This window comes from Urtica dioica, chromosome 8 (assembly GCF_054948205.1).
Source record: "Urtica dioica subsp. dioica isolate 48M chromosome 8, U.dioica_male_clone48M_v1_H2, whole genome shotgun sequence".
Taxonomy (NCBI): Eukaryota; Viridiplantae; Streptophyta; class Magnoliopsida; order Rosales; family Urticaceae; genus Urtica; species Urtica dioica.
This window is the reverse complement of record NC_142763.1, coordinates 12,461,064-12,568,439: the sequence shown is the minus strand read 5'-3', so window position 1 is coordinate 12,568,439 and position 107,376 is coordinate 12,461,064. Positions and strand designations below refer to the sequence as shown.

Genomic DNA, 107,376 nt, shown 5'->3' with positions numbered 1-107,376 from the left:
CGTTGACTATTTACCTTCTCTCTCTCAACACACAACATCTGCTAAAAAAATTTCACAACAATGATGAATTGTTTTCTCCCCATCGACAAAACTTGTATATACAAGGTTATTTTTCTTTATAAATATTATTTTTATTAATCTATATATATTAAACAATCTAATGTTGTGTAATATTCTTGTTACACTCTTTTTCAAAGCAAGTTTTAAAATTTCTCCAAGACTCTTCTTAATACATTGCTTCACAGATATGTAATTTTTTTAAACCTCATACGTATGTGCAATATTATAGTCTCTGTTATTTACAATGTTCATATTTTATATTATTATTGTTGTGTACATTTGTTTCTAATTTCAGGCAATTACTTTGCTTTTATTCACATATGGATATCAATTTTAGCAACGTTTTAGTCAAACTCTAATGTTCATATTTGCTTGGTGGAACTATATATATGTTTTTTTTTATTATATATGTTGAAGTTTAGAGAGAGAAGATAAAGAAAGAGAGAATCGGAGAAGAGAGAGAGTGTTCCGAGACTTTGAATATTTCTTGTATTTAATATTAATTTGTATCACCTATTTATACATAAGGTGGGTACAAGAGAGAGTGTAATAAATACATGTGTAAAAACTACTTCTAGGAAAGAGAGAATAATAAATATACACAGAGAGCAAGACATCGGAAATAGCATGAGAAATAACTGCGACGATTTCCCATGAGGAATGAGTTCCAAGGAGAGGACTTCCGAGGCAAGCTCGACGCGGAAGGGTGAGCTGACAAGCTCGACGCGGAAGGGCGAGCTGATGAGTTCGACGCGGAAGGGCGAGCTGACGAGCTCGATTTCAACACTCCCCATCAAGCTTGACTGTATATGTTGAGGAGGTCAAGCTTGCTACATAGCTCGAAAAAGGTTGCTCGCGGAAGGGCTTTGGTGAGAATGCCGGCGAGCTGATGACCTGACGGAATGTATTCCATATCGATTATTTTTCTTCAATCTTTTCATTGATGAAGTATCGGTCGATCTCGATATGTTTTGTCCTGTCATGATGGACTGGATTTTTGGCTATGCTGAGAACAGCTTGATTATCGCAAAAGAGCTTGATTGGACCTTCGGTGATGATCTTGAGATCGTCGAGAACTCTCTTCAGCCAGATGTCTTCACATACTCCACTTGCTAAGGACCTGAGCTCGGCTTCAGCACTACTTCTTGAGACAACAGACTGCTTCTTGCTTCGCCATGTAACAAGATTTCCCCACACGTATGTGCACATGCCTGAAGTTGATCGTCTGTCTGGAACATGTCCGGCCCAGTCTGCATCTGTGAACACTTCGACACCTCAACTTCGTCTTTTCTTGAAGGAGAGACCAGTACCTGGGGCAGATTTGAGGTATCGGAGAATCCTCATGACTGCGTCCATGTGAGTTTCTGAGGGATTATTCATGAATCGACTTACCATACTCACTGCGAATCCAATATCTGGTCTCGTGTGACTTAGGTAGATGAGTTTTCCTACAAGCTGCTGAAATCTTTCTTTGTCGGTGGCGGCCTCGTTGGTGCGAGCTAGAAGTTTCACATTGGCATCCATCAGAGTGTCAACTGGTTTGCAGCCAAGCATGCCAGTTTCTTTGAGGAGATCCAACGTGTACTTGCCCTGGGAAACAGAGATGCCCTTTTCTGATCGAGCTACCTCCATGCCGAGGAAGTATCGTAGGCTGCCGAGGTCCTTGACTTCGAACTCAGATGACAAAGTTTGCTTCAGCCTCCTGATCTCTTCCAGGTCGTCTCCGGTAATGACTATATCGTCCACATACACACTAAGAATGGTGTGCTTGCCTTGTGTGGAGATTTTTGAGAAGAGTGTTGGATCGGCTTGACTCTGCTCGTAGTCACAACGTTTGAGCACGTTGGTGAATTTTCCGAACCATGCTCGAGGGGACTGTTTTAGTCCATATAGTGACTTCTTGAGTTTGCAGACTTTGTTGGCTCCTTGATCTTTGTTAAATCCTGGTGGGAGTTGCATGTAGACTTCATCTTCCAGTTCGCCGTTTAGAAAAGCATTCTTCACATCGAGCTGGATGAGAGGCCAATCTAAGTTGGCTGCTAGTGAAAGGAGGATTCTGATGATATTGAACTTTGCAACTGGAGCGAATGTTTCTTGATAGTCAATGCCATACGCCTGTGTGTACCCTTTTGCGACAAGTCGGGCTTTGTATCTCTCCACTGTCCCATCTGGATTGTGTTTGATGGTGAAGAGCCATCTACATCCAACAGTTCGCTTGCCTGGTGGTAGCTCGACGATATCCCACGTATCATTCATTTCGAGGGCTTGGATCTCAGCATGACTTGCGTCTCGCCACTCGGAACTTTGAAGGGCTTCCTCGATGGAGTTCGGCACTTTTCCTTCATCTAACTTCGCCACATAGGCTTGGTAGCTCGTAGATAAATTCCCATAGTACACGTAATCTGCCATCCTGTATTGAGCACACGACCGAGGAGGTTTTCTCAATGCAATGGGTAAGTCTGGAGATTCGATGTTACCTTGTTCAATAGTGTCGTGGTTCACGTTCGGAGAGACATCTTGGTCGCGAGCTTGTACCGGACTCTGGGTGATGTTCAGTTCGCATGGAGAGGGTTCAGAGGCTTGCGAGCTGGGAATTTCTTGAACAGGTGAGCTAGGACTTTCTGGAATATGTGAGGTCGGATTTTGAGGCGAGCTGGGAATTTCTGAGACAGGTGAGGTCGGATTTTGAGAGGTCGGATTTTGAGGCGAGCTGAATTCTGGGTTTATGATGAGCCAATTTGGGAAGTCATTTTCGTCATTCTCCCCCTGACGAGCTGAATTGGCGAAGTAAGGACTGAACTCATGAAAAGATACATCCATTGAGACTATGAATTTTTGTGATCGGGGTTCATAGCATTTGTAGCCTTTCTAAGTTGCTGAATAGCCAAGGAAGATGCATTTGAGCGATTTTGGTTCAAGTTTACCTTGGCCATAAGAATGGGTGAAGACTGAACAGCCGAACACTTTTGCAGGTAGGGTTGAGATGAGTCAACAGTGAGGGTATGTCTCTAGAAGGACTTGAGATGAGATTTTATAGCCAAGGACACGAGATGGCATTCTGTTTATGAGGTAGGTGGCTGTGAGGACAGCTTCTCCCCAAAAATGAGATGAGACGTTTGAGGAGAACATGATGGCTCGGGCAACCTCGAGAATGTGTCAATTTTTCCGCTCGGCTACCCCATTTTGTTGCGGGGTATGAACGCACGAGCTGGAGTGAATTATGCCATGTGCTTTGAAGAAATCGCCGAGCTCAGAATTAGAGTAATCTCGAGCGTTGTCAGTGTGGATAATTTGAATGGATGTGTCGAACTGTGTTTGGATCATTTTGTGAAAGGTTTTGAATAGATTGGATGTTTCAGATTTTTATTTCATCATGTATATCCAACTGAGTCTAGTGTGGTCGTCAACAAAGAGAAGGAACCATCGAACTCCAGTGATATTGGGAACTTTTGAGGGCCCCCATATATCACTGTGAATTGTGGCAAAAGGGCGAGATGGTTTGTACGAGGTGGGGTGATACGAGCTTCGAGAATGTTTGGCGAACTCACACATGTCACACTGAATGGAATTGATATTTTTATTGATAAACAAAGAAGGAAACATTCGTTTGAGATACATGAAATTTGGATGCCCTAGTCTAAGGTGATTGAGCATGATCTCTTTGTACTGGGGTGAATGTTGGGCGAGCTGACACATGGCGGGCTGATCTGGCTTGATGACATAGAGTCCGGTGCTTAGCTCGGCATTACCAATCTGTCTCCCCGTGACCTGTTCCTGAAACACACATGAACTTCCATAAAAAAATAGTTCGGCACTTGGAGTCTTGGTTGATCTTATGCACAGATAAGAGATTGCATTGTAGTTGAGGCACAAAGAACACCGAGTCTAGCCTCATGGACTTCGTCGAGACAACGGTACCAATACCAGTGACTTGAGTTTTGGCTCCGTTGGCGATGGTGACTGATATGCTTTTATTGCAAGCGGAGTAAGTTGTGAACAGATTTCTATTACCAGTCATGTGATCAGTAGCACCGGAGTCGACAATCCATGCTGTGGGATTCTCTGAGCTTACATTGAGGGCTCTAGGAGAGTTACCTAGAGGGCCAATGCCCGAGTGTTCTCCACTGAGTTGGACTTGTTGAAGAAGCTTCTGGAGAATAGCGAGCTGGTCGTTGCTGAAGGGAGAGGTCGAGGCAGCGGACGAGGTGGATACTAAGTTTCTGGATGAGTTAGGATCCTTAGTATCTTGGGTAGACTTCGAGCTCGGTGGTTTCCCATGCAGTTTCCAGCAGGTTTCTCGGAGGTGTCCAGGTTGTCTGCAATGATCGCAGTAGGGGCGAGGTTTGCGAGGTTTCTCTGTTGAGACGCGGGCTGCAAGAACTTCGTCTCCATGTGTGGTGAGGGCGGACGAGTCTGAGGATGAGCCCGGAAGTGAGCTCGATTTGATAACTCCCAGCATGAGTTTCCTTCTGCTTTCCTCGTGTCTGACCGCGGAGAAGGCTTCACGGAGAGATGGTAGTGGTTTTGTACTAAGTATCCAACCTCTGACCTCATCAAGGTCTTGGTTGAGGCCGGATAGTAGTTTAAACACACGTTTGGTCTCTACTATCTTGCGGTAGATTTTTGAGTCTTCGGAGCTGGTCCACTGGTGCTTTTCGTAGAGGTCGATCTTCTGCCACAGATGTGTGAGCGAGCTGAAGAACTGAGTAACAGACATCTCTCCTTGACGTAGGTCGTGAAGAGTGTTCTCAGTTTCAAACAGCTCAGACATATCTTCTGAGTTGTAGAAGATTTCTCTAGCTGCTTGCCAGATTTCTGCTGCCGTTCGGTAAAGGAGGAAGGTTTCTCCGATTTCGGGGAGCATAGAGTTTATGAGCCAGGACATCACCATGCTGTTTTTGGCCTTCCAACTCTTGAACGTCGGATCTTCGATCACAAGATGTGGCCACGCCTGTGAGGTAGTCATCTTTACCTTGTCCCGATATGAACAGGAGCACAGATTGGGACCACTGTAGGAAGTTGTGGCCATTGAGTTTGTGGCTCGTGATATGTTGGGAGAAGGATTCAGATTGCGACTGAGTGGGCGTGGTCTGAGTGGTGTTCATGATGGTTGATTTTCCCTGCTCTGATACCATGTTGAAGTTTAGAGAGAGAGAAGATAAAGAAAAAGAGAATCGGAGAAGAGAGAGAGAGTGTTCCGAGACTTTGAATATTTCTTGTATTTAATATTAATTTGTATCACCTATTTATACATAAGGTGGGTACAAGAGAGAGTGTAATAAATACATGTGTAAAAACTACTTCTAGGAAAGAGAGAATAATAAATATACACAGAGAGCAAGACATCGGAAATAGCATGAGAAATAACTGCGACGATTTCCCATGAGGAATGAGTTCCAAGGAGAGGACTTCCGAGGCAAGCTCGACGCGGAAGGGCGAGCTGACGAGCTCGACGCGGAAGGGCGAGCTGATGAGTTCGACGCGGAAGGGCGAGCTGACGAGCTCGATTTCAACAATATATGTATATATATGTATATGTTTTTGTCTAGATATAGGTTCATATAAATTAAGCTTTAATAATATAAAGGTGTAAAACTAATTTTAACATATAAATTTAATCATTCTCTTCCTTTATATTTATACCCCTACAAACAAACGGATAGATAATAATCTTTCCTCTTATTATGCCCATCAACATTTGACAAAATTACAATCTACCAATTTTTTTTCATCTTATTTAATCAATCCATCCATATTTATTTATTTCCTACAAAATAAAGCCTTAATGACATCTGAGAAGCGCGATAAAAAAGTAATTAACAATGTTTTTAAGCACCATTGCATTGGATGACGTTAAAGACTTTTTTACAGTTTATTTTCAAAAGTAGTGCCATTATTTAATTGCAATATATTTGACTATTTTATTTCTTTTAATCGATCGAAGTTTATGCCGTAAAACTCTTCGAAAATAACTACTATTTTGAAAATGTTACAACCATTCGAAAACACCATTCTTTTATACCTAATATATCAAATTTAAAATATTGTTGTAGTTCGTCGCCTAAAATAAAGGCTAAAAATTATCAATTATGAGTATAATTGGTAACTAAATGTATAAATTTAGCAAATATTTATATTCTCCGTATTTATGTAAGGGATTATTCATAAATTATTATATTCTCAATATTTTTGGATCAAAATCCAAAATTAATCAAAAAGCATGACTTCATATTTTGCACAATTACCATTGTAAGCTTGATATTTTATTTCACTTTTTCTCTCCATATCCTCTTTTTCTCTTCTTCTCCCCGCGTCCAGGCGAAGTACTCGCGTTTCCAAATCAATTGCTGAGCTTTTACCCCAAGACCTCGTTTCGATTTCGTGCTCTTGTCTTGACTGAGAAGATCGAGCTTTGAGCCACAATCACGAGGAAGGCTTGACGGCGACATAACCCTTGAGCATAAAATATTTGGAGGCGAGAGCAACATCGAGATTGGAAAGGCCTTCCGATTCAGTTTTTTCAGCGTTGGTGAGGAGAACTATGGGATTTATAGTCGATTCTCAAAGACGGCGACATTTTGCTTGTTATGGCAGCGGGAACTTGCTTGACATTGGAGATCAGGTCAGTCCAGTAGTAATTTATAAAAAGATCTTAGATAATAAGTACATATCAGAATTGTGTTTGTTTGTACTTCACCACAACCAAGATGAAGATCGGGTTCGCCAGCCCTCACGAGTCCTAGATTCTCTGAAGATTTGTTGATATTAATGCCAATAAAGTGCTGAAGTTATTGACATCAATATTAATAAATTTGGAAACGCAAGTTCTTGAAAAATTCATATTCTAAAAATTATTTTGAAGATCTCGAGAATTTCTTTGAAGATTCATTGATATTAATGTCAATAAAGTGCTAAATTATTGACATAAATATCAATAAAGTTGAAAACGTGAGTCTTTGAAAAATTCAGATTCAAAGAATTTTTTTTGAAGATTCCTAGAATTTTTTTTGAAGATTTAAGATTTATTGAAATTGAAAATTTTTATCGACAAACATGTCAATAAAATCTTAAAACGAATTCCCAAATTTTATAACGACAAAAAATTCTCAAATGGCATAAAAACTTAGGAAAACATCTCGAATGTATTTCTTTAAAATGAAAAAACAACTATTAAAGAAAGAATGGAAGAACGAAAATGAATGAAAGGAAAGCAAATTGCGATCAAACCTCGAATTTGAACGCAGTAATTAATATTTATCCACACAGACAATAAAGATTTTTTTTCTTTACAATAATATGATTACAATGGTAATTATTTACAAAGTATAATCATATTTTTAGATTAAATTGGTCCAAAAATATTGATGAAGTCCATTTAGGAATAATTCTTTATATAATTTTCGTTCAAAAAGAAAAGACAAATCCAATACGGGAATGGCTGAACCTGGCTTAATGGCTTAATCGGTCTTCCAATAAGCCGTTATGGACGGCTTAATGGCTTAACGGAAATTTTCCTTCCGTTAAGCCATTAAGCCGTTTCCGTTTCTTATTGGAAGGCATTATTCCGTTAAGCCAATAAGCCATTTTGATTTCAATTAATATGTAAAATCAAGAGGACTAAAATGTTACGTTTTTTTTTATAAAAAGGGTTAAAATGTAAATCGAGACGTTTTTGTTTTAAGTAAGAAACGTGGACGGAACCACGAAAATTTTATTAATGAACCCTCACTTGTGGCGGAGGAAAACCGTGGTTACAATAAATATCATAAAAAGAAAAATAAAACAAAAGGATTACAAATATTCAAGAAACGGGATTATATCCTCATGTTTTCTAAGTTGACACCAAAATTATCAAATTCATCAACGGAAATAAACGTTTCTTGAGAACGATGTTCGTGTTGACACCAATCTTTGTAAATGGTTAGCGCCTCGACCATTTCGGGTTTCAAGCTATGTCTTCGGTCGTCAATAATGCGACCCGAGCTACTAAATGCCGATTCGGACGAAACCGTTGAAACCGGGATTGAATGTACATCTCGGGCCATCTTGGACAATATTGGAAACATGTTTTCGTGTTGCTTCCACCATGTCATCAAGTTCAGATCCTCTTGGCCCATAGATGCAAATTGTTGAGTGTTGTATAGCACGATCTCATCGTGCTGTGACGTCTCGGTAGCGGGTTCGGGATGTGGTGACGAACTTGGAGTTGAACTTCCTCCTCGAACAAAGCGAGCTAGATCTCGAAACACTCCTCTACTCGTTGATGGTACGTGTCTCGATGGACTCGGCTCGGGGGCAGTTGGGATTTGGCGTTGATAAGACCTGAAAAATGTGTAAAACTCTTCCACGACCCTAGTATGATCATGTTCTACGTAATCATTTCCAGTCATACGTTTCAAGTATTGCAAAAAAGTGAGATAACCTCCGAATTTCATTCGAGGGTCCAAAATGCATGCAAAACCATATAAGCAAGGAATTTTCTCGATTCCCCAATATTTTTCAAATTTCTCCTTCATGGAGTTGATACATGGTCGAAAAAATTCAAAATGGTTCGCTTCATAAAGATGTGCGGCAATTTTTGTAACCGTATGAAGCGCCAAATAAGACGTGGGAGTGTAAACCGCGGACAATGCACATGTTTCATCATAAAAAATGTGTAAAAACTCACAAAAACACTTAGCCACTGCAATGTCTTCGGCGGTAATGTCGTGACCCCCCTGACGTCTCACAAACTCGGTAGCAACATCTACGTATCCGGTGGCTAAGAACGTAGTCAACATTAGCCACGTTGAGTTCCACCTAGTGTTGTTATCTACGTGGAAGGTTCTCTCCTCAAGGCCGTTAAATAAAAAACGTCTCTTTAGGGAGTCTACTCTAGAGTTTGAGCTGTTTATCCAAGATATGGCTTCTCTTATTTTAGTAATAGCTACGTCGAAGTGTGTGAACGCGGCCTTCACTATAAGGTTGATTATATGCGTCGCACATCGTTGGTGTAAAATGGATGCTTGGTTCGGTATCCTAGTTCGTAAAGCTCTAACCATGCGGTTGTTGTTTGCGGCATTGTCTAGGGTGATGGATATGATTCTATCACGTAGGTTCCACTCATCTATAACACTTAAAAGGATATCTAAGATGTTATCTGCGGTGTGACTACCTTCTATTCTCTTAAAGGCTATAATACACTTATTAAGGTTCCACTCCTCATCTATGTTATGGGCTACAACACTCATGTAATCCATCTTAGCATTACCAGTCCAAATATCGGACGTGAGGGCAACATTAAACCGCCTAAGCATGAACAAGGCTTTCAGTTCTTCTTTGTCTTGTTCAAAAAATTTCATGATATCACTACGTAAAGCTTTTCTAGAAATCTCTATGATGTCAGGCGCCAAATAATGAACAAATCTACCAAATCCTTTACTTTCTACATGTGAAAATGCTTGATCGGTAGAAACTATGTACTTGACAAGTTCTTTCCTATATTATTGGGGATTGTGTCTACTTACCTGAGTGTGAGACGAGGAAGATCCGGGGAGGACGCACATCCTGTAGTGGTGGTGCAATGCGGACGTCCCTTGGTGCCTACTGTCGGCGTTGATGAGCTTCTCACATTTGTTGCATCGCCCCTTCTTTCCCTCGTCGTCGTTTATCTCGGTGAAATATTTCCACATTTCGGAACGAGGTTTTCTCCTCCTCCTTTGTTGTCTAGGTTGAGGAATTTCTTCGGGATGTTCTTCATGATCTTCTTCGGGATCTTCTTCGGGATCTTCTTCGGGATTTTGTTGTGGTTGTTGTTGAGGGGGTGATTGTGACTCTCGATGAAATCTACGAATTCCTTCTCGATATGCCTCGTAAGCGTCTTCGTAAACGGGAGATCGTGGTGGTTGTTGTGGTGATCGTGGTGGTTGTTGTGGTGATTGTGGTGGTTGGTGTGACATATGAGGATGTTGTTGTGGTGGTTGTTGTGACATATGAGGATGTTGTTGTGGTGGTTGTTGTGGGACAAAAGGAAATATCGGTGCAAATTGGTCTAATTGGGTCATCTCTTCTTGAGTGAAATTGTAGCTCGGGGGTTGATATGAAAATCTTGGATCGGGAACGGGGGCTTCGATTAAATCGGTGTCTTCGAAATTTGGAATTTGAGAAAGGGCTAACCAATTTTGCGGATAGTTTCGAGAGGGCGGGTTTGGTTGTTGAACTTCTTGATTTTGAGCCTCTTCTTCATGTGTAGATGGTGATGGTGTGAGCGTGCGACTTGAGCTTCGACGAGAACCTCGACGAGATCTTCGGTGAGATGATGACTCGCCAGACATTTTGGTACATAAATTATATTTTAGAAACTATAATATATTAAACTATATAGAAAATTTAATTTAGAAACTATATTATATAAATTATATAGAGCTTGATGAGATTGTAGAGAGAATTGTAGAGAGAATTTGTTGGATGATGTTGTGAGAAATTGGATTGAAATGAGCTATATTTATAGAGAAAATGATGAAAGTGTAAAAAAATTAAAAAATTCGTGTATAAGCAGTAAAATAACGGCCATTTTTTTGTGACCATTGATGAAAAAACGGTAAGAAAATCAACGGCCGAGATTCAACTTCGCTTCAACGTTCAAATCCACCTTAGCCTCGCACGGATTCCGCGGAAGCCGACTTTCCGCGTAAACGGCTCCGCGGAAGCCGCCATTCCGTCTGCGCGGAAGCCGATAAGCCGCATTCCGTCTGACGCGCGGAAGGACGGACGGTCGCCACGTAGCCGTTTCCAACAAGCCAGGTTGAGGAATGGCTTACCAGTCATCAGGTTTAGGGCAAAACTAATCGCGTAAGGTTTGCCGCAGAAAGCACACGGTATTTTAGTTTTACTTATATTTATTTATTTTTATTTTTATTTTCCTTATTTCTTTATTTATTTTTCTTTTTATAGTTTACTTTTTATTTTACTTATTTATTTTCTTTTATAGAATATTCTGTCAAATCTTTCTTCTTCGAAGGTTCTGACGCACCGTCTCAGACTCACTCCTTTCTCTCTCCTCGTCCAAGTTTCCCCTTTCAAGCTATACTTTTTCCCCAAAAAGTCCCGATCATAAAAACCCTAAATTTATTTCCTTCCAGTTTTGGGAATTTCTTTTCCTTTTTCTTTTTCGTTCTTTGGTTCCTAAATTATTTTCCAAAGTATTAATTTTTCTTCGCAATCAATTATTTTATTGTCGGTGACGTTACAACCGTTGAAAATGAGTTTAAATCCCAAGCAAACACTACGTAGCTTCTTCTCGGTTCTGATAATAAAAAGAGATTATGGGATTTTTGCGGAGAGTAAAAAGACCCCCCTTTTTTTTCCTCAATAATATTTTTTACAAATTGGGTATTTATATTGCTTCGAAAATAATTTCTTAGGGTATTTATTTTTTGGTTGAAACCCTAGGCTGTGATTTTATTTGTCTAGTTTTAGTTTTTATATGGAGTTATGGATCCAGAGCCTATAGTGTTCGATATAAGTTCCGATGAAGAACCGTCGTACGGCCGTATGGACGACCCGAAAGGCGACGGCTTAACTTGGCTCGCAGAGATTCTCGGAGTCGCCGGCGACAGGGAAAATCCCTCCGACGATGATTCCGATGACGTCGTCGTTTTGCGCGAGGTCAAAGCTTGGGAAAAGTCAAAGTCTTCGAAACCCGCGGTGACAGACGAAGAGGACGACGACGATTGCGTCATTTTGGATGGCGATCCTGATAATCCTGTCGTTGAGGAATCGAACTCGAGAAGTGACTCCGATGAATTGCTCATCGTATCGGAGAAAGGTCAGGTAAGAATCATCAACATTTTTTTTTCCTTTCTTGAGATTGCCTTTAGTTGAAATTTCAACGTTGAATGTGGTTTTTGTTGGACGATAAGGATTCTGCTAATGGGTATTTCAAGTGGATCGTTGGGACTTGAATATGAATGAAATTTATGAGACCCACCGAGCAGAAACTGAACAGTGAGGTCTCTGCCCTGTTATTCTTTGGAGTTTTCTTGGCTGTAATGGTGTTGATTTCCTCGTTTAGGGTTTCGCATAAGCGAAAGCTTATCTCACTGGATTCGATACGAAACAATATAATTACTTCTCTGTCTTTCTTGATGGAAATGAAGCGTGATAAAAGTACCAAATTTTATGTGGTTCTTGGTTTGGTTCTAGTGGTAATTCCACACTATCTCGATAGTGAAAAAAAAGTACTAATCTTTATTGAGATACGAGTTTCGGATTCTTTATACACTTGTTTACTGTGAATGGTGGACTTCAAAACTATCAAACTATGTCGACGAATATATTATGTTAGAAAAGGCGTGATTGACGATCACCATATGAACTAGAGTGTGAAATTTCTTTGGGCAATCTATTGTGTACATGATTTATTCAATTATTTATTTTTTCGTTTTTTGCAGGTGGCGTGCAGAGATTACCCTCATTCTCGGCATCTCTGCGTCACATTTCCTTTCAGTTCCACACCGCACGAGAAACACTGTAACCTGGTAAAGTTATTTTCCCTTTCGAGAAACACTCATATATTATCCCGATCATCGATTTTCAAACTTTTGCTCGGCTTTCATCGCAGTGTCACTGTTACGTCTGCGACAAGCCCTCTCCGTGCTCGCTCTGGGTGAGCACTTCCTCGGTGATCGACCACTGCCACGCCACCGACAAAGAACAGACGTGGAAAGTGATGAGGAGAAACTTGAAATCGGGAAAAACCGCTCCTCCTCCGGTCTTGCTCTCGAAGCCGCCGACAACGATACCCATGGCTCTTCCTCTTCCGATGCCTCGGTTCAACCCGGTTCAATCTCTCACCGTTGCTCGGCTTTGTCCTAGTACTACTACGACTACTACCCCAAGGCCTTCGTCGATCGTCCACGGGTGTTCCTCCGCCGTTTTATCCGCACCGCCTATTCCGAACCAAATTATGAGATCGCAATTCGGGCCCGCTTTGCCCAATAACAGATTCCAACCTTCCATGGTGCTCCCGGGACAGCAAATCCGTAATAGTCATATCAGTACAATACGGAGAGGAAAACCCGGTCAGCCTTTTGGAAATTCGAGCTCTCGCTACATCCCACCGAACCCCACGATTTTCAAAAGGCCGGCGATTATTAGGGTCCCTCGGCCGGGAAGCCTCGTGGGGGTTTCCTTGCCGATGAATCAACCGGCGTTTGGTGAGCCAAATTTCCCGAGATTGGACGCGCCAGCGCCGCCGCCGCCGCCGATGAATAGCTCGTTCAGGCCGGATCCGGTGTTTGCAGCCGTAAGAGCTCCACTTCCCGGACAACAATTCGTGAGTCAACCCATCCCTCCGTTTAGTCAACACGTCACTGTCGCTCCGGCTAGTCAGAGTTTCTATGTGCCCGAGATACTGTACCCACACGCTATGAGCGAGACTTCGAATTCCAGTCAGAACCCGAGCCTCGAGGAAGTTCAGAGTCCGGGCGTGAGTTCCGGGAGCTCCGGTGGTTACAATCCGATCTGGGTGAACAACGCGGTGAATAGTGATATTAATAATAACGCCGGTCAGAGCAATATTCCGCAGCAACTACCTTTGGCTGATAATTGTCAACCTCAAGTCGTAGTAGCGCTAGAGCCATCGAATCAGTCCTTGTTGCCCAAGGATTCGACTTCCCATCTTGGCACCGGGAACGCGAATACCAGCGCCCAGAGCGAGCTTGAGAACTGGCTCCTCGAAACCCCGTCGGTTCCGCTATCCGATCCATTGGTTCCGGACGATTCACCAATATTGCAGTCGAACAATTTACACTTCCCCGAGTCGGCGTTTTTCGACCTTGCAACCCCATGGAGCGACCTGACCCGTGCTTAGGTACTACAACCAACCTCTCTCATTGCTACAAATGCATTTTTGGCTCGTTCTGAGCTTCTCTTGTAAATAATTGGAGCCGGGTTCGTGTTCGTTGAGGCTCTGATGTAGCTTTGAGTTCTGTAAAGTAATTTAGGCAGTCTTGTGTAGTTGCATTACATACTGACTTGGTTTTTAGAGGGGACATTATTACACAGAGGGGTGAGATTGAGACCCTTCTTTCCTCTTCTGCTCAGTTGATTCAAACATGTATTATCGCCATTATTAATTACTGTTTTTGAGGTCATTCCTTTTATTTTTATTTTTTTTTTGGGTTAGTCAAAATATTTCAAATCGTTTTGACAGATAGTGGTGAAGACTTTTACGTTGTACTTTGACTTTTGTGGACACAGACAGGCCAAAGAAATATGGTGTGAGAAATCGACATAAAATAAAATATCTTGATAATGGTATTTGTATATGAGTTGGTAATTCGGATACGATATCTTCATTGCTATATTTATCACTGAGATTAGCAAGTTGGTTGAAAATCAATATGATGAATCACTAAGATTGATTTTTTATTTTTCTTCCAACGTCGTTGGAGAGAGACTAGTGAAATCTCAAAAATATTCTCTCCTTGATAGGCAGTATGGGGAATACTTGAGGTGGTTTCTTTCAATATTTATGTTTTAAAAAGAAAAATTCATCGTCATCTTAAATGAAATTTTAAACTAAGAAAAATTCAGTGAAACTGTAGTAAAAGAAAATCAAATAAACCTCTAAAACAAGAAAACAACACGTAGAAACTTTATTCTCGAAATAAGGACGAGGAATGAGATATTCTCGAGAAAAAGAAAATTAGAATAAAGTAATTTGAAAAAAATTTACTAATTAATAATAAGTTGTCGGCTAATTTTAGTAGTGCAAATTTTAGTAGGGAAAAAAAAAACACTCGTAACAAAAGTCTCAATCTACACTATACTTTTCTTGAAATTCAATTTGTTCCATTCAGACTTTTCGGATTTTGAGACCACCTCGAACAAAGTGTTCTATTTTATTTTGAATAGTATTAGAATTGTAATTTTTCCCCAAAAAATTGCTAATGTTAAAAGAATATTTTCGCCTAAAACTAAAAACACAAAAACAAATATTTTATTATAGGGTAGTTTGGTTAAATATCTAATTTAAATTAATAGATTTGAAAAATAGTCAAAATTTGTTTAAAATTAGTGAAATAAAAAACAAAAAATTAGAAAAATAGACAACTTAAACGTTGAGAATTGCTAAATAACCAAGGTTTGGTAAATATTAGGTAAATAGTCATAAATGATGACGTAACTTAATATGACAGTGGTTATTTACTTAATATTTACGTGTGTGAATATATAAAATTTGATATTTACCTAATATTTATCAAACCTTGGTTATTTAGCAATTCCCAACATTTAAGTTATCTATTTTGCTAAATTACCCAATAAAAAATGTACAATAATTAACTTTTTTTTATTTAGAATAATCTGTCTTTGAGATTAAATTTTTTTAAAGTAATAAATTATTTATAATAATGGTAAAAAAATTTATCTCGATTGTGAAAGAGAAAAAAGTTACCACATGAAATTGACTATTTTACTAATTAAATAGTTTACTATTTTAATTTTTCCTTAATTTTTTTAAGGCAAAAAAATGATAATTTTATAATCCTGTTTCTTTCGCGTATATTTTTACCGAATTTCTCAAAATATATTACCAAAAGCACTAACACGAGTATTGGGAAGAAAAAAAAAAAGTAAAAAGAGGAATTCAACTGGAGAAGAAACAAACTTGCAAATACAAAGGAAACCCATCAAAAAGAAAAATAAGCGGAAGAAAGAAGAAGTAAAAGCTATGGCGCTATGGATGGAAAACCCCTCCGAGCCTCTCACTGACTCCGAGAAAGCCGACCTCGACGCCATAGCCGCTCTCAAACAGTCCTCTGCGTTCGAGTTCAAGGTTTCTTTACTCATCCATTCTCTACGATGTGTGTCGTGCGCTTTCGCTTCCATTTCTTTTGGTCTTTTTAAGTCTCTTCTTTTCTTACTCGAAGGAAAACGGAAATAAGTTTGTGAAAATGGGAAAGAAACATTACTCGGACGCCATTGATTGCTATACTCGAGCTATTGCACAGAAATCTCTCTCTGATACTGAGACCTCTGTTCTCTACTCCAACAGAGCTCATGTCAATATTCTTCTCGGGAACTATCGACGCGCTCTCACGGATTGCGAAGAAGCGATCAAGCTTTGCCCTAGCAATGTCAAGGTTAAACTGAGTTCGCTTGTTTTTTTTTTTTTTAATTTTTATTGATTCTAAGAAGAAGCAAAATATGATGAAAGGACAATACTAGCCTAAGAGCACTAGACCAGTCTCAGTGAGATAAGCAAAAAAAAAAAAAAACATTGCATAGGAATATAGCCATAGGGCTGATACTATTGTTAATCTTTATTCTGTGAAGAGGTCTAAAATTTTGATTGTGCTTAGGCGTTTTATCGAGCTGTGAAAGCGTGTATGTCGTTGAACTTGTTGTCTGAGGCAAAATTGAACTGTGAGAATGGACTCAAGCAAGATTCAAGCAATGAAGATTTGAAGAAGCTTTTGAGGCAGATTGATTCGTTGAAATTAGAACGAGAGCAACGAGAGGCTCGAGTTTCCAGTGCCGTTGAAGAGGCTAAGGTATTATTTTTTCTTTTTTTTTTTTACTTTTAATTCTATTACTCAGTTTGTGTGTGAGACTCTTGTAATCACCTTATGCCTTATCCTTTCAAATTTTAGAGAATTTTAGCGGCGATGGATTCGAGAGGCTACAAGATTGGGAAAGCAACATATCGTGAACTTGTTGGGTTGAAAAAGCCTGTTTTGGATAAGGACAATGTTCTTCACTGGCCTGTCGCTCTTCTCTACGCCGAAGTTATGTCGAGTGACTTCATCGAGGATTTCTGTGAGACAGACATGTTCTCTATACACCTTGACATGATATCCTACCAAGTATTTACTTTTGGTCAAAGTTTTAAGTCGTCCGGGTTTAATTTTGGTGAAACATCGATTCTATTTGTGCTCAGTTTGTGGTTTCCTTAGCTTTCAAACATGTTTTCAGAAAGTTCCCCTCCTTTGCCATGGGACACAGAAAGCAATTATGTGCGGGATTCTATAGAATTATACTACGAGGTAAACAAATGCTATTAACTTTTCGTAATAGAATCTCAGTCGTTCTACTGGTCTTAAGCATGTAAACTGATATTGTTGAAGAATGTGTACTATTAATAATATCAATTATTGTTTCAACTTTTAACTTCGGGACATCTTACTTTGAGTTACATATATAAAATCGAGAAACGTTAGTTTCGATGCTTCTTTGCAAGATTTTCGCTGTGGATTAAGATTGTGGTTAAAGAAATTTTCTCATAAATTCCTTGTAGTTATTTTTGTAAAAATAATTTCATGGGAAGCCCTTTCTAAGTCCTAGTAATCTGTCTAAACACTCTGTACTTGTTCTGGTATAAACTTTACTATAAATATTTTATCATTCATTTTTGTACATTAGTTTAATGTTGTTGCTTCAATAGGCTTCTTCAGGAACATGTCTATCAAAGAAAAACGTTATTCGCTATCTCCTCGAAGGTACCGCTGCTGCTCACGTGGAAGACATTGGCGATGATGATAGCGATGCGGTTCAAGTCTCGAATCACACTGTCTTAACTGGTACGTCTTATTCTTATTTCTTCCATTCTTGATCTCATTGGTTCCATCGATGTTCTCTGTTTCCTCCAAAATATCACTGTATCTTATATAGATTTTCTTTTCTTTACTTGCCCAATAACGCTCAGGCACTTCGAAATGGGTCAAAGTAAATGAAAAAAAAACTCTTCACAGCGTACTGAATGAACGTAACTTCATTATCCATGGAATCCCAGGTGTGTCCTTGATTACTTCATTGATTTTTTGTGCTTGTATTATGTTTAACATCACTCGGTTAAAAGAGTCATTCTTGATCAAATGTTCCATGCCTTGTCATTTGTGCAGTCTTTTATGCTGTTTCTATAAAGTCCGACTTCTATAAGACGTTCAAAGCTGGTTTATGGGCTCCTCCTTCATGAATTGATGACGAATTTTTTTACCCACCTTGCATTATTTGGTTGGTGCTTGAAGATGAGAAATGATATGAGTTATTTAATCTGCCAACATAAGGTTCGCGGTGCTGATTTATGGTTTCTTCTTTCTTGTCACTAGTGGTGCCAAAAGCTTCTAAACCCCTTGATTTATCCTGGTGTTAGACTTGTAGTTTTATTAGAGCCACTATTTATTTCGCTTAAAAGGTCAATTTTTATAATAGTTATTTTAATTTTTATAATTCCTCTTCTTGTGTAGAAAAAATAGCAAGAAAATTGGTTAATCACTAAGTTCAAGAACTAATAAAAAGATCTAATGTAATCGAGCTGAGCCAAGGCCAAGCTTTTGCAATCTCAAATTTCGACAAAGAATTCTTGATTTCACGAAATATTGTGTTTTTTTTTTTTGTTTTTTAAGCTTGTTAAAGTCATGCTTGAGCTATTTTAAGCTTAAGCTCTCAGGAGAGGTTATGTGATGTATCAACAATGTCTCTTGAATTTTTTTTTGAAGAAGAGGATCAAGTAGTTACGCTACAACAAACATGACAGTGGAAGTTGATGAAATCAAACAATATCAAACATTTCGGGTGCTAGCCAGTAGCCATTAAAAAAAGAGAAATTGCTCAATTTGCCACTAATTTCATAACATTTTTCCACTTTCCACCAAAAGACTAATTTTTCCCAAAATACCACCATCTATGTCAACAATGTTGACATCTATTTTTGTCATTCACTATGAGATGTCAACATTGTTGACATAGATGTCAACATTGTTGACATAGATGTCAACAATGTTGACATCTCGGTGGCGTTTTGGGAAAAATTAGTCTTTTCGTGGAAAGTGGTAAAATATTATGAAATTGGTGGCAAATAGGGCAATTTTTCTTAAAAAAATGAATGATAGATTTGTTAAAATTTGTGCCTGAATTTGACCTAGTCATAATTCAAATCAAATAAGCGAAAAGAAGAGATGTAGAATACATAGATTTACAGTGATTCACTCCCGTATTTCGCATTCACTTCATATTAGTACCCATATTTACGTAGTTAACACATATACACCTAACCGATGTTAAACTGGTAGTCCAAGCTTCAAAGAAAATGAAACAAACTAGCAATAAAAAACAAATTCCAATCTCTAACCACGTTCAAGAAACGACCACAAGATGATACTAGAATGGTGTGCGAGATTTTCCTTGGATGAAAAATGTTTTGATAAAGCAGCCAAAAAAAATTAAAATTAAGGCTTATGACAAGTAGTAGTTATCCTTCCCCGGTAAATCTCTCTCTTCACTCCACTTCATTTTTTTTTTGTTATTTAGCTGGGTTGCCCAGTGACTCTGATCTAAGTTCCCCTTTTCTAAACTTCTCATACTTCTGCAAATATAACAACTTTAGAATCTCAATCAACTAAAGAAGCCATGGACCAAATCATGTTGCAGTTCTAATACTTACTTTGTCGCTTTCGTCGTAATCCCAGCTATCTACCATAGAATCTCAAATGACATATTTGAGTGTTTTGTGACCGAATGTTATCACAAAATATATGGTTTTGTGACAGCATTATCACAACGTAAACATAGATGTGTACTGTCATTTATATATGTTAGAGTAAACAACACGGAAAACCCTAAATCTACGCCAAAATAACATATCAAACACAACACATAAATAACTTCATGCGCAAGCAATCTAGAACGATTGAGCGTCAAGAACAGAAAAGGGTAAAGACTCACGAGAACCCTCTTGCGATCCACCATCTTCAATGTTCAATTACACGGGAGTACACAAAACCGAGATCAAAAAAATATTTCCCAAAGCTTGATCACAATCCGATCAATGTTTGCATACAAATCTCTCAAGTGTTTCCCTGATGAACAAGATCCCAATCTTGTTCTTCACTCTATAGAAACTCTCTCTAGAAACTCTTAATTCTTTTATCTGTTTACAACTCTCGAATGAACACAATGATCAATTGTACATGTGTAGTGGTTTCAATTGAGATATAAAGTGAGATTTTGCTTTGAAATTGTTCTTTTTTCATTTTGATATCTCGCCCAAAATACTCGTGAGTTGTGATATTTCAACAATTCAAAAAATACATTTCCTAGTGAAGTTTAATGGGTTCTGGGAAAGAAAGATTAGACTTCATTGTGTGGCTTTGAAACTATATATATATATATATAGTGACGGAGCCGGTATAGGCCCAGCAGGGGTTTAAGCCCTCCCTCAAATTTTTTTTTTTGCACTTTTTGCTCATTTTTAAAAAAAATTACATTTTTTTCCCTTGAAAATTTATACTTTTGGCCCAATTTTTATAAATTTTTTACAATCAAGCCCCGCCGAATTTTTTTTCTTCAAATTAGCCCCCCCTGATGGGATTTTCTGGCTCCGTCACTATATATATATATATATATATATATATATATATATGTCAATATTCACTATATTCAATAGTTTAATAAAAGATTCAATGTAAAAAAATAAGAAGTGCGCTTGATGATACAAATAACATAATCTAACTCCAAAAGCAAATCCGAAAAAAAAAAAAAAAAACTCCAAAAGCAACGAAATCAATTAACTTAAATAAAAAAATAATTATACACAAGAATCGTGTAAAAATATTATAAAAGAATACGTGTCAGCAGATGAAATTTAACACATTTAACCTCATAAAAGAACAATTAACAGAATAGATATACGCGCCATATACATGCATACCCTATTATATATATATACAAGCAAAATATCCCGCGCGTTGCCGCGGATTGCTTCATATATTTTTATATTAATAAGTTAAGAGATATTAAAAATATTATTATTGTTTGTGGGCTTTTTTTATATTATTATCGCTAAGAAAAGCTCTTAGAACCATTTTGTGGCATTATAACTATCAAATTGAAAGATAATTTTTTTTTATATAAGTCCCTTAATATCAAAATCTATTTACATTACAATTTTGAAAATTTGAAGTAATTAGGCAAAATTTGGACAAATATGAAATGCAATAAAATCCTTCACAATAATCTCAATTATAAAAATAATTTTAAAGCCCATTTAAAAAATCCCAGAAGCCCAGCCCAACAGTCTTTTCTCTAACTCAATTCTTGATGTTATATTTGTTTAACAATATGCTAATACTCTGATTCTTTTAATTTTTTTTTTTTTTTTTTTGCGTTTGTCAATCAAGAGTTTTGTAAAGGACCAAACACATAAATGTCGGATATTAGGGTTAAGAAAAAGAGTCTCTCTCAAGTTTCGAATTTGGGAAGAAGGGAATTCAAAGCAATTCCAACTTACCGGTTTGTCTTCGTAATACTCTCTCACTATATATCTAATTTACCTTATTTTGTTCTGAATTTGAAAATACAAATTCGAGCTAAATTGCTGCATTAGTAATTTGACATTTAGAGAGGTTGTTCTTCAATAGCTGGATTTATGGTCCCAAGTATTTTCACATATTTCTTTAATTACCAAGTCATTGTAGGGGTTGCTTCAATTGGAAGATTATATGAATTTTCAGGGTTCCTTATTTTTTTAGACGATTTTATTTTATTTTGTCTCTGAATTTTCTCAATTCGAGAGTTTGATTATATGGAAGCATATGGAAGTGTTATTCAAAAAGCTCAGAATTCTCGAGATCTCAATCAATTTGGAAGCTATGTTCCTGCTATGATTTCGTATTGATATGATTGATGTGTGGTAAAAGAAAAGGCATTCTTTGGCGAAATGGGTTAGTTGAACTGCAAGCGCTTTTCAGGTATTGGGATTTCTTAGTCATACATCCGCATTTATATTTTACGAATTCGGTATCATTAACAGATGCTTTATTTTTTGTATTTGCCTGGTGATAGAAATATGTTAAGCATTGCTCAATATATTGTAATTCATAGCTCTTTATTTTACGTGAAAGCTTGCTGAAAATATGACAGATATGTTGATTTGTTTTTTTAGCTATTGAATAATTGAGTATCATCTTATATGTTGAGCATTTGAGTTTTCTTCAAAGAGAAAATCAGGCTTGTACATGAAAGCTTGCTGAAAACATTATGTTGGCAGATATGTTGATTTGTTTTTTTAGCTATTGAATATTTGAGTATCATCTTATATGTTGAATATTTGAGTTTTCTTCAAAGAGAAAATCAGGCTTGTACATGAAAGCTTAAAGAGAAAATCTTTTGGCTATTGAATATTTGTTTTCTTCAAAGAGAATATCGGGCATGTACATGAAAACGTGCTGAAAACATTTATGTTGGCAGATATGTTGATTTGTTTTTTTAGCTATTGAATATTTGAGTATCAGGCAGAGAGAATCACACTTCAAAGAGAATCAGGCAAGATTTGTTATGGTTAATTTTGTAGGCAATGAACTGAGGTTTTTTTTTTTCTAAGGGTCTGATTTTTGCTTTGTTTTCTGTATAGATTTGAGCAAGGTTTGGTAGCTATATATATAGACTAAAATGACTGACGTCAAAATTCCAGAATTTTCAGGATAAGAAGTAGAGTCCAAAAATCCAGAAATTTCAGGATAAGAATCCAAGACATTCTGTCATCTGCGACATGTGCGACATTTATCTAGAAGTCTCCAGACAATTTTTTTTTATTTTTTATTTTTTTATCTAATAGCTTGAGTGGCAATTTTGTAATATCACTAATGGCAAGTTATGTAATTATAAGAATTTTAAGGGGCAAATTCGTCACTTCACTTTTAGGTGTAACAGTAAAATTAGTCTATATGAACAGTAAAAATGCGTTTCTCTTTATATATACATAATAATATATTGTAAAAGTCGACTCCAAGTGAAACAAGGAGAGATCATATCGACTAATATAAAAAGTTATATAGGTCATCATATCGCCTATAAAATACCATCTAATACTCCAGAATGTCAGCCTATATCATTTAATTTAATTTATCAACCTCACAACAGAAACAATCTGCCGAACAAAGAAAACAAGAAGTCGACTATGGCGTCTGCGAAGCTTCAACCGCAAAAGAAGGCCTCAGAATATTCTCGTGGCTTTGACTCAGCTATGCAACAACTTTCTGGTATGATTATTGATGATACGAACCACGACACCGAATTTCAGGACTCGGAACATTCCTGTGGACTTGACTCGGTTGTTGGAGGACTTTCTGGTTTGAGTATCGAGGATCGGAATAACGACACTCCTATGGCTGACCACCGCGTCGAGATAGCAGAGTTCCCGAAGGAGGACAGCGTGCGAGAAGAAGAGCCACGTCATCATCGCACGTGCGACAGGGGTAAAGAGTTTAAGCCTTTCACGGGAATGGGAAGAAGATTGGACGGACAAACGACGACGGCTAGTGTTGACGACGACGATGGAGACAGTGACATGGTTTGTCGTTCTGGGAAGCGAATGAGACGCGAGGAATATTCCTTCAAGCCCTTCACCGGGAAAAGCTACAGATTGGACCAACAGTGATTACTAAAGTGATGTGGCTTATCGTCGTGAGAAGCGAATGAAACGTGAGGATTCCTTCAAGCTCTTCACCGGGAAAAAAAAAAGCTACAAATTGGACCAATAGTGATTACCAATTCTTTCTTTCTTTACATACGAGTCCATAATTTTATCGTTGTTCTTTTGTACGTACGAGAATGTTGGCATATCAGGGTACATTATAAAAATAGTCAATTTAAACAGTTTTTGACATTGCTAAATAATCAACGTTTGTTAAATCTTAGATAAATAGTCATTTTCATGTATTTACAGACGTAAATCTTAGATAATTAGTCACCTCCATATATTAGTTAATGTCATTATTTACAGCTATTTAACAAAGATTTATCAAACGTTGATTATTTAGCAATGTCAAACGTTTAAATTGACTAATTTTCTAATTTTTTGTATTAGTATATGTGAATCACATTGCTTTTAGTAATAGAGCTTACATGTTTTTAATATTTTGTCTTGTAAAATTTCGCCCCAAGTATCTAATTTGGGTGATTTTAGTTGTTGCATGTGAGGTCTCCTTCTATGTGAAGATATGAATTCAATTTTTCGATACAGTGATTTGTCTCTATTGTTTGATCTTTACAAAAAAGAAAATTGTAATATGAAGTTAATTGTTTATGTAATTTAATATAGGACTATTTACAACGATTTTTCCTCAACTCGTACACTCTACTCCATGATGTTGAAAAATGTACAAAACTAAATAAACATACCCCTTCTGTTAAAATTTATTTGACAGCGTGAAATCATAAGGGTAAAAAAAGTATTTTTTTTTTTTTCATTCTTTTATTTTGATCAAAAAGTTAAATAAAATAAAAATCAAATATTCCGCAATCTTCGCCCACCTTCTCAACCTCACATCACTGCCCAAATCGGCGAGTTCTTCCGACGAAGATTGACGACGACGAAGTAGGCTGGTGTTGGAGAAGAGGTTGCTGATGGTTCGAGGATGGATGGCGTAGGAATATCGGCTGCTTCGACATGAAATTTGATTCTTTAAATCCGGTGATTCGGATTTTGGAAGTAAGAACCAGAGTAAAATCGAATCGAATCGATTATCGGAAGTTGTAATTAAAGACGAAAGGAAGCTGTGTTGTCGACGAATCGAACCTCGAATTAAGAACGATTCGGATCGTGAAAATGATGTTTTTCTCTCTAATTCTCAGCTTTGGGTTTCAAATCTAAAGAAACAAAGTGAATTTAAGTCTATTCTTCTGAGAACTTATACTAAGACGAAGAAAATCGCGTCGAGAGAACGATTGTTGAAGCTTGAGTGAGTTGCATTTTGTCGTTCTTCTTTTAGAGATAAATGACGATCAGAGATCGTCGAAGCTTGGTCTCCATTGAAGAAGAAGGTGGCGAGGATTGGGATTCGATGTGATCGTGCTCCTAGTAGAAGAAAAATTAGAGAGAGAGAGAGTAAAACAAATAAAAATATGATTTAAAATTAAGTTTACAATTTTATTCTTAAACATTACTTTCTATAAACATTAATTGTCTAAAGTCCGTTAAAAATTTAACAAAAATGGTATGTTTGTTACGATGCAGGCTCTCATGGTTGGTTTTGTATGTTTTTCAATATCGAGATAGAATGTTAATTGTGTATGAGTTGAGGGAGAATCGTTGAAACAAGTAATAGGCTCTGACGTTGTCCGGGGGTTTGACAAATTTTAATTTAGATAATAATGTGAACGGTTTGCAATTGTTGTTTATCATTTGTCATATGTTAAAGTTAGCATTTTTTTTATCACTTTTTAATATATATTTAAAACTATTTTAATTAAATAATAACTCATATATAAAAAAAAATAAAAATAGTAACTTGTAATTATGAACATAATTTTTTTTAGCAATACAAAAATTATGATTAACCAACATCATTACTTATATGTTCATTAGTTTTCAATAATTGTACTGATTATAAGTAATTTGAATTATAAAACTATTAATCGGCTAATAATTGTTGCCGTTTTATAGTTAGTTTAGAGAATTTTCATTTTTAGAGTCGTTTATGAAATTTTCGCTTTTTAGAGTTGTTTCTGGAATTTTTGTATTTTAAAGTCGTTTCTGAAATTTTGTAAGTTTATTTTTTAAAGTCGTTTCTGGAATTTTGCAAGTTTTAAAGGTTATTTATGTAATTTTCAAAAAAGTAAGCGATACTGTAGACATAACAGGAAAATATTCGAATGAAAAAAATATTTAAAAATGGGGTAATTGTGAAGTTTTTTAAGCAATTAGGATTGGAAAAAAAAAAAAAAAAATTGTCGACTATAAAACTTTTCTTCAAAGAATATTTAACCTGAAAAACCCAAAAAGAAAACATTCTTTGGGCACTTTCAAACCTCGTGCGTTTCTCGATCACCCATCTTCGCTAAATCGCTGACTACCCTTCTTCTTACTCTCTGAAATATCGTATATACGTCTATCTACGTATAAACAGTCACTGGTAATTGCTAAAATTTGATTCACATCTTGTCTTAGGGTTTCCATTCACGGCGTTTATAAAAGGAAAAATGGCATGAACTAGTCAATTCAAACTATGACTTTTGCAAAATAGCCATAGTTTCATTAGGTTAACCAAAATAGCCATCACTCTCATCCCTGGACTAAATTAATCCTGCCTGGATTAAATTTAATCCCGATATTTTGTGTGGATTAAATTTAATCCTGCCTGGATTAATAATCGCAGCTTGGCTATTTTGCTTATACTTGATAAACTTTGGCTATTTTGCAAATCCTTAAGTTCTATTTGGCCATTTAACCGCTTGACCCTTTATAAAATTGGGGTTTTTTTTATATATTTTATTTTAAAATATTCTGTTGCTTCAATTGCAGTTATGGAGAAAGATATGGACGAAGCCGAACTGGAGAGACCGTTGTTCAGGGATATAAGGAGGTATTACTGTGAGTTCTGCGGAATTTGCAGGTCAAAAAAGTCTTTGATTGCCTCTCACATTGTCGCTCATCACAAGGTCTGTTTATCATCTTTATGCTCCATATATTATGATCGTTTTAATTTTTGGGTTCTGCGATGTCATTGAGTGAAAGATTAGGTTTTGATGAAACAAACAGAAAGCATAACGTAATTGATGGATAGTTTACTATATTTTGTTTTCCCTCTATTTTTTGGTAATTTTTTTTTTCTCACTGTTTTAATTTTGCTATTGTGCAGGAAGAAATAGATATGGCAAGGGCTGAGAGTGACAAGGAACCAAATACTTGCAAACAATGCGGTGTCACTTTTAAGAAACCCGCGTACTTGAAGCAGCACATGCAAAGCCACTCTCTCGAGGTATCTATTAGTTTTGTTTGGAATGATGTTTGTATTCGGTTTCTAAACAAAATTGAATCAGATGGTTGTCTTTCGTTTTCAAGTTTGAGATTCTCGTTACGTAACATCAGTTACATTGTCGTCAAACAAATATGGATACACCGAACACATCTTATGCTTATTTTTTTGTACTATCAATATTTGTATATGCGAATTGTTTAAAGGGATGCGTTTTTTTCGGCCCTCGAATTTTTTTTTTTTTTATGTCAATTTAAGACTAATTTTTTTGCAGGGCCAAATATATTTGGGTATTAAAACCAAATAAAATTTCAGTGTGAAGCATTGGATCCAACTCCAAGGTTCCAAAATGCAGTGGTTACAACTTGATTTGGACCAGTATCAGGTTGGGGGACCTCCTGAGAAGCTCCGTCAAGTGGACTCGATCACGCTGTTTTAGGTTAAGGTTTGATGAGTTTTTTTTTTTTTTTTTTTTTTTATCTCTCTCTCTCTCTCATCTGTTTGTTATTTGTCAGCTTAATGGATGTGTGTGCTTAACTAGATCTATTGTTTGTGATGTCGCAGAGGCCGTATACTTGTTCGGTTGATGGTTGCCTGGCTAGTTACAGAAGGAAAGATCACTTGACCCGCCATCTCCTTAGTCATAAAGAAGAAAACCAATTCAAATGCTCGGTTGAGAATTGCAACCGCGAATTCGTGACCCGGAACGACATGAAGAGGCACATTGAAGAACAACACGATGAGAATCAAGCGTCTACTGCTGAATGTCAGCATCGATGCGTGTGCCAAGAAGCCGGGTGTGGAAAGGCTTTTAAATATCCGTCAAAGCTACAAAAGCACGAGGATTCCCATGGTCCGTTTATATACTGACCGAGCATGGTGCTCCAAAAAATATTCAAGTGGCTGATTAGTTTCTTTGCTATTGCAGTTAAGCTCGACTCCATCGAGGCACTATGTGCGGAACCAGGTTGCATGAAAATGTTCAGCAACTCTAAATGTCTCAAGGAACATGTTCAATCCTGTCATCAACATACCACTTGCAATGTATGTGGGACCAAGCACCTCAGGAAAAACATCAAAAGGCATATGGCGATGCACGAAGGAAGAGATCTTCCAAATGAGCGGATCAATTGCGATTTCAAGGATTGTGATTGCACATTTTCAACTGTAAGATTTGTTGCCTTTTCGCAATGTACGTGGGACCAACGAGGCATGAATTCGAATATGATTTTTTTGTTTGTTTGTTGCAGAAATCAAATTTAAACCAACATGTGAAAGCAGTGCATTTTGAAGACAAACCATTTGTCTGCGGAGTTTCTGGTTGTGGAATGAGATTCTCGTACAAGCACGTCAGAGACAATCACGAGAAGAGTGGATGTCATGTTTATGCTCATGTGAGTTCTGTTCCGGGATTAGTAAAGCAAACTTTTTGTTGATACACACGTCAATTCGCTGTTGGATTAATTATTTGTTTCTTTGCTTGCAGGGCGATTTTGTTGAGTCGGACGAGCAGTTCCGGTCAAGGCCGAGAGGTGGGCGTAAGAGGGCATATCCAAGTGTGGAAATGTTGATAAGGAAGAGGGTAACTCCACCGAATCTAATGGATGGGTTTCCATATTTGAACGAACACTATTAGTTTGTATAATGTTTATACGTATATAGTTAGATATCATCACTTGTAATATACCTAGTTTATCTTCCAAGGCTTTTGATCTACGCACTCGCTTTTTGTCTGATATGTAAGCTCACACTATTTAAACTTATCTTCCAAGAGTAATGTTAATCTATCAACATCTACACAATGAATGCTTAATCACAACCATTTTAAAGTTTGGTAACCATTATAGTCTTCCCATACAAATGTTAAATGGCGTGGAGGGTACACGGTCGTTCGTTAGGTATTACATAATTATAATAAAGGGGTAACGCAATTATAATAACAAGTAGATAGTTGGGGTTAAGCAAGTAGATAGATGCTACAAAGTTGTTTTAGTCATACACATTAGGACTATGAGTGAATATCGTATTAATGTAGTTAGGGAATAGCTTACTAATTCATAGTTAATACTTTGTATCTTCTTTATTATCAAATTGAAACATAAAAAATAAAAAAATAAAAAAAGTTGAAACACCCTCTATTTTGTAGAGGGGAATCCAATTTTGGTATAGTTTTAAAGTGGTTTAAATATTTTGATTTATATTACAAGAAATTAACTGATATAATTCTATCATATAAACTTTTTAATTGGCTAGCTTGTTAAGCGCAAAATAACTATGTTTGACCTTAAAATACGAAATTCTAAATGCCCTAAGATTAAAAAGAATAAATAAATATAAATTTTAGAGCTGCTTTAGTTTAGACTTGTTTTACATAATTGGACCATACTAGATTAGAAAATTTTGTTTAGATCAAACGGAAGATTAGTAAAATATTCCCCTATTTCTTTACCCCCGTAATTTTATTTAAATGAACTCACCAATCGGCTGTAGCCTAACCTCAAATTTGTCTACTAAATCAATGTATTGACACGCAAAGTATATCAAAATAATAAAAAAGCACATAAGCAATTAAGCCACATCAAACTTATTATTTTTTAAATAACCAACATTTTGTTAATTACAAATAGATACTTAGTCATTGATTCTATTAATTATAATTAAATAAAAAAAATTAAGAAAATAGTCAACTTAAACGTTTAACATTGCTAAATAGTCAACGTTTGATAAATTTTAGGTAAATAGCCACGTTCAGATGTAAATCTTATGTAAATGATCAACGATTAGTATATGAAAGTGGTTATTTACATAAGATTTACGTCTGAAAGTGACTATTTATCTAAAATTTATCAAATATTGGCTATTTAACAATGTCAAACGTTTAAGTTGACTACTTTCCTAATAGACCCTAATGAAATTGACAATTTTGTCCAAGTAACTCATTTTTTTTAATAAATAAATAACTCCATTAATAAGCATAAATTATTTGGATAATTTTTTAATTTAATTGTAGTTCATAGAATCAATAATTAAATTAGACGTTGACCTTTTATGCAAATTTAAAATTCGTAAATATAGAATCAAATAAGAATAATAACAACAACACAAGTCTACAAAGCAATATAGAAATTTCATTTTCTAGACCTAGTAGTTATGAAAATATCTCAATTAGACCCACTAGTTTAAAAATATAAAATAATTGGACTTTTGTATCAATTTTGGACGAAAATACCCTTGCAAGACCATATAACCCCTTTTGACAAAAGTTCATTCACTACTTATTTTCAAATCTCTCATTCTCTTTCATTTTCTCATCATTTCGAGTTCCAATTGGTTGAATTCCGTAAAAAAAAAAAAAAAAACTACTTGTTAGTTTATTTATCATAAACACACTCCTAATTATCTTAAATTAAAAAAAAAAATTATTCTACAAGAACAAGTCGGATTTGGTCGGATTTTATCAAGGAGGTCGGAAATTGTCAGATTCGGTCGGAGTGTCGGAGACCATCGGATTGGGTCGGATTCCATCGGAAATTTTTTATGAATATCATCGGATTCGGTCGAATCCGACATCCGATGAAATCCAATAATATTCATAAAAAAATTTCAAAATTTCTAAGAACCTTAAAAAAAAAAAAAATTCGTCCAAATCCCATACAAATCAACCTAAAATCTCATGTAGGTCGAATTTTGATGGAGAAGGTCGGATTTGGAGAGAGAAAGAGAGAGTGAAAGAGATGAAGTGTGAGAGAGAGGGTAGGTATATTTGAACTGTGAATATTTTTGTCCGAAATTGATACAAAAATTCAATTTTGAATATTTCTTAACTACTTAATCTAATCGAGATATTTCTGTTACTTTAAATCTATAAAATGAAATTTCTCAAGCAATAAGTATGGTTCATATTTACATTTGTATACAACCCATTTGAGCGGCCGACACACTAAAATAAAGCACAATAAACACAAGCTTAGAACCTAAGAAATTAAAAAAAAATGCAGTGCTCCGCTTCACTCGTACTCCGAGCTCCACCGCCGGGAAGAAGAAAACTTACCACCGCCTCAAACCCAAACCCAAACCCAAAACTCCGACGACGCTCAAGCTCAGCGACGACGACCATGAGCCTAAACCCAACCCCAAAACCCCCAGACCCAATCCTAACATCCATCGCCAACCTCCTGTGGGGCCAATCCCTCCCGCCGGGCCTCCTCATCTCCACCGTCCGCTCCGCGTGGCACTCCACGTGGCGCCTCATGATGTCCCGCCTCGCCCCCTCCGACCCCTCCGGCTCCTACGCCCGCCCCCAATCCCGCTTCCGCCGCCGCACCACCGCCGCCGCCACTTCCCTCCGCCTCTACGTGGGCCTTCCCTGCCCCTGGGCCCACCGAGCCCTCCTCGTCCGGGCCCTCAAGGGCCTCCAAGACTCCGTCCCCGTCAGCGTGGCCCGCCCCGCCCAGGACGGCTCCTGGAGCTTCGGGCCCCGCGGGGACGGGCCCACCGGCTGCGGGACCCTCAGGGAGGTCTACGCGCTGCGACGTGGCGGGTACGATGGCCGGGCCACGGTGCCGATGCTGTGGGACGTGGATGGGCAAGAGGTGGTTTGCAATGAGAGCTATGATATTGCCGAGATTCTCAATTCGGGTTTTGACTCCGTGGCCGGGAATCCGGGGCTGGACTTGTCGCCGCCGGAGCTCAAGGATCGGATTGAGGAGTGGAATCGGGTGATTTACCCGAATGTCAACAATGGGGTCTATAGGTAATAATACCACAGCTTCTCTCGTTCCTATTATGAGAATACTACGTTCCATGTGTGCATTTTTCATACTTGTTGATGACGATTGAGGGATGACTGTATTTGTGAAAATGAAAAACGAAGCGGGGTTTAGGCTTGTGTAATAGATATAATGATATTTTTGTCCGGATATTAAGCTCGCGAATGATCTTAAACGGGAGGTAGTGCATTTTCTTTTATGTTCTTACTTAAAGCCAACAAAAAAAAAAAGTTCCTTTTCACGCTCACACCGACGATGAAAGAGGGATTGATGGTAATATTCGCGATAACGAAAAAGAAGCAGGGTTTAGGTTTATGCAGTAAATATTACAAGTATAAACTCTTTTACTACAGGATATTAAGCTCCTGAAGCATTCAAAGAATTACATCAAACGCTAGATACAAGGGATTTCGGTGTCCATTTCGAGTTTGTGTTTGAAATGCTGTGTTTTTTTTTTTTTTTTTTTTTTTGTCGTCTCAGGTGCGGGTTTGCGCAGAGTCAAGAGGCGTACGACAGAGCGGTGAGCGAGCTCTTCGAGACGTTGGAGACGTTGGAGTCTCATCTGGGCGGGTCGAGGTACTTGTGCGGCGACAGGCTGACCTTGGCCGACATTTGCCTCTTCACCACGCTGATTCGGTTCGACCTCGTCTACCACGGCCTCTTCAAGTGCTCCAACAAGAAGCTCGTTGAGTACCCAAATCTCCACGCCTATCTGCGAGATATCTATCAGATTCCGGGCGTGGCCGAGACTTGCGATTTCTCCGCGATCATGGACGGTTACTACAAGATGTTGTTCCCGTTGAATCCGGGCAATATTTGCCCCGCTATCCCGGCCGGTTGCGACCACGAAGCTCTTTGCAGGCCTCACAATAGGGATTCGTTGTCCCTGGTTGCGACGTGATACAAATATCTCTCAACATCTGTATTAAATACAATACTTGTAATGATCTACATGTTTTTGTCCGTTTTCACCTTCAAGAGATGTCCTTGGAACCCAAGCAATGAACGTTGTAGATATATGTATATGTATTTAAGTAGCATGAGTTACAAGAGATCTGACTTCAGTCACCGAATTTGGTGTTTGGCGAGGTACTTTGTGGTATGTTAATTTATGTCTTAACAGAACATCAATTAGCCGATAAATAGAACCGTAGATTAAGCTTTAACATGTACTATGAACTTGTTATGTTATGTTATTTATTTATTTATCTTATGTCAGGTCAGTTAAGGGATATCAGAGTCCAAAGCCAACACCAGCCGAAAATCGTGTCCCCTGTGTTTTCGGACCAAGTTTATGAGGTTGGTAATTACTGTTTTACAATCTGGCTCAAGGGTGTAACTCTTGATCTCTAGGTTCAGTTCAACTTCGACAGGACCGGCGTGACAGCTCTTGTCAAAGAAACTTTGAAATCGGGCACTAGAGTCTAATCAAGTGGCAATGGTAATACACCATTGCATACAGGTAGGTGATTAATGATCATCTCTTTATGGCCAAGTAAATAGCTTAGTGACCAATTTTGACATTTTCCGTGCCCTCTCTTTTCTCTTCTTTTTTAAGGAGCCAAAGTGACAAGTGGGTCCATCCACATGTTGATTTTAAAGGAGAGATCCTTCCGATTTCAGGGCAACCACAACGGAGATTAGGAGCCCTCAATGATATGCTTCTGCGTTCAACGTCTTTTTAATATATATATATGATCCCTGTGAACAGGATTGAAATGTGTGCGAGACTGTTGCTGTTTGACTTGGTTTTTCGGCTGCTGTGGAAAATGGGATATTAGCTAAGTTTTGAGCTGTATCTGATATTTTGTTCAGAAGCTTTTGGGATGAAATCAATGACTGTTTTCAATAATTTTGAACAGAGACGGCCATCAGTTTTTTCCTCCGGAACGGACTATAAATGTGCATAGTTGGGACGTTAAACAGCATTTTTATGAAATGTTTTATCATGAATTTGGCTCGTCGATGTTTCTGACTCAACCATGTCAAAGAATATTCGAAGCACAGTAGTGTTTATTAAGACCAATATTCTAATATTTTGGCAGCTTATTCATAGTTTAAAGAATATTTCTTCCTCAAGTATCCCTGTGTTTTAACTAGTTTTTGCCTCTAGTTACGGTCTGTAGCCAAACTCATTGTTCTTGGCTCTTATGTAACGAAAGGTACACGGAAGATAATCTTCTTGTTGATGAATGGTTTTATTGAATAGCATTGTATGGGTCTTCAAAGATGAACCAGAGAGCTAGAAAAACACACCAAGATTTTAACCAAGTCAGTGAGACGTCTAGATCTCAAATAGAAGAAACGGACACTCGTGCAATCGGTGAAAGATGACACAGCAAATTCATTGTTCGGGAGAGCCTGACCAATATCACCACACTAAGCTAGCCCCTCTTGTCTTTACTTTATTTGCAAAGTAAAAGAAAGAAAGGGGATTCAGCAATATCAAATCTGCTAGAGTTTGACCCACCGAAGTACTCTAAGCTACTTAAACCCCTTTTCAGTATTTAGTTATCTAAAACAGAAGAGATTACTACCCGTTCTTGAACTTGAGAAAGCCTGAACAAATGTAAGCGAACCGTTGGCCTATTATGAATCAGTTTGTCGAGATTTTGCACCCAAAATGACACATAATAACAAAGTAGATATGGAAACAATCGAAAATAAAAGACCGAGTTCAATAAAACCAGCAGCCACTTTATTAGGCTATTGTTTTAGCTTCATTTAGAAAAACAAAGGCAAGTTTCATACATCAGGTAAAAAACATAGGCGTAGCGAAGACCTGGTCAGTTTCCAGAGAAACCTGGAAACAAAAGTGTTCAGAGGGACGAGTCGGGGACGTGCATCGAAAGCACACACCTGAGGCATCCTCCATCGTGCATCAGATGAAACGCCTCGTTGATGTCCCCGAGAGTCATGTTGTGAGTGATGTACTCGTCCACTTTGATTTCCTGAAATTCAGTCACAACATTTCATTGATTAAGACGATGGAAAATACAAGATAAACAGGTGTTCGTGAGTTCCGTAACTCCCCTGAAAAGCTAAGCCCCGCTCAAATTGATTCTCCCTCCTCCTAACTCCTAAGGCTAAGTTGGGAGCCCAGATTTTACGATGGAAAATGAAAATATAAAGGAAAATTAATATTCTCTATTGTAGTTGAAAGTTCAGGATTTCCGCTTCCACACATGTTTCCAAGGTAAATGAAATCTCAATTTTAGTTGTAATTTTTCGCGCAGATTTTCTTCAATGCAAAGAAAATATAATAAATTCTCATTTTTTCACCCAGGATTTCCTAGATTTAAATATACCCTAAACGATTGTGTGAGGGAATATTAAAAACCTCTACTGTGTTTGGAAGTCCAGGTTTTTTAATCCACACATTTTTTCCAAGGAAAACAAAACCTATAGCAATTAATTCGAACTTATATTTACTAATTATTCTAAACTCTCCCCTTGAATAACTACTAATTCAATACAACGAGTACTCCCCCGCCCCTAAGGTCACAAACGCAAATCTACCTTCTTCATGTACTTCTCGACGAGCCAAGGCACTTGTGAGCGACTCTTGAAGCCACCAAAGGCAGTTCCTTTCCAGACACGACCAGTCACGAGCTGAAAAGGCCGAGTCGATATCTCCTGTCCCGACGCGGCTACACCCACGATGACTGAGGTTCCCCAACCCTGAGAGTCACGGAGCAAATCGGTCAGAAATGTCTAAATCTTTCTCAACTCGAGCCCACTGATTTTTCGCTATTCACCTTGTGGCAGCATTCCAGGGCCGCTCGCATCACCGACACGTTTCCAATGCACTCGAAGCTGTAGTCAACACCACCGTCCGTGAGCTCAACAAGGACCTCTTGTATCGGTTTATCGTGGTCCTTCGGGTTCACGAATTCCGTGCAGCCGAAATTCTTCGCTGCAATTCACAATTTTCCGGACATCACTCGAAATTCAAAGTAAAGGTTTGTAGAACCAAGCACATGCCTCTAAGACACTACTCCCTATTTCAGCGGTGAATATGAGAAAGCTCGAGCTATTACCTACTTCAAATTTCTTGGTATCAATATCTATACCAATGATCCGTGAAGCACCAGCTGATTTTGCACCCTCTGCAACCTAACATGTCATGGAGAAATTGAATACGATAAACGTTGAGCATTCAGAAGAGATAAACATAACAAATAAGAAAAACTTACTGCAAGACCAACAGTCCCAAGGCCAAAAACAGCAACAATGGACCCCGCCTCTACCTTGGCCGTATTCCAAACAGCTCCAAGACCTAAAAATGTAAAAAGATTGAAAATAAACGATCGCCAACTCTAATAATTTTTTGGGAGAACGATCCGTACCAGTAGCGACACCACATCCGAGAAGGCAAACTTTGTCCAAAGGAGCTTGTGGGTCTATCTTTGCTACACTGACATCGTGAACAACCGTGTACTGAGTAAAGGTCGAGGTTCCCATGAAATGGTAGATGGGTTTTCCTTTGACGGAGAAGCGAGTCTTGCGATCGGTCATCATGACTCCGACTCCGGTCGCGGAGCGGACTTTGCCACAGAGATTTGTCTTCCCCGATTTGCAGAACTTGCACTCTCCACACTCTGCCTGGTAGCAAGGGATCACGTGGTCCCCCGCCTGAACGCTGGTCACACCTTCACCAACGCTCTCCACAATCCTGCATCAAAGTCCTCTGAACATCTCAAAAAAAAAAAAAAAAAAAAAAAATAACAAATAACGGGGAAAAAGAAGGGCATATACTATACTTACCCTGCGGCCTCGTGACCGAGAATACACGGAAAGAGACCTTCAGGATCCTGTCAGATTAATACAACAACATAATATGTACTGTCACATGTGAACTGTGAACGCAGCTAAATTGTTACCAGTCAATAAAAGGAGTAAAAGGATCGTAATAAAATTCCCGAAAATCAGCTAAGACAACAAAAGAAACCATATCTCAAGGAAAATTTAGAAATGAAACTCTAAACTTGATATCAATTATGTTGGACATTCAACATTCAAAGTCGAACAAAACTCATATGAAACCCATTGATCCTCATTATCGATACTGTCCATCGAAAACGTAGACTCGGTTCAATCGCATTATCTCAAAAACCAATAATTTTCTTCATAGGTCACACATATTAAGCACAAAGCACCAAAAACAGTATTAATATCTCTTCAATTACGTAATATTCAAATTAAAAAAATAAATGCAAAGACAGAACTACATTATATATTTCATCTCTGCGACTAGAGAAAGCAGAGAGACATAAACAAACAAAAATCATTTAGGATCCTCTTACATAACCAATAGACTCAATTCCATTTACTCGCAATAAACTAATCCCTTTCATCATCAACCTAATACAACCTCACCGGAGATCGTATCAGAAAAAGGCACTCAAAGAGTGAGTTTGAACTCATTAGAAAAGAACACAGAGGCCTTGAGAAAAATAGAGATAAAACAAGTAATTCATCTTTCACTGACTGGTTGGTTGGTTAATTGTCAACACAATTATAAGCACTACTATATATGCGCCACTTGAACTTAGAATTATAAACAATATTCTAGAATAAATTATGCTGAGTTGGCATCTAGAAATATTTTTTAGTGGTTGGTTAGTCCAAGTACCCATATACTGCTTAGTGAATATAAAAAAAATATAACCCCAAGGAGTTGGTCTAAGGTAAGGATAAATTGCTGAGATGTGTGGGAGATCTCCCGGTTGTACTGCCCGGGCCTCGTGGCTTAGCCGGGAAGAACCCCAATACCCATTACCCAGGATTTTAAAATGAAAAATGTAAAAGAATAAGCATCCTTTCTCTATCAACTCTAATCTTTCCCCACTAGTTCATTATATTAGTTTTGTATAAGCATAAACTACTATATTGAGCTTTCAATCGAATAGTTACACATGCCACACAACTAATATAAAAAATTATACAAATAAATACACATTCAAATGAAATGTTATGCAGGTAAGGACATGCAAACAATGAAACCCGCCTTTATTCTTTACAACAACAGAATATTACACCTAATCTTATATCTTGATCGTATTTTTTTCTAATAATTCTTTTTATGAATAATTGACACACCTTTCTAATCTAAAACATTTTAAATTTATATAATTAAAAAAATACCCTGAAAATAAATTCTAGCTTCATCCCTGACCAGAGTTGTTCATCACTATCTAAATACAGCAATACCAAACATCCATTCCTCGTCACCGAATTACAATACAACAACTTCATTTTGAATCGGAAATTACGCTATGAAAGAAACCTAGGAAACACAAATAAATTAACAAAATGTGGTAACACAAGACGACAAAAATAGTTACTACCTTGCCGCCCCAAGTATAGGCATCGGTGTGACAGAGAGCTGTGAAGAGGATCTTGATCCGAACCTCACCGGCTTGTGGCGGCGCGACTTCCACGTCCTCGATCGACAAAGGCTTGTTGGGTTCCCAGGCCACCGCAGCTTTATAATTTCACAGGCTATCAGATTTCTTTGCCTTTCTCTCTCACAGAATACGAAAACAATGAGACAGAGAGAGAGAGAGTAATAGCGTACCTTTGCAGGTGATAACTTGACCTTGAGTCGCCATGGATGACCAGCTTCGTTTCGCAGTTCGGGAAGTAGTGAGTTGAGAGAGAAACAAAGATCCGGAGAAGAGAGAGAGAGAACAGGACGGGTTGAGTTTGAGCGGGTGGGTTTAGTGATTATCTTGTGATGCTGAGGTGGCACAGATCTATACCGTCAATTCGGAGTTGACTCAGAAAGTAAGCAATATCAACGTGCTCAGATTTTACAGCAATTTAAAATACGAGGAAAGCACCCACGTGCAGCTTTTCAGTGATAGCTGGCCTTTATGTTATGTGGGGTGTGAGTGTGTGTATCAAAATTAATTTATGGGCTTATCTATTTTAAATTTGATTGATCGCACGTAAGTTGGTCGAATTTTCAAACTTGGCCATTTTCTTGTCGCCTTGAAAACGATAATTTGATGAATTAATGAACAATGAAATCATGTACAAGTTGTTGATTGCCTACTAACTGCTAATTAAAATTTGAGAGTACGTTCGAATGCTTTTGATCTCTAGATTGAAATAGTGAAGCCTGGACATCAGATTTGATCTTCATTTTGAGGAAGCGAAGGAGTGACAAACTTTTTCGTATTCTTTCTAACCACGATGTCACGTATAGAGTGCGAATTGTCTATCTTAATATGCACCGAACGCCAAATTGAAAACCCACCTTGCCACAACACCAAGGTTGTGACACTAGACAATTAGAGGATGTGATCGTTGTTGAAACATGAGTATTAAGGCTCGATACTCATGTTCATTACCTTATCGGTTTTGTAAGTTTAAAGTATTCTAGCAACTACCAATCTCCCATCATCAAGACTGCTTGTGCAATTAACTACTACAAATCTTGTTAGCAGTAACATCTTTTTTTTTCTACTTTAAACAAAATTCCATGAGAGATGGTGCATTTAAAATGATGAGTTGTCATTGTAGGAATTAGTTTAGCTTAATGTCGATATACGAGAGGTTTAGCATGGTGATTGTAACATATTGTGGGAAGCCTTATGTAAATTTAGGGGGTTTGCATATCCTTGTTTTGTACTTTGGAAAGTGTATGGTTTGGTGTTCATGATGAACTACGGAAGGGATCAACATAAGTATAGGCCAGTATTGTACATATATAAGCTTATAATTTTGGAATTAATGCAAGGATTTCAACTTTAAGACACAAACTAAGAATTTAGATCACGGATGATAAAAGCGATAACAAGATCAGGACTCCTTATTAATAATATATTGTACATATAGACAAGGAGTACATATACAGGAGACCATTCAAGTACATGAGTTCCCGTCCCTTGTGCGGAACACAATTTTAACGGAAGTAGAGTAATGAGATGCAAGAGATTAGCTTTCCTATACTGATCTTCCCAAAAAGGAACGATCGGATAGGTTTTGGAGCGGCCCATTTTAAAAAAAAATATATGAATAATGAGATATTTGTCCTTGTGTTGGTGAACCCTTATTATTGAAGAAGAAAGTCATAGTTTTTCAAAACAACATTTAGAAATGTGTTATTCGGGTCTAATTGTTTCACATCCATGCCTCAAAGAATATGAACGTGAGAGTAAGCAAAATTGCGCGCGGATTGATGATCGATTAAAACATTTCTTAGATATTGATGTGAGGTATATGAGAAATGTTATTTGCAACAAGAGTCACCTTGTCCCTTTTTATAAAACCATCAAGATGAAATGTTAACTCAAACACCTATTCTTTTTTAAGGTTTTTTGCCATGAAGGAACCATAGCCAAGTGTCATTTTGTAAGAGAGCATCAAACTTACTTCTTAAGATGGTTAAAGCGTGTACAACACAACCAGGATCAGATGAGCCATTAGATATAGACAATTGATGTTTTTTTTTTTCTCACATTATAAGCTTTCATTTTTTTGTATGCCACAAAATGACTTGGTGTATAGGGGTTGAGTTGAGATGGTAAATGGCTAAATGCTATGTCAATGGTTGTGGTTTAGGAGTTGAATTGATCTTCTTGGTATATATGGCTTTCATCTTTCTTTATCTTTGAATTAAATCAAGCAAATTTATCATGAAGTAACTAGGTCCTTTAATCTCATGCTAGTCTACCTTTGTAGCTAGCACCTCACCTTCGAAGGTAGTGTTAATCACGTTTTTGGATTAGCATTCAGAACCGTCCGTGGTTCGATCTATGGTCGGACCCTATGACCGCACGTAGGTTAGCTGTGGTGAAGTTCTTCTATTCTCGTCGTCTTTGTCTCACTGGAAAATGGTTTCCGACTCCTCGTCACTTCGCCAATAGTCGGCCTTCGTGTTCTTCACGCTGTTCGTGTTTTTCACGTTCTTTGCGTTCTTCGCGTTCTTCGTGTTCTTCGCATTCTTCGTGTTCTTCACGTTCTTCGTGTTCTTCGCGTTCTTGTTTAATTTTTCATATTCTTTGTTGTTCTTGATCTTTTCCGGTTTTTTTTTTTTTTTGGTGTTTTGAGAGCTTTTGGGAATTTTGGGAGATTTGAGAGTTTTGAGAGCTTCTGGAGGTTTGTGAGATTTGAGAGCTTTTTGTTCTCTTGGAATTTTTTGGATCCTCTTTTCTGAAAATATGAAGGGGTATTTTTAGGATTTTGAATGTGAAAAGTTATGGAAACTTGGTCGGAGGGATTCTCCGGTTTTGTGGATTTTACCAGAGGGATCCTCCGGTTTCGTAGGTTTTACCGGAGGGATCTTCCAGTTTTGTGGGTTCTACCGGAGGGATCCTCCGGTTTTGTGAGCTTTACCGGAGGGATCCTCTGGTTTTGTGAGTTTTACCGGAGGGATCCTCTGGTTTTGTGAGCTTTACCGGAGGGATCCTCCGGTTTTGTGAGTTTTACCAGAGGTGTCCTCCGGTTTTGTGGGTACTACCGGAGGGATCCTCCGGTTTTGTGAGTTTTACCGGAGGGATCCTCTGGTTTTGATAGTCCTGGCGGAGGGGTCCTCCGGTTTTGCGTCGTTTTTGCATTTGGATTGTCGTTTTCCCATACGAAAAATGATGCCATAACATTAACCCCCCAAGTGAGCCTGGCCTGGAGGGCGAGCCTGCCTGGAGGGCGAGCCTGGCTTGGAGATCGAGCCTGCCTGGAGGTCGAGCCTGGCTGGAGGTCGAGCCTGGCCTGGAGATCGAGCCTGCCTGGAGGTCGAGCTCGCCTGGAGGTCGAGCTCGCCTGGAGCGCCTGGGGGGTCCAGATCGCCTGGAGGTCGAGCTCGTCTGGAGGTCGAGCCTGGCTTGGAGATCGAGCCTGACTGGAGGTCGAGCTCGCCTGGAGGTCGAGCCTGGCTGGAGGTCGACCCTGCCTGGAGGTCGAGCTCACCTGGGGGTCGAGCTCGGGTCGAGCCTGGCCTGGAAGTCGAGCCTGGCTGGAGGTCGAGCCTGGCTGGAGATCGAGCCTGCCTGGAGGTCGAGCTCGCCTGGAGGTCGAGCCTGCCTGGAGGTCGAGCCTGGCCTGGAGGGCAAGCTTGGCTGGAGGTCGAGCCTGGCCTGGAGATCGAGCCTGCCTGGAGGTCGAGCTCGCCTGGAGCGCCTGGGGGGTAGAGATCGCCTGGAGGTCGAGCTCGCCTGGAGGTTGAGCCTGGCCTGGAGGTCGACCCTGACTGGAGGTCGACCCTGCCTGGAGGTCGAGCTCGCCTGGGGGTCGAGCTCGGGTCGAGCCTGGCCTGGAAGTCGAGCCTGGCTGGAGGTCGAGCCTGGCCTGGAGGGCGAGCCTGGCTGGAGGTCGAGCCTGGCTTGGAGATCGAGCCTGCCTGGAGGTCGAGCTCGCCTGGAGGTCGAGCCTGCCTGGAGGTCGAGCACGCCTGGAGGTCGACCCTGGCTGGAGGTCGACCCTTGCTGGAGGTCGAGCCTGGCCTGGAGGTCGAGCCTGCCTGGAGGTCGAGCCTGGCCTGGAGGTCGAGCCTGGACGCCAGGATGAGAGGTCCCCTCAGGGGTGAGCTCGACTTGTCTTAATCCCGGGTTCTACTCTTCGGGCCGGGGTTGCCATGCATCCTCGCTTGAGTTGGGCCTTGATGTTTTTTGGATGGGGAAAAATCACACACAACAGGTAGCATACTCTGGCTCGGATTCCTTGAGGCGCGCTCTTCGACCTTCTTGAGAGCTTGGTAGTTTGGTAATTTAATTTTGTTTCAAGAATTTATGTGTCCATAATATTTATTAAAACATCTTTAAGCTATTTACAACAAAAGAATAATTAAGTACATCGTGCAAAAATCTATTACATAGGCACTATGCGAGGCAACCATGTCATGAATGGAGGGTCTCTAGAAAACAACCTATATACCGGATACGATGAAATATCACATTAGCATGCTATATGAACGATGAAGACCCAATCTCATACAATATCATTTAAAAAAAATCATATGAACAATCAATCCGAGTCATCTCTCATAAGATAATTTCCATTAATGCATGCTTGTCGCTCTCTCCAAATGGTTTCCCCTTATTATTCAAAACCTAAATCAGCTTTTTAAAGAATTAAAAATAATTAAAGAATAAAAAAAGGGATACGTATTAACGAAAGAAATAATTAATAATTTGCATATGAAAAAATTTGACGATTCTCTTATGCAAAATTCAATGCTTGTTAATAAAATGTTTAGTGAAGCGCATGTATCGACGTTCAAAATAGACTTCCAAAGTGTCTGTGGTCAAGGAAATTGCATGCTTCTTTATACCCCGACCTAGCTTTTACGTCATCTCCATATATTGTTGATAACAATATCGAGCAACAATTGTCCAGGATGGGATAAACTTTGCTTTTATGTAAAACAAAAAATCTTGAATATATGCTACGTTTTTAACATGCCTAAAGAATGATTCCTAACAAATAATATAATCGGCACAAGCTATACTCTTCACACTTTAAGATCAAAGCTCACACTAATGAACTTACCATCTTTGGTTCCATCGACCTTCTTAAAGAGTAGCATCTCCTTTTTCATGTATTTGAATGACATTAGTTATTCGGGTTCTTCTTACGCTTCAGCAAATGTATACATAAAATACTAGAGCTTGTCAACTAGGCATAAATTTTCTTCCAAATTTGAATGAGCCTATAATAGTCTACTGTGTTAACACCGAAGCTATGGCCAACTTGAAGGAGACTCGTCGAGAGACATAGAGGAGATGTAGCTGTTCTAAAAAATCCGAAGTTAGATAATTTGGTTGATCCCCTCACGAATAGACCTTAGCCGATAATTTTTTTCAACAAACACTTGGTACGAATGAGTCTTAGGGACATGTCACATCTTATTTAGTTACACTTGGTTGTTAGGACTAGTTTCCCACCAAACATGATTTTTGTAATCATGTTTGCAAATATTAATTAATAAAATAAACAGACTGTTATGAATTGTAGGCGGAAAAACACAATTCTTCGAGATATCAAATCAAAAACCAGATCAAAACACAAAACCAGCAATAACTTCTGCATGAAGTTATCTGTGCAAAGCCAGGCGCAAAGAACAAAACACACAATAATAAGAAGAAGAAGAAGGAGAAGAAGACACGTTGATTTATCGAGGTTCAAATTCAGAATGAATCCTTATCCAATCAGACCTCGAGAGAGTCCTATTGTGATGATCTACTATCTCCAAATCGGAGTACAAGTACAAAGTCTGATCAAACCCTTGATCTTGGCTTCGAGCTTCAACGCAGAACCCCACAAGCCTCACAATCGTTTATCTCTTGTGTTTCTCTTGAGATCAAGACCCTATTCTTGATCTCTTACACTTTCTCTCAGATCTTTCTTTCTCTATCTCTTTGTTTTTTTCAACTACAAATGAATGAATTGGATAAGCTGTAAACTACCCAGGTCTGTGTTTATATACTCACACAGCCCTGGTTACAACTTGCCTAAATGACTTGAGGATCTTAACTATCTCTCCAGCTCACACTCTTCAAATTGTTGCTGACGTGTCATGATGACGAGGCACAGCTCTCACACAGCCCTGGTTACAACTTGCCTAAATGACTTGCAAATCTTAACTACCTCTCCAGCTCACGCTCTTCAAATTGTTGCTGACGAGGCACAGCTTTCTCACAGAGATTTTTCATCAGTTCATTTGAATTTTTTTTTTTTTTGCAATAGAATAATATCTTATTAACCTTACACTTTACACTATGTCGAAAAGTGAGATCCCTAATGCGAAAAAAAAAGGTTAAGAGCAATTATAACATCTTTATTAGTAAGCTAAATATCATATTAGCTTAACTCTCATTGGTTGAAAAAAAATGGGGCCCATTATTTGGTGAGTTAATGGTTAAGCAATTTACTTTATAGAACTACTAAGCAACTAACTTTTACTAACAAGTGCCTCCAATTGTTAAGCAAATGATAATGCTCTTAGTAACATTCTTTCATTAGAAAAGCAGTTTCTCATTTGATCCCGCAAATTTTTAATTTACAGGATCAACGGTTTAAATTTGTCCCCCTAATATTTAACATTTCCTTTTAATCATATGTTTCTGATGATAATGTGGAACTATAAGCCGGTGCCCATACTCTGCAAAAGGAGCTTTAATTAAAGTACTATAATTGTTATTTTTTAGGATTTTAATTAAATTTATGTAATAATGTTGTTATTGTCTTTTTATGGGGAAATGGGTTCCTTGTGACGACCAAAGCCAAACAAAGACAGTGGTGCTCTAAACAAATTTCCTTCAAAGGAAGGTAGTGATAATTTAACAACCAAAGCATATACGTATGGGAAGAGATATTATATATAATATAAATATGAATAAATAAAAACTCAGATTGACCGGTCAAAAGAACATTTATTAGCATGTTTAAACTTTAAAGACGCTGAGAATAAGGTTGATATTATAGTTTGAACGCGAGTATGCATTGACTAATTCGTGTCTCCTTTCTTTGACTGTACTGGAAAAAAAAATAATAAAAAAAAAGAACACACTGTTCTCTAATTAACAAAAAAATATTCCTTCTACACACAAAATTAAATAATTAACAAAAAAAATTATGAAAAAAGAAGAAGAGAAGAGTAACCTAAAAAAACGTGACTAGCTTTTTTCTTTTCGTTTTTTAGAAAGAAGACTATATGAACTAGAAATCATATATATATATATAAAGATATGATGATATCTAACAAATTAATTAAGTCTAAATTATAGCATACTAGTTCTTATGATGATGATTCGAACTTGTAGTATTTGTCAACGGCGAGAGAGACGACCCAAGTGCAACTTAGTCCTTTAGGGATTGTGACGAGATCTCCGGCGCCGAATTCCACAAACTCCGATGAGCCTTTTGGGTAATAAGCCTTTACTCTTCCTTTCAATAAATAGCAAATCTCTTCTGCGTCAAACTTCAGTTGGTACTTTCCCGGCGAACAACCCCATCTTTTTTTCATTAAAAAAACAAAAACAAAAAAGTTGGCAAATTAGGACTATATATGTTTTGTATGAATTAAAAGGAATTACGTATACCAAACATAATTACATATACACAAATATTAGCAAGAGAGAGAGAGAGAGAGAGAGAGAGAGAGAGAGTCTTACTTTGGCCAACACTTGATATTCAACTCTGCAAGCCTGGATTCAGAAGGGTTTCTCTCAACGGTAATTGTGAGGTTATTTGAAGATGATGATGATGAAGCCATATGTATATATGGTTTTGTAATTTTGTATTTCGTGTTAGATTTTAATTTATTTTAAATTTAGGGTTTACATATATGCTTGTAATATTGTGAGGGTGTGTTTAGAAGGGAGAGAGAAGGAATGGAATCTTCTTGTCCAAATGAAAGAATATGGATAACAGACACACACACACACACACACACACATACATATATATATATATATATATATATATATATATATATATATTTATATTTATATAGGCAAATGTTTGGATAGGCACCGTACGTGGTCTTGAGTCTTGATGGCTTTATAATATTAATTGCCATCACTTGCTTGACAATTAATTATCATAAATTGTTATGTCATAATCAATTATTTTGCACGTAGTGTTCAACAAAAATAAATAAAACATGGTACATTACAAGGGGAAAAAATATTATGTTAATTGAGATATGAAAAGGGAAAATCTTTTGAAAAATTAATTCATCATGTAATACAATTTAAAGGACTCAATTTTCCGGGTGAATTTAAGCTTTATATATGAAACGTGCTACTGCTACATAAGCTTATATATATGTTTATTTTTTATGTACAACTCTATACTATATATTAATAGTTTGAAATTACCAAACATATAATATATATATATGTAAAAAATAGTCGAAAACAAGTTTGAATAGGTCAAAATGCATGCATTGAGACGCATCTACGGTTCTTATTTGTTAAACAAATCTAGTAATTAGGATTATACAAGTGGTTATGTCATTAGTTATGTCATTATAGATTAATATATTATATACGATTTTAGATTCACACCCCAATGAACCCCCCTGTCTCACACTCTCACTATATGTTGCTGAAAAGGAAGTGCTTTTTGGATTATATAATTCAACTTGAAAATAATTCGAAAATTGTTTCCGCATCTAACTAACTACGCTTAGCTAATAACTCCTAAACTCTTGTATATATATGATCCCCCTCATAGTGACTAATTAATCATCACTATTATAAAGCCTTTTTGGATAATTAATACCTGTCACGAGAATTTTTTTTTGTTGGTAATGTCAATTTGTTTTGTGGGGTTGAAAGCGAACTCTGAGGAAACATTGCGCTTCTGGAGTGGTCACATGTGCGGAGAGAGAGAGAGAAGAAATTAGATCCGATCATTTTCCAGTCAAATCGTTGACCAAATAATCCAGAGGACCTGGCACGTGGCAGAATTATATAGGTTATGTGAATCAGTATTTGACTGGGAATCATGATCTTGAGGATGCTGACATGGCACTATTGGACGTTATATTTTAATACTTTTTTTGGGTTGGAGTTATTCAATGATTCATTTTTCGTTGTTTGATATGTAACAGTTAGTACATCTCACATTTATTCCTTATCATCTGCTTAGTCAACAAATTCGCACGTGCGTTCACACGTTCAAGATTTTTTTTTTTTTGAATAACACGGATTTTTCATTAAAATTGGGTAAAAGACTCATCCAGGGCCGGCCACAATGATAAGCAATGTAAGCATATGCTTAAGGCCCAATAAAATTAGGAAAAAATAAGGCCCAAATTTTTGTATTTAATTGCATAATCTAATAAGTCCCACAAAATATGCATAAGGCCCATATGGTTCAAAACACTTAAGGCATAATCCTTATGGACAACTTGTATTGAATTCTATAAGGCCCACCACGAAATTGTCATTTAAATTAAAGAAAAAAAGGCCCTCACTTAAACGCTCAGAGTCAGAGCACCCATAGCTGATAGCCATTTGGTCTTCTGTGCTGTTGCACATCTTCTTTCTTTCTTTTTTTTTCTTCATGCGGTTGCACCTTCATTGTGACATGACAAAGACTTAAAATTTAAGGTAAATTTTGATTCATAGAGTTTTATTTATTAATGTTTTATTTTCATAATCACCAAATTGTTTTTATCTCAAAAGTAGTGATCATTGGAGAAGTTTAGAGACAACAAGTACATTGAATCCAAGATGGGGAAAGCAAAAAAGAGAAAAACACTCATCCATTGACTTCAAGCAAAGGTTTTATCTCTCTAACTTGATTATTTTAAGTGTTGATGATTTAGTGCAAGTTGTTTTTTTTTTTTTTACTTGTTGTGTGATTTAGAACATAGAAAAATCATGTCTTGTCGGAAACATGTTTCCGGTTTTGAAAAACTTAAAAAAAGAAGAAGAGATGAAGAAATGGTTAACTCTCAAAAAGGAGCTCTTGAAAAATTTCTAAAGAAAAAAGATATTGTAATGAATGAAGAAGTGCATGAAAATAAAAATGGTGAAACGGTGGTAGAAAAATCTAGAGATACAATGGGTAATGAAGAAAACATCGGTGATTGTAATGAAATTGAAATTGAAATTGAAGAAGAAGTTAACAATCATACGAATGACGAATATATAAATATGTATGATCCAGGACAATGGAATAATATAGATAATAATTTTAGAGACATGCTTGTGGAAAAAGGTCCAATTAGAGAAAGTGATGTTAGTTTTCCGAAAGATGAAAATAGTAGGCATTTTGCTCATTCTTACTATCTTAGAAAACTACCAAATGGGGAAAAGCATGATAGAAGATGGTTGATTTATTCAAAAGATCTTGATAAAGTGTATTGTTTTTGTTGCAAATTGTTTAACATTCATAACAAGAATCAATTTGGTGATGAAGGGACAAATGATTGGAGAAATCTTAGTAAAAAATTGAAATAAACTTAAGGCCTCATTTTAAGGACAAATCAATTTGGTGTAAGGCCTCATTTTAATGTTTCGCTTAAGGCCTCGACAATCGTTGGGCCGGCCCTGGACTCATCCATACAGGAGAATAACAACTTAATACATGGAACACATCAAACCTAAGTCAAAGTGAACCTAACACTAAGTTCCGGTAATCGTACGTTTTGTACATGCTTCCTACAAGTGGAAGAACGACGAGCACACATATGGCTCTTTCAACAAACCAATAATGGTTGATGGAAAGGTCCACTCAACCTCGGTCCGATGACCACGAAGAAGATGCCTCTTCGGCCTGTATAGAAAAAAATCTAACAGGAAATCCTTACCGGGATAATGGACGACGGCTAATCCGACTCCATAACAAAACAAAGCAAACAAAATGTTGCTACCAAATAAACCATTCGCAATTATTCTTAAACTGAAAAAAACCAACATAAAATTAAAACTAGCCACCAGAGTTGGGTACACAACACCGAGAAGCAATGCCTCACTATCCTCGCCGCGGAACAGCCACGCCATCACGCCGTCGCAGCCCTGCAGCCCCGTCCCCGTCACCGAGGAGTCACGCCACTCTGCTCCCGTCGCTGAAAAACCACGCAACGCCGTCGCCTTTGTCGAAGAGCCACACAACGCCGTCCCCGTCGCCGAAAAACCACGCAGCGCCGTCGTCGGAGAGCCACGCAGCGCTGTCGCCAGAGAGCCACGCAGCGCCGTCGCCGGAGAGCCACGCAGCGCCGTCGCCGGAGAGCCACGCAGCGCCGTCGCCGGAGAGCCAAGCAGCGCCGTCGCCGGAGAGGAGAACACGCCGCAACGCACAGCCATGACACGAATCTTCGTTGTTGCTTCTCCACCCTGGTAGCTGTCCGTCGCACCTTCTCCTCCGGAGCCGAAAGACACCCAGCAGTGACCGGAGTCCCTGCCGAGATCAGCCCCAGGGGAGAGAGAAAAAACCAGATCTGGATCTAGATCTGAGAAGAAGAAGAAGAACCAAAGAGAGTTTAGAAGAAAGAGAAACTTTTTTGCGTTTTTTTTAATCTTAATTAGTACTTCATTGTTTGTTACGTCTTCATATGTTTCAAATGAATGCTTCCACGTTCAAGATATAGAGCACTCAACTTTTTTTTTTTAACATTTATTTGCTTTCCTATACGGTGGATATCTTTTAAACTTTGAACTCCGAACCAATGATTAAAATATCAGTTACCGATACCGAAGTCCATATTTATACATATCGCTATTGATTCCCATCGATCTAAATTCACATAATATATCGGATATCGATGAATATATCAATATATTTTATTTCAAATTATGTATACAAAAAGCATACCATTTATAAATATGTTTAAGAAAATTCAAACTCCAAATTAAATTATAAATCATAATGTCCACTGTGATAAAATGGGCGACTTTTGTCACATTTATAGCTCAAAAATCGTGTATGTTGCCTCGATCTAAAAGAAAAAGACGCGATATATCATGTATGTTTGTAGATGCAACAAACAGACACGAATAATTTCGTTTGTTGCATGGAATTGAGGACACAAAAATAAACTCCCGCCTATGACGTAATCCTGTATCCTTGAAATTGACAGCAATGAATTAGACGCGACTAATCGGGATAGGATACACACTGGACAAGTCGTGTCTTCTTGTATTTTTTTACAAATATCTTTAAATGTAATATAAAAGAAATTATCGTAAAGTAATTCAAATTAAATATAAGTATACCGTTTATAGCTAATACATAGTCTAAGAAATTATTTATGCTAAAATTTTGCAGAGTTTTCCATGTATTAATGAAAACCTAAAAATTCGCAAATTTAATATTAAATCACAAATAATCTTAGGTCATAATAAATCAACACAAAATTAGTAGACAACTCAAAACAAAATTCAATTATAATTATTAAACAATTTATTTCAATTTAAAAATCAAATTTACTAAACAACCTAAAATTAATAATTAAACTCAATTCAATTCAATTTACTAAATTTCTAAGCTCAATATAATTTATAAACTATATTTCGTAATTGTTATTTTTAAGTGATTTGACTCGAATGACTAACTCAAACTAATTAAATAACATGACTTATTAGAATTTATGGACGAGTTTGTTGGGACGAGTGCAATGAGACAATGACAAGTGATTCGGAGCTGTAACGCGAGTGCGTCAAAGACGAGAACATAATAAGAAATCAAGAAAGTTAGACATAAAAATATTAGCCTATTTGATAGTGCAGGGTATTGTGTGGCAGGCGGCGTTTTGCAAAGCATTCGATTGTACTATAAATCCACACATGTAACGTTTGTTTATTTGCTTATGTCTTTACATATATGCATTACTAACCAGCTAGACTAGTCTAGCTTACTGAGAAACCGCCGCCACTTGTGGTAACCTACAACAATAATCATCTAGAAAAGCCTCGTCTCGTAAAAATCTATTTTCTCTTTATAGATGAGATGCACGTGAATGCAAATACAGCAAAAGCAACAAACACATAAAACCTCTCTGAACAGGATGTAAGACATATTTGGTCCGAACTTGAGTAAAATTTCACGACTCAATCTTTTTCATTCTCTTCAATTATTGTCAGGATTTGGAGCCACGGAGGAATATATATTGTTTTGCTAGTATATTCCTATATTTCACAGGTATCCGACCCCGAATCGTTCCCACATCGAACAACAAAAGCCCAGGTTAGACTTTTTTGAGGGCTCGGATCAGGCCGGGCTTGAGGACCTAAACCCTATGCCAAGCCCAAACCCTCCAACGGACCCAACTCGGTCCGACCTTTTTCTGAAATGGGCCGGCCGGTTAACCCGTAGGCGGCACGACCCAATTGACATCTATAGATATCTCGCAGTTGGCCTTCATAAATTTGCTATATAACTCAATTATTAACATCATAAATATTTGATAAAAAGTTACAAATTTCTAAAATTTTTGTGAATTGTTAAATAACCAATTTTTGGTTAATTATTTATAAATAGCGATTCAAATTATGTGTCATTATGTGGACAATCGAGTATTTATATATATATATACACTTTTTGTGTAAAACGTTAATTTAATCATGTTGAAAAAAATATATGGCAATTAACGAAAAATTGACTATATATATTTACAAGACTATACTATATATTTAACGAACCCTGAATTTTATGGCTAAAATTTATATCATAAAAGTGTAAAAAATTGGAACACTATGATCGTCTGGACTATAGTTCTTTCTAAGAAGATTTCGGGTGTAACTTCATTCACATGTTATGGAAGCGGCGATGTAACAAAACAAGTCAAAAGATCCAATGAGTGATCAATAGGCACATAATCATTCATAATTATGGTCAACACACCTAATAACCATCAATATGACACAAAATAGATTTTTGGTGACAAGAGTTCTTATTTATCTATCAACTATTTATGCTGGTATCTTTTCCAATATAACGTAGTATACAATATACATACATGACCCGTATCTACTTGGTTGGTTCCCACGTTACCCTATGAATAAATTATTAAATTCTAATTTATTTGAATGACTGCTAACTCATTGTACCTTATCCATATTTTTAAATTTATCAACAGATGTTTGTTTGTGAAGAAAAATAACTATCTAAGAAAACAAGTTATCAGTACAAGAATAAACCTATCCCTACACTAAGTGATTCCACGCATGAATTACTTTTAGGAGTGTCGGTTTTGTTACCAACGGCTCCGAGAAAAATCAACCGTAAAAAAAAAAAAAACACATATATTTGAAACCCAAAATAAACATAATTCCCATAACTCAGGCTGACATACACCATGAGTTACTGCAAGAAACAAATGCTAATGTACACATTGTTACATCAGTTTAAATACAGTTGCTCAGGTTTTTCCGGCGAGGGACCGGAACACAGAAGAACACTCTGGCGACACCCACACCCCTCGCCACGTCATCGAGGAACCTTTGGTCGAGCGCTACCACCAACATAACCGAACGTATTGGAAAATAGTGAGCTAAGAAACCCGCTCAAAACAATTGAACTGGCTTCGGGTTTGTACCATCTCGCTCTCTATAACCGGTAGCGTTGTAAGTTAGATAACTTAAGACATCAGCATTTGGGAATTCGCTTCCGAGCCTATAATCAAAACATAAATACCCCCATTGCCAAGTCATCACTGCACGGCCAACAAACGCTTGTCAAATCAGAGCACTAAACGACGGATGGTTTTGTAGATTTATAGAGAGAACCGATGATGTACCTTAGTTAATCTATAGTACAAGCTGTCGTGTCTGGCTCGGTGAACTATTGCGGCTTAGAGCTGTATTTACCGTAAGGGGTTTCATATTGGAGCACCCTAAGCTTCCCTTCCTGTATTATTTGAATGCAAAGTTCCGTTAGAAAGCGCAATTTTATATAACCCCTAATACTGAGTGACTTTGGAACTGGAAAATGAAAATGTCTTTGATCGATCTCAAGCTCAAAGCAGACCTTAGTTCCGTACACGAGACCTCCGCCGGCAGAAGGATGAAAGCAAGCGACGTTAACCTCATCTTCTGCACTGGGAAGCACTCTCATGAGTTCCATATCAGCTACTCTGTAGACCTGAATTACACACACACACACACACACACACAAAATATCAAACAGTGAAGATTATTTTGAAAATGTAGAAGCCTTCTCCTTCAGGCTTTCATAAAGTCTCATTTTCAGCTAAATGCTAATGTCTACTTACTACGGCGAAATAATGGTTATTCGTAATTCTGTTATGCTTTTTTTAGAAACTCGCAAGAAAATCAGTTTTCCTTTTGCCTCAAGTGTTTGATTGTGGAGATAAGATAACAACATAGGGGATTTCTAAACAAGGAAACGACTGCATCAACTCCTCTCGTCAATTCTATGCCTTTTATTTACCCTAACTTTACAGCCTAAGAATTTACTTTTAAGCAATAGCAGAGCTTGTTCTGGTGTTATATGCAGTTTGTGCTGAAGCAATTTGGAAAAATATGCCAGATTTAATTGACTTAAAGAACTTAAAAGCAAAAGATTGAAGTGATGGGAAAAATAACGAGAACGTAATACAGGAAAATACAAAAATGATATAATAAATTGTTGCTTACCTCCAGAACAGTATATATAGATAATGTTGTTTCCCCATCGACAACTATACTTTTAAGAAGGGAACCATGGCGTCGTCCATATGCAAGCAATATGTGCTCAGAAGTGGGCGAGAACTGCATCGACAAATATACAAGTTTGTCTCTTTAGTATTTACTATATATAGAGTAATAATAGATCTCTATTTTCTTCTCATTTTAAACACTTATAACACCATCTGAACACTTCAAGATTGACTGGCATGCTGATGAAATTATGAGTGAAAGCAGTCATTATTAACCACCACTTAAATCATATCACATTAAGAAGTCCCCAGGCTCAACTACCAGCTTAAAACTTGAATCAGATGAGAATGGCTGAATAGAAAGACCCAAATAGTGACACAGCTAAAAACCCAATACAAGATCCTTCATCAAAAAGTTCCCATTCCAGATTTAATCTAGAGGTACTTAATAGTTTTTTTATTCAACATGAAGCTAAGAAACAATATTAATCACCATGAAACACGAAAAGAGCAATACGGTGATATATGTCCAAGTGGGTTGGGTTATTTTCTCACCCTATGGCAAAGGTACTTAAACGTGGAAAATTTTCCGTGTCACATAGAATCTGCGATTAAGGACTATTTATCAAAGCTTTTGCTTCAGGTTCCAGCTATTTATTTTAATTTTAAAAGAACATTTTATTGATGAAAAGATTTAGAAGGAGATTACAACTTTCCAATCCCAGATCAATTTTGTGTCCAGTTATGAAAAATCAATATAAGCATAAAAAATTATGTTTAATAAAAATTCCTCGAAAAAATAGTTTTGCGAAAGGATTTTTTAATTGTATGCCGCAGATTTAGCAACTGACCTGAATTGAGGTCAGACAATGAGCAGCTCTTATTGCACGTGATACAAGTACTGAGCCAAAGCTGCAAACATTAAATCAAAAGACTTGAGATATACTATCAACAAAAAAACAATCAGCACATACAAAAGTGGACAAAGGATCGTGTACCTTGTCTCTTCAAGCGAATATATACGAAGCTCATACATAACTTGATGTGCTGAGATTGGGTGTCGAGTTGGAGAAGTTGCAGCACCATGATCTTGATGGACTAAATTTTGAAATACAGGATCAGCTTCAAATTGAGGAGCTGAGCATGCAACACAGGCAGCTAAAAATCTCCCACATGGTGAGAAATGAGCACCCATTTCACTGCAAAAGCACACACAGATAGCCATAAACAAAACAAAAAATGATACCAGAAAGCAACAGACCCAGATTCAAATTCATGAATGTAAACTTATACTATACTAATATATAGAAATGATAAATTTGCAAGTCAATAGAATGTAATCTAATCAGGGAAGCTATTCCGAATTCTGTCATATTGCAGAGTAAGAATGCTAAAAAAGGCAGCACCATATATCGACATACCTACAAAGAACAGCGTGAGGTATAATTAGGCGGCATCTTTCAGGAGTGAGCGGGGCCGATGGTCTTATCATATCATGTGACCAGACTCTTAATTTCACAGTGCATGGTAATTCTGCAGTTGTCGTGGCAGCCAGTGAAGCAGCAAGTTCTGACTGAACTCTATTGATAATGAGTTGGGGATCACCACTCTCACTCAGAGAAACTGGTGGAGAAACATTATTGGATTCAGGTATAGAGAACAAGTCTGCAAAACGATGCTGCACAGTAGATCTTCCTGACACCACGGGACGACTCGCACTGCCTGGCATTGCCAAAAAAGATATCATGGGGTCACCATTATCATGTGAACTAGAACTCGTGAACTGCGCTGAATGTTCACGGTTGCCACCATTAAGGACGGGCCTCGCAGGAAGACCAAATTGGCTTTGGCCAATAAGCCCTCCCTGTAGAAAAGGTAAATCCCAATGAGCCCCATCTCCAGAAGGTAAAGCTGGTTGAAGCTGTCCAAATTCGGTGGTTTGAAGGTTATTTTGATTACGAACAGATTCTTGACCACGACTTGAGATAATATCATTTGGTTGCATATCATCAATTTCCGTGGCATCCAACTGCATCGGATCACTAGGTAAAGAACTATCTGCAATACGTCCGCTGCCAGAATGGAAGCCATGCTGTGCTATGTTTGCATCAGGTTGAACATGTGTCGAGGCAGAAGAACCCACCTGTGTTCTAACTAAGCCAACATTCTGAACCATATCTTGTTGTTCTATTCGTGAAACAGGCCTATTAAGATCCCACGCTGGTAAGGAAAAGAAAGGCGAGTACACTAGATCCGCAAAAAAACTCATACGGTCAGCAGAATGAAAATTTGCCACAAACACAGCAGGAGGAGGGTAATGCAGGTAACCGAGAGATGTTGCTTGTGTCGTCATTGAATCTGAAGATTCAAGATCATTGACCTGCATATCAGTCGTCCAATAATGTAACCTTCGTGATAGAATGAGTAAAAGTTTCAAAATTGTACGTTAAAGTAATTCACCTCAGCTGTTAGAAGAAGCGGAATAGCATGTGGGTGAAAATGAACTGCTCTAAGTGATCGACGTGTCTTCAATACAATGGCTGGGGCAGTTTTGTCTATATAGTTCCATATGTATAACTGAAACCAAGTTTGAGATATGATGTTCATTCAGAAACCCAGAGATTGGATCTTGAACAGTTGAAATAAAATAGATACGTCTTTTGCGACGATAAACATAAACTAGAAGCACTATATATACTACTCAAAAAAAGTGTGAAACCAAAAGTAAGCACCTTGTGACCAGAAGCAACAGCAAGAAGTTCCCCCTTCGCATGAAAAGCAATTGATGCAATAGGGCGGTCTGTGAAGAAAAGAACCCACCACAGAATACCAGGGTTTATATATTAAAGCAGTCATTTCAGATGTAACTAATATAAAAAAAAAAGGCATTAAGGTTAGGAATTACAAAAATCGCAGCATCCTATGCATCGTGACGTGTTTGCATTCCATAAGCGAACTTCATGATCCAAACTTCCACTAGCAAGAATTTCTGGGCATGACGGGTGAAACCTAACCTGTAATAGCTCCATTAAAATTTTGGCACCATGGAAGTGAATTATCTAGCATAATTAAATATGGACATGAAGTACGTACAAATCAGCCATATAAAAAGTAGATTTTCAAACTAACCTTCATTTTAATTTTTAAAAACATTAAACTAATACCTGAATCAGAAGTTAATGACATCTAAAATTGGTAGAATAATACGAAATGGTAGCTATAATTGGAATAGTTTATAATTAAATAGCAAGGCCATTTCTTTACAGTGGAAATGCGTCTTCTGCATGAGAGTTGGATAAGAGAAATTCTATTGAAAATGGTATAAATTTATTCGAGTAGAAATAGAATAACAATTATTATCGCTAAAAAGTGAAGCAAACAAGAGAGTGAACTCAAACTCGGTAGAGGTATGGAATGACAGACAATCCTAAGCTTTACCACCCATGGCGTCCTTCTATGACCATTAATTATGAAGAAAGACTATAAATTTACGATAGCAACAGTCCCCAAAAAAACTTACCACCCATGGCGTCCTTCTATGACCATTCAAAACTCTTAAGCAGTTACCAGTTTGGCAATCAATTATCTTTACGGTATGGTCACCACTGCAAGCACAAAACAAGAAATGTTACACTTTAGTTAACTTGCCAACAATTTTCTATGGGACTATTTTCATAACTCAACCCTGCTGAGGCACCATCTCTTGTCATATTACTAGCAAACTCAAGCAAGATAAAAAAGAAAAAATCAAGAGTTTATAAAGTTTGCAACTTACTGCGTAGAAGCTAGAGTTCTTCCATCGGGACTAAATGCCGCTGCAATAGTTGACCGAGGCGGAGGCATTAATGGGCAATACTTGGCTGTTACATGACGAAGTGACTCTGCTTCAACCCTGAGAGAGGCCAAGAACAATTGAACTTTTATGAACTAGATACAGAACCATCATGTTCCTATGCATGTTTTGTTGGTACAAGAAAATAAAAATAAAAAAATAAATAAAAGACGCGTGAGTACCATGAAAGAAGAGCCCGTTTGGGATCTCGTGACATCTCGCTTTGAGAGCACAGCCCCGGTTTTCTTTTACACGGTTCTCCCCAGCGTCTCTTGGGAATATGCTTCATTCTCGGAGAAATTTCTCTCCTCGCAAGCAAGTTAAAAACATTTCGTCGGCTGATACAGTGAAACTCTTTGTCATCAGTCTAAGGATTAATCACTGGTGTCAACTTAAATCAGTTCAATTATTCAAAGCTGGACTCAAAACTTCACATAGAAACTAAATATACGAATCCGATCGAAATCTGATGTCCAAGACTTCAAATCGGACGAAAAACACGGACCTCAAAGTTCATGACTGCTTAAATTGAACTTTTCAAGATCAAATTCAACAGCCAAAAAAATCCAAGCCAAGCAAAACAAGCACATCCTAGATCTAGCGTTAAAAATGATATTAAACATCGAATTCACGTTTTAATAAATTTACTAATTAAACAATAAACTGACATAGACTAAGAAGAACATCAATATCACTCGGTTCAAGTCAAACCACAATTTCCATCCAATTACAAAGAGCATAAAAAGAGTATGAATGAACATTCGGTGATCGATCGATCATCGATGGAGAAGAAAATTTGCAGACCATGAGTAGTCGAACGGCGGGGATGAGACCGGTACTTGATCTGACGGCCGTGAAGGTCCCGCAGCTTTGGAGCAAAACACCATTGGAGAGTTGAGATTTTGCGATGAATCTCAACACAATCTATAATCCAAGTTTGTTCATTCGATTTCTGATACTTTATATATTTTGCAATCTAAAAATAAAGAAGAAGACCGTGGTTGGCAAAAGACTTGCCGTGTGTTGCACTAGCGGGGAAAAAAAAGCTGGGTGAGAAAATAAGGTAAGAAAGTAAATACGCTTCTAGGTTATGAGATTTATTTATTTGGAATTATGAAGAAAATTTATAGCATGGTTCTAATGATTTATTATATTTATATTTAGTAAAATTTATATTTTATTTTATCCATTTTTCACGTGCCTTTTTTTTTTCCTAATAAACCAGTCAAAATCTTTTTTTGCTTATCGATTTTGAAGGAAAATTTTACTTGACAATTGAAATTATATCAATTCAATTTTAATGAATCGACAAATTAGCAAGAAAATTAAGAAACTAGTCATATTTTTAGCGTTTGGGATTGCTATATAGCTATTTTTTATTATATTTTATGTAAATAGCCTAAAAATAATGTGACATATCGTAAATCTTAAGTATATAGTCACACTTTCGTAAAGTCAATTTTCGTTTGTAAATACATGGACATGATTATTTATCTAATATATACGAAATGTTAGCTAAATAACAATGTGGAAATGTAAATATGGCTATATACCTAATGGATCAGTAAATTAATGTCTATTAGGTATATAGCCATATTTACACTTGCATATTGCTATATTGTCATCGTTTCTTAAATACTAGCTACATGGTCACGTTCGTATATTTACATGCGTAAATTGACGTAAATGTCTCATCATTTTATTTCAATGAAAAGGCAAAACAAGAATGTCATGTCATGTTTATGGTCATTTACATAGTATTTACGAAATGTTGGCGCTTTAACAATGTGAAAGTATAAATGTGTCTAGTTACCTAATTATTTGTAAATTAATAGGTTGAAGACGCTAAGAGTTAAGTTATCGATTATCTTAATCGTACCGCTACTCTGATTTTATGATACTACATAGTTTAATTAATAATTACACACCACATTCAAAGTGGAGGTCGTATGTTAAAAAAAACATAATACTAAATATATTTAGAAATATCTTTAAAAATAAAATAAAATAAAATTCAGCGTTTTTGTGATTTTTTACCATTTTTCTACAATTTTGTGGTTTTTTATGATTTTTTGTGCTACTCCTAAGATGCAGTTTGTTTAATCCTTGGTAACTAAATAATTACAAATAATTTGTATGATGGGCTATTTTAATAAGTCCATATTTCTCACATTTTTAAAAAAAAAAAATTTAAACTTTTATTTTATTTAAAAATAGTCTATCTTGTTCGTAATAAATTAATTAACTAAAGTGTAAATTTAATTCATTTAATTAATTCATTTATTGCGAATCTGATGGACTATTTTTTAATAAAGTGAAAATGATTATTTGCAACAAAGTCAAATTCTTGTTTGAGAAAATGGGGGCATAAAGACTCAATGTTTACGAGTTGTTACACTTATGTTCCCATTGTTTAAAAGTCGTAAATATGTCAAGATTTTGTTCTAATTCAAGTTCCATCGTTAGAGTTGGGCTGTTTAGTTAGATGACATTACACGTGTCACATTATGGTGATTCTGACAAATTTGTTTAATTTTTATAAACTCTCCCTCTCTCTCTCTCCACTCACACATTGCACAAACACAAGGACTTTTTTCGATTCCTAATTTGAGACCTCATTTACCATCGGAGACATCTTTCGACTCCCAATCTGAGACCTCAAGTGTCACTCAAACTCGAACCCTAATCACGCCAAAGATACAAAACCAATGCTCTGAACGTCATGTCAGGACAAAACAACCCAGTCATAATGATAATCTGAATTTTGGTCTCTCGTCAGACACAAAATTCATGTCACAATAAAAAAGTGAGGGCTTATTTTTCGTTGGGTTTAGGGTGGACCTGCACCACAGTGACGACGGTGGTGGAGGGAGGCCTAATGATAGCATCGACTTGAAACATAGCGGAATCGGAAGTGTTTTCGAATGATGACGATTCGTAATCTACTTAATCATTTCACGTCGGCGAATCTGGAGAGGCAAACAACGCATCCCAGGCCTTATTTTCATAAATGTTTACATATATTTGATTTTTTTTTCGTTTTCATACATTTAAATTGTATTAGACTAACTATCACCGATAGAAGATGAAAATTTTCCTTAAATCCATTCAATATCCAATGTTAAACTATTTATATTTTCCTTTAAAAAAACCTAATTCGAATTTAATTTTAATCTTTGAAACATAATATTTGAACAACTAAAAGAAAGAAAAAAAAATAAATAAAGAAAGAAATGATATACATGGAGAACACATAATATATTGAATGAACAATAATCACCTTTGATTAAATTAATCCTCAATAATATAGTTTTTTTTTTTTTTTTACAGGAATCAGTAATAGTTGTTCATTTATTATAGGGAAAATGACACATATATAGTTTGTGTTTTAGTGAAATGTCGAGTTTAATCTTTCATTTTTAAATGTCGAGTTCATACCCGATGTTTAACTAAAATGACAAAATTACACCATAAAATAGACAACGGTGCCACGAATCTTATTTTTTATTGGCTTTTCATTGGTGTTGACTATAATATTTATATGTAAACACTAATTATCTTTATTCATTCACGCCATATTTGTAATTTATTTAAAAACTAAAAAATAAACAACAGTCTCTTAATCGTGAAGAACACAGAAAGAGACAAAATGGTAAAAAATACACAGTTGATAGTTATCAAAATCACATATTCGAATAAAGAATCCAGGATTCAGAGTGTTGCAATTCGAACACGGAATGAAAGTCATCTATTGGGAGATGTGAATTTTATTATTTAATTTCAATTTAAGGTTATTTTTATTTGAAATTTGAGAATTTGGAAGTTAGGGTACTTGTTTGGATTTGATTCGGTTTTTCTTATATAAGAGTTAATATCAATGAGAGAGAGATTAGTGTCACTGTTATCAATTTCAAAGTATAATTTTATCATTTTAATTAAACAGAAGGTATGAACTCAACATTTTAGAAAACCAATTGTTAAACTCAATATTTCACTAAAACAAAATGTGTATATGTGTTATTTTCTCACTATTATAAAAAAAAAATATGGTGAAATGCTATTGTTGTTCATGACTTCATTCATCATATTCATTCGTTATATAATTCATCAATGGACAAATAATATAAAGAATGAATGAATATAATTTATTAATTGACATGACAGGAGAAAGGTGGAATAGAGAGAGAAAAATAAAAATAAAAATAAATAAATAGGGAGATAGAATAGAGCACAACACGAATAAGAAGACACAAAGAACGGTAGAATTAATTCAAGAAAAAAAAAAAAAAAAAAAAAAAAGCCACGTGGCGTGTAGGAAAGAGGACGAATTGTTTTAAAGGTTAAAATGTTCCCTTCTTTTATGGGTAAGTAGTGGATTTCGTTCGATAAAAAAAAAAGTAGTTGATTTCGAAGTAGTTGACAAATAAAGATAGTCGTAGACTAAGAGAGTCGTTTAATTGGCCACCGTGAATGAAACAATAACTTGTCCCTTGCAAGGGAATACGAAAGATGGTAAATAGATGATTAAGTAAACAAAATTAGTCTTTGGGAAAAGAAGAAGAAAAAGTTGGTGGATCAGAGAGGATTTCTGTCACTTATTGAAATTTGAAATGGATTGGATTCGGAAGAACACGTAAGAAACTAAAAAAAATAAAAGTCGAGGTCGCTACGTGGGAATCGTCTTATTTACGAAAGTGTCGGATAAAATAACCATGTAACCCGTTTCCAGAAACAATGTCTCTTCTCACCTTATCTTTTTTATGCCATGTGAACTTGAAATCTGAGTCTTATTACTTAGCCACCAGTTGTTTTCCTTTTAACTGAAAAAAAAAAGACAGACTCTTTATCAATTACACACTAAAATCTGCCATGGAATTAAATTTATGAAATCGATAATAATACGTATAAAAGACTGACTGTGCAACTATTTCTCACTTTATTTTCCATTATTTATGGTATACCTGTGATGCCTCGTTGAAAAAAAAAACCTAGTTATCCAAAGAAATAATAGCTTTCACAAACAGCTCAGTGTCACGTCATCCAAATCTAGTTAAATAAAAAAAAATCTGAGTTATAGCTTCATCGTAATAACAAATATTATTATTTGCATAAATGAAAAAAAAAAAATCGTCCAACGTTTTCCAATGGAGACAGACCCTCCCAAAAGCTCACAGCTCTCACTCAGTTCTCAGCTCATTCATCCATATGATTCAACTCTTCCAAAAAAAAAAAAAAAAAAAAAAAAAAAAAAAAAAAAAAAAAAAAAAAAGGACAACAAACGAAACGGAAAGAAGAAGAGAGGCTTTGTTTCGATTACACACGCCTCTCGCTCTTCATATTTAGCTTGCTAAACGAAACACAAGATGATAGGACATAGATTAAACATTGAATTAACAGGTAATCGCATCAGAGGCCGAGCTTAGGCCAGGTCAGCTCTGAGCTGAGGTGGCGGGGTTGTTTGGGAAGGCGGGCAAAGGGTCGTCGTTGGCGTGTCGGACAAACTCCTCGGTGGACATGTGGGTCCCGTGGCAAGCGCAGACGATCCTGATCTGGTTAGCGTTGTAGCGGTACGTGACACCCGAGATGGTACGCCCGTCCTGGCCCGTGGTGGAGACCCAAGGGAGGTTGGGGCACGAGCCCGAGCCCCCGAACTTGACTTGGGCCAGAATCCCCGGCTTTATGGCCGAAGACGACCCTTCAGACGACCCTTCCTCGCTCTGCACCCCACCTGCCCCCGCAAATTCAATCCTTTATTTCTTCAAACACTTCTCTTACGCACATATATTGGTCGAATAAAGGATAGTTAGGATTTTTTTTGTTAGGGTAAGAAGAAACTGAGGCTAATTGTGACAAGATTTGTGGGGAAAGGAAGAAATTCCGATTCGGGAGAGTTGACCGACCGACCGTCCGGCAACTATCTCATATTTTGTTTGTCTTATTTCTATTAGTAAACATAAGTTGGGTTCGTAGCGAGACACCGTTTGATCTATACATGCTATGATTTGAATTTTTTTTTTTTTTTTTTAATTATAGAGTTAGATTGTGGTCATCAAGTTCATGTTAAGTGACGACATGAAAACAGAATATATATGATTTTTATTTACAAAAAATTAAGTAAATAACCAACTAAAACGTTTGGAATTGCTATACAGCCAACGTTTCGTAAATCTTAGGTAAATAGTCATAAAGATGACGTGGCCTAATAAATGGAAATGGTTATGTACCTAAGATTTACGCATGTAAATATATGAAAGTGACAATTTACCTAAGATTTACGAAACGTTGACTATTTAGCGATATCAAACTGTAAATATGACTATCTGCCTAATGGATCATTTTTTCCTATTATTAGTAATCAAGTAATTGAAAAACATAAACCGAAAACGCTATGGAGACGGGACTCGGAAATTACCTGGGCCTCTCCCGGGGTGAAAGTGTTGAGAGGGCAAGCCCCAAGAATTATCCTTGTCCAACGACGGGATTTGAATAGGCGGGTACCCGAACATCAAGGGCATGTTTGCGGGACCCTCTCCGTTGTTCGATGCCGACATCAGATGGTGGGACCCGCCTTCCTTGACGGGTAACGGGAAAGGCACGTTCACGGGCTTGAACCCGTTGTCGTATGGATTGCTGAACCTCGCCGCGGCCTTCGAATTGTGGGCCTCGCGGGTCTCCTTCTGAGCGTTGTTGTTGTTGTTGTTGTTGTTGTTGTCGAACGAGCCTCCGATCCCCATGAATCGCTTCGGGGCAAGTCTCGAGGTCGAGCCCTCGGCTTCGGACTCGGCAACGTCTTCGTTCTCGACGGCCGAGCCCTCGTCCCCGAGCGATACGTCGGACGGTCTCGGCTTCTCGTTCATGTCGCGCTCGTGCTTTTTCTGTTGGACGGTCATGTCCTCGAAGAACATCCGGCGCTTTCCGCTTTGCTTCTCCTCCTCAAACGCCGCCGCCGCCGACGCTCCTCCTTTCGCGGCCGAGTCTCCGCCGTCGAAGCCCGTCGCCTTCGAGAGGTCGTTGAAGAAATTCTCTTTGGGCTTCGCCGTTTCTCCTCTTTGGAAACCGTTGCTCGGGTCTTGCTGTTGTCTGTGGGTCCCGGCGTTCAGAAAGTTTTTGAACTCGTCCGCCGCTTTGTTTCCCCGCTCGCTCTCGTCTGCTCTGTTATCTGACGAGCTCGCAGTTTTACCCTTTGATTTCCCAGACAATCCCCCGAACGACAAACCCAAGCTCAGCTCGAGCCCATTATCGTCTTCCATTATTAAATATATTATTGTATATTAATAAAGGAGAGCACGCCGACGCCGACACTGTTCACAGACACAATTGACTATTAAGTCTACGGTAAAATGAAGAAATTGCCCTATAAACCTTTCATAATCACATAACTTGCCACTCGACTAAAAGAAAGGATTTCTCTCGAGTTCTCCATATACTGACCAGCGTCAGGAAAAATAATCCAGATATTTCTGGATTGCTAATGTCAGCATCAATGGGAAAGTTAATAACCAGATTATGGCAATATTATCTAGAGAATTCCGGATCGTTCAGTCCTTTTACGTTCAACGCTGTATATATATATATAACTATCCCAGCGTATTCATTGTTGCAAAAATCTGTAAAGAAAAACAAAGCAAAAATAGCCGAGTAAATTTTTCATGTTCCTCTCTCTTTCTTTCTCTATAAATCTCCCTCTCTGTGTGTAAAAAAAAGACACCATAAGATTTCCATTCACAAAGTACTTCATGTTGTTTCCCAGAATTCCAGGTAGTCTTCCAACATTTTAGTACCAACTATCACTTATGTTGATAAAAGTAAAAATGAGAAAGAAAGAGAAAAATAAACATAAGATCATATCTCATACAACAGAGATACTCAAACCTATCATCTCAGCATCAACGACAAAAAAAAAAAAAAAAAAAAAAAACCGAACACAAGTTACTTTTTCTTTCTTCTAATAAGCTTTTAGAGACATCTCAGCATAAAAAAATTCTAACCATCTTCAATTCAGCACCAAATTTTTTTTTCTCTATTTCTTAGCACCCAATGTCTTGAAAAACGTTAAATTACGTACTGAGGCGTGGAAACTGTAAAACGCCCGGAAAACGCCTCAGTAACGTACGTTTTAGGTCTGGAAAATGACCTTGCTTGAACACCACTTTGCAGATTTGGACTTGTTATAAAGAATTTTTCTTTTTCATTTACTTCTATTCAGTTTCAACTAAGAAAAACGCAACCCTAACTTCGTAGTCAAAACCCAGGACAAAATCCCCCAAATATAAATACACGAACAAAAACCATCATCTAAGCCCTAAAATCAGGGACCCAGAAATGGTATATCTTGATTAGACTTTGCCAGAAACGGAATTTGAATTTCAGAGGATTTCAAATTACATAAACTAAAAACAACAAAAATTACAGTAAAAAACACATCGATTATATATTTTCGAAATGAAATAGGGAATTCAAGCAATACTAACAACTAAAAAACTAAAAAAAAATTGAAACTAAGAGTCTGAACGTCACCTGGTGGTCGTGACGATCGGTGGGAGAAGGCGGAGATGGCGATCAATTGGGGTTTTCTAATCTACTATCTAGTAAGCAAGTAGGTTTTTCCCTTTTAAAATATAGATATACACGTAAATATTGTATATATTTGTTTTTATAGATTTTTAAAATTAATTTTTATCTTTTGTCTTGAATAAAATAGTATATATATATATATATATATATATATATATCATAAAAAAATGGTTAATGATTATAAAAATACTTAATGTTTATCCAAAATTATATTTTACATACTCATTTTTTTTTCGCGCCGGCAATAATATCTAATAATAATAATGCATTTTAGTTCAATGGAAAAATAGTAATATTTCCTCCATTAAGTCGGATGGAAAAATACGTGACATCCTCTAATTTAATGAAAAGCTAATATTTTTAAAAAATTAGTTCAACATTAATTATATCATTTTATAATACAAAAAATTAAAAATAATCTCCTCATTTATTTACACAAATTATTAATTATTTTTAAAACTAAACAAACATTTATCATATCATCGTACAGTGCAAAAAATATTAAAAGATAAAAAAAATATATCCTTGTTAATACAAAAAGTATTATAAGAAATATTTTATTATTGTTAAAAAAATATTACTGATATGTTTTTGTATTATGAAATGATATGATAAACGTTTAATCATTTAAAAAAAAAACCTAGTATTATTTTTTTGTGCCATTAAATAATATAATTAATCTTTACTACTTTTAAGAAATATTGGTATTAAATTTTTTGTATAAGTTTGACGCGGTTTCACTGGTATTATTGCACTTGATAAAAATGGCAAACATGTCATGTCCCTGCATATCGTTTTGTCATTTTGCCTAACTCAAAACCTCTCTCTCTCTCTCTCCTTTTTCAAAACCACTAAACTCAGCTATTGTATTTCTATGATACCTTGGAAGATATCAACTCTTATTCCTCTGAAAATGCTAATAACATTCTTGGAATCTTTTATTTCTTAATCAAAGACTTCGCATTCTTGACGCAGTTGGAAAAAGAAAAAGACGAGACTTCACATTCAATTACCATAAGGTTTGAGTGCTATTTCTTCGTCTATGAGTTTGATTCGTATCAATGATATGGTACGGACTCTCCCTTTTCCTCAACAGTGCGTTGTTTGCGAAATTAATGAAACGGCATAGCGAGCGGCGAATCTAGATCATAGGTAGTAAGTATACATGTATTGAATGGAGAAGGTAACCATTAAGATTTTATTTGGTTGATAAGTTTTGACAGTCTTCTGTTCTATCGAAAAATATGTCTCTTTTGAATATAAATTATGTCTACGAATATCAATATGGTTTTGGGCTCCCCCTTTAACCCGATCCCGGTGGTGCAGCTCTCCTTTTGTCGGTGAAGGAGTCGGTTTGTTGATCGGACTTTGTTGGTTTTTCAAAACTACTTCGGGCAACAAATCTCATATCTTTTTAGGCTGTGAATGTATTATTCAATTATTTTAATTTAATTATTTACCTTAATTTAATCAAGTAATTTTTGCACTAGCCAATCATCCACCTCTTTTTAAGTATCTAGTCCAAGTTTCATTTTATTAGGTAAATAACCCATGTATTTTCGTGAGTACAATTATACTCCTTGTGAAGAAGAGTTAATTGATTTACTCTTTCAGTTAATTTAATTTATTCTTATAGTTAATTTAATTTACTCCGAAGTTAATTTGATTTAATAGGTAGTTAATTTAATTTAACACTTCCAATAATTTTTATTTACTTTAAAGTTAATTTAACTTTCTATTTAATTAATTTAATTTACTGTCGGTTCGAGCATTCACTATCCTCGAGTCTAAACAGCCTCCGCGAATTTCAGATCGGAACCCCACCATATTTTTGTGAGATAAGCACCATTTCAAAATGAGTTGATTCACAAACAATCTAAAGATTTGAAGAATTAACATACCTCATTTGAAAAGATACAAACATGATTTCAATATTATCTCACTGTTTAATACACCAAATTAACTTATAAAAGAAAAAATAAAAACACGAACACTAAATTAAATTTACTCTTCAGGTAAGTTAATTAACTAAAAAACCAGAAGATAACATTAGACCTAATTTTGCAGCGGAGACGGCTTCGAGCGGAGACGAGATGCAACGAGCGACGACAACCTGCGACGAGCGATGGCGATGCGGTGGCATGAATCGACGAGATGAAATGTGGATCAGCGAGATTCTAGGGTTTGCTCGGGGTTTTCGGTCTGAGCAAATTTGAGTCTCAGTGTTTGAGCATGTGTTTTTGATATTATATATTTGAGGGTAATTTCGGAATTGTGGTGCCAAATGATATATGTTGGGCTATTTTTTTAATTAAACTAAACTCAGATTATTTCCCTAAAGAAGGTGGGTTATGAGTCCTAATTTAGTAATTTACCTTAAAAATTTATTCGAGGTTTTAGTTCTCCGATATTTTTTTTTTTGGTTATGGACTGGTTGCACCAAAAATCACAACCCTGTGGTGTTGCACCACATACTTGATCTTCTTTATCACTAGCTTTTTATTTTTGTTTCTTATATTTATCTTACTCTTAATTATATATTTACAAGGTATATTTATGAATTCTGATATATATATACTCTTTGGTGTAAAGAACGGTACAATGGGAGCAAAACTAAAAGATGGTGCAAAAAAAGTACACTATTTTGGGTACATAAATAACCCCAAAATGGCACAGAAAATGAGGCAGTTCAAAAATCCTGTAAAGAGTACGAACTCCCTCTTTATATCCATATTAGAGGTTTCAAGGATGAGCAAAAAATGGAGCGAGTGAAAAGACTAATACAGATCTAGAGCACTATAAGTTGGGGGTCACCAGGTAAAAATATACATTCAGTCTATATCTACATGAAGGGTAAAATAATTGGGTACTCTATCCATTTGACTACTCTTCTGAGATTGCTAGTTCCTCTGTCGGCCCGGGCCCCATATTCTGATGGTCTGATCATCGCTGGCTGATGCAAGCATTTGATGTCTCCTAGGATTCCAGCTCACACAGTTCACGGTCATCGAGTGCCCCGACAAAACCTCAATCGGCCTGGAATTCTTCCGGTTCCAAATGTAAACCTGCTCGTTACACGAGTTTAATAAAAAAATTTCACAAAGGTTGGGTTCACAGAGGGTGTTGGGAAGAATTTCACCTGTGCATTTTCGCTACCACTGGCGATGAATTGGCAGTCCGACCCGCCAAAGCACGAGCGTATCACGTACTTGCTCTGCTTGTGGCCCGTGAACTCCATCGGCTCCTCCGACAGCCGAGAAACTTCCCACATGTGGATCTCCTGGCTGTTGAGGTTCACGATGAAGCGCTGGCCGTCCCTCGAGAGCGAGAGGGACGCGATCGAGTGCTGCTCCGAGACGACCCGCTCGGCGTTGGTCCGCACGTTGAACATCCGGACCTCTTTCTCCGAGAACACGCAGATGAGAGTCTCTCCGTCGGGCATCACTGCGAGGTCAAGCACTTTGGGCATCCTCGAGCCTCTCCAGGACTTGATCTCGCGCCCGCCCGAGTCCCACATGCAGATTCCCTTTTCGGGGTCGGAGCTCCCACAGACGAGCCGCTCCGAGTCGGGAAACCAGGCGCACGTCCCAACCGTGAAGCTGTTGTCCCCGAAAGTGTGCTTCAGCGTGCCCGTTTCCGCGTCCCACAGTTTCAGGACTTCCATGTTTCCGCACGTGAGAAGCTTTTTGTCGTCCGGGCTCCACGCCACACAAGACACGGGTTTTTCGTGGCTACGTAATGTGAGTTTCGACGTTATCTTGTCATCTTCGTGCACCTGGTGGAAAGTATAGACTAAAAATGATGTTTCTTTTAAAACCTATGTTCGTCGAATGAATATGCAAAGTACCTCCCATATGATGGCAGTGCAGTCACTCGATGAAGAGGCTAAGTACTCTCCGCTATTAGAAAATTGGACAAACCATACTTCATTTGTGTGGTCAGTTAAAATCTGCAGAGACGAGAAGTAATTATCAAGCAGCTTATAGACCAACCGAACTTATAAAAGAAATTAAACATGTAATGCTATTGCAAAATTGTTTCTTCCTTCATTTAGTAATAACGGTTATATATTTATAATCTAAAAAGAGATCCGTGCTTTTTCTAAGCTTTTGTGAATGTCAATATAGTTTTCTAACCTAACAAAAATGGTTCAAACATAAAACAAGGGATATTATTACCAGCAAACCACACCTGAACAGTCTCTGCGGGGATTTGATCTCTACCACACGAGTGGTCCGTGTAAATCGAAACGGGATCTGGTGAATTGTGATACAAACACGAATCTACTTGAGCCAAAACAGTTGTTTCTACCAGATGTTCCAACCTTCCTTCAGGAAAAGCTAACGGCGGAGGAAGCACGCTTTTCAACTCTTTCAGCAACTTGTTCCTAAACCTGCTAACTACATTATCGACATCCTCTTCCAATTCTTTCGTCGTCGATAACATATTAAAGGCAAGGTTGTGAACTTTATCTCTTCCGACTTGCGATGAAGAAACCTGCTCCCGCAAAACAGCCAAGGCGGACGAGTAATCTCCATGACTCAGATACTCGAATATCCACTGTTTGAATACAAGAAACAAAGCTGAATCTCTTGCACTATCGTCCATCAAATCACTGAAAGCCTCAAGGGTGCAAATGCAATCATCCCATTTCCCAGAAAGCACCTGAGACTTGAGCAGTTCAAAAGTGCTGCCCGGAAAACCAGACTCTATTTCTAAACACGATGCCGAGTTCACAAAACCTAACGCTCGAAGACTTTGGATTATCACACCGACAAACTCGCCCTTGTTTATCAGATGCTTCGAACCAAGCCCTGTAACTGATTCCTCCGACGACATCGGATTTAACTGCACAAGTAGGAAAAAAATCGTTTTAAAAACTATTGATAACTTCCAGACAAGTATCTAAGTAACTACTAGCAGATGTAAATGTGAAGCATAGAAAAAGTCACCACTTGATTGTGTAGAGGTGTTCACCACTTGAGCTATTAAAAAAGTTCATCTCTTGTACTCATAAGTTCTATCATAAAAGTGTCTTTTAATGATATTTCATTTGGTCTAGACTTTCAGCTTTACCCAGAACCACAACTTGCAAAACATATTAAGCTACAAAACCCTAGACATTGCCCAACAAGATATTGTAATGTCAAAATCTTCAAATCATCAATACCCAAATGTTATGTACACACTGCCGCTGACACTTAATTTCATTGCTATCACTCTATTCCAAATATACACAATGAAGTGATGAACTCAAGCTTCACAGAGCAACTCAACTAAAAATATCGGATCGAGATTCGTAGTTCCGACACGTCCGGAAGTTGAAATATATAAGATTCGGAAATCTATGGCGGCTTGAATTTAAACCTGCTAAATATCATATTCAACGAATAAAAAAAATAGCTATAACAGTCCGAGAGCATCCAAAGACCTTGCTTCACAAACACGTCTGGATCAGAATTTCAAGGCGTGTTCGATTTACTCACTAAAGACTAACCTAAACAGAAATCAACAATGAGCTCCTAAAAAGAATCGTCCGGTTTGAATCGAGATTTGAAAAACAATACATCAAAAAGCAAGGTGTCTGACCAGAAGTGATCGGACGGCGTAGATGAAACCGGGATTCGGTCGGACGGCCGTGAAGGTCCAGGCATTTCGGAGCGAGACGCCGGAGATGAATCTGAAAGAACTCTAACGATCCTATCACAGTCCAACTATATTCGTTCGATTTTTAAGGGGTTTTTATTTTTTTTTTCCGAAAGAAGCGGAAAATTAATTTGGGTAGTGGACTACGGTAATTTGCCTTCTCGGAGACTAATTCCACACGGAGGAGAGAGGCTTACCAGGGAAATCATTTTCTATGCAATTTACCATACTACCCTCCGTTTTATTTACTTGATTTGATGACTATGCTGTGATTAAAAAATAACGAACGTATATCCCTAGATTTAGTCGAAATTTAGATTGGTATATTAAATCTATTATTTTCACTTTTTTTTTAACAGAATACTTCTTTATTTGATTTAAAAGTAATTTGGGTTACAATAAAGTTTATATTGCCGGCGAAAATCGACGGCGACGTCACTGTCAGAGCAAAAACGATCGACGAATACACATATTGAAAATCGTCATATTCGGACTTCGCTAACACACCGCGACGAAGTCTGTAATATTTTTTTTTATTTTTTTTTTATTGTTTTTCAATGTTATTTAAACAAAAAACTAAAGCATTTAAAAGAAAATATTTAATTCTTAGAAATCGGAAGTTATCGAAAGTAGATTTTCCAATAAGTTTATCGGAAATTCTGCTTTCGATAAGCTCGTTATCCGATTAAAAGCTTATCGGAAGCTTTCGGTATCACTATCGGAAGTCACACTAATGATACTATACTTCCGGTAGCTATTTTTTGCCCCGGATGACTGCTTACTCAGCGATATATATGCTTACCCAAAGATATATACATTATCCGATCCGTTTTAAAATATGGATAAAGGGCTAATAATAACGGATAAAAAATTAGGACAAATGTTGGCAACATAAGAAGGTATGACGTGGGCATGAGGTTGCAAACAACACTAACACTAATGTCGGAAAAAAGAAGAAGAGGTAAAGATAAACTGTCGTAATTATTATATTTATACAAAATTAACTATCCATTTAAATATACATTTTAAGCTAGCCGTCAGCGCGGACATGAAGTTTAAAACAAAATATTACTAATTCAAAGTTTTCAAACAGGTCAAAACTTTCTGAAAATGGTCAAAACTCTAGTCGATAAATACCTACTAATTATTTTTTTGAATAGGGGTACCGAAATAGATCGACGTGATCATTCTAAATTCCTAATACTCACCACCACCAACCGTGACTTAAAAAAGAATTATTAACTAACTTTAACGGCAAAACTACTAATAAAATCCATCAACAACACTCACAATTCTTCCAAAATTGCATAATCCTTTTCTGTTAGTGGGTCGGAATAATAATGTTAAATAAAAGCAAGTAAAAAAAAAATTGGTAGTTAGCGAGTCCGCACCAAAATTTCTCCATAATTAAGCTCAATTTGAAGTTTTGAACTTTTCCTGTTTGGCGACAGGGTCAACAGAAACGACAGGGTTTGGATTGTCGTTTCTGGTGGTGGTCCACAACAATCACACGCGAAGAGCGCGTGGATCACACACGCAAGCCATAATAATCAATTACCGGGAAGCAGTATTTGCTGGAGCTTCACACCAGCAATAAAGTCCCTCACTCCACTCTCTCTCTCTCTCTCTCTCTCTCTCTACACTTTGCTTCCCTCTTTCTCTACACTTTCTCTCTCTACTGCTTTCCTTTCTTCTCGGTTCAGCCTCCGTCTCTCTCTCCGCTAGATCCTCGCCGCATTCGATGGATCTGCGACCCGACTCACCAGCATTGTCGCCGCCGTTTTCTCTCTCCTAGGGTTTCGTCGTTTTTCCCCTTTGTTCTATGAGTCTATGGTTTGTGCTTGAGCTCGGTGTGCGCAGAGAGCCCTGCCGACACTCATGACGGAGGGAGAGCCTCTTCTCCGGCGGATTCTTCACCGGAAACCCAGCGGTATTTGGCCGGTCTCCGGTGAGGCCTTGGAACACCGGAGCTGCGAGGTCTGACCATGGTGGTTCTGTTTTTTCATGGTGTGAATTGAGTTCGGACTTCGCGAGAGAAAAATGCGGACTCTGGTTCTGCTTTCTTTTCTTCTTCCTCAGCTTCTCTTTCTGCTTCTTTCGTGCTCAGGTAGAGTTCTCTGTTTTGTTTTTGCAATTTGTTTTTTGGCTAAAGAATAAAATATTATAATCGAGTTTTTCTGCTTTAGGTCGTATTGCACGGTAGGGCTTGTCTTTTTCCTCTTAAAATTTTTGGCTTTTTTTCACATGTGGTTTGTCTGAATAAGTTGCTAGCTTGAAAGAAGCGTCATTGAGTTGATTTACTCTTTCCTTTGCTCTGAAGAGAATTGAGTTACTTCCCTTATTTTTTTTCGTCCAAGTCTTGTACGCCTAAATGCATTCGCTGCGTTTGTTTTGTGCTTAAAAGTCAAAAGTAAAGACGACTTTCAGATTGCGAACTGGATTTTTTTTTTCTGGTTAATGGTCGTTGTCTAGTTCTTTCCTTATCTTGATGCATTTTATTTTTCTTTCTAGTTTTTTCTTATGGGTTTACTGTGAGCATAGTGGTCTTGATAAGTACACTTTGACGGTTTGTTAATTAATTAAATCTTGTTCATGAAATTACTTGTAACTTGTAAGTACATAAACTTGAAGATGAAGTCTTGAAATAATAATGTAGATAAAAATTAACACAATATAGTCTTTAACAACAGGGAAATTCTTATTGCATAATGCTCCTAGTCATTCTGAACTGCCAAACCGACTATTGTCTGAGAAAAGTCTTAGTACATGATGAGAATTCTGATTTTTGTTCATGGAATAACTGTACAACTTCTTATCATCGCCCAGATTTACCAATGCTTGACTTGAAAAGCAGCTGCAATGTTTTCATCTTTACTTTTTTACATGCTTACATTGATGACTACAGCAAACTCGCTTTTGGATAGTTTTTCGTTCGGGCCATTAAAGCTCTCTAAGACAGTAGTGATTAACCCTTCTTGGGCCCCCTCTAGTGCTCCCTCACCTTCGCCAACTTACCAAGGTAGTTCTTGTATTCGAAATTTTTATTAGTCGATAGTTAATACTTAGTATTACCACTGAAAACGTGTTGATATCACCTTTAATACTATATAGGTCCTAGAAGGCGTGGTCATCATCGACATCCACATCCACATCATGGAAGGCCACATGTTGTGGCTCCAGCCCCCTCAATTGGTAATTTACGGGTTTAGCAGTTTCATTATGTATTAATTTAGGTCCATAGTAAGGGTGATTGGATAATGTACACTTGGGTGAATATTATACATTATGGAGTTAGTTTTTTTTTCTCCAATCTTGTGGGCTCTCTCTGATTACCTCTATGATTGTGCGTTTATCAGCTGATTGTGACCAAATTTGCATGGAACCGCTTACCTCCACTCCCTTTGGGTCGCCTTGTGGCTGTGTGTTTCCAATGAAAGTCCGACTTCTGCTTGATGTCGCACCTTTTTCTGTATTTCCGGTGATGAATGAGCTAGAAATTGAGATCGCTGCAGGGACATACTTGGAGCAAAGCCAGGTGAAAATAATGGGTGCTAGTGCAGATATTCAAAACCAAGGAAGAACTATAGTTGACATTAACTTGGTTCCTCTGGGCGAGAAATTTGATAATACCACAGCCATGCTAACCTATCAGCGATTTCGGCACAAAAAAGTTCCTTTGAACGCGACTATTTTTGGTAGTTACGAGGTCCTAATCATTAACTATCCAGGTAAACTATATCAGTCGGTTAACTTGATTACTGATCATATCATTCTCGGATTGTTGAGAGATAAACACTATATTTCCAGGGCTTCCTTCCTCACCCCCATATGGAGGACTCGATGGCAATGGCCCAACTCCAAGCGCTGGAAATCTCCCTATTACAGCAAATTTTGGGAACAAGAACCAGAAGCTGAGTGTTAGAACCATTGCCATTATTGCTCTGTCTGCCTTTGTACTTTTACTAGTCCTGCTCGGAGCAGTAACTCTTTTTATTAAATGGCGGAAAGTCGGAAAGCCTGCAAGTGCTGTTGGTCCTGCATGTGCTTCATCTATACAAAAGAGATCAGGCAAGTCCGACTCAATAATTATATGTATATCTAGAAATTTGTCTCGTCCGTTGGCCAAATATATGACTAAACTCAACTCAACTCATAGCTGTATCCATTTTAATAACTACAAGGGAATATAGTTTGTGCTATCCTAATTCGTAGTAATATTAAAAAAAAAAAAAAAAAAAAAAAAAAAAAAAAAACGCTGCAGGTATAGGGTCAATCTTATCAAGCAGCATTGCAAGCTCTACTTCGGTCTCCATATTTTCGACCATGGCTCCGAGTATCCTATCTGTGAGAACATTCTCGCTTTCCGAGATCGAGAAAGCAACCGATAAATTCAGCCCGAAACAAATTGTGGGAGAAGGTGGATTCGGACGTGTTTACAGTGGGCTCATGGAGGACGGAACTGAGGTCGCTGTCAAGTTGCTGACGAGGGATCATCATCAAAACGGAGACCGCGAGTTTATTGCGGAAGTTGAGATGCTGAGCCGGTTACACCATCGCAACCTCGTTAAACTTATCGGTATATGCATCGAGGGACGAAAACGCTGCTTGATCTACGAGCTCGTACACAACGGAAGTGTCGAGTCCCACTTGCATGGTATGCTGACAATATTTATAAGCTGGGATTTTTTCCTTTTCATTTTACATGGAACCAGGAATGGATCCACATTGCTCAAGTGGGTCAAAATAAAAGTGCAATTTGTTATTTAATGCTTAATTGCAATGTATAGCAATTTTTTCCCAAATTTATCTAAACTCTACTTTAAATTTAAAGTAGGCGAGACCTCCTAAATTTAAACATGATTAGACTTATTTTAAGCATGATTTGACGAGGCCTTCATTTGAATGATTTGTTTGTTAAAATTAATTTCATCCGTAGGTGTCGACAAGGAAAAGGGAACTCTTGATTGGGACGCGCGGATGAAGATTGCTCTCGGAGCAGCAAGAGGACTAGCCTATCTCCACGAAGACTCGAACCCTCGCGTCATTCACCGTGATTTCAAAGCTAGTAACGTCTTATTGGAAGAGGATTTCACCCCCAAGGTTTCGGATTTCGGGTTGGCGAGGGAAGCGACTGAAGGAAGCCATCATATTTCCACACGCGTCATGGGAACTTTTGGGTAACAAATTTAGCATTTTATCACATTCTCTAATCACAACGAAAATTTGAATTCTCCGTAAGGCCTTGTTTGACATGTCTGGTTGTTTGGTAGAGAGGTAGGTGAAGAATGATGGAAAGAATCCACAGGCCCACCAATTTTATTTCTTCCAATTCGGGAGGGAAAGGAAAAGAAAGAAAAAGTTTTAATTTTTTTTTTTTTACAAATCTATCATCTTAACAATCCATCCATATATCATTCCCTCCCCTTCTACTAAACACAAGTAAACTACTACTTTATCCTTTCTTTTCCTTTCCATTATTTTCCTCATTAAAATAATCCATCCATCCTCTTTTCTATCATTCCTACCAAACAAAAGAATAAAAGAAAACGCCAGCCTTTTTTGTCTTCATATTTCGTACTTTTAAAACATTTTTTTATTTATTTAACTAGTCTAGTTGCTATGCAAAAAGCTTAAGAGACAAGTGTATATAGATTAGAGAGCAAGAATACGACACGAGGTGTTAATTCAAACTCGCCTACGAGCTCATCGTTATTCACAATCCAAATAAATTTGCAGGTACGTCGCGCCAGAATACGCAATGACAGGTCACCTTCTAGTGAAGAGCGACGTTTACAGCTACGGGGTCGTGCTTCTTGAGCTCCTCTCGGGGCGAAAGCCCGTCGACATGTCCCAACCTCAGGGACAGGAGAATCTCGTGACGTGGGCCCGGCCCTTGCTGACCGAGCGCGACAGCCTGGAGCTTCTCGTGGACCCCGCCCTGGCCCGGACGGACGACGTGGCGAAGGTGGCCGCGATCGCGGCCATGTGCGTCCACCCCGAGGTGACCCACAGGCCGTTCATGGGCGAGGTAGTCCAGGCCCTGAAGCTCATCTACAACGACTCCGACGAGACCGGCGGAGACTGTTGCAGCCAGAGAGAGGAGTCTCTGTCGTCCTCGGTCCCGGACTCCGATTTCAGGGGAGACCCGTCGGAATCGGGGTGGTGGAACGCCCCGCGAATGACTCACGGTCAAGCCTCGTCGTTCATCACTATGGACTACAGCTCGGGGCAGCTCGAGGCCCACGAGAGGGGGTTCTCGGCCTCGAGCCTCATCGGGGACGAGACGTCGCTGCCGATCAGGCACGGAAACAGGTCGGGCCCGCTCAGGACCGTCCGGAGCAAGCCCGCCTTTTATAGACTAACAGGAAGTAGGAGCGAGCACGGGGGTCTCCTTCCCAAGCGCTCTTCGAGAAACGACGGGTTTTGGGTATGAGACTTTTTTGTTTTTTTGTTTTGGAAAATGTATAGTTGGTGACGGAGAGACTCTTCTCCCTTGTGGCTCTTCTTAGTTATAATTTTATTATTAGGCCTTTGGGGTGGTGGTGTTCTAGTTTTCTTTTTTTTAGGAGTTTGAAAAGAAAATGTGAGTGAGGTAAGGTAAGAAAGAGAACCTTGGCTTCTAATTTTGGAATTCATGATTCATTAATTACCAACCATACCAGTTGGAGATGTAAGTGAAATACTACTTTGTTCTGTAAATCTGTATTATTGTGTTTCGTTTTAATGCTAACGTTTATGTTCTCTAGCCGACGAGCCTTTAGGTTTTGTTAAGAATCACTGTGTTAGATGCTACTCTATTTAAATTTTAACATATAGTTGTGGCCTTATTTCGTTGGAAAAAAAAAAATAAAAAAAAAAAAAATTGGAGGGACTTATTTTGTAAACGTTGTATCTGATTGGGAAACCAGTTGTGATTTGTGAATGGTGTGAACCTTGAGTAAATGTTATGAATTATGATGTTTGATATCTAAGTGGTAGTTAACACGTCTCTGTCTTGATTTTCTTTCAAATCAGGTCGCTGTCTTTTTTCCATCCACGTAGAGCATTCTAACCTAGGTACTTATATTTTAATATAAAACTTTTTGTTGTATCAAACAATATTTTATCTCAAACTCATACATTTGCTTCAATGATAACACCAAAATTCTATATTTAATATAATTTTTACACTAGTGGCAGCTAGCTTGGTCTGACGGTAATTCCACACACACCTCGACGAATGGGTCATGAGTTCAAACCCCCATGGGATGCAGAAATGCATGTCTCCTAGGATTTATTCTAATAAGTATGTAATCTTGACCAATAGTGTCACCTACTATGTAATCTTGGCCGATAGTGCCACCTATTATGTAATCTTGGCCGATAGTGCCACCTGCGCTTTGCACTGCTAATATATCATGTAATCCTTGGCTGATAGTGCCCCTACTAAAAATATATATATATATATATATATAATTTTTACATTAAATATAAAAGTGTTACAGCAAATTTAGGCATAATTATTTTGACAAGTTGAATGTCTACGTCTCGAGCGTTATATGGCTAAGTGTGCACTTCTCACAAATCTCTATAGATAAATTATTAATATAATATAGTAAATCATTGATGTACATACTTTTACATATAACAATTCAAGGATTAAAATTTCGGTGACCGAGATGATCCAAAAAAAAAAAAAAATTAAAATTACGATGACCGATGAAATTGCAACGAAAATATTTTGAAAACTCGAAGAAAAAATATTCCATAAAAATTGTGGTGATCAATAGAAATCACGATGAAGACGAAAATTGTAGTAGCCGATAAAAATTGTAAGAAAAAATAATGTTAATTTTTTTTTTTATATGTTTCAAAATGTAGATTTTATAAAATAAAGTTTGGGAACATTGTGTTGAATTTTTTTTTTTTCTTTTTGTGGAACGACAATGTGCATTATGTTTGTTATAATGTAAAGTTGTTATTGTATTTTATCCTTTTAGATCTAAATTTCAGTTTTGGAATAATACCGTTCATTCTTATTTTATACAAATATCTATTGAATAATTATTTTCTATACAAATCACAATACCCAAACTTATATATTGTCATAATTTTCTATAAAAAAAAAATAAAAAAAAGTACTGAATCATAAATCACTTTCATCCTATCCGGAAATGGTATAAACTTATTCCGGATATGAACACAAATCTCTCTCTTCCCAAACACCCCCTTTAATCTCAAAAGCACCAAGACCAGCCATAGCCAAGCTCCAACAAACAGTCACCAAAAGCGTGTTTATCTTAGGCTCTTTGCCGCCTAAAAAAAAAAAACAATCACATCCTAATCCAAATTATCTGCTGTCCAAGTAAACCCAAAATCAACCTTAATTAAATCAATTAATTAATCAAATAGTTAATACCAGTCAATCAAAATGTTCTCACTGTCCACATTTTCAAGCACAACTATTTTGCGTTCCTATTCCGTTTCTTGTTTCCCACACTGTCGATTGAGCTCAGGAAGGTCTCTCGCTCATCTCTCTTTCGTCAAGCAGTCAGTGTGTTTACTTGTGCGGACAATCTCAAGCGTTTTGTTGCTTTCAGGACAAGAATGTCGTCGAATGCGCTTCCGATCCCCGAAAATGGCGTCGTCGTGAGTTTTTTTTTCTCTCTCTCTCTGATGCTGTACTGTAATTTTTTTTTTTCGTTCCCATAGTTCAATTTGCGTTGCGTTTGATGCGAGTAAGGCATTGATTTCGGTCGGAATGTGAGTGACAGGTCAGCGTCGGCGCGGCGGCGGTGGACATTCTTGCGGCGGTGGCGTCCTTTCCGAAGCCGGACGACAAGATCCGAAGCACCAGCTTGAAGGTTAATCAATCAATTGATTGATTGATTTATTGGTTATTCGTGATAATAGTGATTTCTATGACTAACTCAGTGGGACTGTGGGAACTTGTTTTACGTTTTTTTTTGCTAGGATTAGCAAGTAATTTTGAGTTTGGAAGTTCATTACCTAAACTGAATTGTTTATTGATTAATTTATTGAATAACTTTATTTGAAGGTTCAAGGAGGTGGAAATGCAGGGAATGCTTTAACTTGTGCTTCTAGATTGGGCTTAACGCCCAGGATAATTTCTAAGGTCTTCAATTTTTTTTCTTTGTTTTTGTAACTTCATTTGCGTTTCCTTTTTTTAGGGGTTCAATGATTGGAATATAAAAGGTTTTGAGTCCCTTCTAGGTTGCAGATGATTCACAAGGAAAGAGCGTACTCGAGGAACTAGAATCCGATGGTGTAGATACAACGTTTTTTGTGGTATCTTTTTCTCTGTTCCGCTTGAGATTTCTAATATATTGCTACGATATCGAACAAGTGATTTCATGATTGATATCGTAGTTGGAGTGTAATAATATATTTTCATGAAGCTGGATAACTCACCCTCCGTGTGATTAATAAAATATTGCAAATTAGACTTTGTTCTTAACAATAAAAATGAGGGAAAATGACAACTTGTGAGAAGTTTTTATTTATTTATACATTATTATTTAGTTGTCGATTTGATTTTCCAGGTTGCCAAGGGAGGTAATTCGCCATTTACCTATATCATTGTCGATGATCAGACGTGAGGACCCTAATCACGTTATTTTTTCTACCTGGTGTAAAAAAAATTATGACATGTTGTCTTTCAACTTTGTTGCTATTTATCCCACAAATTGTGACTACAGGAAAACTCGGACGTGTATTCACACCCCAGGATATCCTCCCATGCGGCCAGATGAGCTTCCCCAATCGAGCATAATATCTATATTGAGTGGTGCAAGAATTGTGTACTTTGACGGACGGTTACATGAAACTGCTTTATTAGTTGCTCAGGAGGTAATATTATCATCATCTAGTTAGTTGCAAGTCTAATTCATATTTCTTTTGGATTATGGATTCTTTTTGTCTATCTGATTTCAACTGAAGATTTTAACATTATCTGTATGGATTAGCTTTTAGTAATCTATAGTAATGCACCCTCTTTGACATATAGTAATGTTCATCTCTTACAAAACGAAAATAATTTATGGATATTATCTGGAGGCTCATTCGGATCTCATGAATGTGTATTTTCTTTATTATGATAAGGAAAATCCATTTCTAGCTTTTCAGTAAGTAGTGATCAAAGTAAAAAAGACAAATTCAATAACTGGAAAATATACTCGCTACAGAGAGTGAGTTAAACTTCAAAATTTGAGTAAATTTCTATAGCTACTAGCCTCTAAGATGATCTATCTGCATTCTCAACCCCAATGCTTTCCTATAACTTTGATATGACCTGTCTCATTTTTTATATCCTTATTAAAATGTATTTGGGATGGGTTTATTGTACTTCGATCGCCGATGGACTTCTCTTATGATGCAGGCAGTTCGCAAGGACATCCCAATTTTAATTGATGCAGAACGAGTTAGAGAAGGAACGGATGAACTCCTGGAACTGTCAGATTATGTTGTATGCTCAGTTAACTTTCCACAGGCAAGTTGATTATTCCCTCTTAAATTAGAAGGAACTTGAGATGTTAATTTTCAGGCCAATTTTTTGGTTCAACAATTTTACTTAAATATAAAAAGGCATGTTTTTCATTCACTGGCCCTCTAGTTGTATCGCTGTATGTAGGACATTTGCTGCATGTACTTTCACACTTGTAATTTAGATGCACAGTGATAAATTTCTCTGGTTTCAGGCATGGACAGGTGCTTCATCTTTATCAAGATCTCTGGTTTCCATGCTTTTACGATTGCCGAAATTGAAATTTGTGATTGTGACTTTGGGCGAAGAGGGTTGCATAATGCTTGAGAGAAGTGAAATCGGTGAGTTTGCTATGGAACCTTGGAAGCTTTGGGCTCAGATCATGTAAGTTCAGCAAATGATTACTAGTTTTGACCAAAAAAAAAAAAATTTTGTAGCGAATTCCGTGACAACAGAAGTTGATGCTGAAACGCTGCTAAACAATCTTAAACAGCAGAAGGATAATAGCATAACTTTCCCAACATGCTACCAATCGGTAATTTTAATTTTCAACCCTCGCACGAGAGCTTTATTTTTTTTATCAACCTTTTTCAAGGAATTATCACCGGAGTATGCTTCTATTACTCAACAATCAAACATCTACGATTGGTCATACGATCGGCAATATTTAATGTTGTGAACTGCAAGGTGATAATTTTGTTTTTATTTTCACATGTTTGATCAACAGGCTCTCTAGGGTTTTCATTTTTTTTTAACGTGCCCCGGCTGCTATATATAGTTATTCATTAGAACTGAAATTAATATACTACTATTCATAATTTAGCCTTTTGTTTGTTCTTTTCTTGGTCTCTCTAAACTCAGGCAGTGTCAAAAATAAAAGCTGATGGTGTGGGAACGGTCACTGGTAGAATGATTGTGGGAACAGCAGAGAAGATTCCGCCATCGGAACTCGAAGACTCAACCGGTGCCGGTGACTCATTTATCGGAGCAGTTCTTTATGGTATACCAAGATTTCAAAGTTCCTATATTCTTTTCTTCCTTCCAAAATACCTGCATGCAAAGAGCAGAAAATCCAAACTTCCAAAGCTCAACTGTTATCGTTTTTCGAGTACATTTTGCTTGAGTTAGTTTGCTATCTGTTTTTCTTTTTAAGCAATCTGTGCCGGGATGCCAGTGGAGTCGATGTTGCCATTCGCTGCACAAGTCGTAAGTCGGAAATATTTTACCTTTCACTTTATATTAAGAACCAATTTGAAAAATCAAACCCGACAAAGTTGACATTAATTATGCTGATCTCAGGCCGCTGCGTGCTGTAGAGCCTTGGGAGCTCGGACCGGGCTTCCTCATCGGACCGACCCACGCCTCGCTCCATTTTTTTAATTGAAATTGATAATCGGTCCGTGTATATATATTTTAATGTGCTCGGTAACATTCACGATGTAAACATTCATAATGTAAGATGTAATCAAACATTTTTGCAGTGAATAAATGTAAAATCATTTCCAACCACAGAAACAACAAATCCATCCCAAAAGAGTTAGGCCATTAGATACACAAAAGTACTTCCTAGTTCCTACATCATCACAATCCCATTCCCTCTTCTAGTTCTAAACATAAACACACACAACTAATAAACAAGGGAAGAATATATATCACAAAACAAAAGCTCTTCCCACACTCTACTACTAATATAGAATCCATTTCTTTTCCCCCCCAAAATAAAAAAAATAAAAAAAAAAAAACCCCCCCGAAAAAGCTAGTCCTAGAGCATGCTATCAGCCAGGGTTGGAAGTCTCCGGAAGAAGCTCACGGCGCGGGACGGTAACTTGCTCCTGAACCTGGGAGGCCTGAGCACGTAGACCCCCGAGAGAGCCACCACGGCTCGGAGAGGCACGGCGTAGAACCCGACCACCGCGACCAAGCAGAAGATCACGAACAAGAAGCTCGCCCTCGGGTCCCTCCAGCTGATCAGCGCCTGAAACCGCTCCCCCTGAGACGCCATGTCACCCACCACCGTCTGAATCCTCCCCGCCACGCTCCTCAGCCGATCGTACCTCATCCTCACGATATCCGCTCCGCGGCTCGTCGGGAACGAATCAAACTCCTCGTCGAGCTCGTCCGGGTACACGCGGTCCGCGTTCGAGAGCCCCGTGTCCATGTAACCCGGGTGGCGCGGCCGCGACCGGTACCTCCAAATCCCGAGGCACGCCGTGTAGAGAAGCCCCGACGGCAAAACGAGCTCCGGCGCCGCGACGAGGACGAGGAACGCCGAGACCGCGAGCGCCGATCGGACGGGCTTTTCCCAGGCCCGCACGGCCTCGACCCACCGCGCCAGAGCCACCAATCCCGAGAGCACGCCGACGAGGCGGAAGAAATTCGCCTTGCTCTTCCTCATGCTCCACAGGCTCGAGTCGTGGTCGAGCATGTACTCGACGACCTCGCGTCCCAACGGAGGCTCGGCTCGGGACAGCCTCGCCGCGACCACGCTCGTGGCCTGGTGCCTCAGCCCCGCGAGCCGCGCCACGCTCAGCGGGCTCGAGTAGTGCATCTTCGGCAGCAGCGGGGCCGAGTACATGCCGAGCAGGTTCGCCATGCTGGCGCACGAGAACCGCACCGCCAAGTGGAGCTCGCCCGTCTTCTTGACACCTGTCGGGTGGAGCACCAGGAGCGGGTACGAGTGGGTGTAGACCCGCCCCGTCTCCAGCGTCGAGAGCCTTATCCGAACCTTCCCGATCCTCGAGTCCCGACCCGCGTTGCCGTCCGCGACCCGCGAGTTGTCGAAGACCCCGACGGTGACGACCGTGCACGGGTCGAAAACCTCCCACGTGTACTGCTCGTTCCACTCGGGCGACAGGCTGTCGACGGCGGTCCGAGTCCGGACCCACTTGGGCCCGTACTTGGCCACGCAGTACGCGTCCGTGGACCCGCCTCTCCCTTCCTTGACCTTGACCGGGACCAACCCGGTGGCCCCGAGGATCCCCATCTCCAACACCCCGACCCTCGGCTTCCATAGATTCTTCTCGGTGGGTCTCGCGTCGCTCCTGAGGCTCGTGGCCTCGTCGAGGACGTGGTAGCCTCCGTCCAGGGACGCCCTCAGGTGGAGGCGGGACCCGAATTTCCCGTCCCCGGGGCGGTCGAGGTTGAACCACCTCGACGGGACGGGCTTCTCGCTGTTCCTCCTCTCGACGGCCGCGAGGGGGATCGCGACCCGCCCGACGAGCTCGGCCCCGGCCCGATCCTCGACCGAGACGCAGAGGTAGTCCTCGAAGGGCTCGGCGACCACGAACATCATCTCGTCGTTCCAGCACGGGCTCGACGGGCTCCGGGTCGGGGACGGGCCCGCGGTCCTCGTCCTCAGCACCTGGTTCCCGACTTGGACCTTGGCCGAGAGCTCCGGGAACCTCATCGGGTTCGTCCCAGCCGCCGCGGCGTCCTGGGCCTCGATCACGGTGACTCTGAGGTACCATAGCTTGGGGGACAAGTAAACCTTGGAGCGGATCGACGAGAGGCCGTCGAGGTTGACGCTCGCGGCCTTGGAGTGCCACGCCTCCGAGAACGCCTCGTCCGCCTGAGTCCCCAACCATATCGCCACCATCACCTCCGCTCCTCCGCCGCCGGAGAAGCCCTTCCGGTGATCCTGCTCCAGCCGGTACCACTGCGGCGCCAGCTGGCTGTCCGGCGGGACCCGCCGCGGGACCTCGGAGAGGTCGAACCAGACCCGCCCGAGGGATTCGCTGCCCTTCACCACCCCGACCTCGGCGGCCGAGGACTGGACGCAGTCCTTGGAGAAGGCGAACACCTGGTCCCACTCCGCCGCGGCGGGCCTCCTCGCCGTGACTCCTCGGTAGTTCCCGAGCTTCACCTCCGCCGCCACGTCAGCGGCTCCAGAGGCCGCCACGCCTCTGGCCTTGACCACCCTCACGTACAGGTACTGAACCTGCTCCACCAGATCGTAGGTCGAGCTCGTCTTGTCCTTCCTCGCCGACTCGCCTCCCAGCTGAGGCCTCGTCTCCTTCAGCGAGAACTCCGGCGCCGCCGTGGACATCATCGTCATCATCACCGGCGGCGGAATCATCACCTCGTCGGCCGAGGGCTTCGAGAAGAAACCTCCTTTGTTGTTGTTGTTGTTGCCGTTGTCGCCGATGACGTTGTTCTCCTGCAAAACCCTAACGTGTTGTTGTTGTTGTTGTTGTTGCTCTTGCTGGTTGTTTTTCTTGGACTTCTTGGAGGAAGCGATGGCTGTGGCCAGAACCCCCAAGCCTACTCCGCCATTGTTGTGGTCGGAGGAAGGAGGTTCGAAGTAGAGGCGGAGGGTGATTTCGCCGCGGACGTGGGAGAAGAGCGAGCGCTTCTCGAGGGAGTGGAGCTGAGGGGCGGCGAGGGAGGAGTCGGCGGCGGCGGAGGAGCCGGAGAGGCGGACGCGGCCGAGGAAGTTGCGGGTGGAGGCGGAGCGGCGGTGGTTGAAGACGGAGAGGTCGAGGGTGCTGTACGGCACGTGAGAGGGGTCGGACACGTGGAAGACGAGCCTCTCGTTCCAGACGGGGTTGAGGTCTTTGTGCTTGACCTGAGTCCTCAGTCTCTGGTTCTCCATCTCCACCTCCACGAACGCCGACGACGAACCCTCGCCGTCTTTCGGCATCAGGTTGTGCGCCGCCACGATCTCCACCACCAGATTACTGTTCTGCCCCTTGCTCTTCCCCTTCGTCATCGTCATCGCACAACACTGCAACGCTGGTGCGTCTGTGTTCCACCAGAGAGATATAAGAGAGAGAGAGAGAGAGAGAGAGAATGAAATGGTGTGTGTATTACTATTACAGAGACAGAGAGAGGAGTGTTTTTGAAGTGTTTGTGACAGTGGATTTGCAGAGGGAAGAGAGAAAAAGAGAGAGAGAAGACGAATTTATATAATAGTTCGGAACATAAAAATAGCCTTTCGCTTCTCTTCTCTCTCTCTCATAGTCTCATAGGCTCACGTAGGTTTCGAGGCACGCTGAAGTACAGAAAAACGATTATGTGGCGCGTGAAGTGAACGCGTGCTCGTGGATGGAAGTGGATAAAGTGGGGTACGAGTTTCGTGTGTTTTCTTAAGAGAAAATTATTTTCACAGCATATCAGCGCAGGGAAAATATTGTAGTGGGACCCACACAGTTCACTTTCTTTAAATCCCTTTGTTTGAGTTATTGACCAATGAATGATGGAAAATGTCAACGGTCTGATAATAAGTTGGGTTTGGGTGAATTTAAAAAACTTAAGGAAGTACTAATTACTTTTTGGGTACAAGAACTGTATACGTCTACTTTTTAATTACATCGTTTTTTTCATCTATAAATAAAAATTAATAATGAAATATCTTTTAGTTACATGCAAAATGAATGGACAAACAAAGCACCCGCAATACCCAAAAAAAGAGCAAATAGTTGCCTTGTGATCAATTTTCGTGCCTTCATTGGCCATCCATCTCTACCAAAGCACCGACCGTAATTTCAACATTTAAGAGAAAATTAAATGCACATAAATGTTTACATTTTGTTTGGAATGAAACTTAAAACCAAGTTGCATTTTACAAATTGCTCCCGTTCTATTTATTTTAAAAATAATAATGGAAATTATGTACATATAAATCGAATAAATACTTTAGTAAAACCTCAACGATTGAATACCATTATATTTTATTTTAAACGTGTGCATTATTCATTATGTATAAAACCGTGGTATAGTAAAATAAAAAGATGGTTGAATCCTCCAAACAATTAGCCCTCCGTTATAAAGTTAAAGTAAAGAGATTACTTTAGTAATATAGCTTTGAGCTCTTTAGCTTTTGTTTCTTTGAAATTTCTTGGAAAGAAAAAAATAACTTATTTTGCTTCTTCAGAAAATTATGCTTCCAGTGCCATTTTTTCGTAACTTCAAGAATGTCTTTGATCAGTATCGATAATACAAAATTACAAATCATCAAATATCATTTGACAATCATTTTCTTTTTTTTTTAAATGAAAACTTGTATCATTTGCGTTACATACGTTTTATTGGAGCGGGCAAGTATGCTTTGTATATTAACGAAATTCATCGGAGCGTGGAAAACACGCATTCTAGTCAGCGATAATAGTTGGTGTGTGTGACAAGCTTAACCACAGTGGAGAGAGAAAGATGGAGAGCGTGCTAATAAGTGAATATACTGAGAGAATCAGATTTATTGGAGAGAGATTGGACCATAATCTCGAAGTCCGAGGTTTTGGAAGTGAAAATCTTGTCCTTTCGTTTCGTTTCTTTTCGAATTCCTTTAAGCAATGCAACAGTGTAAGACACATTATACATATTGATTTTATTTTAATATATAAAGAAAAGAAAAGAACATATGGGATAGTTAACATATGTCTTTTCTGGGAATGTTTGGTTTGGTTTGTCTCTCTCGCATCATCGAGGCGCGTGTTACACGGCCCCCCCAGTTGAATTGAGTGTTTGTTAACCAGCGTGGCTGAAATGTGGGTCCCACTTTCCCGAATATTTTCACGAGGAAATTCAATTTAATGTCCAAAAAAAGAAAAACAAAATCCAATTTTTTTTGAAATGCAAGTAAATTTGTGTAACTGGGGAATAGCCCAAGTTTCATTTTATTAAGCAAATAGCCCATATTTTCAGCTCAGATCATAATGCCCTTGGCAAATTCATGAATTGGTTATTTTAATTAACCTACTGGAGTGAGTTAGGTTAATTAATTAACTTATTGGTTGAATAATAGTTTAGGTTCTGATTTTTTGTGAGTAAAATTAATTTACTAAATGATTGAATTCGGAATTAGGTTAATTAATTGAATGCTTTGAATATCAATTGACTTAAGTTATGATTTTTGTAAATTTTTTGTGAATTTCAAATCATTCACGAATCAGTTAGTTAATTAATCTAACTCACTCCAGTAGGTTAATTAAATTAACCGATTCGCAAATTTACAAAGTGTCTCTCCTCAATCCCCTCCATCGCCGCCGATTTCCTCTCCGCCGCCGATTCCTCTCCCTCTGCCGATTTTCGAGTCAATCTGAGCCGTCGTCGCCGTCGAGATCTGTACCTTCCCTGCGCCGCCAAGCAGCAGATCGCCTTCCCTTCTTTGTCTTGTTCCTTGGCGCCGTGGTCGAGCTGGTTCGTTCCGGTGCACGAACGACGGAGATGCTTTCCTCTGTCTCCAGCTTGCTCACTCTCAGTCGCCGCGTCTCCAACGAGACTTTTTGGCCGACATAAACCTCTACTGCTTAGTTCCGATTTCGAAGCTGGCTCATGTTCTGGAGCTCATATGGGAGGAGATCGTTGATGACCGATCGTGCGAGCACTGCCGTGGCAGCGATCGACGCCGCCGTGGTGAGGACCGACTTCACCGTCTCGAGCCTACTGGTTTCCGGCGAGGACGACGCCATCGAAGCTGGTTAGGGTTTCGGAGCTAGTTTAGGTTTGGGAAATTTTGGATATCTGATTGAAGTTTTGCTCTTATATACAAGGGTAATTTAGGAAGTGAAATATTAATTGGGCTATTCACCTAATTTATTCAAACTTTGGCTATTCTCCTAATATTTGTGGTTTGATTGGGCTAGTATGCTTACTCTCCCTAATATTTTTATGATCCGTGCATTTCATCTTTTTCGTGGACATGTTAATTTCCTTATTACGCTATGATCTATACATTTTCATAATTTGTTAGAAAATAATATGTGACTTTAAATTTATTTCACTATTATCGTTAATAATAATGGGGACTCAACTCAATCAAAATTTGGTATATTTTAATCATCAGCCTTGTCGATTTCCTATCTTTATGCTCATTGTTGGTAAATTTGGTATTTTACTTCATATTTCTCTAAATTTATCGTCGCCATTTTCATCACAACCTGTATGACCAATCACGAATCTGGCGTTAGTACTCGTTCAATGGTATCAACAATGAGCATTTGAAACAAATGTCTCGCTACTAGAAAACAGCGACGAGAATTAAACAATCAATAATACAAAAATTAAAAAAAAAATGTCATTTTACTAACATCTCTACCCATCTAGACAATAGTCCCTTCGCATGGTTTCAAAATTCAAACACTATCAATCATCACCTTAGCCTCTTCTAAAAAAAATTAATAATAGTATATAAATAAATAAATTCATCACCTTAGTCTCGATTTTGTAATTTAAATGTCAAAATTCGACCCTTAAAGGTTGGCGACGAAGTATTTCATACATGCAATGCCAAAATAAATATTGTAGTTGTCATTAGGATAGATTAATAAAATAAGGACTTTGTCTAATGTCTAGTTGTAATCACAATTAATTTTTTTAAAACTTGTCTGATGAATGTCTAATTTCAATTGTTGACTATATACAATATTAATTTGTCAACATCATATTTGTGATCATTTTATCCTAAAAAAAAACATAAAGTGGTTGCTCGAAGTTCAATAAAATCCTAGAACTTTGTCAACCACTACCACCGAGATTACTCAGTTCAAGTCGTTGTCTACCAAACTTCCAATGCTCTTGAATTGCAACGAAATATCATAGCGTTCGATAATATGGAGTTGGCTCCTTTACACCGATTTTGATATTGAATGCATGAACATAGACCATATCGAAATAGATTGCTAATTTAATTCGCGATAATATCTCAAGCAAACAAGTTGAAATGAAGTTGTTGATTTGTTTACTAAACCTCAATTTGTACTTTGTACATATAGGATCAAAGCTCAAAATGATATTAGCACTTGACCTAAAATTAAGGTGTATTAGATTATTATATATTGTCTACACACCCTCGTTAGATCAAGTTTGTTAAATATTCAACTCTTAGAATGAGCTAAATCAATAGGTGTTGGGGTTGCAACAATAGCTTTAGTTGGAGCTGCAATCGGTATTGAAGACGTCTTCGATTCTTTAATTCATTCCGTGGCAAGAAATCCATCATTGGCTAAACAATCATTTTTTTACGTCATCTTGGGGTTTGCTCTTACGAAAGCTATTGCATCGTTTGCCCCAATGATGGCCTTTTATGATCTCATATGTATTTCAAACAGAGGGCTTTTCAGGTCAGGTACCAAACCAACATGAAGATTTTAATTAAATGAGTTTAAGAGAGCCGCATTTAAGAAATCGAGGTTGGATACAAAACAGTTCCGAAAAACTGGTTGATGAAAAATAGTTACTCTCTCTCTCTCTCTCCAAGCACATGCACAATTATTTGATTAGATAAACTCTCTCTCTCTCTCTCTCTCTCTCTCTCTCTCTCTCTCTCTCTCTCTCTCTCCAAGCACATGCACAAGGAGTTTGAGACGTAAGTATTTTATTAGATAAATTCACTCTCTCTCTCTCCCAACACAGAAGGGGTTAATTTGTGTTGGATCCTATGTGGCATGGTTTAGTTTGGTAAAAAAAAATTTGTTTAAGTTGTTCAAGACAAGCTGCAAGAATATGTTCAAGACCCGGGTTACTCAAAGTCACTTCCTCCTGCGCGAATATAATTAAAAATATTATGTTTCCAATTATGTATATTACGGTGATATATTATCAGATATTTGGTTTTCAAGAACAACATATTCGCGATAGATTTGGTGTTAACCTTATAAAATTCATTGTGAGTCGAATTATGTTAATCCCTTTTTCCGTTAGGTAAATTCACGCCGCATTAAACCTTGAACTAGTCTCTTTGTCTTGAAGATATTCATCGACATTTAATTCTTGGTACTTGCAGCTGTTGTATCTTTATTTGTGTAGAGTTTGTAAATGCGTGTTTTTGCATTGATAAGTTTGTCAATCTTCGGGAGAGAATTGGACGAAAGAGAGGAGTCTCTTATGTAAGGGGAGCTCAAATTGCTATCCATTAGATAATTAAAAGATTAATGTGTTTAAGAGGGAGTCTGCAAACATAAAATTATGTACCTTTTACTATTGAGATAGTTGATTGATTTTCAGACGTATCAATCCCCTTGAGTAGATGTTTTATTACCGAACATGGTTACCAGATCTTTTGTATCTTTTATTGCTTTCTCGTTGATTGCTTGTTTGATTGTTATTTGAATTAATCTTGCTAAAATAATTAGTTGTTCAACAAATTGTTTCACTCTCAAATTGAACAACCATCTTAATCACGTTAAATAATTTCAATTTGATATGTAATTATTTGATCAGATAAACCTTCTACAACTAATATGATAACGGTCACTGAGATCATTGTATGTTTATAATAGTTCCAAAGTCCTATATAAAGTTGAATATGAAAGTTTTGCGGATATACGAAAGCAAAAGAAAATAGGATAAATTACACGCATGCCCCCTGAACTCGGAGGTCATTAACAACTCACCCCCTGAACTCGAAATTTCCACAAAAACTACTCTGATCTTTCAATTTTTTTGAATTGCGCCCCTTCCGTCTATTATTTTCAGTTACCATCCATGACAAACCCACGTTTTCGGCACGTGACCCATCAGCGAGGTCAAATTATGATAATACCCTTGAGTAACCCAATTATATATAGAAATCCCTAACCCTAAAATCAAAATCCCGAACTTGGTTCTGATGTGAGCTTTGCAAATCGATGGCGTCTTCGTCGAAATGTGGAGGTATCGGCTTCGATGAAGGAGAGTCTGTCGATAAACGTCGGATTCCTCGCTGCTACTGTCGTGTATTGTGCGTCGAGCGAACGTCCTGGACGTGTGACAACCCAGGGAGGAGGTTTTATGGCTGTTCAAGGTTTGAGGTACGTTGTTCTTTGTTTGTATTCGCCGCTGCTATTCCTCGCTTTTTGTTTGTATAAAGAGCAAATAATGTTGGAGGTTATTTACAGAAGAACAGGGACAGGGGTTGTGGTATGTTGGAGTGGATTGATCCACAAATGTGTAAAAGGTCTTTGCAAATTATACCTGGATTATTGAAGAAAATTAACAAGCTAGAAGCACGGGAAACAGAAGATGTGTCGGAGACGAACATGAATTATGAAGTTGACATTGAGCTGAAGCAACTGAGGGAAAAAATAGGGGATGAATCGCGCAAATTGAAGATGTATATGATGGTATTATGTATTGGTGTAGGTTTTATTTTGATGTTCAAATAAATCATGTTTGTACTTAAGATTTTGTATGCAATTTGGACGAGTTTTATGTATGTAATATGTGATCTGGACAAGTTTTTATGAGCACTGGACTTGGTTTGTTGTGGTGTTAGTTATCAGTGTTAGTTGGTTCAAATAGTATTTAAATTGGACAAAATGAATGGCATTTAAACTGACTGTAGTTGTTGGACAAAAGTAATTTAAATAGAAACATTAAAATGGACATCAAAATGAAGATCAAGAATGCAATCAAAACATTGAAATGGACAAAAGACCAACCTGGTCAGTTTTAGATTACGAAATGGACAAAATATGTTCAGTTTACAACCACAGTTTTGCTACCACATACATTTTTTCCTACCAATTACACCCAAAATAGTACCACATACATTTTTAGCTACTAATTTCATGCAAAAGAGTTCCACATATTTCACATCAACCACAGTTATACACAAACACATAAGCTAAAATAAATTTCTCGGCCGCAGTACATTCTTTCTTGTTGGAACCTTGTTGAGTCTCGGACTGCGCTGTAATTTCAAACATTACAAATGGTCAGATAAAGTAATGATGGTTGATACCGACTTAAAAATTTAGCAACTAACCCTCAGCTGTGGTTGTGGATTGACTTGGCGCGGTCCACGTTGAGACGGTCCCTGTTGAGGGGCAGGTTGTTGAGATTGACCCTGTTGAGTTGGTCCACGTTGAGCTGGACCTTGTTGAGCTGGAGGTTGTTGTGATGGACCCTGTTGAGCTGCAGGCTGTTGAGCTGGAGCACGTTGAGTTGGAGCGCCTCTAGCTGCCTGTTGTGCATCTCTAGCTGCTCGTTGTTCAGTTCTCTGCACGATAATGGATTAGATAGCAAGATATCATGACTTTAAATTTAGCACATTAAGCTTACCAATGCATCTTGTTGCCTTCTAAAACATGTTTTTAGGTTGTGTCCATGTTTTCCACATCCAGAACATCGTACTGTGACGTATTTTTGAGTCATTCTGGTTCCACCACGTGGAACTACCTCATCATGCTCCACCCTCCTCAACTTTTTAGGTCTCCCTGGCTCGGCTCTATTTGGTGGCATTCTAATCGGTTCTAGCCCTGTTTTTGGCCATTGCTCGATAGGGTTCAGCGGACTGATCATGTATTTGTATGCAGTCATGTAAGCGGCCTTCTTGTAGCAATCATCCACATACATTTCCGGTTGCTGATGTTTTTGCCAAATACATGCAATGGCATGAGCACAAGGAATCCCTGAAAAGTCATACAAAATTAGACATGCCATACTTAATTATCTGAGTAATGAGTGAATTGAGTACCTGACAAGTCCCAACGATTGCATGAACATGTTCTTCTATTTAAATCAACCGAGTACATACTCCCATACATGTTCTGGACTTGGAATAGCAATTCCCCACACCAATGAGCAATGTTCTCTCCAGACAGTTCCTTATTCTTTTCAAGGATCTTATAAATGCGCGGACCAATTTCTCCTGGCCATTTTTCTACAGCCACTCGCTGTTTGCTAAACCTCTGCAGTAGGTACATTCTAATTCTCTCTAGCATGGATAGAATTGGTCTTTGCCTCGCTAGTAACACTGACCTAGTACCATTAAAGGACTCACACAAGTTGTTCAGTAAGATGTCACACTTGACAGTTGTTCTGAAGTTGCTCCTAGCCCAGTGTACTGGATTCTTTTCGCACAACCAATTGTAAGCCTCTTCATCCTCTGCCTTGATCATATCCATTTCTTGAAGGAATTTGTGTTGAGAATACGCCTTTGCTGCTGACATTACCTTTTGTTTCAAAAATTGTCCCTTGAAAACCTGCTCAGGAGTAGTAGTGTGGAGTATTAGTTTGGTATATTAGTGTGAGAAATAAGTAACATGTTTTCATACATAGTGTGGTATATTAGTGTAAGATATTACCTTCGTGAAATTGGATTGCAAGTGCCTTGCACAATGTCGGTGTTCTGCGCCTACAGAACCGGTTTCCCACAGTCCATTCAGGGCTTCCTTTAACCCTTTCTGTTTGTCAGTGATAAATGTCCAGTGATGTCCATTGTGTATTCGCACATCGTCTTTCAAATAGTTTAAAAACCACGCCCACGAGGATTTGCATTCTGACTCCACCACCGCAAAAGCAACTAGAAACATGCTGTTATTGGCATCGATGCCAATGGCTGTCAACAGTTGACCTGTGTGATGTCCTTTGATGTGACATCCATCAAGCCCGAGCACAGGTCTACAACCCTCGTTGAAGCCAGATTTAGAGCCGGAATAACAAATGTATAGCCTTTTAAATATAGGCCTACCTTGTTCGTCGGCCTCAGTCAGGAATTCGACAGTTGATCCTGGATTAGATCGCTTGATCTCTGCACCATAGTCCCACAAAGACGCATACTGTTCTTTGTACGTGCCTTCAATCACTTTGGTCGCAAAATTTTTTGCTCGATAAGCCTTCATCTTTGAACATTGTAATACAAAGTCCTTTTGTACTTTCTGCATGAAGTTGGTGGCTGACCAATTGTCATTGTCTTTGAAAGTGTCCATGTACTTGTTAGATAACCATCGTGAAGTGGCGAACCTATTCTTGTTTGTTCTGGCGCAAGTGTGCTCAGGCACATAGGTCTTTATTGCAAATGTGGTCGTCTTACCTAGTTCTGATGCATAGCAAAGCCATTTACAATTCGCATCTTTGCAAACTGCTCGCACTCTATTCGGGTCGTTGACCTTGAAGCGAACTTCCTTCCCTGATCTGATAGAGTATTCTCGGATGGCATCTTTGAATACACTTCCACTAGGGAATACTAGGCCCAATTTGAGCTGAGGACAACGCATGTCTGTGTCTTGTCTGAACTCTTGAAACTTTGACAGAACCTTCTTCGAAACCGAACCACCCTTGTCTTCATCTTCGCTAGACGACTCATGGTGTAAGTTGATGTTCTCTTCGTCGTTGTAGTCACTATCTGCAGCCGACACTGGTTCATCATCACTGTAAGGTTTTTTACCTTTGCCCTTTAAACAACGCTCTACAGTTGCCCCGTCCACGGCCACCTCATCTTCAATCTTCTCAAATCCACTATCTTCCTCAACAACTTCAGCGTCCTCATCATCATCTGCTTCTGTTTCACCATCTTCTTGAATTTCTGGCTGGCTGAAGGGCTGTTGATTGTCATCAACTTGGCTGAAGGGCTGTTGACTGTCATCTACTTGGCTGAATGGCTGTTGACTCTCATCCACTTGGCTGAATGGCTGTTGACTCTCATCCACCTGGCTGAATGGCTGTTGACTCTCATCCACTTGACTGAATGGCTGTTGACTCTCATCCACTTGTCTGAATGGCTGTTGACTCTCATCCACTTGTCTGAATGGCTGTTGACTCTCATCCACTTGACTGAATGGCTATTGACTCTCATCCACTTGGCTTTGTGGGTCTTGACCCTCATCGTGTTGACTGACTGGCTCTTCAATATCAGCAGGATGACTTTGTGGCTGTTGACTCCCATCCACCTGGCTTTGTGATTGTTGACTCTCATCCAGGTTAAGTTCAGTGTCTTCAAATTCAGCTTGACATTCTTGAAATACAAGTTCAGGATCTTCAACTACAGTCTCACCCACTTCAACATCTGGAACGTTAACTGCTGGACTTGAGTCTTCTACCAGAAGAAGAGTATGCCCTTCTTCAACCCGGTGATCACAATACAGAGGCAGTAGAAATGTCCTCTCAAGCAGCATTCCTACAACACTTAACAACGTACTATCTGAGTCAAGAAATATAAACTCAGTAGCGTCAGCAGGTACCATGTAATACAGCCCTCCAACAAAGTATCCCAAGTCTTTCTTCAAAATCGCGTCCAACTCCAGTAACGACAACCGGTCAATGTCCATGTGGTCCACATAGTCCACTTTAGAGTCCACATAAGCCAGTCGGTCATTCACCAATTCCATCCTACCCCCATGGTGAACTTCGTACGTAAATTTTCCTGACCCAGTGACTGCAGCAATACAAACAAGCAAAGATGTGCAAAAATAAAACAATTACTCCACCATACAAACATTACTGGTCCCTACACTTGTATTTAAAGTCTGAAATCAAAATATCGAAACCCCCAAAACCAGACAACGACAACAAAAGTGGTCCCTTTGTCACTTTCATAAAGACTAACCCACCAACACCCGACATTTCATAAAAAACAAAGCATAACAAATACCAGCAGTGGTCCCAACATTTCACTTTCATAAATACTAACCCACCAACACCCGACATCCTGGATTTATTTATATTTAATCTTGAAATAAAGATGCTCACCGTACGGTGGTAAGCGCACCGATGCGTTACTTTGGGAATCGCATTTCTGCTTCTTCGTCGCCGGAGATTTACGAGCGGTCTTCTTCGTCGGAGACGATTTCTGCTTCTTCTTCACCGGAGATTGATTTCGCGGGGGCTTCCAACCAGTTTTCACCATTTCGAAATAAAACCCTAATTTTCTCGAAACTCATTCAACCCGCTTATTTTCTACCCAAAAAATTTAAATGAAATTAATCATTTAAATTATCTTTAATTAATATCATGAGAGAATACCAAATATACCCCTCGCTGATGGGTCACGTGCCGAAAACGTGGGTTTGTCATGGATGGTAACTGAAAATAATAGACGGAAGGGGCGCAATTCAAAAAAATTGAAAGATCAGAGTAGTTTTTGTGGAAATTTCGAGTTCAGGGGGTGAGTTGTTAATGACCTCCGAGTTCAGGGGGCATGAGTGTAATTTATCCAAGAAAATAAAGCATTGCACCCTAAAAGAAGGCAAAGCGAGGATTGTTGGATAATAGGTCTTATAGGCTGAAGAAAAAGCCAAATGCTTTGTGTATTGGTGACATATGTATATGTATATTTATGTGTGTATGTATATGTAATGCAAGAAAAAGCCAAACGCTTTGTGTATTGTGTTGGATAACTATATGTATATGTATATGTATATGTATATGTATATGTATACGTATATGTAGGTTTAGGCGTGTCAGTGGGTTTGTATGTTTCAAAGTCCCACACGACTGAAAAAGCTTGTCTCTTTCTTGTCTTGCTCTCTCTCTGCGCAACATGACCTTATTTTTTATTATTATTGATACGTGTTTTAGACCCATCAAATTTCATGACTAACTTTTAAGTTCTAACTTACCATTTAAAAACTATCACACACGCATACATAGTCATACACATCTGAGAGCGGTAATCACTTTTGCTCCACGTGTCAGAAGGGCAGTTGGGTAAAAAAGAAGTATAAATTTTCTTTCTTCAGATGAGCTGATAGAGATAGCAAGGTAGTGATTTTTTGGGTGCAAAAGGAACAAAAAGCACAGTAGGGTCTATTCACACGCATAGATATTATGTATGTTTTTTGGCTCGAAAGATATTATGAATGTGTATGTACATACTACATAATAGTTGTCCTCTGTTCCTAAAAAAAAAGTAGTACTCTGTTCTTCAAAAATATATATTATAATTATAATAATAAAAAGTAGTCATCTCGTCTGTAACTTTGATCCTGTTTCGGAACTGTGGACAAGTCTTTATTTTTTTTTTTTTTTTTTATATCACTTCTATTCCTAAACAACGGTAGTTAATCTCTGTTAATTGTTTGATTTGATTAACAAAAAAAGAAACTAGAAGGGAAAAAATCACCAAGTTACGATGTTCAAATTCAATATATTTGTTTGTATATATGTAAGCGAATGAATTCTTAATAAATAAATAAAACTCTACCCAAAGAAACTCGTCAACTCTCTCGTAATTGACCCGCAACAGAAGGGATATATTTTTGTTGGGTTATTATTTATTTATTTATTTATTTTATAGAAAATCACTACTAAAATAAATATGTTTTTATTGTAAACAAATGTTTAAAATGCTTTTACGAGCGATGAGAGATTTGACTTATATTATGAAATTATTAGATTAAATTTTCGATACAACTATTTTTAAAGATTTTATAAGTAATGATAATTTTGAAATTTTCACAATTAAAATTACTCTGAGATATAATATTATAGCAAATTAAAAAAAAAGGCTAGGAGTAAAATGATCATTTATAAAAATAAATGTAAAAAACATGCATGTTCTTTATAACATATTCTTACAATGCTATGCTATATTAGGTGATGCTCCCTTATAGTAAGAAGATACCAAAAGAGAGTCCTTTAATTTAGTAGTATTATCAACGATTTTAGCCCATGTGTTCATAATCGGTGAAATGGGAGTTGAAAAATATTCCAAAATTTGTGGTGCTAGGGATACATAATAATTACCCCGGCCTCCCTTTGATCCAAAAGAATAGAAGAATCACCTTCCATAGAAAAGATTTGGGAAAAAACTACAAGGATTGAGGCATGTCATGTTCCCGGCGAGTGGAAAGGAAGTGCTTTATCAAAGTCATCGGTAAAATCCATACGTACTCACCTACATCTTGAGCTTATTTAATCTCTTTGTTTTGAGAGAGTTAGCGATTGATCACTAGGTTTCGGTAGAACGGGCGAATAAGCAAAAGAATATTCATTGATTTAGGTTCGACTTGATGTGTGAATCATAGAGGGGACGGGGGATTAAGGATGCGAGATTTTTAGGAGATTCAACAATTTTTCTAGCCAAGGTTTTCAAATCATACAAAACTCGGAGGAGTTGTTGGTGGCCAGAATTTTAATACTAAATATAGAAATTATTATTTCATTGAAGTTGTGTCCGAGCCAAACAACTCATCATACTTCTCGCAAAGTTTTATTTGGTTTAAGAGTATACCATTAGCGTTTGGAGAATGTTGTCTTGAATGGCGAGGAATAAGGTTCGTCTATTCTAAGAGAGTTCTTCTTGAACTTGTATACGTATTTATGGAGCAATTCATTTTAAAATCTTACCAATGCCTAATATTATAATTTGACAAATTGACTCGAGAGGGAGCTACACAATGGGCGTATAACAATATTGCGAGCGAGCGACCAAGATGTCAACAACCGGAGGAGGGAATTGGTGGCAGATGTTGTTGAGATTAAGACCCTACCAACGAGACTAAACATGTGACAATATTGTCGTTGTGCTTTTTATTTTTAAAACTAATTGTAAGAAAAACATTTTTTTATCGGAAAATTGATTTTTTTCATGCTGTAAATAATTATTTTTTCTTGATGTTTATATAATTTTTAATTGATTTACGCTTTATTTAACTTTATCTATAGTTTCATTTATTTACAAGAGGACGTAACTATTTACATAAAAAAAAAAACTCTATTTCTTAATAAAAAATCAATTTGGAGCTAATATCGACCATATTTGATACTAGTTATTTTTGACATTTCCACGTTCTTGTCAGAAGACCAATCTGAAAACAATTGGGCCCTGCTAAGATTAGGAAACAGTAAGCCCAAAAAAATGACCCAATTATAAACGGTTCAAATCGGTTCATAAAAATCAATCGGAGCCCCGATCAGGGTTTTTAGGAGTTTTTAGACCAGCCCAAGTCATCGTCTTTTTCCTTTCGCTCTCGCCATAATTAGGGCTTTGAGGTCTGTTATTCAACGATACCAAATTCCGTTCTCCAATTCAGTATGGGTAAGTAAGTCAAGCTTTCGCCTTTCATCTCTACACTAGAAATCGCCGTTTTCTCTTTGTAATCCCCGAATTTTAGTTTTTTTTTATTGTTCAATATTCTGATACTGTGTCGTATAATTTGTAGACATTTTAGATATCGATTGTAAACTGGTAAAGTTTCTGCGTTTTCTTGTATTGCAAGAAAATGTTTTTTTGATTAAAATGGAGCATCAAGTAGATATGAGGCTACAGAGAAAGTGCAAGCTCAGAACTTTGGTTTGTGGAATTTGATGAACAAGCTTGTATGTTTTGGTGGTATTAGGGTCCAAGTGTGCAATGGGGTTATTGAGAAAGAAGGAGACAGATTTTGCGAGGACGATGTTGCCAAGGCTTAGCCGTGCTTTCCGATCAGCGGAGACGAATCCAAATGGGGTACATTACATTGTTAGGTCATTAATTAGCATTAGAATGAAACAATCTTCGCCAAGTGATTCTTGTATTGCTTTAAACTGATGCTTTGTTGGCGATAATGCAGTTGTTGGAAGTTCTGAAACCGGGGTCTAGAAATAATTCTTTTGTAAATACAAATAGTATTAATAAGGTAAATAATCTGGCTCTTTCTATTAAACAATATTGATTTAAATTATGAGATATGTGTAATCAGGCTGATTTCTTATTTTCACTTGAATAACGCAGGTCATCTTACTTGGAAAAAATGGTTAGTCTTTTTCATGTTTATTCTATATGCATCTGGGCTGTTGGGTTCGAGTTTCAACTAAGTGGCTTGTGTTTTTATTTATAGTATCAAATTGATGATATAAAGATGGATGATTTTTGGCACCGTGGTTGGGGAGGCATCAGATTAATCTTCTTATTGTTGAGATTTTTTGACAGCTGTTGAAACCTGAAAATGCATTATAGTTAATAGGCCACAAAGATGAAGAGGGATAGTAATGTGGCCTTTTTAAAAAAAAAAAAAAAATATATGTGTTTACTTTTTCTTGGGATGTTACACAGAAATATCTCTACTTCATAGAAGGCATTATACTAGCGAATGTATAGTTCGTTCGTGGTCATCACAACAGCTTATGAGATCTTATCGTGTTAGATCACTTTCATCGCGAGCTTCAAAGGAACCGGGAAAAACTCCAAACGAGGTTGGTATCAGAATCAAATTCTCTATACTTGTCTCTAGTGCTTGAGTACTCGAATCGCATATCAGCATCTCAGTCCTCGTTAGAGAAAAGGCTAAAGCAATCTCTCTGTCTGTATCTGCGCTTCTTTTACAGACAAAGAAAGACATATCCACTGTCGAGGATCCATTTGATGCTCCGACGTACAACATACCGGAGAAGCCGGTAACATTTACCGAGGGCGCTTCCTACAGTTTTATCATTCTTGCTGGGCTCGGCGTCGCTGCATTTGCCGGATATGGTGTTTTCAAGGAGCTTATATTTGAACCGAAAGAGTAAGTGTGTCAGTATGTATCGTCATTATTCTTTAGTGACGTTTTTCATTCAGCATCACGCTTATCTAGACCATGGTCTTCTTCACTACACAGGTATAAGATCTTCAATAATGCCCTGAAGAGAGTCCAAGATGATGCGGAGGTCAGAAAAAAGACTTGTAGTACTATACTTGATAATTCTTTGCTACTTAAAATGTTCTAAAAATTGTCCAGGTATGCTAATGGAACATAAAACTAATGGATGATAAGTTAAAGAATAACCACCGGCCTCGAGGATCCAGGGTCTAAAAGTGTAGAATAATCACCTGAAGGCTTGACCTTCAATACCCTTGTGTAATCAGATAAAATTAACAAGAAATAGCCGTTTGAAACTAATTGATTAGCAAAATAGCCAAAGTTTCAAGTTTTCAGTAAAATAACCAAAATTTCATTTTTTTTTAATTTTATTTATAAAAACAATGTCCTTGCAATTTTTGATGATAATATAAGCAATTTATCATTTTCAAACAAATTAATCGTAGGTGGTCAACAAAATTATTGAATCCTGATATTTGCACATTTTTGGTTATTTCACTAATTTTAGACAATCCTCGGCTTTTTTTGCAAATCCATTAATTTCAATTGGCTGATAAGCTCAGACACCCTATAATTAAAATGTGCCCACTGGAATCAATAGCAATTTCATTTATGCTTAAACCACAAGTAATGCAATTTGAGGAACCAGTATTAATGTTTGAGTTTGTATTTATTTTCTTTTCTTTTTTCCCAATCATGATCGTCTTATTTTTTTACGCTTGTATTGATATTCAACAACAATTTAATGTCATCAGGTTAGGGTGAGAATCGGATACCCTATCACTGGCTACGGTCAAGAGAGTAGAAACCGAGCTGCTCGCCAACGTATTCCTAACAGGACATGGACCGATGAAGATGGCGTTGAGCATATCGAGGTAATGCTTTCTTGTAGATTATCACAAGGAAATAAAGGTTACTTCTCGGCTAGGCCATAGATCCAACTAATTGTGAATTTGAACTTAAAATTTGTCCATTTTTGTGATGGATTTGCATACACAGGTAAACTTCTATATTCGGGGCCCCCATGGAGGTGGAAAGGTCTTTGCGGAGATGTACAAAGATCAAGCTGACAGGCAATGGAAATTCACATACCTGATCGTCGAGATTAAATCTCCGACGCCGGCGCAATTGATCTTGGAGTCGTATTTGCCGTCATATGCTCCGGCTTAAGATATTACTCAACCATTTTGATTTCGGTGTTCCTTTCTGTACCAAAATGAGAACTAAATTATAGCATAGTTGTCAATAATGTTTTGATTTCCTCGCCCTAAATTTTGCTGTAAGGGTTCAAGGAAAATTTCTTTTTCTTGTTTTCAATTAGCTTTCAAGTTGATGCTCGGAATGAAATATGATTAAAAAAAAAAAAAAAAATTATATGATCATAGATTTTACTTGAGCGTTCCTTTGTTTCGGTAAAAACCGATAGAATGGAATGGTTGTGTTGTGTTTCACAATTAACTTGCATTGAAATTTGAGTTTCTCTGTGAAAGTTATCGATCAATCTTCAAAGAAATTGAGATTTAATTATGATAAGTTCGAAAGAAAGTGACGAGCTGTGTATATTTCAATATTGGACCCAAATAATCTTTTAAAAATTATTAATAGGTAATTGCTCTTAATTAACTATGAAAAACATCAGAGATATATATTTATTGTAACTATTCCATTCAATTTAAGGCTCCATGCTCTTAGTTTTTAAGGCTCTAGATGGTCTGGTCATGACTCTTTAAATTGATTTTTTTTTTTGAAGGCACTCTTTAAATTGAATTGAAGACTTTTATTTTCGGGAGTAAATTACGCGGGGTAGTGCATTTTTTTAAAAGACACTGCGAAAATAACGTGCACAATCAATTTATATATATATATAAAAAAAGCTCATATTGTCTAGTGAATTATCAATTGTAACATTATTTCATCATTTTGTGTACTTTATCATTTGTAGTTTGTATCAGTTTGATTTTTGTATATAACATTATAAATATATACAGTCTCATAAATGCGTTGATGCACATTTAAAATATGTATACAGTTCAACAAATGTATGCTAATGTTTTATTAAAGTCTTCTAATGTTTTATAGATGTATATTGACTTGCTGATTGCATGTATACTAAACTATATAATGCGTACTAAAAATCGCTTAATGTGTATATTAAAAAGTATATAAGGAATGGTATTATTGTCCTGAATATTTGAAAAACAACATTTTTTTTTAAATGTTTTGAAATTTCTATCTTCTTCTTCTTCTTTTTTTTTTTTTCTTTTTTTTTTTTTTGCTGTGACAACTTAAAGCCTTTTGGCCTTATAAAAATAGGTGCTAGAATTGAATAGTCAATTAAAATTAATGGATTTACAAAATAGTGAAGATTTGTCTAAAATTAATAAAATAGTCAAAATGCTCAAGTACCACGTTTTAATAATTTTTTGATAATGTTATTAAGTTTTTTAAAAGGGATAAATTAGTTATATAAATTGTTAAAAAAAATTAACGCAAGTGTATTTTTTTTTATAAATATTGACTATTTTGTTGAGAACTTGATTTTTTTATATTGCTAATTAATTACTTTCAAATGGCTATTTTTATAATTTTCCTATATAAAAAAAAGGACAAATTGCATGTGTTAGTAATTTTTTTTTTAACTTAATGGCAAAAATAACATGTTAAAGTTTTCATAGCTAAAGGAGCTTACCTCAAAGTTTTCAAACCATGTGTTAACACAATTTTTTTTAAAAAAAGATGTTATACTGCTTTGAGGTTTCATTTAACTTGGTTTACTATTTAACGTTTCAGTTATAAGGAAATCAATGTTTACAGTAAAAATAATTATTTTGAAATGATTTAAAACACTCATTATTTAAAAAAAAAAAGTGTTACATTATTAAAACAATATTTATGTAATTTTTCCTGTAAAATATGCTACAAATAACAAAGCTCTTATCCATTTTAACTTTTAAGTTTTAAATAACATGAATTCTAACGGCATGCTGCTGAAAGATTACAAAAATGAGAGACTTCATCCCCTTTTCAAGGACCAAACAAAGTGTTGTTGGCTTTTTTTTTTTCTTTTTTTTTATTTATTTTTTTTTATTGCAAGTTAGTTATGTAAGATATCGGATAATATGCTTCAGGATATGTTGAGACATTTTGACACTGTGTGCAGATTTGTATTTTTGATAAGTTTCTTATTCGCAGAAGATTTTCTACGTTGATTCTTTTTGCTTGTATGGGTACGGAAACCCTAGATGTACTTCCGGTGTTGACTACTATAAAAGTCAAGCGCTTCACCCTTAATCTTGGCGCATTCATCATACTTTTAGGGTTCTTAGACGTGCACGACCAGCGGATTAAGAAACTATTTGTTTGATGTGTGTAATTCTCTAATCACTTTTCCCGACACCTGAGTGTTAAAGAGTTGTTGAGTTTTCTGATTTCGTGATTGAGGGTTTCACGAGTGTTGACATCGAAGAATATCAAACACCGGGAGAGTGTTTGAGAGTGAAATTAAGAGGATCTCTGACTCATAGGATCCTGATTTAGAATTCACGAGTAGTAATAAAAAAAAAGCATCGATGCAGAGTTTGTTCATATAAGTCAATTGGTGTACTACTTTACTACTTATTGATGTAGTGGATTTCCTTTGCACTGGGCACACTGTCCTCCAGAGTATGAGACGTTGCACCGAATTGAGTTGTCATTCTTTGCGTTATTTATATTTACACACTGTCTTTTATTTTATCCATATATTCGATCGGAACAGATTGTCGCATACATTGTGTGCGACATCTTGTTTCTGAACATAATTTCACAAAGAACAACTATTATGATGGAATATGGAAGGAACGTAAAAGGCCAAGTTAATTTTTTTTTTTTAATAATTCAACTTTACATCATATATTATATCATCAATTACATCGAATATTTAAATACAAATTACAAGATATAATATTCAAACGTCAATATAAAAAACTTCAAGCAAAAAAAAAAAGACGAAAAAATATATAATTAATGAGCGAATTTCATATTTTATATGAATATTGAATAACAATCAAATTAGTCTAAATTTCTATATTTGAAATTCACGTCGTGAATTTTGCTTACTTTCTTTCTTCTTTCTCTTTAGTTTTCATAATTTTAAAACAAACATAATTTCTCTTTTCTCCTTGTTATTTATTTTCTCTCGTATGTTTATTTCCGTTTCGCATTTTTGAATTTTAAACATATAATTGACGAATGATTTTTGTTTCATGGGAATGACCATTATTAGGCTTCAGCCTAGTCATCAAAGAAATCATTTCCACTAGGAGGTTCAAATATTCCAACGAATCCGCACAAACAAACTTCATAACTTAATTGAATACATAGAGAAAATATTTTTGATAGAGATACTTACAATTTTAACAAAAAATTGGCTACGTATGCCACTTAAACTATATGAATTGTAAATTAGCCAACCTTTAATAAATACTTTGTGAATAGTCAATTTGCATACGTGGCAGCCTATTAACTACCTTTTTTTACATGTTTGGCTGAGTTAAATAAGTCTTTTACTAATCTGTTAATAAGTTAACTTGACTATTTACAAGAAATTAACCAAAGGTGGGCTATATCCCAATTCACTATATAACCGTGTGGCTATATAACTTAATAACCCAAATAATGTATAAATTATCGCAAGTATACTCTATCTTATAGAAATTTAGTAGTTTAAATTAACCAATATTTTTTTACGTTAACTGAACTATTTTTTTTAATATATATGTTTGGTCTTCTCATTTGAATTTTATGGATTCAGATAAAATAATTGATTTTTTTAATAAATGAATCAAACTTGATTTTGTTTTTATTGAATACACACAGTTTTGATGAAAAATAATTGAGATACGAAGCCATGTTCAATAAATATATAAAATCAGCACAAATCATTGCACCATTTTATAGATGTTTTTATTTTATTTATGTATAATTCCCTCAGTCGCACGTTGCCAAGGAAAGCTTCCAACGTGCAAGTAAGTGCAATTAAAA

General features: G+C 37.9%; 13 protein-coding genes across 19 annotated transcripts; 7 read left to right on the top strand and 6 right to left on the bottom strand.

Moving 5' to 3' along the window:
- The first annotated feature begins 11,112 nt into the window (after positions 1-11,112).
- RIN13 (RPM1 interacting protein 13) lies at positions 11,113-14,195 on the top strand. 2 transcript variants are annotated; one of them, XM_089623923.1, is made up of 4 exons: positions 11,737-11,871; positions 11,961-12,050; positions 12,492-12,578; positions 12,662-14,195. In XM_089623923.1, the coding sequence occupies exons 2-4, from the start codon at positions 12,009-12,011 to the stop codon at positions 13,910-13,912; spliced, it is 1,380 nt and encodes a 459-aa protein (XP_089480049.1). In that variant the 5' UTR covers positions 11,737-11,871; positions 11,961-12,008; the 3' UTR covers positions 13,913-14,195. The 2 variants fall into 2 exon arrangements, with proteins under 2 accessions (XP_089480048.1, XP_089480049.1); XM_089623922.1 differs by lacking the exon at positions 11,961-12,050 and having other exon boundaries at positions 11,113-11,871.
- Positions 14,196-15,674: 1,479 nt separating this feature from the next.
- Positions 15,675-18,252, top strand: TPR2 (Tetratricopeptide repeat (TPR)-like superfamily protein). Its single transcript, XM_089621652.1, has 8 exons — positions 15,675-15,880; positions 15,975-16,187; positions 16,407-16,598; positions 16,698-16,900; positions 17,012-17,090; positions 17,489-17,624; positions 17,750-17,836; positions 17,946-18,252. Exons 1-8 carry the CDS (start codon positions 15,776-15,778, stop codon positions 18,017-18,019), a joined length of 1,089 nt encoding a protein of 362 aa, XP_089477778.1. The 5' UTR covers positions 15,675-15,775; the 3' UTR covers positions 18,020-18,252.
- A 7,558-nt stretch (positions 18,253-25,810) lies between these two features.
- Positions 25,811-28,613, top strand: LOC149388208 (transcription factor IIIA-like). Its single transcript, XM_089623463.1, has 7 exons — positions 25,811-25,955; positions 26,345-26,481; positions 26,682-26,801; positions 27,363-27,651; positions 27,727-27,965; positions 28,049-28,192; positions 28,285-28,613. Exons 2-7 carry the CDS (start codon positions 26,347-26,349, stop codon positions 28,432-28,434), a joined length of 1,077 nt encoding a protein of 358 aa, XP_089479589.1. The 5' UTR covers positions 25,811-25,955; positions 26,345-26,346; the 3' UTR covers positions 28,435-28,613.
- Positions 28,614-30,732: 2,119 nt separating this feature from the next.
- On the top strand, positions 30,733-33,319 carry LOC149388207 (Glutathione S-transferase family protein). Of its 2 annotated transcripts, XR_016300733.1 has the most exons (4): positions 30,733-31,551; positions 32,048-32,666; positions 32,787-33,029; positions 33,126-33,319. XR_016300733.1 is itself a non-coding variant. In XM_089623664.1 (2 exons), the coding sequence occupies exons 1-2, from the start codon at positions 30,791-30,793 to the stop codon at positions 32,466-32,468; spliced, it is 1,182 nt and encodes a 393-aa protein (XP_089479790.1). In that variant the 5' UTR covers positions 30,733-30,790; the 3' UTR covers positions 32,469-32,739. The 2 variants fall into 2 exon arrangements, 1 of the variants encoding a protein (XP_089479790.1); XM_089623664.1 differs by lacking the exons at positions 32,787-33,029; positions 33,126-33,319 and having other exon boundaries at positions 32,048-32,739.
- A 924-nt stretch (positions 33,320-34,243) lies between these two features.
- Positions 34,244-38,267, bottom strand: HOT5 (GroES-like zinc-binding dehydrogenase family protein). Its single transcript, XM_089621966.1, has 9 exons — positions 38,148-38,267; positions 37,918-38,054; positions 36,335-36,381; positions 35,917-36,242; positions 35,764-35,846; positions 35,608-35,683; positions 35,326-35,483; positions 35,087-35,248; positions 34,244-34,518 (listed from the first exon to the last, which is right to left on the bottom strand). The coding sequence occupies exons 1-9, from the start codon at positions 38,179-38,181 to the stop codon at positions 34,387-34,389; spliced, it is 1,155 nt and encodes a 384-aa protein (XP_089478092.1). The 5' UTR covers positions 38,182-38,267; the 3' UTR covers positions 34,244-34,386.
- A 6,786-nt stretch (positions 38,268-45,053) lies between these two features.
- LOC149388205 (uncharacterized) lies at positions 45,054-45,957 on the bottom strand. Its single transcript, XM_089623900.1, has 2 exons — positions 45,685-45,957; positions 45,054-45,525 (listed from the first exon to the last, which is right to left on the bottom strand). Exons 1-2 carry the CDS (start codon positions 45,783-45,785, stop codon positions 45,309-45,311), a joined length of 318 nt encoding a protein of 105 aa, XP_089480026.1. The 5' UTR covers positions 45,786-45,957; the 3' UTR covers positions 45,054-45,308.
- A 6,294-nt stretch (positions 45,958-52,251) lies between these two features.
- Positions 52,252-58,539, bottom strand: LOC149388204 (uncharacterized). Its single transcript, XM_089623278.1, has 14 exons — positions 58,261-58,539; positions 57,639-57,794; positions 57,400-57,516; positions 57,145-57,229; positions 56,530-56,638; positions 56,357-56,424; positions 56,085-56,201; positions 55,046-56,004; positions 54,623-54,823; positions 54,476-54,536; positions 53,623-53,736; positions 52,994-53,107; positions 52,764-52,873; positions 52,252-52,679 (listed from the first exon to the last, which is right to left on the bottom strand). Exons 1-13 carry the CDS (start codon positions 58,341-58,343, stop codon positions 52,808-52,810), a joined length of 2,250 nt encoding a protein of 749 aa, XP_089479404.1. The 5' UTR covers positions 58,344-58,539; the 3' UTR covers positions 52,252-52,679; positions 52,764-52,807.
- Positions 58,540-61,947: 3,408 nt separating this feature from the next.
- On the bottom strand, positions 61,948-66,082 carry LOC149388203 (AFP homolog 2-like). 2 transcript variants are annotated; one of them, XM_089623542.1, is made up of 3 exons: positions 65,974-66,082; positions 63,869-64,757; positions 61,948-62,276 (listed from the first exon to the last, which is right to left on the bottom strand). In XM_089623542.1, the coding sequence occupies exons 2-3, from the start codon at positions 64,704-64,706 to the stop codon at positions 62,251-62,253; spliced, it is 864 nt and encodes a 287-aa protein (XP_089479668.1). In that variant the 5' UTR covers positions 64,707-64,757; positions 65,974-66,082; the 3' UTR covers positions 61,948-62,250. The 2 variants fall into 2 exon arrangements, with proteins under 2 accessions (XP_089479668.1, XP_089479667.1); XM_089623541.1 differs by lacking the exon at positions 61,948-62,276 and adding an exon at positions 62,486-63,184.
- A 2,512-nt stretch (positions 66,083-68,594) lies between these two features.
- On the bottom strand, positions 68,595-71,812 carry LOC149388202 (transducin family protein / WD-40 repeat family protein). Its single transcript, XM_089624754.1, has 5 exons — positions 71,620-71,812; positions 70,222-70,878; positions 69,878-69,979; positions 69,170-69,805; positions 68,595-69,095 (listed from the first exon to the last, which is right to left on the bottom strand). The coding sequence occupies exons 2-5, from the start codon at positions 70,867-70,869 to the stop codon at positions 68,931-68,933; spliced, it is 1,551 nt and encodes a 516-aa protein (XP_089480880.1). The 5' UTR covers positions 70,870-70,878; positions 71,620-71,812; the 3' UTR covers positions 68,595-68,930.
- A 1,482-nt stretch (positions 71,813-73,294) lies between these two features.
- Positions 73,295-78,421, top strand: ALE2 (Protein kinase superfamily protein). Its single transcript, XM_089622085.1, has 8 exons — positions 73,295-73,783; positions 74,582-74,695; positions 74,788-74,868; positions 75,033-75,404; positions 75,484-75,744; positions 75,938-76,330; positions 76,613-76,853; positions 77,413-78,421. The coding sequence occupies exons 1-8, from the start codon at positions 73,717-73,719 to the stop codon at positions 78,107-78,109; spliced, it is 2,226 nt and encodes a 741-aa protein (XP_089478211.1). The 5' UTR covers positions 73,295-73,716; the 3' UTR covers positions 78,110-78,421.
- Positions 78,422-79,954: 1,533 nt separating this feature from the next.
- On the top strand, positions 79,955-83,665 carry LOC149388200 (pfkB-like carbohydrate kinase family protein). 3 transcript variants are annotated; one of them, XM_089623066.1, is made up of 13 exons: positions 79,955-80,175; positions 80,256-80,304; positions 80,430-80,519; positions 80,714-80,791; positions 80,890-80,964; positions 81,219-81,271; positions 81,375-81,525; positions 82,055-82,165; positions 82,374-82,500; positions 82,597-82,694; positions 83,021-83,159; positions 83,313-83,365; positions 83,459-83,665. In XM_089623066.1, the coding sequence occupies exons 1-13, from the start codon at positions 80,087-80,089 to the stop codon at positions 83,537-83,539; spliced, it is 1,194 nt and encodes a 397-aa protein (XP_089479192.1). In that variant the 5' UTR covers positions 79,955-80,086; the 3' UTR covers positions 83,540-83,665. The 3 variants fall into 3 exon arrangements, 2 of the variants coding, with proteins under 2 accessions (XP_089479192.1, XP_089479193.1); XR_016300690.1 differs by lacking the exon at positions 83,459-83,665 and having other exon boundaries at positions 83,025-83,159; positions 83,313-83,326; XM_089623067.1 differs by lacking the exons at positions 83,313-83,365; positions 83,459-83,665 and having other exon boundaries at positions 82,597-82,846; positions 83,021-83,083.
- Positions 83,666-83,727: 62 nt separating this feature from the next.
- On the bottom strand, positions 83,728-86,867 carry LOC149388199 (C2 calcium/lipid-binding plant phosphoribosyltransferase family protein). Its single transcript, XM_089623065.1, has one exon. It carries the CDS (start codon positions 86,865-86,867, stop codon positions 83,922-83,924), a length of 2,946 nt encoding a protein of 981 aa, XP_089479191.1. The 3' UTR covers positions 83,728-83,921.
- A 13,841-nt stretch (positions 86,868-100,708) lies between these two features.
- SD3 (import inner membrane translocase subunit) lies at positions 100,709-103,736 on the top strand. 2 transcript variants are annotated; one of them, XM_089621741.1, is made up of 9 exons: positions 100,709-100,832; positions 101,134-101,243; positions 101,347-101,412; positions 101,508-101,529; positions 101,829-101,968; positions 102,101-102,279; positions 102,373-102,421; positions 103,110-103,229; positions 103,354-103,736. In XM_089621741.1, exons 1-9 carry the CDS (start codon positions 100,829-100,831, stop codon positions 103,522-103,524), a joined length of 861 nt encoding a protein of 286 aa, XP_089477867.1. In that variant the 5' UTR covers positions 100,709-100,828; the 3' UTR covers positions 103,525-103,736. The 2 variants fall into 2 exon arrangements, with proteins under 2 accessions (XP_089477867.1, XP_089477868.1); XM_089621742.1 differs by having other exon boundaries at positions 100,753-100,836.
- The last annotated feature ends 3,640 nt before the right edge of the window (positions 103,737-107,376 follow it).

Bases quoted from the DNA above. Each gene is read 5' to 3' on its own strand.
- RIN13 (XM_089623922.1), top strand. From the start codon at position 11,533: ATGGATCCAGAGCCTATAGTGTTCGATATAAGTTCCGATGAAGAACCG. The intron at 11,872-12,491 runs GTAAGAATCATC...CGTTTTTTGCAG, and splicing joins TCGTATCGGAGAAAGGTCAG to GTGGCGTGCAGAGATTACCC. The intron at 12,579-12,661 runs GTAAAGTTATTT...CTTTCATCGCAG, and splicing joins ACGAGAAACACTGTAACCTG to TGTCACTGTTACGTCTGCGA.
- TPR2 (XM_089621652.1), top strand. From the start codon at position 15,776: ATGGCGCTATGGATGGAAAACCCCTCCGAGCCTCTCACTGACTCCGAG. The intron at 16,599-16,697 runs GTATTATTTTTT...TTCAAATTTTAG, and splicing joins GTGCCGTTGAAGAGGCTAAG to AGAATTTTAGCGGCGATGGA. The intron at 16,901-17,011 runs ATCCTACCAAGT...GCTTTCAAACAT, and splicing joins TCTATACACCTTGACATGAT to GTTTTCAGAAAGTTCCCCTC.
- LOC149388208 (XM_089623463.1), top strand. From the start codon at position 26,347: ATGGAGAAAGATATGGACGAAGCCGAACTGGAGAGACCGTTGTTCAGG. The intron at 26,482-26,681 runs GTCTGTTTATCA...GCTATTGTGCAG, and splicing joins ACATTGTCGCTCATCACAAG to GAAGAAATAGATATGGCAAG. The intron at 26,802-27,362 runs GTATCTATTAGT...GTGATGTCGCAG, and splicing joins TGCAAAGCCACTCTCTCGAG to AGGCCGTATACTTGTTCGGT.
- LOC149388207 (XM_089623664.1), top strand. From the start codon at position 30,791: ATGCAGTGCTCCGCTTCACTCGTACTCCGAGCTCCACCGCCGGGAAGA. The intron at 31,552-32,047 runs GTAATAATACCA...TTGTCGTCTCAG, and splicing joins GTCAACAATGGGGTCTATAG to GTGCGGGTTTGCGCAGAGTC.
- HOT5 (XM_089621966.1), bottom strand. From the start codon at position 38,181: ATGGCGACTCAAGGTCAAGTTATCACCTGCAAAG. The intron at 35,684-35,763 runs GTAAGTTTTTCT...ATGACATGTTAG, and splicing joins TTGGGACTGTTGGTCTTGCA to GTTGCAGAGGGTGCAAAATC. The intron at 35,484-35,607 runs GTAATAGCTCGA...TGTGAATTGCAG, and splicing joins TACCAAGAAATTTGAAGTAG to CGAAGAATTTCGGCTGCACG.
- LOC149388205 (XM_089623900.1), bottom strand. From the start codon at position 45,785: ATGGCTTCATCATCATCATCTTCAAATAACCTCACAATTACCGTTGAG. The intron at 45,526-45,684 runs GTAAGACTCTCT...AATGAAAAAAAG, and splicing joins AATATCAAGTGTTGGCCAAA to ATGGGGTTGTTCGCCGGGAA.
- LOC149388204 (XM_089623278.1), bottom strand. From the start codon at position 58,343: ATGGTGTTTTGCTCCAAAGCTGCGGGACCTTCACGGCCGTCAGATCAA. The intron at 56,639-57,144 runs GTAAGTTTTTTT...GAGCTATTACAG, and splicing joins ATAGAAGGACGCCATGGGTG to GTTAGGTTTCACCCGTCATG. The intron at 52,874-52,993 runs GTCTGCTTTGAG...CAAATAATACAG, and splicing joins GTCTCGTGTACGGAACTAAG to GAAGGGAAGCTTAGGGTGCT.
- LOC149388203 (XM_089623541.1), bottom strand. From the start codon at position 64,706: ATGGAAGACGATAATGGGCTCGAGCTGAGCTTGGGTTTGTCGTTCGGG. The intron at 63,185-63,868 runs GTAATTTCCGAG...TTGCGGGGGCAG, and splicing joins TCACCCCGGGAGAGGCCCAG to GTGGGGTGCAGAGCGAGGAA.
- LOC149388202 (XM_089624754.1), bottom strand. From the start codon at position 70,869: ATGTCGTCGGAGGAATCAGTTACAGGGCTTGGTTCGAAGCATCTGATA. The intron at 69,980-70,221 runs GTGTGGTTTGCT...TCGTCTCTGCAG, and splicing joins TCCCCGCAGAGACTGTTCAG to ATTTTAACTGACCACACAAA. The intron at 69,096-69,169 runs GTGAAATTCTTC...TGTAACGAGCAG, and splicing joins GTGGTAGCGAAAATGCACAG to GTTTACATTTGGAACCGGAA.
- ALE2 (XM_089622085.1), top strand. From the start codon at position 73,717: ATGCGGACTCTGGTTCTGCTTTCTTTTCTTCTTCCTCAGCTTCTCTTT. The intron at 74,696-74,787 runs GTAGTTCTTGTA...AATACTATATAG, and splicing joins ACCTTCGCCAACTTACCAAG to GTCCTAGAAGGCGTGGTCAT. The intron at 76,331-76,612 runs GTATGCTGACAA...TTTCATCCGTAG, and splicing joins TGTCGAGTCCCACTTGCATG to GTGTCGACAAGGAAAAGGGA.
- LOC149388200 (XM_089623066.1), top strand. From the start codon at position 80,087: ATGTTCTCACTGTCCACATTTTCAAGCACAACTATTTTGCGTTCCTAT. The intron at 82,501-82,596 runs GTGAGTTTGCTA...AAAATTTTGTAG, and splicing joins GCTTGAGAGAAGTGAAATCG to CGAATTCCGTGACAACAGAA. The intron at 83,160-83,312 runs GTATACCAAGAT...TTTCTTTTTAAG, and splicing joins TATCGGAGCAGTTCTTTATG to CAATCTGTGCCGGGATGCCA.
- LOC149388199 (XM_089623065.1), bottom strand. From the start codon at position 86,867: ATGACGAAGGGGAAGAGCAAGGGGCAGAACAGTAATCTGGTGGTGGAG.
- SD3 (XM_089621741.1), top strand. The intron at 101,244-101,346 runs GTACATTACATT...GCGATAATGCAG, and splicing joins CGGAGACGAATCCAAATGGG to TTGTTGGAAGTTCTGAAACC. The intron at 102,422-103,109 runs GTCAGAAAAAAG...TAATGTCATCAG, and splicing joins GAGTCCAAGATGATGCGGAG to GTTAGGGTGAGAATCGGATA.